This window comes from Pangasianodon hypophthalmus, chromosome 3 (assembly GCF_027358585.1).
Source record: "Pangasianodon hypophthalmus isolate fPanHyp1 chromosome 3, fPanHyp1.pri, whole genome shotgun sequence".
In the NCBI taxonomy this organism is placed as follows: domain Eukaryota; kingdom Metazoa; phylum Chordata; class Actinopteri; order Siluriformes; family Pangasiidae; genus Pangasianodon; species Pangasianodon hypophthalmus.
In genome coordinates, this window is record NC_069712.1 from 9,100,277 (window position 1) to 9,232,197 (window position 131,921).

The 131,921-nt window shown below is 38.6% G+C and overlaps 8 protein-coding genes across 17 annotated transcripts; 1 reads left to right on the plus strand and 7 right to left on the minus strand.

The window, feature by feature from the left end:
* Positions 1–2,287: 2,287 nt before the first annotated feature.
* Positions 2,288–7,318, minus strand: rtn4rl2a (reticulon 4 receptor-like 2 a). Its single transcript, XM_026935162.3, has 3 exons — positions 7,118–7,318; positions 6,397–6,623; positions 2,288–5,998 (listed from the first exon to the last, which is right to left on the minus strand). Exons 1-3 carry the CDS (start codon positions 7,173–7,175, stop codon positions 4,907–4,909), a joined length of 1,377 nt encoding a protein of 458 aa, XP_026790963.1. The 5' UTR covers positions 7,176–7,318; the 3' UTR covers positions 2,288–4,906.
* Positions 7,319–24,921: 17,603 nt separating this feature from the next.
* crybb1l2 (crystallin, beta B1, like 2) lies at positions 24,922–31,328 on the minus strand. The gene is made up of 6 exons (XM_026935216.3): positions 31,272–31,328; positions 29,354–29,451; positions 27,831–27,949; positions 27,531–27,663; positions 26,049–26,191; positions 24,922–25,598 (listed from the first exon to the last, which is right to left on the minus strand). The coding sequence occupies exons 2-6, from the start codon at positions 29,447–29,449 to the stop codon at positions 25,427–25,429; spliced, it is 663 nt and encodes a 220-aa protein (XP_026791017.3). The 5' UTR covers positions 29,450–29,451; positions 31,272–31,328; the 3' UTR covers positions 24,922–25,426.
* A 4,132-nt stretch (positions 31,329–35,460) lies between these two features.
* Positions 35,461–46,967, minus strand: unc93b1 (unc-93 homolog B1, TLR signaling regulator). Of its 2 annotated transcripts, none has more exons than XM_026934956.3 (13): positions 46,710–46,967; positions 45,755–45,874; positions 44,486–44,627; positions 43,223–43,376; positions 42,613–42,774; positions 41,486–41,615; positions 41,288–41,381; positions 40,571–40,695; positions 39,834–40,016; positions 38,564–38,843; positions 38,064–38,182; positions 37,277–37,399; positions 35,461–36,724 (listed from the first exon to the last, which is right to left on the minus strand). In XM_026934956.3, the coding sequence occupies exons 2-13, from the start codon at positions 45,872–45,874 to the stop codon at positions 36,482–36,484; spliced, it is 1,875 nt and encodes a 624-aa protein (XP_026790757.3). In that variant the 5' UTR covers positions 46,710–46,967; the 3' UTR covers positions 35,461–36,481. The 2 variants fall into 2 exon arrangements, with proteins under 2 accessions (XP_026790757.3, XP_053088480.1); XM_053232505.1 differs by lacking the exon at positions 46,710–46,967 and adding an exon at positions 46,580–46,603.
* Positions 46,968–50,142: 3,175 nt separating this feature from the next.
* Positions 50,143–54,886, minus strand: timm10 (translocase of inner mitochondrial membrane 10 homolog (yeast)). Its single transcript, XM_026935305.3, has 2 exons — positions 54,630–54,886; positions 50,143–50,884 (listed from the first exon to the last, which is right to left on the minus strand). The coding sequence occupies exons 1-2, from the start codon at positions 54,698–54,700 to the stop codon at positions 50,689–50,691; spliced, it is 267 nt and encodes an 88-aa protein (XP_026791106.1). The 5' UTR covers positions 54,701–54,886; the 3' UTR covers positions 50,143–50,688.
* A 1,686-nt stretch (positions 54,887–56,572) lies between these two features.
* On the minus strand, positions 56,573–68,469 carry LOC113539142 (uncharacterized). Its single transcript, XM_026934706.3, has 7 exons — positions 67,992–68,469; positions 67,022–67,132; positions 64,691–65,337; positions 64,404–64,559; positions 63,738–64,194; positions 59,507–62,191; positions 56,573–57,504 (listed from the first exon to the last, which is right to left on the minus strand). Exons 2-7 carry the CDS (start codon positions 67,125–67,127, stop codon positions 57,176–57,178), a joined length of 4,380 nt encoding a protein of 1,459 aa, XP_026790507.3. The 5' UTR covers positions 67,128–67,132; positions 67,992–68,469; the 3' UTR covers positions 56,573–57,175.
* Positions 68,470–70,833: 2,364 nt separating this feature from the next.
* ctnnd1 (catenin (cadherin-associated protein), delta 1) lies at positions 70,834–96,056 on the minus strand. Of its 8 annotated transcripts, none has more exons than XM_026934839.3 (21): positions 95,916–96,052; positions 87,516–87,667; positions 83,817–83,888; positions 83,570–83,698; positions 83,032–83,312; positions 82,518–82,787; positions 82,146–82,401; positions 81,470–81,692; positions 81,159–81,351; positions 80,028–80,145; positions 79,748–79,904; positions 79,414–79,431; positions 78,825–78,890; positions 77,575–77,702; positions 77,257–77,407; positions 76,317–76,512; positions 75,937–76,130; positions 75,739–75,792; positions 75,540–75,619; positions 74,740–74,842; positions 70,834–73,143 (listed from the first exon to the last, which is right to left on the minus strand). In XM_026934839.3, the coding sequence occupies exons 2-20, from the start codon at positions 87,660–87,662 to the stop codon at positions 74,783–74,785; spliced, it is 2,793 nt and encodes a 930-aa protein (XP_026790640.1). In that variant the 5' UTR covers positions 87,663–87,667; positions 95,916–96,052; the 3' UTR covers positions 70,834–73,143; positions 74,740–74,782. The 8 variants fall into 8 exon arrangements, with proteins under 8 accessions (XP_026790640.1, XP_026790651.1, XP_026790695.1 ...); XM_026934850.3 differs by lacking the exon at positions 95,916–96,052 and adding an exon at positions 95,622–95,909; XM_026934894.3 differs by lacking the exon at positions 87,516–87,667 and having other exon boundaries at positions 83,813–83,888; positions 95,916–96,056.
* Positions 96,057–100,594: 4,538 nt separating this feature from the next.
* slc43a3a (solute carrier family 43 member 3a) lies at positions 100,595–110,473 on the plus strand. Of its 2 annotated transcripts, none has more exons than XM_026935023.3 (13): positions 100,595–100,739; positions 102,336–102,660; positions 102,956–103,085; positions 105,516–105,562; positions 105,695–105,771; positions 106,957–107,049; positions 107,223–107,362; positions 107,457–107,614; positions 107,781–107,924; positions 109,381–109,488; positions 109,583–109,769; positions 109,844–109,964; positions 110,110–110,473. In XM_026935023.3, exons 2-13 carry the CDS (start codon positions 102,468–102,470, stop codon positions 110,254–110,256), a joined length of 1,545 nt encoding a protein of 514 aa, XP_026790824.1. In that variant the 5' UTR covers positions 100,595–100,739; positions 102,336–102,467; the 3' UTR covers positions 110,257–110,473. The 2 variants fall into 2 exon arrangements, with proteins under 2 accessions (XP_026790824.1, XP_034158888.1); XM_034302997.2 differs by lacking the exon at positions 100,595–100,739 and adding an exon at positions 100,884–101,266.
* A 1,589-nt stretch (positions 110,474–112,062) lies between these two features.
* cabp2a (calcium binding protein 2a) lies at positions 112,063–128,713 on the minus strand. Its single transcript, XM_034302998.2, has 7 exons — positions 127,450–128,713; positions 126,579–126,764; positions 116,135–116,165; positions 115,753–115,887; positions 114,338–114,447; positions 114,081–114,228; positions 112,063–113,409 (listed from the first exon to the last, which is right to left on the minus strand). The coding sequence occupies exons 1-7, from the start codon at positions 127,504–127,506 to the stop codon at positions 113,384–113,386; spliced, it is 693 nt and encodes a 230-aa protein (XP_034158889.1). The 5' UTR covers positions 127,507–128,713; the 3' UTR covers positions 112,063–113,383.
* Positions 128,714–131,921: the final 3,208 nt, after the last annotated feature.

Genomic DNA, 131,921 nt, shown 5'->3' on the forward strand with positions numbered 1-131,921 from the left:
ATCATGAATAATCCCTCGCTCTGAAATGGCTCAGGAGGAGTTATAGATCGGAGCTTTTTGTCTCGTTCAGACTCACTATGCCTGTGTGTGTGTTTCCATACTTATGGGTTTGTGCACAAGCAGCAGAGACACGTGAATCCTCCACTTGAGTTCCATCGCTCCAATGACGAGTGATGACGCACCCCATTTAAAACCGTCTGCCTCTCTGCGGGACAAGTGCAATGTGGAGTGAATGTGTGTGTGTGTGTGTGTTTGGGAGGCTTACGAAGTGAGCATTGTCACTTCATAAGGCTTCCAAAGATTTTTTTTTTTTTTTTTTGCAATTAAGCTATCCAAGAATGTGCTTCAAAATTCTCACTTCTCTCACTCCTCCTCTCCTCCTTCCTTTCATGAATTCTATCCATTTTTCAGCACTCATTGACCCTTTTTACTTTTACATACACCCTTTTTTTGCTACTTTCTTCCCTCAACACAGGAGCAGTGTGGTATATAGTTTGGGTATTTTGGTGAGTATCAGTTTTTAGAGAAGATGAAACAGACCCAGTGAGCTGAGCCCAGTGTGTGCAGTGGAGTGAATCAGTGAAAAAATGTTGGACCTTTTAAAAAAAACACCCACTCAGATCTGGCTTCACTCTCTCACTCTCTTTTTCTTCCAGTTTCCTCCTGGTATTAGACAGACAAATGCAGGAAAAACACACAGATAATGAGAAAGTGTTCAAAAGCAGCAGCTCAAATTCCTTGACACATTGCCTGGGGGGAAAAAACCCTAAGCTTTACTTTTAATGAACTCATATAATTAAACCCAGAAGAAAAAAAAGGCAGACATAGACAGACAGACAGATAAACAGATAAACAGTCAGAGAAATAAAAATAAAGCTCCACTTTCCTCTTTAACACAGAGTTTGAAGGCTGCATTCTCAGATATGATGCAGAGCAGAAGGCAACTAATGATTAGATAGATAGATAGATAGATAGATAGATAGATAGATAGATAGATAGATAGATAGATAGATAGATAGATAGATAGATAGAGAAAAAGTGTGAGCCAACAGAAAGACAGAGGAGATGGTGATACTGACGTAAATCGTCAAAAGGAGGGAGGGTGTGAAAATGTGAGAATGTGTTAGTGGGCCAGAGAGATGGAGGAAAAGTGGGAGAGAGAGAGAGATTTGATCTTCATGCCAGATAAAATATGACAAAGTATGAGATAATTTATGCTAATGTTTAACCCAGCAATATCTAATCAACGCCAGTTTGCTGTGATCAGCCTGCATTTTGAATTATTTGTGTTTGTGTATACCTGTGCATCTATTTGTAAAGACAAGTGCAAAAAACATACAGCTTCATGCACACAATTACACAAAAACACATACAGCTTCATGCACACAATTACACAAAAACACATACAGCTTCATGCACACAATTACACAAAAGCACAGTGATAAGTATCTGCAAAATGGCTCCAAACGTGTGTATGTGAGATCAGTAACTGCAGTGTGACGTGAATGTCTAAAGTTTTGTGTGGAAGCAACATCACAGTTCATGTACGTATGTTTCACATGGGGGCGAACATCCAGCTCACAGCTCACTCTGACAAATCCCAACTTCCGCTCTCTGAAAAAGATCATCTTTTTCACCCTACCCCCCACCCAATCTTTCTCACTTTCTCCTTTCTTCGTTCACTCCATTTACTTACTCAGTGAGTCACCAACAATCGTCACTAATATTCATCAATTTCCAGCATGCTCCTCCTTCTACAGCCAATCCTTTGTGTTTTACAGTTGACTGGCGTGGCTATTGGCCAGTAGGCTCACAGATGGTGAGTGGGCTGGTGAGGGGGCACTGTTTGTTTGGCACATGCTGAGAGACTGAAATTTGGCCTTGTAATTTAGTTGCTCTATCTAGGATAGCTTACGCAGACAGAGAGAGAAATAGAGAGAGAGACAGACAGACAGACTTGTTGACAGCATAAGAATCTCTTTACTGTCTCTGAGTATATATAAATTGTTGAACTCATCTATATATATATATATATATATATATATATATATATATATATATATATATATACATACACATACACACACATACATACATACATACATATGTATGTATGTATGTATGTGAGTGTATACATACATATATATATATATATATATATATATATATATATATATATATATATGTATATGCATATGCATATGAGTGTGTGAACATGTGATTTGTACTCAAGTGCCTTTGGGTGCTGGATGGCATCCAGAGAATGAATAGAGACTCCCACACGAAATTAAGTTGAAAAGCACAGATAGTCATTTATTTCTCTTTTTGCTGAAAAGACAGCACTTATTTGTTGACACACATTCATTGATTCACACACAGACACACACACACACACATACTTTGGGTTAAAAGGTATAACTAAGCTTTGGTCATCTGTGAGAGCCCTGAAAAAAAAACAAGGTCACTCGAGAGCACCTCTTTGCAGTTTGACCTTACCCTTATAGCTGTTGTTTGCATCACATGCATAACATGTTACATATAGAAAATAAATAATGAAAACATAGACTAACTTTGTCATGGCAACCTTCAAACCTCTTGTGAAAAGACAGTTACAGACATGGGAGAATATTGCTCAAAAATATTTTAAAATAAAATACTAGCTATCTAAAATAAAATTCTATCTGAGGCTCAGGATAACAACTGCTCTCTTCCATCATACTTCTCTCAGTTGATCGCTTGGTCAGCCATCCTCAGCATGAGATGCTGTAGGACATGAAGTTTTTTTCCATCTCAGCACATCTCTTTATTTTCCTCTGAGCATTCCTCTATCTCACTCTGCCACCCACATCCACCCATCCACCCCTGCCTTAATACTCCCACACTCTCTCTCTGTTTCTCTCTCTCTCTCTCACACACACACACACACTTTTGCTCTTGTTTTCTTCATGTGTCCTTGCTCTCTTCACCTTAACTGTTCCATTTCTGCACATTAAAGACAGCCAAATCCCTCTATACCTGTTTCTTCCTGTCTTTCTCTCGTTGCTGGATCCTTCACACCTCTTCAGCCAGACAGTGAGAGAGTGAAGAATAAAGACCCTAAGGATTCGACAGCACAGCTGGAGAAGGTTAAAATGTTAATATTTTGAGGAGAAGAGAAGATGATGGAGAAGAGAAATTGTATCCTCACTCCTACATGAGTTTAAAGTCATAGAAGGAAAGTATGACAGTTAGGTGAAAAAACAAAACAAAAGATTAATTGCCTTCTTTACCTTCCTATCTAACACCCCATCCCCTGACGTCACTGATAATATTCTCTAACACAATGGTTTCTGATGTTGGACAATGTGCCAAATGTCAAGACATTAGTCAGTTCATTAGTCAATTCTCTTCCTCCTACTATCAGTCAGATCACACTGTTTGACTATTCGTGTCCATTCTCACTGATTTCAAGATGTATAAAGTCTTAAGTCACTGATTTTTCTTTTGAATTATTTTTTTTTTACCCATTGATTGAAAGTCTTTGGGTTAACTCAGCAGTTTAGGTTGGTTGGTTGTTGTCTTGGTATGAGGTTCTCACATAATGTTGATTTTGTTTTTAGGTATGAAGTCATATGAGCTTTGCACTAAGAGGTTAAAAGGAGAGTCTCACAGTGAGGAAAATTAATAGACAAATTTGTTTATATTTGAAAAAAAGGAAAAAAAAAGTGAAAAAAAAAATATCCATGACAAAGTTTCACATAAAAGACATGAAGCAAATTCATTCACACCAGTTCTTGCTGACAGGTTGATCTTACCAATCGCTGACAACAGAAATGATATCAGTCACATTCTGAACCAATCAGAGATCAGTAAACATGAACCAACAGATCAGTAGACATGAGACTTTCTTTGCTTAATGTACAGCTTTCCTGTTGATGATGATGTCATGATATATTTACAGGATGTTACTGATGATGTAATTGCTGTTAAGAGACAAATGAGAAAACAAAAGACATATTTTCCTGCATATCTCTGTCTTAGTAATGTTGTCTTATTCTCTCTCTCTCTCTCTCTCTCTCTGTCTCTTGCTCTCTCCATATGATACTTGCTGTCTTTTAGACATCTCTTTTATTCATCATTCTCTAATTATTCTTACATAGCCCTTTTTCTCACCACTTAACACCTTTCCTTTTTGTTTTCACACTCTAGCACTCTGCTTTCCCTGAATCTTTTGATATCCTTTGACATATGTTATATAATGACTGACATTGGACAGTCCATCTATTGATTAAATTGTAATGTAATCTGAAGAACTGTTAAAACTTTTAACTGATAAAACCAGTATAGTGTTAGAAATCATGTCTACCTAACATTACTGTAAGCAGTGCCAATAGTAGCACTGAAACTGTAGCACTTTGAGTAACAGTATTAGCTGCAATTATAAAGACAGTTATAGTCATAGGACCATCACAAGCAGCATTTACAATAGCCAAAATAGCACTAATAGCAGCCAAAAAAGGCAGAAGTATACAAATGTTGTACATAAATCTAGGATGGAACCATATATCCCCAGTCCATACAGACTGTGATATATATGAAAAGTCCACAAGGAAGGAGGACAGTGTACCTGTTGACTAACCAAGCCCTCTGGTAGTAACTATCATTCCCTTCCATTGTGATAATGGCCTGCACTGCAGTACCTGCCCTGAATCCCCTGCTTCCCCTACTGTATCCTAAATCAGTGTAGTGCCCTCTAGTTGCCTGGATAGCCTAGAGGCTCAAACTGAACAGAACAGAGATACAGGTAAGGTAGAAGTTAAACAGGAATCAGGTATGTGAGAATTAGGTTGAGTAAACGGGGTCTTCACTCCTCCAGAGAGGGGAAGAAGAAATGGGGGATCAAGATCCCTTACTAAGATACAAAGATTCAGCCAAAGAGGAGATGGATAGATACAGTCAGGATGGACATAACAACTAGCAAGAGAGTAGAAGGTAAGGAAGAAGATGAAGAAGAGAAAGGTGGAAGGGTGTCAAAGTCAGGGCATTCCACTTCGAAGCAGCGCAGCGAGGTGATACCTGCATCCTCATTGCCATAGTTGGCCCAATACTCTTCTTTTTCCAGCTTAGGAAGCAGCGCCTCTTCCTCGCCCAGCTCATACTTCGTGGATGTGGATGTGATTGAGGGTTTGCCAGCGGAGAAGGGATGGGCTTTCACGGTTTCTGAGCTCTTCTCGAAGATACCCTTGGTGGAGCTGACAGGCTTGTGCTTGGAGAACCACCAGCGGGTCTTGGTGCTGAAGGTAGTGGTGGTGGTTCCAGCCAGGGAGCCAGGGTCTGGCAGGGGGCACAGGGCAAAGTCCATCTCACGCAGGAAGCGGAGGTCCAGGCCACGGCGGGGAGCAGGAGAGGCACACAGCAGCTCAGAACTGGAGACCCGGTTGGACCTGAAGAACTCCCAGAGTGGGCGAGCCTCACAGCCACAGGCCCAGGGATTGTTGTTGAGCCGCAGGAACTGGATGGACTCCACATCACGCATTGCCTGGCCGGGCAGCTCAGCCAATGAGTTGTTGAAAAGGAAGAGCATGGTAAGGCGGCCCAGGTCACGGAAGGCGCGGCGGTTGACCTGCCGGATGCGATTGTCGTGCAGCAGCAGGCGGTCCAGGTTGACCAGGCCACGGAACACGTTCTCGGACAGCGTGCGGATGCGGTTGCCATGCAGGAACAGCTGGCTGAGGTTGATAAGATCAGCGAACAGGTCATCCTGGAGGAAGTGGAGCTGGTTCTCTTGAAGATACAGGTACTGCAAGCTGTAGAGCTTGTGGAAGATGTCATGGGGGAGGGCGGCCAAACGGCAGCGGTGCATGTGGAGGCTCTGCAGCTTCTCCAGCCCACGGAAAGCTCCACCCTCCAGGCGGCGCAGGTGAGGGTTATCACCCAGATCCAGCTCCTCCAGATCACGCAGCTCACTGAAAGCACCAGCCTCAATCCAGGTAATGTTGTTGGAGAAGAGCCACAGAACCTGAAGAGTAGGAGAGAGAGAGGGTGCAAGAAAGAAAGGTGGAGAGGATGAAGGAAATAAGGATGGTGGCAAAGGGTGGAGTGACAGGTGTAAAGAAAAGAATAAACAAGGAAGGATGAGCAGAAAGAGAAAGAAAAAGAGGTGAATGAAGGAGAAAGTTGTGAAAGGCCAGATGGTGGTGAAGAAAGCATGGATTTGAGTAGAGAAAATTGAGATAGACAGCACAGTGAGAGGTGGAAAGTAGTGAGGAATGTGAATAGAAGAGGAAGTGATAACAAGTGCAAAAAGGGAGAGGTGAAAATAGAGAATTAGTTAAAGGTAATACATTTACACTTAAAACTTTACAAGAGAAATATTCACTCATACAGTCTCACATTTTCTCTTATAGACACACATACCTGAGTTCCAAAGCCAAAGGAGCCCACTCTCAGCTCTGTGATGCGATTGTTCTGCAGAAAGACGCGCTGTGACTCGTAGGGGACGCCAGTGGGCACGAAGGTGAAGTTCTGCGCCTGGCAGCTCACGGTCATGGGAGTCGGGTAACACACACACAGGTGTGGGCAGCTCTGCACAGGTGCAGGCTTAAGCACAACCAACCAGACCACCAGCCAGAGCGAGAGACCACCTAAGAAAACACACACAACATGTTCCATTAAGAAATGAGCTCAGACACACTGCTCAGACAGTGAGTGCCACTCAAACTGTTGACCATATTAAAGTATCACTCAAACTGTTGACCAGGGCATATTTAAGTATCTAATGCATGTTCTAGGTTCTAATGCATCTCTGTTTTACAATAAATCTAAATCAGGCAAAACCCCATAAAAGTCAACTTACGTTGAACAAGTACTCAACTTCTGAAAAATTCCTAAGTTTAAACTAAATGTTTATGCAATGTAAAAGTAAAACCAGTCATCATGGTTCCACAAAATGTCTTTACACAACTTTGAAAGCTGTATCCTCACTATGCATAACACATATTCATTTACTCAGTTATTCCAACAGGTTTTTATAATGTACTTAAAATACAATGATCAACAAGAGAACAAAATTTTAGTGCAAGAGAAATTTGCAATACAGTACAGCCCAAGACATAAGCAAACTGCAGAAGGTACTTACTCTTAAAGTCGTGCGCCATGGAGCTTCGTCGGCTCCGCGTAAAGGCAGAAGTTTCCATTCCGAACCAAAGTCGAAAGCGAGTTAGCCTTAAGGAGGCGAGCGGTTCCTTGCTATCTCCGCTGATGCTCTGGTTCCTGAGTCGGAGCGACTGATGAGAGCGAGTGCCGAAAGCTCGCACCGGCCGCCCTTTATAGTCGCCCGGCGGCGCGGCGCCTACGTCGGTGGGCACCACGGAATCTCTCCTACGTCATCAACCGGGTCAGGCTCGAGCGAGGGGGTGGAAGAACGGAAGAGGAGGGGCGGTGTTGCCAGATTGTCCGATGTCAATCCAAACCGTAATGAATGACAGCTATGGGGTTGGATACTGTCTGTAGGCTTAACTAATTTTCAGTGAATTCGGTAATGCTTTGCACTCTGTAGATGTTTGTTATAATATGTATTTGGAAATGTGTGCTTATATTGGCTTATACAGAATTTTTAATGTGCTTTAAACTCTTAATGGACGGGAAACAGTCAAGCCAATCTGGCAACCCCGGAGAAAGCGCGCGCGCACAGGGGGAGTGAGGAGTGGAGGACGTAAATGAGTGTATCCATCCTTCGAGAGCGCGCGCAACCGATAAGGCTAGAGGGAAGTCGGGCTGTGCGCAGATTGGTCCACACACTCACGTTACAGACACTTAGTGGCGCGCGCACGAGACAGCGGGAGGGGCGGGGACGGGAGAGAGCGGGCACCAAGCCCGTTAACGATGACTGGACCGAGAAGAGGAGGATAGGACCGGAGAGATGTGTGCACGCGGCTCGTTTCTTGGCATCATCTGGGAGTGGTTTTCCTGCGCCTTTCATAGTGAGAAGCTTTTAGAGGCAGAGTCATACCTTACAGAGGAGAAGTTAGCCACTCTGGAGCTGTGGTTCTCCAAGTGGGGTCTGTACCGTACACTCTTCTAAATAATGGTTCTTTAAGGGTTCACTGGATAAGTAAGGGTCTTTATCTGGAACACTTTCTGATAGGGAAACACTTGGCTGTAGGGTTCTATACAGAACTTTTAAGGGTTTCTCCAGAGAAACAACAGAAGAACCCTTAAAAGGGTTGTTGTTAATCATTATATTTAAAAAAAATTATGGAGCTTAAAGCCATGAAGCACACTTTTAATTAGGCTACTATTTAGCCCAATATCTTAAAAATGAGTATAAATAACATCATGGCTCAAATAAATAGTTATGAAAGTTAATATTTGTGTAATGTACCCATATCTGAATATTTGGATGATATTTATCAAATAAAGCTGTTCTGCCATCATGAAGGAGGTCCATGAAATTATTTTTACACTGAAAATGGTCAGCTATCCATTAAATAAGGTATAACTCTAATAAAGGATTGTTATTTAACAGCCTAGATGAAGGTTTACAGACATTAAAACACCTAAGGTACTTCGGTAAATAATAAATAGTCACTCCTAAGAGTCATCTTCCTCCTTCATAAAGTGCTCTTTGGTTAAGTAAGTAAAGTTAAAAGTTCATGATTTCACCAGTTGTGTATTTACTGTACATTGAACCATACACTATTAACACTTGAGAGTGTATATGTAGGAAAGTGTTTTCACTGTCATACTAAACTGGGATTAAAATGAGTCACTGAGTCAAATAGATTACATTAAGGGCACTGCTCTACCTTTAAAGACACATTTACATTTGTACCTTCGAGAACAAAAATGCTTATGAACAGTACTTTATTTTCTGTCAGTGTGCCACAGCCTAACACAGCAAAAGTTCCTTAATAAAAAATGACATCAGCATTAGGCAGACAGACAAAGTGACAGACAGACAGACAAACAGATAGGCGGAGAAAACATGAAGAGCCTGAGGATGTCCATGTTATTCAACACCGCCTCCACTCGCTTTCAAGTTTTGGATACCGCATCCCTCTCTCCCTTTCCACCTCCACACTAACACTGCATGACTGGACAAACAGGCTTTCCCCGCTCCACCTACAACAAGTAACCAGCTGGGAGTTTTGTGTAAGTGTGTGTATATGTGAATTAGTGTGTTTGCATATATGTGTGTGTGCCTGTGCATGCATGACTCTTTGTATGTATCATCACCAAGCCAGAGGCATAGCATGACTGACACCATTTATACAAAAAGTGTTGGAGTGGAGGAGCGAAAAAGAGCTCGAATGACAGAGAATGAAAAGTTCAAAGCTGACTAAAGATGAAGAAGAATATAAATGTGTGAATAATAATAAAGGAATCAGATAGGTGAAAGACACGATTGGTGGCAGAAGCTGAGCTTTCCAAAAGATTTGGGGAAAAATTCATCCTGAAATTCACAGCCAATATTTTGATTGAAAAGATTTGGTCATATTCGAATTTGAAGTGTATTTGTCTCTCAACATGAGGGTAGAATTATACTACTTCGACTCAAAATGCTGAAGAATCATTAAAAGGCATATTCAAGGAGAATAAAAAAGATTATCTTAAAAAAAAAACTCAACAATAGAGGGGTCTCAGTAGAGCTGATGCCATGAAATGTTTATTAACTAATAGTGTAGCAAAGAGAATGGACAGCCGTAGTGATAACATATGACATATAACACTGAGGGAATTCACTACACAAATCCACAAATATGGAAATTCTTTATTAGCAATTTTGCAATAAGAGGACAAAAAATCTTAAAAACCTTTTGGCTGTCATATAGAAGTATGATGTGTGCTAGGTTGGAGAAAAGTAAGAGAAGAAAGATGCAGAGAGCGAGACTTTAAAAGGCCTTTTTAAATTATAAATTAGAGAAACAGCATTTAAAAGTCAAACATTTTCAAGCTTCTTGAGCAGGATAGCCAATTAAAAACCTTAGACTACACTTTCTTATTAGTGTGATGAGAGCCTCAACTCCCATGCATAATTCACCAAGGCTTTGCAGAAGTTCAGTGCATGTATATGCTGTTCTTCAGATTTTAGCCTGATTGATTAAAAAAAAAAGTTAAAGACATGCCAACTAGAAAATGTAGCCACAAATGAATAGAAAATTGGGAATCAAGAAACTTAACTCATTGAGATGTTGACCCAGGAGATGAATAAGTCAAGTAAAATCAACTGGCACAGTCATAAAATCAATGAACACAAATGAATAAATGATTAAGCAAGTAAAACTCAGTGTAGGATGGGTGATACACAGCCACTAATATAATAATACTCATACTAGTATAATCAAAGAATTAGATTCTGTGCATTTAAAACAGCTGAATTCTAGCTAACACAGCAGCTGGACATTAATATCTTCTTTTGGGACAGAGGTGTAGTCTCTGATGTTGAGGGACAACCAGGGTTGATTTTTTCCCCCATTCATGTATCTCCAGGCCACCACTATGCTTTCAACACCTCCAGGAATAACACTGAAACAGGGCTGACTTCTTCATGCATCACCATAAAAGAAAAAAAAATAATGCAGATAACTAGCAATGACGTTATGAACATGGAGGTTGGACAAGGCAATTTACAGCTGTAGGAGGAATGAGCATGTGTTTTCACACATATTATTACAGGATTTTTTATTTATTATTATTTTTTTTTTAACAATATATGGCATTACTGGGCCAGGATTACTGAAAAGCTGCTACAGAAATAACAGTAATGATTTTTTTAAATGTCTTATTAGAGAATTTTGAATGTCCTTTAAATACTCTTTAGCCTGTGTGAGCATCTGAAATAAGCAGCAATACTTGCATCATCTTCTGAAAGTCAAAACCCTAAACAGAGCATTTGCTCCAAAATCGAAACCTGTTTCTGAGGAAATAGGGTGGGAAACACGTTCCCTCACGCTTACGAGTGGAGGGAACGTGGAGTGGAGTGGCAGTATGCGTTATGTTCCAGAGTGCCCTCATGCCTGTTTTACCTGTTTTAATGGGAAATAATAATAGTGTGCTTAATAAACATTAGCCAGAACTAATCATACTAAAGCAGCACTCATGTGAAATGTGGTACAGTGTGTGTAATGCCACATGAGTACTTTAAAGTCACCCTAAACTTTATATATTTTTTATTTAAGGAATTTAGTTTTATGACTTTCAATGAATTAGTATTACAACTAATTTGAATACGTAGACTGGTTAATTGGAAAATGTCATGACTTCTTTTAAGAAACAGTGGGAACTGAAAATTCATTCATTCATTTTCAGTAAAGGATTGGATTCAGAGCCTATCCTGGGAATGCTGGGTAAAAGGATGAGAGATAAAAATCTCAGTATTGAATACTGCTGCGGCGTGGGTTCGATTCCTGGCCAGGGAACCAACCCCAGCCACTAGAGTTGCGTACAATAGTACGCTCTCAGTGCCGGTCCCAAGCCAGGATAGAATTGGGGAGGGTTGTGTCAGGAAGGGCATCCAGCGTAAAAACTGTGCCAAATCAAATACCCGGACCAATGATCTGCTGTGGCGACCCCCTAACGGGAGCAGCCGAAAGAGGAGCAGCAACAACATCATGTTTCAATATGCAAATCCAGGCAATACAACATCAGGGTTTCACCAAGTTACGTGATCTAGTGCATTTCTAATTTGCATATTCATAAAATAGGTGGCACAGTGGTGCAGCAGATATCATTTATGCCTCACAGCTCCAGGGTCCCTGGTTCGATCTTGAGCTTGTTACTGTCTGTGTCTAGTTTCTACCTTTTCTCCGTGTCTGTGTGAGTTTCCTTCGGGTTCCCTAAAAACATGCCTCTGTGTAAATGAATGTGTGCATGGAGCCCTGTGATGGACTGACATCACATTCAGGTTGTATTGCTGCCTCACATCTAGTGTTCCCAAGATGGGTTCTGGATCCACCATGAGCCTGTTCACAAAAAAGCTGTTACTGAAGATGGATGAATGAATGAATGAAATTTCAGGTATTTCCCCTGGTAGTATACAAAGAAACTCAAAATCCCTTTATTGCTAGCATCTTCCCATTGTGTTACACTGACTTACTGGCTTTCACTTTTCGAGTAAATGACAGCAGATTGGGTGAGCAAATGCTTACGCCAAGTATCATCTCAAGGTTTTGACTTCTGACTTTGGCATGCTGAGTTTGACCACACAGTTTGCTGAAGACATTTGCTGTGTCTGGATTGAGCCACAAAGGAGGATTTCTGTCTTATTCTTGTGCCATTGGTCAGGACTGCAGAAATTTTCACACTATCTGACAAAACAAATTTATGCTCTGGTATAGCCATCAAGATCTAGAGAGGGCACCAAAGTTCAGATGACTAAGAAAGGACCCTGGATGTGCGTGCATATACAGACAAAATCCACCCCAGTGATAATGGACTTCTCGTCCCGCCCCTCTTTTTCCGCTCCCTGTTTTGGTAGTGAGGATGGATATGACGAGGCGTCCCACTGACGCTCTATGCCTCTAATGATGCAAACACATAATTAAATGCAAATCCCTGCTGCGGTCTCTTCATGTTCACTCTCCCAGTTTCATGCACTCTCACTCTAACTGCATCTCTTTTTCCCTCTCTCCCTCCCTCTCTGTCTCTCTACACTCTGTCTTCATTCTCATTTCCCCCACCCTATCTTTCTAGTCTCTTTCATTTCTGTCTCCAGAGGTGTGCCATGTAGCAATAATGATGTATCTGCCTTCCCACCTCTTGTCCTGTCCTCCCTACCTTTTATTGCAATTTTTCAGCACCAGGATGTGTATTATTCCGGATGTTTCAGGATGTGCCATTATTTTGCCATAAGAATATTCATGGAGATTCAACTGTCATTACATGTTTAGTCAGGCATTTTGTTAGATAGCTGTTCTCTCATGTAAAGTTGCAGATCTGAGGGTTCATGGGCAGAGAGAGTTATGGTAAACTGGGATGTTTTGATGCTGTTGTTCCCCCTCTCTTACATGATCACGCAGGCTTATTGATGGTGGAGTGGCAGGATGCTTTGTGCTCCAGTGTGCTCTCATTCCTGTTTTGTCTGCTGGTTCTCTCTTTTAGTTATGTTGTCACAGATAGACCTGCCAGAGTCCCTGCTTCAACTCTCTCTCAGTATACACCATTTTAAACCAGCGGAGGACAAGAGCATACCTGATAATCTGATCTTTCTCTCTGTCAAGCTATACTTGTACTCCTGCTGCCGCTGCCTGATCCTGACACACTTCTACTGCTGTAGCTCCCCTCACCCTTCAAACCAGCTTGATTCATTCAGCTTGTTTTCTTCTGCACTTGTGACTCATCTTCTGCTGCTATGGGCTGTCCCACATTGATACCCTAAAGATTTAAACTTCCCAAAAATCATTTTATGTTTAAGTCTATCCAGGTCTATCTGTCCTAACTCTCCTAACCCAGAAGAGCATGGGTTCCCTTTTGAATCTGCTTCCTCTAAAGGTTTCTTCATCTCAGACAGTTTTCCTTGCCACTGTCACCTCTGTCTTGTTTGAACTCACTAGGAATTTTGTGTGTACAGGCCCTGAGTGTAAAGTAATAACCAGATGTATCAGCCTCATGCTTATTAGAACAGTTTGCTGTCTCTATGGACTCTGTGTTGTTTATTGCTTTGGAGGCAATAAAAAAAATGCCAGCTTACAAGGCTTTCAAGGCTACATCAATTATAACCTCCATTTATTGTAGCTCTCTGTAGGGTGTGCTAAGGGCTAATGGTATATATATATATTTTGGAAGTCTTTCACTGTAAAAGACCAACCTGTGACTATTACATTCACTTTGCTGACCCTATGTTTTAGTGTAACCTACCTGGGTTGATTACACTACCCTACAAAGTTACACTGATACAGACCTACATTATAAAAAAAAAAAGGAGGGGGGGGTAGAGGTCATTCTCCTCTTATGTAAAAGGTGTCATATTCTTTCTTTCTTTCTTTTTAATTCTTTAATGCTATTACACAATGGAAGACCCACCAGATATTTATAAATACACAAGGTAGAGGTTTTCATTTTGCCTTCAAGAAAGATGTTTTGGGTATTGGGTAATTGGGCAACTAGCTGATAACTTCAGACATAAATCCAAAATGCCTCTCTTAAAGCCGAGAATAAGAACATTTATCATGAAAAGTTAATGGTAGCTAGAATGTATTGATAAACACAGCAGCAGACTTTGATAATTCACTCTTACATTTTGAGAAAGCTCAACACTGAAACCTTAACTAGCAGTTTGAGAGAGCAAAGGATGTTGGCCTTCTCTTACAACGAATATTAGGAGTGAATTATTCTTGTCTGCTACATTTTGCTGGCTGAGATTCAGCTCACACTGCCAATTAACTGTTATTATTTATTATATATTAACAGGCAGTGCTGTCTGGCCATTTGTAACCTTTTAAATGGTTTAATTACAGACTGCATACCCCTTGTTGATTAAGTCTGCACTAGAAGCTAGACTCTGACCGTGACTGTATTGGTCTGAGTCATAGCATGTTATGAATTTAGTCTCAGCAGGTTCAGAAGAGCACAGTCTCCATGTGCCAATGTGCACCAAAATGACTTAAAGCAGCTTGATCAACAAATAGTCCATCAAAGGCAGTAGCTCTCAAACTTTTATCTTCCTGCAGTGTATTGGTTCAATTCAAAATGAACACACTTTGGATCAGAAGTGTTAGTATTGTGTTTGAACAAAAAAGGCATGAATGCAGAACACACAGAATGAAAGCATTTCAGAGTAATTGCACATTGACTAAAAATTCAATATGCTGCAGAAGCTTAGAATTAAGCCAAACATTCCTCTAAACACCCAAATTCTAAAAATCACTCCGGCTTATTGTAATAGGTACAGGGATGGAGGAAAGGAGTTTTTTGTATCTTCACGTGAAACTGTAAAAGGGTAAATGGTAAAAGAGATGATGATGATGATGATGATAATACTAATATGCTGCTAAAGTTGAGTGCAACTATTGGTTCAACAGAGCTCCTAAGTTCCTGAAATGAGCATAATAGTAACACTAAAGAGGAAACATGCTGATGTCAGACGTGTGTATTTGGAGTTTAATGCTGCATCATCCCCAATAACGCACAAGCAGCTTTATTAGAAAGAGACATGTGGTTACGCCTCTGACAGCAACTGAGCGACAAGCTTTCAGGCTGCTCTTATATGCCTTGACAGAAGCCATTGAATGCTTTATTATTGTTCTCGCTGTCTTTCTCTCCTGCCTACTCTCTCGCACTCTCTTTCTCACTCTCACACTCATCCGCCCTTCCTAAACACAAGTCATGCTCTCCATCTTTGTCAGCCCCTGCCGTCATTTCCGATTCTCCATACACAGCTTGAAAAGAGACCCTGTGTTTGTTTGAGGTAGCTTCAGCTCAGCCCTATAAATGCAACTAATTAAGGCAAATGTACTGAAGGACCATTTAGTATGGGGAAAAAAACACATTTTTGAGTGCTACTGGAACTGAAACACGTTCAGGGACTCATTCTTCCCAGAAGGCTCTTTCCCATCAATTACGTCAACCTAAACCACCGGACCTCCTTTAACTGGAAACCACATTTACCGTATATATTTATAATGCAGTTGCAGTTATTGCAGGTCTCAGTCCTGTTTCCGCACTGCTTATCTGCATTTTGAGTGTTTATTGCTCACATTAGTTGCACAAAGTAACTGTTAACTGAATGAAGCTTTTCGTCCATTAACTTACAAATAGCAGGCTGAAATGAATTGAGCAGAGATTCGGGGAGACAGAGACACTAAGAGATACACAGAGCGAGCTCAAGGCTTAATACAGGTACTTCACACTAAAATCGTGAGTGTGAAATTTACACATGCTGTTCACAAGCTTCATATGTACAGTATAGGTGTCATTTCAACAGTGAAGATTATTAATTTAAACATATGGGTATACAGTATTTTGGGTCCAAAACCATGTCCATATGGTTAAATGAATTTTACAAATATAATAAAATCATTAATGTTAAAATAATTCCTATACTGTACATGCTTATAATAATTCTATTGGACTAACATTATATTATATGTATATGTATATAATATATATGTATTCATATATAATATATTATATGTATATGTATATGTATATATTTATTCATCATTCTCATTTATGTAAGATGAAACATAATGGGGCATGCTGTAGGAAAATAATCAAAGATGCAGCCTTAATTACAGTGTTTTATTCCCCTGATACCTTAGAAATATGATTACAACATATTATATTTTTTTTAAATCAGTTTATAGTTACATTTAATGTTGTGGAACATCCATGAAACAAGTTCATTTTTCTGTAATCACTTACAATATAGCAGCTATAAACAGTCATAACTATAACTCTCATATAAGCCTCTCTTTTTTCTCTTTCTTGAAATTAATAAGGCAAAAAATCTCAGCTTGTCACGTGAACAAAAAATATTGGAAAATGCAAAAACCCTCTAAACTGAAAATTTTCCCATGGCGGTAAACTTACTGACTGTTACAAAGTTCTGACAATGGAGACTACTTCCATAAATTTTAAAGAAATATCTCCTTAAAGAAAGCTTCACTATATCAACAATTATACATTTTTCTTTACTAAATGAAAAAAACTTTTTTATTTTATTATTATATTATGTGGAGCATCCTCCATACAAGCCCCTGTGTAAGGTGTCACTACAGAAATCATAATAAATTAGAATGAGTGCATTAAAAATGTATAAACCTGTGACTTGTCTTGCAGTCAGAGTTGCTGTTATAGAAAACTAATCAGCACTTTCTTGCAAGTCAGATATAAACTTTCAACAGCTCTGTGTTATAAATACACTGTAAAAAAAAAAAGAGTAATTTACTGGCAACAGTGCTGCTCAAAGCCTTGAGCAGGTGCGACGAGTTCAGCTAGCTTGCACTGATTCAATGCAATCTTTTAGTGCGAGTTAATTCAGTGGTAGAAGTGATTGAGTCAGTGCAAGCTAGTTGAGCTATTTGCAATAGCTCAGTGATTAAGGCTTTGAGTTACAGTACAGTAACTCATGCGTTCAAATCTCAGTACCAAAAAAAAAAAGACTGCTATGGTTGGCTCCTTGAGCAAGACCTTTAACCTTAAGCTCAGATGTATCTAGCATCAAATGTCAGCCAAATGAGCAAATGCACTGGATTATGTATTATTTTTTTTACTATGTAAGATATTACAGTACTTTGCTGTAAATATGTTTACAGTTGTAAATTTTTACTTTAATGGCAACCCTAAAGCTGTTTTGAAATTCAAACTTATGAAGTCTTTTGTGTTAGCGTTTCCCCTTAAGGCGATGCCCCCAAAACAAATGGCAAGGATAGAACACCCGAATGCCAGTTCAGCATGAAGAATATTCTGGATTGCCAGACTTGACTGACAGATAAGTAGACAAGTCCTGCTTATAAAACCTGGGGTGCCACAGAGACAGAAATTTCTCCTCTAGGCAGATATTTTATTGATTGCTGGCAGAATGTGAAGAGAACGTGTTTTGACTTAAAAATCTCTGATTCCACTTTTAAGATAACCATACAGGAGTCATGTCAGGACTGCAAATTTATGTTAGTTTTGAGTTGGAACTCAGGTAGATCAGGAGGAAAGTTGGTGTTCAGTGGTCTTACTGATGATGTTTTTGATTATGTCGGATAAAACGGCTTGAAAGAAATCATTTTGTGAAAGCACTATATGAATTGTTCTAAGGAGATCTTCAGATAATGCCACATAAAGTGCTTTTGTAACACTTAAGTATATAAATCAGGATCATATCCAAAATAGTAGTTTCAAACACTTGTTACTGTATTTACATGCAGGGCATTGTCATATATTCATATATCAATACATACATATTTTTATTAATTAACTATTACAATGTTTTGTTAAATAAAGAACAACACAATGAACTTTCTATCTGTTTATAGTTAGGGTTAATGTTGTGGAACATCCATGAAGCAAATTAGTTCCTGTTATCACTTACATTATAATAGCTATAAACAGTTGTTCCCTCACCAGACTATTTTTTCTTAATTAAAAAAACTCAGCTTGTCATGTTATGAAGAAACCAGAAAGTACAAAGTTCTCTGTCCTGAAGACTTTTCATCATTGGAAAACTTATTGGCTGTTACAAAGTTCTAGCACTGGAGACTTCTTCTATATATGTTAAATAAACATTTCCTTACATAAAACTTCACCATATCAATGATTAGATGTTTTATTTTGTTCATTTTTTCAAAATATATTGACTATTAGTCTTAGATTATGTGGAGCATCCAGCATACAAGTACCTGTGAAGCTGTTCCTATAGAAACGATGCTGTGTTAGAACGAGTGCATTAATATAAACCTGTAATCTATCTTGCAGCCAAAACTATTATAGAAAATTAATCAACACCTCCTGAACAATCAGAATTGAAATTTCTATAGCATTGTTCTATAAAGTAGCCAAGCAGCTCCAGCTTAAAAATAAAAGAAGCAAATGTCAATCTTTAAACATGTCTCAGCTGATTGACTACACTGAGGTAATTGTAAAGTGAATTTTATTTTTCGCCAAACTATTCCTTTAAATCTCTCTACTGCACTATTAACAAAGGCTAATCTAAAGTTTATGATCTAATTTACCTTTTGTATTTGATTCCTGTATTAGATTTATAACAATAGTTTTATTTTCCTTTGTAGTTCTTCTGCAATACTGACCCACATCTACTAAATAAGTAGCCCTGGCCACTTGTTTTTCTCCCTCTGATCCTTTCTTCCTTGAATTCCTTTGTCACCAGGAGATGATACGACACTGGTTGGCAATATTTGACGTCATATATGCTCTTGCACTGCCTCTCCTATCCCAGAGGACTCTGCACAATTATGTCTGTGTCTCATTCTTCATTCCCTGCACCTCTTTCTCTCACACTGTTTTTCTCTCTTCAGCCCATCCCTCGCACTCATGTTCTTGCCTTTTCTCTCTTGTTCTCACATTGAACATTTTTTTAGTTGAACATGCCTTTCTTTCTCTTCTCAGCTTTCCAGTTCTTTTTTTCCCTCCCATCAATGGTGGAACTTCACATATTGTTGCAACTCATGACCTTTCACCTTCTTCTGATGTCCACTCCCAATTTCCTGTGTGTGTGTGTGTGTGTGTGTGTGTGTGTGTGCTGTAGTCATAAAGAAAGCATATCCTCTGTACACTCGGTGTGTGGGCAGGTGGCTAGAGTGCACAGTGTGTGATATTTATATGTGTGTTGCTCTATGTCATGCAGAACTCTGAGCTGAGGATATATTCATACCTAAAGCATGAGAGATCTCCTTTCATCCTGGGAGTTTTTGTTCAGCAAAATCTATAGATTCTCATCCTCAGGATTCTTGTTACTGTCAGAAAACATGTCTGAAAACATACTTGGATGGACATATTCTTGTACATGTACCATTAAAGGTACAATGCTAAAGTTCAGTTTTGTCCCTTAAATGTATTTTAAAGATGCACTACATCCACTAGGTCTAACTAAACTTACAAAAGTCCGTAATGACAAGCTGTTATTAGATTAGTACATTTTATTTCCTGAAAATTTACCAAGAGAAAAGCATCTGGACTGTTTTTTTCTCTCTGTTATGTGCACATTTACTGCCTCCTACCCATGATCTGTCTCATTTTTATGATCTGTGAAGCAATATTCTAAGTCTAAAATGTACTACATGCTTTCTCTCGTGTTGCAAACCCACTAATAGAGATAGTGGTACAGATACTTCACTCTAAATTGTGTTAAATGAACACGCATAGTGTTAGACTGGGCTGAAATTTAGCTATATGCATCCACACACATGATTTCTGCACACACACACACACACATGCACACACACACACACACACAGTTGCTTGCTCTTTATTTTTAACCCAGTCCAGTGACTGAGACACGGGCTCACAGATGACGCAGATACAAACGCAACACTGACACCAACAGACACCAAGAGATAGAAGAAAGAATAGAGGGAGGAGAGTGTGAGCTAGAGTGGGAGAAAGGAGAGAGAGAGTGTTGAAAAAAAACAGAAGTTGTCAGTAAGGGACAAGCTATTACAAAGATATGGATAAAGAAAAGAGGGGGGTGTAAACAGGTGTGAATGAAGTGAGTTCAGTGCTTCTCAGTGTATATATCTGAGTGATGAAACCAGAGGAAAAGCAAACACTTGCACCCCTGTTCCTGAAAACTGACAGCCAGCACACGTATGTGCAAAGACTACTCATTTGCTCTCTCTCTCTCTCTCTCTCTCTCTCTCTCTCTCTTCTTTTCACTCTCTTTCTGACGTTCTCCCTCTCTCTCCTCCCAGTTCACTCCCACTAGTTTGTTTAGGGGAGATAAATAGGTTACATCACACTCCACTGAAAGACGTTTTGTAGGGTTCCAGAAAAAGAAGTGCATCACCCCCGGCTAACTTGCAACGCGACTATGACGCAAAGAGAGGTCTATAAGACACACTCTGTGAGTTTGTGTGCGTGTGTGTGTGTGTGTGTGTCTCAGACAGATAGAGCAAAAGACATATAAAAGACTTACAGTACAGTACTGTCAGAAATAAAGATAATGTACAGTTTGCATCTCATTCTTTACAATACAAATGTAGTTTTGAATGTACAATTATGTGTCTTAATGATGTTTCTTTGCAATTATGTTTCTCTAATGTACAAAAGACAGACCCCTTGAGGGTGCCACCACAACAGCACTGTATCGTTTGTACCCATAAATCCCAATTTACTGCCATTTGTTCCCGAGAGCCTGCTTTCTGTGCTTGCTTACTTTACTGCTGCTTTGAAGTTATGCGCTTCAGGAACTCAATGTGAGGTAATTGAATAATGGATGATGAGGTTTGAGGTGTTATTTGTGCCCATATTTGTGCAAAAACCTCAGCTCTTCACTTCCTCTAGTGGTAGCAGTGCGCCACTGCAAGAACACTCAATTACCTCATATTGATTTCCTGCCGAGCCTACAGATAACTTTCTCTCCTTCATCCATCCCCCAATTCCTCTGAAATCAAATCTATTTCCCCCTTGTTAATACTCAGAGCCCACGAATTGAGTAAATATAAGAAGAAAGAGACAGATCACACACTCAACCTTCTACCCCATGCCTGCCTACTGATATTCCCCTACAAGCACAGCTGGAGTGTGTCTCTGGAACACAGCAGCCTCTAACAAGGTAATGGGAATCTGACTTCAAACTGGAATCTGACGTCAAACCTGACATCAGACCTGAGATATAGACGTGTGTGTGTGTGAGTGTGTATGTGTGCGTGCCTAGAAGCAGTGACCTGGTGTGGGAAGGATGACAGTAAGATGGTATACTGAGATGAGATGTGTTTCTACTGAGTGACTGAGAAAGGCTTGAAGCTGTTGTGTAATGCACACACATACACGTTTGTCTTACAATCCTTGTGAGGACCTTCCTTTTACATGATTATTAATGAAGCTAACTAATGCTAGGCCTACAGCTAAATCCATAATCCTAACCTTGTTAACCAAAAGGACACTATTTGGTATATTTGGTCTCCACCAAGATATAAAAACATGCCAAGACACACACACACACACACACACACAGCAAAGGACATGATGAAAGCATTTGAATCAAATGAGTCATAAATATGAGTGTATTTGTGTGATGTCTCTAAATGCGTGAATTATTATTCATGGATATTTCATTGTTATATATACAGTGTATTCACCAGTCTATATGACCTCTAACTGCTACTATTTGAGAGACTGTGAGTTTTCAAACGTCAGAGAAACTGTAGCTTACTGTAATAATAAATTCACTTATCACAGCAGCTCACAGACAGTTAAAGTGCAGGAAGAAAGAAAAGTAAGGAAGAAAGAAAAGTTAAAACTATAACTATAACTATATATACACCTTAGGAATAATAAAAGAAATAAAATTATATAAAATTTATAAAATATTGCACATTTTGTACATCATGATAGTTAACTAGCTAAACCTGGCAGTAAGATTGCCAGCAGCCACTTGCACAAGTTGAACATAAGTTTGGACATTAACACTAAAATGGTTTTAAATATTTTGTGATGTACCTTAGCAATAATCTCAATATGTCCTATTTTGCAATAGCTAACAAAAGCGTTTGTTGCACTGCCTGATATAAAAACAACCTATGTGTCAGTTGTCTTATGATCCCATACATTTATACATGCCAAAAAAGTATAAGAGTGAGATATCCGGTGATCATAGACCACAAAAATACTTCCCACAAAGATGGTAAACGTACTTTTTACTCTGCACACAGTGCACTTTGAACAACATGGCAGATGTTATGCATACTAATTAATAAATTAAAACCATGCTACTTGGTGCAACTGTTACTTTTAAGTGGTCCATAATCTCAAATATAGTCACCATTTACATTCAAACTATGCTACAATGGAGCTTACGTTCTACTGTTGCAATCAGCTGCAAGTCTTCATAAAAAAAAGCATACTTGCTAGTGCATTCATGTAGATATAATAAATCTAATAATAGCAAAAGTCCAACCACCCACCCACAAATAAAAAAAAATCTACCCCTGGCAGCAGGTCAACAGTAGCCAAGTTTCATGGAGAACCCACACATACTTGGCAACACTGGTTTGCAGTGCTAATGATAACTAGTTAGCTAGCCTGGTCTGTTTTGGGATCTTCCAGAGATAAGTCAGTGTGTATAACCTAATCCATGACAAAAATGATGTTGTATAGTTTGTATTTAGAGAAATAAAGAACTATGGACTGTTGGCCAGTGACACCAGCCGTTCCTGCATCTTGATGAAATGATAAAGGGCTAACAGGAAGGAAACAGGAACCTCATAACATATTTGTAATTAGAGCTTGTATGCTAATGTTCATGGGCAAATCTCTTGGTTGGGAAACTTGTACTGACAATACCCAACAAAAATTGGGAAATTTTTTGGGACATTGGGACCCAACAAAAAGATCGTGGGTGCAGGCATTCATGCAAACGGCTGGCCAGACATGTAGCTAGCTGCACAAAGAAAAGCCACGTTCATTAGCACAGGAGCATATTGGACAGGGCGGGTTGCTACCATGTTCTTTCATCCATCTTAAATAAATGCTTTATTCTGTTTAGTGTCGCTGTGGTTTAAATGACTTCTTTGTGTGTTTATTGAGAAATAGAAAACTTTAAGTGTAAAGAAATTCATGGACCACCTCAGTACAGAATTATTGTGCACACAAACTATTTAAAAAATTAAGCAGGTTATTTAAATGCATACAGTATGGGTTCCTGGAGGACTAGTGGTTAGGCCTTGGCACTCTCCCCACTACGGCCAGGGTTTGATCCCCGGCCAGGGAACCAACCCTAGCCACTGCGGTTGCACACAGCAGTCCACTCCCAGTGCCGGTCCTAAACCTGGATAAAATTAGGGAGGGTTGCGTCAGGAAGGGCATCTGGTGTAAACACCGTGCCAAATCAAACATGCAGACCAATGATCCGCTGTGGGGACCCCTAATGGGCACAGCCGAAATAAGAAGAAGTACAACAACAGCATTTAAATGTGTACAGTAATATTTTTGCTATTTATTGGAGACAGTTTCTGAACTATTCTGAAATATTTTTACTAAAATTAGTACTAGATTTCAGGTGACAGTATTTATAGGCATAAATGCTTTAATAATGGTGGGATGTGATTTCCACCACTGTAACAAAATGAGAAAATCACAGAGCCCCTGGCTTTGCTTCATGGACCCCTGGGTGTTCCCAGACCCCACTTTGAGAACCATGGCTCTAGATGATATGTTTTAATGAGTTTTAAGATGTCTTTCTGTATGAGCTGAGTCCTCCTGAATGTATAAAAGCATGTATATGAGCACCTCATCACTTCATGATCCTCTCTCTTAAGCACTTTTGCCTCATGCGTGGCAGAGTTCATCCATGACCTTCAAATGACTTTGTCACCCTAAGTGTTTGATTTCGTATGGATGCGGATGTTTCTGTAATCATGTTGTATACACTGAGTGGGTGATTAGCCTGCCAGCTTCACCAGAGCCCTGTTGACCAGGTGGATACAAACAGGCCTTCATGGCATCCGTAAAGGCCTGGATAGTTAGGATACCCATCATAGGTCACACTGGATAATATATGGTATAATTGTTTTATTAAAGTCACCATAATCTTAATAAAAAAAAACAGTTCTGCTTTGATTAAAGTTTTGATTAAATTCTCACTGCAGCAAAACATTGCTTCAAGGGCTAAAAATATTGAACACATGATGGGAAACTGTTATTATGTTACAAGCAATGCAACACTAGTTTACCTGTGAGGGGGTGGGGAATGAATGTTTGGGGTGTTTTCATATTCATAGAATCTGGATTTCTTCATCAGAGTAAAAGTTTAGGGACCTTTTTTCAATTAATTCTTTGTCCAATATAGAACTAATGTTATGGTCTTGAAAATAGGTTTTCAGTGAATTTCAACATGCAATATTTAAGAGTTTCTAGACCTAGAACAATCATATAATTTTAAAGGTACTGTGAATTTTGTTATTCACAGTAGTGCCTTGAAATGGTTTTAAGGGCACAGAAATTAGCCCACCCCTGGCCAGAACAGAGATTAGCTTAACTAAAAGGCATATGTATATCATCAGAGGAAGTGATGTAGGTTTGGGTAAAGGGAGGAAGCTTGTCAATGTTTTAATTTTTCATTTCAAATTTGCCTCACAGGCAGCAGAGGACATTAAAATTTATAAACTGCTCCTCTAAGATGAAGGCCTGTGCTAGTTTAGATACACTGGTAATGACTAGAGCCATTCAGCTAATCTAACACCGGTTTGTTTTCATACTCAGTTTTAGTTTATGTCAGAAAGATAGCTCCTAGAAAAGTATTAGAATAGCTGAAGCTATGAATAACACAGAACAGAGTGATGCCACATATTTCCTTTTTATTTCATAAAGATGAGGGGTTTTCATATGGTCTTGAAGCCCAAACCTCACTCTTTGTCACCCTACTCATACCCATCCATGTCAATCATCTCCCCTGATCCCAACACCAGTTGGAGAAAAGAGCGTGAAGTGGTTTGCTTGATTTTCCTCAAGAGAATAGAGTTGAATTGAGGATGAGGAAGAGGAGGATGAGGGTGAGAAAACAGGAAAAGAGAGGAGAAGAAAAGTATGAGATATGAGATAGGAGAGAGAAAAAGAGTGTGCCATCCTACGCTTAACAAACACACTATCACTATCTATGGTCAGTAGCCATGATTTATACTGTTACATAGACTCATAACCCATTACTCTCTTCCTCTTTCCCTTATATGGATGGCATGATCCTTCTCTCCTTCTTGTCCCTTGCTCCTCCCCCTCTCCCCTCAGCTCCACACCCTCTCTTTCTCTCCCCACCTCTCCCTCTCTTTCCCATCCTCTCAAACCCTCACTTGCTGGCCACAGTGTAGGAGCCATCCGGGTGCCACTGCATGTCACGCACACGCCTCACGGACTGCATCTGGGGGAAGCGAGCACCATACTCATTAAAGTGCTTGTAGTCACCCTTCTCCAGCAGGTACTGACTGCCACGGTAGCCCGGGTATTGGTAGCCCACCCAGCTGAGGGAGGAAAGCAGAGGAGAGGAGATTCGATGAAAGGCAGGAAGGAATAGGAGATCTGTGGGCGTGAGGAAGTGTGCCGGTGGGTGCAAAGGTAGAACATGTAGGAGAGATGGTAATGAATAGAGACTGTGCAGTGATTTTTAATCAAGGTTCAGACAAGACTGACCCCTTGTGAGCTGGGCTTTACCATGCTGTGCATTTTCACAAATGGATTTTTAAAGCATATTGGACATGAAAATGGAAAACTCTGCATTTGTGACTCAGTTTAAAGGTAAAGTGTAGTGAGCAGGTTGGATCATTTAATGTGTATATCTTACCACCAACATTTCAAAAAAGTTTTAGAAATCTCTCACAGAACTAAAGACTAAATCATCTGATTTTTCTGAAATCCTAATTTTAAACTTGGCTCTTGCTAACACACACGTAAGCAAGTAGCCCAGTACTTACGTTCCACAGCTGACCATGATGCTGCCAACTCGGTCAGTGAAGCCGTAGGAGTACAGACTGGGCACATCGTCATTGATTATCTCCATCTTTCGCCCCTTAAAGTCACCAATCTCATACAGACAGATCTTGTGCTTCTCTGGGTCCTGTGGCAAACAAAAGTTATTTTCTATTTCTAAGCTTTCCAAGCAGATTTACCCTGACATCACATCTACTCTGAATCTGTCCACACTAACCCATCAAATCTGCCACTTTCCTTATATGGTCACTGCTTCCTGTCCTTGAAACTTGTTCTCATTAAAGAAATACACAGCTTCAAATAAGAGTTGGATCTAATTTAATGTTATACAAATAAAGTTGTATAACATTAAAAAAAAAAAATGTATGAACGTTAACTTCACCCGCAACCCTAAGCTTAATCTTCATATCTTCAAGAATTGTACAAACATGAAACCATTTTGATTCTTGTTAACTCTGTTTGTTGACTTGTTCCTTCTCTGATTATTTACATCTGTTGTTTACTCAGTTGCCTTGCTATACCCTTAAAAAAAGGGATTATTTGGATAATTCCAAAATTCCAGGGAAACACTCTGTTCTATGTGGAAACCTCAGTTTTCCACATGGACACACCAAAAACCCATTAGGAATAAAAACCAATAGGAAACCATCGCTTCTCTGACTTTTGGCAAAGTATAGTGTCTGTTCTTTTTCAGTTTAATATCTGATATGTCAGAACAGGGAGCTTCACCTCCTCCACACATTGACCTGGTATTGCAGTCTGAATAGTTTGTATAGATCTTTTTTATTATTATTTGATGACCCTGTGCTGTTTTTATCACCCTGTGTTTTGACCTCTGCCTGGGGCAGCGACTATGATTAATAGAACAGACCTAGTAAATACACACAAAGGTGTCAGTTTCATCCTGAAATGTCAGTATCACCCTGAGCCCTGCCCTTCAATTCTGCACTTGCTATTTTGATTATAGTGGCATTGTTGACATTAATGAGGCGCCTTCAACATAGAGAATAGCGTCCCATAGTGCATTGGGTCTTAGAACAGGCATGGTTAAAACAATATCTTGATGTAATTAGTCAACAAGATGAAAACGTTAAGAAACTGTGAAAGGAAATTAACATGCTTCCTGTAAGCATGATATAAAGGTAAAAGGACATTGATATTAACATATACATAATAAAGCTCTGAAAGGTTATATTTATCAAATATGGATAGTTATCGCTAATATTACACATATTATATTTACTTGCTTTTATAGAAATCTGCAAGCAGGAAGTACATGGCTTTTGTCATGTGACCATCACCACCCACATGAATGAAGTTCACATTAATGCCAGTATCATGTCAGTTTCACCCAGTGCGGTTGAATGGGTTAACAAATGAGACCATAGCATAATAGTGAATAAACATAAAACTATAGCTTCAGAAATAGAGTTAGTTTTAGGGTTCAGGGAGAGAAGAATTTATACCATGCGGACAGGTCTGAAAGAGAGCAGATAGTCATTCCTCTGGCAGTTGCTCCAGCAGTCCCAGCGAGGATACTCGCCTTTCTCCAGGATATACATCTCACCACAGAAGTTCATCTGCTCAAAGCCAACAAAACTACAGACAGAGCAGAATAGAAAGGAAGAGAGAAAGAGAAAGAAAGAAAGAGAGAGAAGGAGTTGGGGGGGGGAGTAAGTGTCAGGGTGAGTCACTTGACTTGAGGATCTCACTATAACTGTTACTGTCATGTCTGAAATAACAGCATGTAACTGTTTATTACTCACGGGCCACATTCAACACGAAGAGAGCGCACTTTGTCCATGCCCATCTCACACACGTTCATACACTCATTACTGATTTCAATCATACGGCCCTGGAAGTTTTCACGGTCAAACACGTACATCTACAAGAGTGAAGAAGAGAGAAATGAAGAAAAATGAGAAGAGAAAGATGTGTAAAGGTAAGATGAGTAGAGCTAAGAGAAACAAAGACAACATATAATAACTTTTATTATAAATAATAGCATTTTCTCTTAAAAACATAGATGGCAAATTATTAACACCTAGACTGTTTAAAAATAAATCCAAACAAATTATCATCATCAGTATTTCAGGTTTTTTTAAAACTGCTCACAGTTTCTGAAACTTAATAAAGACAAATAAAAAACAACAATAAAGAGACAGATTATTGTTGATCTGCACACATGTAATGAATTAGCAATTAAAAACCATTAAGCACAATTAGGGCAATAACAACAAAGTTTCAAAAAGCTTCAGAAGTCTGAAATGGCATATTGCCCTCTACCCTTTTTTGGACACCACCAACACTTCCCCCAGACAGTGAGGAGGATGGTCAGTGAAAAAACCCTGAAGATCACAGTTTTTCAGTTCAGTCAAATTTTGTAGCTATCAAGTGTTAAAATCAACCTTTAAATGCTGCCCCCATAAGATAGACTGTATTAAAGGGTTCATTTGTTGTCATTAAGCCAGTAATTCTGAACATGACTTTATATGAAGAGAGGATTAAAAATCACCTGCATATATCTATAGCAACTGGAACTTATTAAAAGTGAGACTTGTCATGATTATCACCATGCTTTTGTGCATGACTGCTTTATTTGCTTGTCTTGCCTTTACGGAAAATTACAGTCAGTCAACAGTTTTTAACACCTCTATTGTGTTTTATTACAGTTTAATCGAGTAATACATTATGCAAAACCAGTAAGTACAAAATGGCAAGAAAATAAGAGAAAATATTCTACCAAATACTTAATCTTTGTATTTAAGAGCTTAGTAACTGGTAGATCCTCTAAATGAGTGCATTATTAAAGGCAGGTTCACTTGGAAGATAAACCATTTAAGCTTATTGACAAAGGAGTCATACATAGAGTTTGTATAAATTTTAAGACAAGTACATGTATACTGTATGTGGTACTAATAGAGTGAGATCTTTGCCTTTTTTGATTTTTTTTTTTTTTTTTTTTTTGCCTTGTGATATTTTCAGCAATAAAAGGAAGAAGTTAATGACATTACTCAATTCACTTACACCTATTCCTTATATTTTCTACATTTAGGTATTTAAAGGAGCCTGTGATTTGAAGTTAAATTTTAAAAAAGCAGAGGGTGTTTATAATGTAATGTTTATTAGCTTTTATTTTAAAAAAAAGTAAAAGAGTAAAAAAGATTTCTTTTGGTTGCCGAGGTTAAGGTTAGAGTTGCATTTAGGTGTAGCATAGTATAGCATTAATTAGCTGCATTACTGATTATAGTCACAAGGTTAGTGAGGCAAACGTGTGTGTGCGTGTTACCTTGTACGCGTTCATGCCAGTGTCTGACTTGGTGCTCTGCGCAGCCTTGCCATCAGGCTGAGCGGCAGGCTTGGGCTTCTCTTCAGCAGAAGACATAACTGTGATTAAAAAAGGAGTGATTAGCAATCATATTAGCTATAATCATATAGCAATGATATTTTTTATTTAAGCACATTTAATTATGGTAACGCTTTATTTTAAGAAACACATATTGGGGGTAATTAAGGTTATTACTTGTTTTTTTTTTTTTAAATAAAACCCAATTGAAACACTTGTAAATGGTTTATTCACTATAAATTAAACATTATTTATAAACACTTGTATTGGTTCATAATTGAGGATATGTTGTGAGAAAATGAATAATACATGCATTATTAGTTGAGATAAATTATTAAATGTCCTCATTATGCAAATAACTATGCATTAATTAATCATCTACTTTCATATAGCTAATTTCATATAATTATTTATAAGCTCTTAAACTGATAAACTGCAAGTCACTTGATGCTACCTAGAATCTACAGGTATAATATGTATAATACATTAATAAACGGTGAATTAAATGATTCATTTATGCTCAATAATCTGAACGAAAAGGTCTTAATGAAGCATTAATTCCACATTATCACAACTAGTAATGCATTCATTAGTCATTTTTACACAACAGATCCCCAATTATGAATTACTACAAATGATTATGAATAAAGATTAATTCATAATGAATAAACTGTTTACAAGTACCTAATTAAACAAACAACAAGACCTTCATGAACCCCTAATATGTGTTTTTTAAAATAAAATGTTACCTCAAGTATTCATAGTGAACTGCAGGCTGATGTGCTGTGGTAATAGTGCACTAGTCTAACAGTCACAGGACATCATTTGGATGGTACTCAATGAAGTTGCACAATAAAGTCAAATTCTTCAAGCTTATCAAGCTCCTGAAAATATTTGGGGTTATGAAAAAGCAGTAAAGCATGAAAAATACTGTGGAATTTGGTGTGTTTAATTCCTACCAACCTCTGAAACACAGCAAATCACACTTAAAACTTATAATAAGGGCTTCATAATTTTTTCTTGTAGTTATTGTATAATAAACGTTATGGTTTGGGAATGTAAAGGAACACTGAGGTCTTGGCACAGTTTCCAGTATTCTACAATAGTACAGTAATATATTGCAAATAGCTGTCTTTTTGTGTCTCATTTAAAATGTGTCATGAGAAAAACCTTTTCACCCCAGTTTCCCCCCAAAAGGGGACAGCTTTTTCGCACACAACGAGGCTAAAAGAGTACAGAAAGAAATGAATTCTGTAAGTCAACATTTACGTTACACTGACTCATTTACGCTGTTTACCTGTTACTCTCATTACTATGTTGGGCAACTATATTGTTCTTATTGTCTTCTCTGTAGCCCACGTCGCTCCTTATTCATAATTTTAGTGAGGTGACAGACACGATTTTTATTCTTGATTACTTTTCCAACACTACAACTGTGCGTAAGACATTAGCAACTGTGATATGCACTCACAGCATGTTATTATGTTATTCGCCTCCTACTCCTATAACACTTGCTGCGTCAATGCCAGAGTAAATGCTATGTCATCACTCTTAACTGTCAGGTCCTCACTGCATGCCCCAGTTTTCCTCAGTGTATCACTTCTACTCCTGATTCACACTCAGAGCAAATGATGATGTCATCATGAACATCTTGCTCTTTGTTATTTTTCATGTGCTTTATCATTCTCTATGGGTCCCCTACAGGTGAGTTCATTTTCAGCCAATTATTTTACTATTCATTTTACTGTAGTTACTAAATAATTCTTAGCAGTCGCTGAATAACAAAATATTATTCTTATTCTCATTAATAGTATTATTAGTATTATGTGTCAGGACTGTCTCTCTGTTTCTGGCTTCTTACCTGAGTGTAAGTGAGTAGCCGGCGTCTCTCTCACACAGCCAGTCAGTGTGTGTTGAAAACGAGTGTGTAGCTCTTTTATAGGTCAGCACCCAACGCAATGGGATTAGACCCAAACAAACAAACCCGCTGAGCTCACCACCCCACACACAGAATAGAAATTACCCCATCATCAAACAGACCGAGACACAGAGACAGACAGAGAGTGAGAGAGAGAGAGAGAGAGAGAGAGAGAGAGAGAGAGTAAGAGGTATGGGTAAAGCTAGAAATGGAGGGAGGATTTTACACTTTTTATTATGCCTGAAGTGTGGGAATTAAGGCCAGTGGTACATCAGCAGGTAAAGGGTTTGTGTTAGTGACCAGAGGAAAGTGAGTTCAAACCCCAAAACTGCCGGAGAACCACTGATTGACACATGCTCAGCATTATGCATGGATTTTGCCTTACTTGTAAATCATTTTGCATTAAAAAAATTGCCATATGAATAAATGTAGCAAGTATACAAAAACTGGAAGGTTTTATACAAATACGTTTAAATTGCAAAACAAAAAAAAACATAACAAACAAAGATCTGAAAAGCAATAGGCATTAATGTAGACTACACTCAGCAGGGCATGTTACATGTATAGATTTCAGTGCACTATGTTCACAATGATATAAATCACATGACCATAACTTCTAATAAAAACTTTTGTATGTAGTGTTTATGTCACAGGACAGGATAGTGTCAGGAAAAGCACTTGCTCTACTGCATCTGTGGTCATGAGTCTGCCCAACCCAACCATGCAGACATCCTGTAGGCTGTACTGCAGTGCATTGTGGGATTTGAGGATTGTGCTGCAGTAATCATGAAAAACTTTCCTGTTACAGGTTGGATTCTACAATACAGCTGTAGAAAAGTAATACTTTTTAATCCCAGAAAAGGATTTTCCATCTGCTATCTCCTGCTATCAAATTCTTTCAGGGAGTTTTTCTTGCCACTTGCTCCTCTGGTTTGCTCATTAGGGATCTAAAGGTACATCTAGATTTTAGTAAAGCTGCTTTGTGACAATGTGCTATACTAACAAAACTGACTTGGATTTAAATGAATATTACAAAAATATTCCAAAAAGTCCCTCTCTAGTGCACTAGGTAGTGAAGGGAGTCTGGTTTTGGACATATAGTTTTCACTGCATAAAATAAATTAAATAATAATCACAAAATATTTCTACTTCATTATTTCCCTCATGTTGTGCCCGCATTCATCTTATAGTGGTCCTTTTTTATTTATTTATTTTTTTTTACTAATGGACAGTAATGGAAAGTGTATGCCTATGGGATGTATGATGGGGTGATCTACCTAAAAGGCCCAATGAAAGTGCCTAAAAAACTGCCACCAAATTTACAGAATCACTGATATAATGTAAGTTTGATACTTAATGTAGTGGTTCAATGTATAAAATAAAATTAATCTGACCTATTTTTTTTTCATTTGCTGACCTACATGAACATATGCAACTGTCCCTTATTGTGTACGTATTACATGGGCCGTGACTGAGCATGCCTGCATTCAGTCCGCTCCAGAAAATCCAACTCGCTGACATTGCACAGAAACACACATGCACACGCACACACACACACACACACACACACACACACACACACAGACACACACACATGATTGATTTAATATAGCCTTATTAGATAATCATACTAGTTTGCTATACAGATAAGTTTCAACTAAGAGATTGAAATGAAATGACTGAGTAAAGTGATTGCAAGTGAAAAATGCACTATTTGTTCTTATTTATCAATACTAATTACTCTAGTTTAAGATGAGTTATACTACAGGCGTATTTAATGCTCCCAGAAGAAACCCGGCCTTCTGTTTACCTCAGAAGCTTCTGTTTTACCTCTTCAAAAACATGGCTTTAAATATGATACTAAAGATCTTCATTAAACAATGACCAAGGGTAGAATCAGGAAGTGTAACATTTACTATAATAAAATTACAGTCTTCCACCTGATCAGACAGAAAAAAGAAATAAAAAATATATATATCAAAAGAAACCAATATTTGTTTTTCTATTCAGTCAACCTCACAAAAGATAATACAACACATCTAATCATGAAAATGGGTAAGGAAATTTGTTTTGATTCTCAATTTTCAGTATAGCCTAATAAAGAATTATGTCTACTCTGTGACCAAGGAAACGAGGTGTTAAGAGTCAGACTGGCTCCCTTGCTACCTTTTTTAATCTCACAGAGCACAAACAGGAGATTCATATAGCAGGTATGAGTCAGCCATATTCATATAATAATAATAATAATAATAATAATAATAATAATAATAATAATAATAGCTTATTAAGGTTATATGGTTAAGTCATGTCTGTAGGTTGCAGCATGTTAGGCCTCACACACATTTATACAATTCCTAGCAAAGTTAGGTTATCAAAAATAACCTGTTTCTAAAAAGAAGGATGCTATTTCTGACTAACTTTTCTGAGTTCAAGAAATCAAAAGTGCCAGACAGCTAAGTATGTAAGCACTGTGTAAAAAAAGGCAATGCTATTTATGTTTTAGAGAAAATTATTCTGCATACAAATGATCAAAAATTCCACAATTCCCAATCATCATTACTGTCAAAATGTCCTCCCACTGTTTCCTTTTCAGATACTCTTTCTGTCTTCCTGTCGGGTTTTTTGTGCATCTACAACTCTCATAGAGCACATTACTTCATTCGTTCACTTTCCTTCCCTGTATTTTTATCTCTTGCCTCTTTTTTATAGCCAATTTTAGTCCATCTGAAGTGAAAGTCCTGCACTGAGACTGAAGCTGCCACCAGGGAGAGACAGATGAGGGAGGGGGAGGACAGATAAGAGCGAGCAGGTACACTCACTTAAATTACACCTGTCACAACAGCAGCAGTGTTCATTCAGTGCTAAGAGCAGAATCAATCAGTGATGCAGTGAGACATAACATTCAGGTTTTCACCTCATAGTGATCTGCACAAGAATGTGGGTCTAAAAAGTGGCTTATGTAACCAGGAGGTCTGCAAGTTTATTCTTATTGTTGCTGCTGTTGTTGGTGTTGCTATTATTATTAATGTGTTTTGTAAAGAAATGATGTGATGGCAGTGTAAATCACGATCAACTATTGTTACAGCTATTATGCTTGTAAGTTATTATAACTGGTCATGTAGATTGATTGGGTTTAAAACGTTGCCTATCACACTAATGTGTTTCTTCAAGGAGGTTGTTATTAACTGCAACCTGTTAATCACATTTACATTTATATCATCCATCACACTTTGCAGACATTCATGCACACATATGAAAACAGTGAGATGACATCTTTACAGATTTAACACTGGCAAAATAAGGTGCCATATATACACTGTTTATACATGGCCTTATATGGTAGTAGCTACTTCCTCTTTTCGTTTCACATTTCAAATGTTCTGAATCTAAATTTAACTCAGAGAAATGTGTTTGGCTTCCATGGATGGAAAAGCCAGAATTAAAATGCTCTAGTGGCAGCAATAAATAAACTATGGTACACGTTATCTAATGTGCTTGACCTCGTGCTTGCTCTTTGAATAGTTGGATTATAATCATTAAATTAATTTGTGTTGATTATAAGAGGGTTGGTCTTTTTTTTTTTACACTGAAAGGAGTCCATGTCTGAAAACAGTTTGCAAATCATTGAGAAATGCACCAATAACAGGTGATATAGGACATGACTCCTGGACATAAGACATTATTTTAGAACTTGTAGCATTACTTGGACTCCAGCTGAAATGGTTTTACTGAATTGTATAGACATGTAAATAATTTTTTATTTTTATTTTTTTTTCAAAATTAAATAGCGATACTACAGTTACACTATAAGCTCCTGTTCGTGGTCCTGCCTGACATACAGTGTTTACAGGATAGACACATACTCATGAAAATATGCACAGTTGGGCCAGTTCACAAGCACTGACATGTTGTGACGTATAACTGCCATACGTGACAGATGGATATGTGCAAGAGCCACTGGAAGAGAGGCCTGTCAATGACTAATGAATGTATATTCACCTCACATTTGCTTTCATGGCCAAAGCTAAACACTTTGTCAGGGCGTAGGAGACTGAGTGAGTGAATTTGTGTGGATATGGCTGCAGGCATGTCTGTCATTGGCTAAAAAAAAAAATCCATAGCCATACGAGTGTAGAAATATCTATTTTTATTTAAATATATATTGTATATACAGTACACTACCAATCAAAAATTTGGACACAACTGCTCATGGAAAGGTTTTCTTTATTTTTACTATTTTCTACTATTTTAGAATAATAATGATGCTTTTTTAACATTATGAAATAACACATATGGACAAGAACAAGAAAAGTGATTAAACAAATGAACTATTCTGACCAGGTTCTCTTAAACTGTTTTATATTTTAAATTCTTAAACGTATTCCAGATAAAACTTTACGCACTCTTAGAAGCTTCTCAACCAGCTTCATGAAGGAGCTCTACCCAGGAGGCTTTTCTTAAATTTCCCAAATAGGGCAAGCACATGTTGGCTGCTTCTTCTGAGTTGTCTGACTTTAAATTAAAAAAAATCATAATAAAATTACATTTGTACATGGGATTTAACTTTTCACTATTTACATGTATTAAAAGCAAATTTTAACCATAAGCATTTATCAAAATGTCCATAACACCATGTAAAAGTGTATTCAACCTATTGTGTCCAAACTTTTGGCTGGATGTGTATAGAATCAAACAAAAACTCAGTGCCCAAGAGAAGCTTTGAGAGCAAGGAGGGGAAAAAATCACAATGTCTCTGTAAAATGAAGTAATTACAGACCTGCTTGAAAAGAAGCAGAAAAAAGCAAAAACTTGAAAAGGCATTCAGTGAAAAAAGGAAATGAGTGAAAAGCAGGAGGCAAAAACCTCCAGCATATGACACTGACCGTTACTATATTGAAAGAGCACCTGGTCTTACTGGGTTGCGGCTATTTCCTTTTTTCACTTCACTTTTCACTGAATTACTTGAGAACTTTTCACTTTCTTTTGTAAAAGTACCAGGCAAACCAAGTTTCATGGTCTCTCCTCAAAACTACATTCATCATCTGCAACTGAACAGTCTTTCGACTTCATTTATTCATTCATTCACTCATTCATTCATTCATTCATTCATATGTGATCTGTAGGGATGTGTTCAGACAGAACGCAGCATTATGTCAGATGGCTTGGGCATACTCCTCCCTCTCCCCTGCCTGCTCATAGGCAGCATCATCACGTTTCCGTCGGCGACCACGGATCCTGTTCCTCTCAGGGCCTGGGGAATGAGAGCCCTGCGATCCCACATCCCCATTCTTTTCCTCTTCATTCTGCTTGGCCTCTTCAATTTCCTCCTCTATTTCACTCTTTTCTGAATCAGACTCGTCAGAGTTTTCCTCCTCAAGGTAACGATAACCTTTGACCTACATGGAAGGATGTGTCTAATGTCAGCATGGGGAAGTGAAACCAGCACACATGTGACACTGGTAATAAGTAATGAAGTACATTGACCTCCAAACTATTAAAATTCTTCACCTCAACATCAGAGGAATTACCACTAAGTAAAACCATCAGCACTTCCAGTTAAAAGCTACTGCCTAGGTACAATTCTGTCCCCGAGGGCATTAACAATGTCCTCTAAAAGGTGCAACAGTGGTTTTGAAAGTTCAATTATTTACATTAAGCAATTTTAAAGACCATAACCTTTACTCTAAGGTCAGAAAAGTACATTTTTTAACTTTTCTTCTGAGCATGAATAAATATAAGACAACAATTTCCTTTTTAGTGTACTGAATATCACACAGCATTAAAGTAATTACAACTAATTGTATACTTTACCATAATCCACTTCTCTATACAACCTAACACAAACAGCTCAGTATTAAATAACAGGTGTGTATATGCATTTTTGTTTGTGTGTGTGTGTGTGTGTGTGTGTGTGTGTGTGTGTGTGTGTGTGTGTGTGCGTGACTCACCTTGTGTCGTGGACGAGGAATCCGTGGCAACCTGAAGGGAATTTTCTTTTCTAGGCGACGTTCCATCTGTAAATAACAGAAGCCTGCAACCAGGAGAGTAACCAATAGGATGGCGAGTTTGGCCTAAAGATGGATGACCAGATTGGTAGAGAGAGAGATGAAGATGAAGAGGAGGGGAAAGAAAAGTGAGAAAGCCATTACTGTAATTATAGGTAACATTCAACACTTATTGTTAAAATAATTCTGGTAAAACTCTTTTATATTTTTAAAGGTGCTGGCATTTTCATCTAAATGATAGCATGCTGTTGATAAATCAAGTGTGTTCATTTTAATTCAATAGACCTTCCCATTAGGATTACAGAGGCATGAGTGTATCAGGATAGTGTATCGCGTGGTAGTATAAAATCAATAATATTTTAACTGAGATGACTATTCTTGGCTTTTTTCACTCAATCAAACCTTTATGATTTAATAATCTAATAGATTAGATATCAGTGTTTGTGCCTCTGGTGCATTGAGTCATAAGCTCCACATTCATATGTTGAACTGTTTATGTTGTAGTGGCATACTGATGAACTGATCATCTCACAGGGTTTACATTAAGCACTAAGGAGCAGTCTTATTTTAATTCTCAGATTTCTTAGTTGATTTACAATTAATTTAATGATAAACGATACAAGTGAAATACAATTAATATATTCCTAAATTAGCTGAATAAATGTGATAATTGGTAAACTCCCCCTGCACCCGCCCCTTTCCCCAAACACACACACACACAAATCTTTACCCTCATAGGCAGGGCAGACCAGAGGTACACAATGAAGATGGCGATGGCCTGCCACCAGTGATAAACAGTGTAGACAAAGTCTAAGCGCTCCTTATCCTCATACAGCATACCAAGCAGAGCTACACACACACACACACACACACACACACACACACAGAGGAGGAGAAAGCTATTAGTGGAATTTCACATTAGTCTCATTCAAGTGTCAAAGAGTAGATTATACCTTGCAATAAATAAACAAAGTTTTGATTGTTATTTCTATATTCTATTTACATCTGCAAGATTTGTGTCCTCATGAGCTTAACTTGTCATTATGTGACCATGATTGAACATTCCCAGAAAAAATTTTTTTTTAATAATTTTCAAATATGAAGTATGAAATCTTTCACTAACAAAAATGAAGTCAATCAGCACTGGACACTAAAACTTTTTTGACTAATCAACTATACACGTGGTAACTACTGTGAGTTTGTGTGTATATGCGTGTGTGTGCTACTCACTGCTCAGCCCAGTCTTGTTGAGAGCAGTGCCCAGGCCCCAGAGGGCAGCCAGCACTAGGAGCACGGGCAGCTGTTGAGGATCTTTCGGTGTAGAGGACCAGCACATGAGAGCCACAAGCAGGATCAGGTGAACAGCTGCTCCCCCCAGCAGCATGACGGGCCGAGGCAAACGCGGCTGGAGGAGCATTAACGACAAAGACGAACACACTGAGGATGACAGGCCATAGACCATCACCAGCTGCCACAGCTTCTCAATCCCCACCGTGCACACACCATATGACTGAAGGGCACAGGAGAGACAGAGAGGGAGGAGAGAGAAAGTGTTCAGAATTCAGGACACATTTTTTTAAAAAACATTTTTCCAATACTTATTGTGAGAGAATCACAGCAATATTTATTTTCAAACCATTTCCGATGATTTTGCCAGATACAGAAATATTTAATTTTTAACTTATTGTTATTTTTTGTAGACAAATTGTAAAATAGAGGTAGCTTTCCATTTTTTTCATTCAAACACCATTAGGGAATGCCCTCAACTGTGTAAATGTGTGTCTATAAATTTAAAAAGTGTTTTTTTAAAACTTGATGACATAACATGTGCTGTTTCAGGAAAATAATCAATGTGGCCTGAGGTGAAGCGGAGTTACTGTTGCCACCCCAAAGTTGATTATTTTCCAATAACAGCATGCCCAAAGTGTTCTATTCCTCTTATACCACAATAATTTGCCAACACTTAAAATTTCTGTTTATTAATGAATGACGCATTGTACATTTAGCCATTTAAAGTTAAATTTAACAAAAGTTAGAGCCTGTAATCACTTACGCCAATTCTTCTGTCCTGAAGACTTTCCCGTGGCAGAAAACGTACTCACTGTTACAATGTGCTGACACTGGAGACTCCTTCAATAAATGGTAAATAAACTTCTCCTTACAGAAAACTTCATCATATTAACAATTGTACGCTTTTCTCTGTTGTATTACAGCATGTTTTAATACTTTTATTATTAGGCTTAAACTATGGGGTGCATCAGCCATATTAGTCCCTGTGCATGCTGTTACAATAGTATGATTTGCCTTGCAGAAAGCACTACTGTAAGAGCTACTGTTATACACCTTTTGGCGTATAGATAAAATAACAGCTAAGTGAAATTATCATGAATGAAATGTTGAAACTTTCAGTGATGAAACATATTCTTTGATTTCTTCTGCTCTTACAACATGCCTTATCTGGTGGGCAGACACCCGCCATCATTTGTTCTGTATTGCTCACCAGTATGAGTCCTTTGATGGCGAAGAGCACCTCAAAGCCAGAGTAGACGAAGAAAGGGCAGAGCAGGCGCAGGCGGTAGTCACGCAGGTGTTTGAAGGGCAGCTGGAAGATGTTGCCCCAGCCGATGCTGCGCAGGTCAATCTCCTCTGTGGGACGATATGCAGCACCACACACAGCCAGGAACTAGGAGACAGAAACGTGTTGTTACTGTACAAGTCCTGAGAAAACCATCTGCCCCCTTCCATGCTTTAGCCTCACTGTTACAAAAGTGGAATGTGTTAAAGGATGATCTGTGCTTATAATAGGTCATGGGTTAAAGATGAAATGTGTTTTGTTTATTTTACAGAAAGTTATTCATATTCATTACGTTAGATCATTCCACTTTTTTTCCCATTTTCTTGCCAATTTGGTTACCTGCCAATTCCCACCCACCAGCCAGCTCTCCCCTATTATACTGCCAACCCGTGAGGGTGAAGGTTAACACATGCTTGACACATGCTTGACTCTCATCCAAGACATGTGAAGCCAACCTCCACATTGTATTATAAAATTATTATAAAACTAAAAACAAATAAATAGTGTTTATTAGACAAAATAGAAAAGAGGCAGTTGCAGTCTCATAGCTCTTTTTTAAGCTAAATAATTTATACTACATGACCATGACATGACCATGACAGTGGTGTGAAAGTTAGCTCATGATGTACATGTGAGAGTCTGAGAGTTTCAGATGGTCTTACTATGATCATGGCAATGAAGGCAGCTCCCATTAGAACACTCTCTACTATAATGAGAGCTGAAGAGCGAGGCAAAATGTGCAGCACGGTCTTATTAAAACCATTGATCACCCCGCTGCTAGCAGCACCTGAACAAACAAGAGAAAGAAACAAAGAGATGGTGTAATGACTATATTCTTATTGACCACTATATTAGTCACATCTATGTCGTTAGTTCAGTATGTTGGTCTGCAGTTAGAGAGCTTTTCCATGCATAATTTGTGTTAACTGTCCTCTAGCTCTTCATCAGTGTCACCTTCTGAAATATCTGGATGTTGAGCTGTTTCTCAACTGAGCAGTGAGTCCCAGCAATGCTGCTGCAGCTGATACACAGGGACCAGGACTACACACAACCAGTGTCACTGCTGTGCTGAGAATGTTACCCCACCCAGATACTATCTGCTCAGTTGTAGTTCGGTGGAGTTCCATTGTGATTGTTGGTAAAGAGGGCTGACAAATTGTGCATAGAAACAGATGGACTACAGTCAGTAATTATGTAACTACAAAGCAACTTATATGATAGTGGTAGCTGTAGATTATTATACAATATTAGATTAATGGCAGCTTCAGATCCTGAGCTTGGGTTACTGTCTGTGCAGCATTTCACATTAATTCAGTGAATGAATGAATGAATATTAGATTATATATAGTATTATATTAGAGATCAGGAGTTGAATTTACCACATTGTTTGACGCTGTAGAGAGTGTGGTTGTAGTCACTAAGAAAACTGTTGAGGAAGAAGACCATGGGGAACTCTGCAAACACGAAACTCAGCTGCAGACACACACACACACAAATATAGAAGTTAATGTACCTGCATGCTTGTGTGAATACCCTGACTCATACACACAGGCACAAATCCACATATCTGTACTCACATGGAAGAAGATGTAGAAGATTGACTGGAAGATGATGACATAACGATGGCAAGCTCCCTTTGGCACTCGCTTCTGCTCCTGCACATGCTCCTCCTTATAGTTTACATACTCATAGTACTGCTGGGCCATCCTATAGCACATCACACACACACACACACACAAACAATATAACTATTCTAGACTATCCTAGACAACATAACTATTCTATTACTTGTGCTTTTTCAGCTCTGTTTGTTAAGTTGAATCTGGGTTGTTGAAAAATGATACACTCTAAAACACTAAGTGTGAAAACTGCTGGTAAATTAATATTACTATGTAATATTACTGTATCGCAACAAAGTCTGCAGTAGATCAGGACTTATTAATTCACTTTAAGATTTAAAACATCTTCCACAGCTGTAGTATATATGTGATTACCATCAGCAATAAATTTGCCACATACTGGGAACATACAAACATTTACTTCAACCTCACCTTTAATGAAAGTCTAAGAACAGTGGTTCAATACATTTTTATTCTTTATTAAAAGGTGTTTCTAACTTTGGTTCCAAATCCATATAATTTGTCTTTTTAGAGGTGATACTCCTTTTTCAGACAGAAATCTAATTTATTTGTCAGTGTAGCTTAAAGTAAACATGGATGTGCATAAGTTTCCTCCTCATGCCATGTAAATATAGCAAAACTTTTGACTAAGCATAAGTAACGGCAATTTTTTCTGTATTGCTCCACTCTCTCCGCACAGTTAAAAATCTCTATAATAACAGTGTCAGTCTCATCTAAACACCTCTACTGAATTTGAGTTTTATAGATATATTAAAATGTATTTTAAACTTTTAGTGATGGAATTCAACAACAGTCCCTAAGACTACCATAATAAGTGTGTTTTGAGGTTTCAGTTCTCCTCTCAGATCAGGTAAATGTGTCAAAATTCTTGCCCATGATAATATCTCATATGCTAAAGTTGCAGTAAATAGAGATAGAAAAGCATGCTGTCTCCCAGTCCTTTTACATAAAAATTAATAAATCATCCATTATTTTTTCTGTTACTTGTTTACCCAGCACTTATTTTAATAATTTATTGACCCAGTAATACAATTCTGCCATTGATAAACCTCCAGCTACTCCACCTTGTGATGTAGTTTCCCAGAGATGCCCAGAGTGGGACTATAGCAACACCGATGGCGACAGCTGATGGTACCAGGGTGTAGTACCGCTCCCAGTAATTGGTCGAGACGAAGAGTGCGTAGATTCCTGAGGCAAGGAACATCATCCATTTGGTGCCCAGAAACCTGAGAAAGAGAGAGAGAGAGACGGAGAGAGAGATTGAAAGAGAGTTAGATTTCAAGATTATTCTTAATGCAGAATGCAGAAGGTGTGATATGCAATGAGAAAAAGATGATGGAGAGAAACAAATAAGGCCGACGTTTTATCTGATACACATGGAACAGAAATCACTGTGTGCTCCTAATTGTGCTACACTGGTATGCAAAACTCATATGGTTTCGAGTTGCTAATTACGCAAGGTGCTCTAAGCAGAAACCCAATTTTTTCTTAAGAGTCGGTGAGAAACATCTAAATATTCATGCAATGAATATTCAGCAAGTCAAAGGCGATAATCAATTTATCACAGTCCCAGCAGCACCAGGAAGGTGAGACATGTAGAGCACATTAAAAGACAGAATGCCAGAAGGAGAGACAGCCAGAATGACTGACCAAGTGACAGAAAAAAGAGCTCACCGGATGAGTACAGGTGTGTACAGCAGGCCTACGACAGGAGTGACGTTGATGCCCATCAGCACCCTGCTGTCGATATCCTGCAGGCTCAGACTGCCATATTTCACCTCTCTGTAGGTTTCATCATAGTGCAGAATCAGCTGCATCTGCAGCAGACCTGTGAAACACCATGCACATCAAATCACATTACATTAAATGTATTGTCAGTAATTTTGGCAGAGGTTAGCTGAAGTTTGCAGTTTCTTTGTCCTGACTGTGTAAATGTCTGTGATCCAGTTCATGTTTTAGAGCCTGAGGTGCCACAGAAACCGGAGTTTTTCCTGTGAGCAGATATTTTACTGAAGCTGCTGTAGTGTGAGAAGAACTTCACCAAATATTACAAAAGATGTTATGATTTAAAAATCACTAATCACACCTTTAAATGGAATATTGCTGCATAAGGTTCATGCTAATACTCAAACATACTATATGTGGTACATATAATGTGTTATTATTTTTTGTCACTCTGTATATATCACTTGCAATATTAGTTTTATTTATGATCAATATTATCATATCCATAATATTAAATAATATCAATAATATTCCTATTAAAATTAATTATCAGTATTAATTAATTTTACCCCTGAGCAGAACAGAAAAGTGTTAAGTAACTAATAAAACATAAAAAATAATAATTACTGAAAAGTAATCAGCGACGGGGTGGTGTGATGTAGCCTGACACAAATTAATGGTAGCTAATGGTGCCACCCTGTTAATGGTACAACCCTGAAGTTTATGAATTAATAGTTAATATTTAAAGTAACAGAAATAGGCACATTTAATATTATAGCACATCTGTCAGACGAGTTCCTGTTATCACTTATTTAATAGCATCTTTAAACCCCAAGCATTCCCTCACCAGCCACTCTCTTTTCCTCTATTAAAGTTAATAGGACAAAAACACAGTTCGCAGAGAAATCAGAAAGCATAAACTCCTCTGTATTGAAGACTCTCTCTGGTGGAAAACACACTGAATATTGTAGTTAAAGTGTTCACACTGGAGAAATATCTTCTTGCAGAAATCTTCACCACATCGCCAATTATATATTTTTGTCAATTAAAAACATGTTTTTATAATCTGTTTATTATTAGCCTTAGATTGAACATCCTCTAAAGTCCATGTGAACAGAGCTGCTGTTACAGAAGATTAAATCAACACCTTCTGACCCATCAGAATCGAGTATTCGACAGCGCTGTGATCTGCAGTAGTAAGGAGAAACGAACCCAAGTAAACGCTGTAGACGATCATGCCTCCACAGCTGGCCCCCAGAACATTCTTCACCACAGCCAGCCTCTTCCTCCTGTAATACTTTCTTTCTTCCTCTTCCTCATCATAATCTGGATGGGGTCCCAGAAACTCCTCTACCTGACAGACAAACAGGGAAAAGAGTGGCAATGGGTTCATAAGCCAATGCTGAAAAGAATATTTTAGGTGATCAGCATCAGTGATCTTTGCTTGGCATGACAGCTGTCAAACTTTAATCAGCTTCCATTGCCTTTCCTTGGATATTTGCATATTTGACTTTAAAACACTTGCCACTTGCATATTCAGTACTAACTTTGACTCTCAATGAGGCTTTTTTTGCTCTCTGATTCTTAAGAACATGTGGCAAAACAGCTGCAGTGACAGTTTTCACACACTGATAACCCTGAATGCAATCAAATCACAATCCTAAAAGGATTTAATCATTAAAAAAAGCATTTTTCTCATAGTTCTGTGTGGTGTTAAAGAAACTCAAAACTTAAATAACTACACTACACTAAACTACAATTTTAGCAAAGGGTTGCATTAATAACCACTACACAGGTAACGTAGCATAGTGCTAGAGCTGCACAACATGGACAAAATACCGTACAGCTTTTGTAAATACTGGACACATTTTAAAGACACACTGATGAACTGTTGATGTAAAATGATTGATGTGACTGGCCTACGTTTAGTCAACCAAAATAATTTATATTTGTTCATCAGAACACCCACAGAGTCTCATATGGAGTGAACGAGGTTAGTCAGGATGACCATGGCACACCGTAAAAGAGATTATTTTTATCTTTTATTTTGTCACACAGCAAACATGATTCATAATTGGTCAGAAATTGTACATCTGTGCAGTCAGTATTGCAAACAGTACACTATTCAGTCCTGCATAAACCAATACACTGCTGTATACATGGAGTTTAAGCCTAGCATAAGATTCTTACTGTTAATCTCCAGGCTCCCTGGTTAATGTTCCTCCTCTTACTGTCTGTGCGGAGTATCACATGTGCTCCCCATGTCTGTCTGGGTTTCCTTTGGGTTTTCAGGTTATCACTCACTTACCAAAAACATGCTGGTAGACCTGTGAAGAATATGTGTGTGCATCGTGCCCCATGATGGACCTGGTGTATTCTCGCATCATTCCCAGCATTCCTGGGATTAAGTCCAGATCCACTGCAACCCTGACCAGGATAAAACAGTTACTGAAAATGAAGGATTTTGGATCTTGGCTATACCTGGCCCTGGATGTTGCCCTCTGGTCCTGGAAGCTGTACTTCATCCTGATGGTCAGCAGAGGGCGCCTCCTGTAACTCCGCCTCTCTGTACACGTTGTCTTCTTCTATCACTGCTGCCATCTGGTGGCCAAAATACAGAATACCATAAAACACATGTTACCTCCATTCCTTTTACGTCGCCTACAAAAACTACCAGCAACAGGGTTACTGTCTACAGCCGGACATAAAATAATAATAATAATAATTTAATTAGGATAATGACGATTGAGTTTTCTCCATCATCATACGAACATTACTCTGTAATTATCAGTTATAACGTGCAAAAGGCAACACTGAAAAATTACTATCTGAAAGTAAATATATACATTTCTGAAACATTCCACAAAAACAAATCGTAAAGTTTACCACTTTGTTTAGAAATTAGTCATTACATTTTATTGGGTGTTCCCAAACATTTACAGATTGATTTATGATCACAGCTCGGGTTTATTTTATGATTAGGTAAATATGTATTACCGTATTTACTGGAGCATTAAAACCTTTTACTGAGTTAGTTTAGAAATCAAACCAACTAGACTGTGACTATAGTATTGATTCAATACATTAGATCCTTTTTAACAACAGTTTTCCTAGTGCTTTCCTGTGTTAAAACTGCAGTTGGATTCAAGATGATCTGAGGATTGAACTCAGTTTAATCAGTTGAAAACCAAGGATTATAACACTAATAACTAAATAATAACTATAACAATTTTATTAAGAGCTGATCACAACCATTTTGTCATGGCAAATAATAATAATAATAATAATAATAATAATAATAATAACCACTCATTTGAAGCTCGTTGCTCATGTATTTCCCACTGGTTTCTGTTGGAATATTAACATGTGGATGATTATTTACAGTGGGGGAAAACCACCTGCGCTACTATTAAACAAATATTGCAAAACTACTCACCTAGACTGAGATCCTGTACCTCCTATGAGAGTTGAAGCAAACACACAGACAAAAGAAGAGATCATGCATTAAACGGGTCTATTTTCAAACGTAAACTAATCCTGGTCATGGTAGGTTACATCCCTTTTTTTTTATCTGCAACACTAAACCCAAATTAAATCAGAGAAGGGGAAACGAAAAAGTTACTCCTTCTCACTTCCCTCTCTGGGTTGCGCACTCTTAAAGGTACAGTACCCTTATTTCCTGACAAGACCCGGATGAAGCTGTGCTCAAGTCTGAGCCACTGGAAATGCGGTGCTTTAAAAGAGATTGTGAAGAAACCCTTCACGTGGTTGAACTGTAACTTTTCTACTATATATAGTACTGTGCAAAAGTGAATGAGATTAGTCACGATGACTTCTGCATTATTGAGTCACTACAAAAACATTTTATATTTCCAAACATTATTTTTCCAACTACAAAAAAACTATGAAATGTTACAGAAATGTGTTTGTATGTCAGTAAAGAAAGCAGCATATTATGTAAAAGACACCATCATGTTTTTTTTGTTTTCAGATTGCTGGGTTTTGCATACATACATGCAAAAAAAAAAAAACCTCCAGAAGAACTGTGGCTGATTCTTCAAGATGCTCAGGAAAACTTTCCATCTAATTTCCTCATAAAACCTCACAAAGTGTATGGGAGACTACTGATGGATTTTTAAAAAGCAAAAGGTCATCACACCAAATATTGGCTTTGTTTAGTGTATCACTGTTTACTACTCTTTATAATATTTTTATGTATAAACATTTAATTTATGTTTGCTTTACAGCATTTCTTTGCATGTGACTTTTGCACAGTACTGTATATAGTTCTATGAGTGTTCCTGAACTGAAAAACCGATATGGCTAAAGGTTTGGGGACACGTGACCATCACACCCATATGTGGTTCTTCCCCAAACTGTTGCCACAAATTGGAAGCACACAATTGTACAGGATGTTTATGTATGCTGTAACATTACAATTTCCTTTCACTGGAATTAAGAGGCCCAAACCTGTTCCACCATGACAATGCCCCTGTGCACAAAGTGAGTTCCATGAAGACATGGTTTTCCAAGGTTGGAGTGGAAAAACTTGAGTCTCCTGCACAGAACCCTGACCTCAACACCACTGAACACTTTTGGGATAAACTGGAACGCCGACTGCAGCCCAGGTCATCAGTGCCTGACCTCACTAATGCTCTTGTGGCTGAATGATCACAAATCCCCACAGCCATGCTCCAAAATCTAGTGGAAAGCCTTCCCAGAAGAGTGGAGCTTATTATAACAGCAAAGGGGGGATGACGTCTGGAGTGGGATGTTCAAAAAGCACATATGGGTGTGATGGTCAAGTGTCCACAAACTTTTGGCCATATAGGGTAAGTTTCTTTTTTAAGTATCTCAATCATAAGAAAAGTTTAAAATTAGCATTTTAAATTCCTCCAACAGTGAAAAGGAAATAATGAGGAAATAATCCCTGATTACTATATTAAGTCCTGTTGGCTAAATTTAAATTGTTGTAAAGATTTTACAGCTTTGTCCGCAGTTAGTGTGTAAGCACTCTTCTCAGTTTTGATGACTGTGACGGCACAGAAGCATCACAGACATAGCTTATAGCTGATTAGAAAACTGTATTGATTAGGCTTCTGTTTCACTATGGCACATATCTTGTCCAGTATTTATCCTGATTAAAGCATGAAATTCACTTTGTGAGGAAATCACAAATAGCTATCAAGGCGTTAGGCATCTTTACGCAAACTGATTTTACTGCTGCCTCAGACAGCCAATTAACCTACATAAAAATCTTTCCACATCATTTTGGTAAAATATAATTTCTTATGCTGCATTCAAGGTGAAGTTGCAATTTGTAATTCCCTGCCTGCAAGCAGTAAAAGCCACTGAAAACACCCCTCAACTAGAAATTTCAATCACTTGATACACTGGGAAGTACTGATTTGATCCTGAGTATCAGTATTAGCCTTGATATTGCCCTGAAACCAAAATGGGTATTGAATCAGAGCATATTGTCAAACCCACTGATAGATTTTATGCCAAAGATTTTGCATGTGAACATAATATTATTTTAAGCCATGTTGTTTCATGTAACTTAGCAGCAAAAACTTGCAGAGCGCTTGGGGATGTGTGTATTATTCAGTGCTCAGAGCTCTTCTATCATACTGAAAAGAGGATCGATAAATCAAATATTTGAGAATTACACCTGGAGGAGAAAATAAATTGCATAGATGATCAACTTAGTGCAAATATAGCTCTTCAGCCAAGTTTGGTATCCAGTTTTGCTTCTCAGGTTACTTGGCACCAATCATGATGTAAACATACTGCCAGGATCCTCACACGCCAAAATGAAATCCTTTGGGAAGATTTTGGGTCAGGAGGGATGCAAGCTAATGAAATGTAAATTGGACCACTTAATAATACAATTTGCACATTTTAATGAACAGTATGAGTACATATTTGCAATCAGAAGTAGGTTACATGGTTAAATGGTTACAACTACAGTTCGAGACTTTTTTAGCAGCTTTCTTCATTACTGTTGCTAACAGTATGTCACACAGTGTCAGAAACAGGCTCAGGCAAGTCTGTCAGAGATGATTTCAGCATTTAGTTCTCTCACAGTGCTAATTAGTGCACATAAATTTCAATCACTTTAACAAAATGACTTGTTACATGTATTAACCTTATAGCTCTGAAATTAAAAACTAAAAAGGCAAAAAGGAAACGTAAAGGTATTTTGTTGCCTATTTAGGGGAATTTATGATATTTGAAACACACATGCTTTCAGACATTTTAGACAAAACTGTGCTCCAAGTACCTCAACACCCCTCAGGATGTCTTTAATAACATGAGCTATTAAATAGTCTCAGTATGATCTGTTGATTGCTACAGTACAGATATGGTTTGTGCTTTTGGTCAACAGATGATGAACTTTAACTTGAACTTTTTGAACTTCAGACTTTAATAATTTAAGCAGTGGTTTATTACAGGGCATTAATGCAATCTATAATACCTTTTCTAACACGCACAATTCTTTGTGAAAATCTTTAGTATTTTTACAAGATTATTAACTTTTCCAGACTTTCTGTTTAGTGTTCTTGTACTCTAGTGTTTTTGAAAAGTCATTAATAATCAAAAGAGAAAATATGAAATTTGATACACATTAGGGAAGCTGCATATATGCAAAAAATTTAAAGAGCCTAAATTAAATTTAGAGCCTCAATATCAGATTCTATATTACATTTTCTGAATATCCATATTTTCCAGGTTTGCAAATGTGTACCTTTAAATATTTTCATACTTTCCCAGACTTTCTCGACTTGCAATAGAGCCCTGTGATGTTTTCCCCCCTCCTCCTTTTTACCTTTTTTTAAAATAACTGTAATAACACATATGAAAGGACATGTATTATAAGAGATTTTATTATACTATGCAGCAAATATTAGTCTTCCAACATGAACAATAAAACATACTTGCACATGGTTTGTACAGTGTGAGTATGAAGTGTTTTTAACAAAAATATAAAAAGACGAGAAAAAAAAAAAAACCACTGGTAAAGAACCAGTGGAGAACCCACACAAATGTAATGTCCATCATGCACAACCTGGTCCACATACATTTGGGATTTTAGACAAAACACTAACTGATGAGTAAGTCAATCATGTCACAGTAACTGATTACCAATTCCAACAAGGATTCTGCATTTTGACAAGCAACCTGTGGGCAAATCAAATCTGGGTTACTTTATTACTCCAACCACAACTTCATACTCTGGAGAGAGAGATAGAGAGATTTAACTGAAGACTGGTGAGGTGTCTTCTCACGCACATTACTATACTCCAGCTCCACTTCGTTTGGACGTCTGTAATATGTGCGTAATGTGCGTTTCCTGTCCCCTCTCCAGTCCACCCCAGGCCGCACTTTGTTGCTCTTTGAGAGTCCTTGTAGGTCTATCCAGTGCCAGCGGCTGCTTTCCTCATCATCTCCTCGTCCTGTACGGACAGCTCAGTGAGTTTACGGCCCAGCCTCTCGTGCAAGTCAAGGTACTTGGCCACGCAGCGATCCAGACACACTGCTTCGCCTTTTGACAATTCTGCTTCCTTGTAGTGAGGAGGAACACACTTCCTGTGACATGCGTTGGTCATTCTGCAGGAGGAAGAAAATAGAGACATTTGAGCACACGTTCTCATGATAAAACCTACTAACATTCCACTTCTTGAGTTTATAAATTAACTCTAATGCTAACATTCACATCATTCCCCGGAGACAGAGTTGAGAGAACCCGGCTCCGAGTGTCTGAGACACTAGCAAAACCTGCTTTATGTGCTTTATGTCAAAAAAGTATTTAACTGAGGGCCATATTTTTACTCATTCAAAAACACCAATACAGTGTCAACTCATTACAACCCTGCCATCATATGATATCTCAAATACACATTAGCTGCAGAGCAAAATAAATGTTTACCTAGGACATGAATTATGGCATTATTACTGTGTAAACAGTGGTGTCCCAGCAACCAAAACCTAAGGTCTGTTGGTAACTAATAAAAATGAGTAATATCAGGCAGTGTGTAATGCACACCGTGTGCAGTGTGTCAATGTACATCTCAATATCACAGAAAATATTCATTTCTATATCAGTGATTAAAGGCTCTGAGCTACTGATTAGAAGGTTATGAGTAGCCAAGTAGCCCCTGTAGCCACTGGACCCTTATCCCTCTCCGCTCCAAAGACACCATATCATGGCTGACCCTGTGCTCTGACTCGAGCTTCCTAAAAAGCTAAAAAATGTGAAAGGAATTTCACTGTATTGTACTTGTACCACATGTGACAATAAAGGCTATGTTCTTAAAAATACATTTCTTTTCACTGTCTATCTGCAACATTTATCTTATCTGAAATAACCTAGTAAATTGTTTGAGTGTCGTCAGAACAGCACATAGAAGTCCTGTGAAAAAATGAAGAAATTAAGGAAAAATGACAACTGGTACAAAAATACGAACATATATACACACACACATACATATATCTCCAATCAGCTGTTTGTTTCTGTATGTAACAATGGAGTGTTACAAAAGTACCAATGATGCCTACAATTCTGATAGAAAACTGTGCTGTGAGGTAATTTTTGAGGTATATTGATAAGAACAAGTTAGAGTTGTATTCAGATTCTGCAAATTAAGTCCAAAGGTTACATCAGTGTTTACACTGAGAAAGTTACACATATTCAGAGTTGGTTTATTGGTGAATTATTCAGATTTATTAAAATTAGCCACACGTAGTTCACGTGACAGATTCTTCAAGTAGAGACAGGGTTTTTCAATAACATCTTGACCATTGCCTTTTAAACACAAGCATTTGCCTTTAAACTCAAAAAAAAAAAAAAAATTCAGAGGATATGAAATGCGATAGGATAGGAAGTTGTGGTTTTTTTTCTTTGCTGTCAAATGTAATATAATATTAAAAATATGCTAACATGATGATATATGACTGACAAGATGGCAAGCACTCAAAAGTCTAGTGGCAAAAATTACTATTTCAATACTTGAACGACATCTTCATGATAGTATTTAACTAGATGAAGTAATTGGTATGCAAGAGTCCAAGCAGCAAACTTCAATGTACCAAGTACTGTGTACCTTCAATGTACCAACTCTACACAATATAGGTCCTGATCCTGCAAGACCACATTTGATGAGTTTCATATGACTGCTCCATGTCTACAGGCAGTCCCTGATTTATTTACTGCTATCGAGTGTAATGAATGTTGATTAGCTGCTCTTTGGCTGAGATTCCCACTTGAACTAAATGAGTCTATAATTAGGCTTGCCACACTAATGTGTTGCTCACGGTTGCTCATTTCTTCCTTGTATCCTTACTGTTTTCAAGCACATTATTGTAAGAACAAGCGAAATTAATGCCAACTTCAATAAAAATACTGTTAATGAATGTTTCAGTTCTGCATCCCAAAACAGAGTAACTGCTTCAGGTTCTGTGGTTGGAAGGTTCAGAAATAAAAAGCTCTAAATTCCCCAATAAATAAATAAGCCGGTAAATATTTGAATTGTTGGATTCTGTTCAGAAAACTAACCTGTCATACAACCAAAAAGAAATCAGGGATTTTATTTCTTAAATATTTCAAAGGTGTATTTGGCTGCCAAACGTTTGACAAACTCTGCTCTGTGAAATCCCTTTACATTTAGCTCACAGTGCTAGCCCAGTGTTTCTCTACTATGCTCCTGGCACAACATTACCTGCACATTTTGGTATTTTCCCCTCTTACTTTCACAATTTAAACTACTTCAGGCTTGATAATTAATTGATTAGTTGAATCAGGTGAGTTCGGAGCAGGGCACAGACCAAAATGAATGAGGATTGAGAAACACTCATTTCTGGTAGCGTATTAATATACGGCTATTTTAGTATTTTTAAACATTGCTATACAGTTAGAGCAGGGGTGTCCAATCTTATCCACAAAGCGCCAGTGTGGGTGCAGGTTTTCATTCCAATACAGCAAGAGCCACACCTGATTCCACCTGATCAATCAGCTGATCTTGGCTTTCAACAGACTCAGGTGTGGCTTCTGCTTGTTTGGAATGAAAACTTACACCCACACCGGCCCTTCCCAGGTAAGAACGGACACTCCCAAGTTAGACTGTGATGGACTGATGTCCCAGCCACATGCCCAGTGTTCCCAGGAATAGGGACCAGACCCCCACAACCATGACAAAACTGTAGATAAATGAATTCTTCACCATGTAGTTGAGTTTGCATTTTGTTACTCTATTATTTATTTATTTATTTATTAAAATCAAGTCATGCTTGTCTTTTTTTTTTTTCTTTTTCATATTGTACTAACCTTCCCAACAGGCATTTTAGACTGATGGTATTTTTAATCCCTGATCTGGTGAACTAGTATGAGGACAGGTTTTTGATAAATAATGCAAAGCACTTCTGCAAGTTGCTCGTAATAAGGCTGACTGCTAAATGCTGTGAGTGAGTGAGTGAGCGAGCGAGTGAATCAATAAATGATCGGTCAGAAAGCACACTTACAGAGATGAAATATAAACCTGAATCATGTAGGACCAGGGTGTCAGACTCAGGCCACACAGTTCAGAGATTCGTGTCTTCTTTTCTAACACCAAATTTACACTGTGATTGTCTCAGTCATTAGCTGGTGAATGAAGTCAGGTGTGTTAAAGGAGGCAGAATTTTAAAGTGCATGTGAGCACTGTGGCCTTCCAGCACTGGAGTACACTCCTGATGTAGGTGTACAGTGTACATGGGGGTCTGTCTCCTGAAGTAACCTTGAACACTGCTTTTGCATTCCTGGTGTGACTTTTGTGCTGCAGACTGTAATACTGCCACTAGAAACTAAATCAGAAAGAGATTACATCTGTGTATTTACTGTATATTCTGAAGTCATCTCATACTGTCTTGTGTTTAGACTTTATGTAGTCCTGTGAAACCACATTACATCCCAATCTATACAAGTTATACTGAGGAAATGGCAATAAAACCTACTGAAAGTTGCTTAAAGGTTTGCTTGAGGACACAAAAGCCATTGCCTTCGGAAATTACACACAAACAAAACATTCTGCATATTACTGTCTTTTTAGAGACTACACAGCTTATTACGGTAAAGTGAGAGGCAGCAGCATGGCGCTTGTTTGAATTAGTTATAAATGTCATGGACTCCAGGAGAGGCGTTAGCCAGCTAGCATGTTCAGAATATTTTCAAATATAGCAATAAATCATTTTAGATATGATGGCAATGTTTAACGCATTAAAACAGATAAACCAGATAATTCGTTTTAACGTGAAAACAGTTACAAACTGAAGGACTTTTATACAGAGCTTCCATTAGCATGCTAGCAGATATAAACGTTACCGGTTGTACATGTCTGCCATCATTTCCACCTCGAGCTCAGCCGCCAGTTGCTGCGCTTTCATGGGGTCCATCTTGGATTTTCAGCCCGTTTAAAACCCCACCGAGCTCCGACGAAATGCACTAAACTGACAGCAACGTTTAACCTTCAGTCAAAGGAGAGCGGCACAAGCGCACGTGGGGGTTTGTCGCTACCTGACCAGCGTCCTCTGACCAAGTTGGACTGCGCATGCGTGAGATTCTGCGCCTGCGCAATGCAAACAGGTTGTCATAGGCGAGGCTTTTTATTACACTCCATACATCATGTACAATGACTAGCTTTTACACCACATAGCCTGTGTACTTCACTGTAGTACAATATGGCGATTTCAAAGCTTTTTGCATGTCCCTTGGTAAATAAGGATGACCTGTAAGACAATACACTATATGGCCAAAAGTATGTGGACACTTGACCATCACACCTACAGCACATGAGCCTGTTGGACATCCCATTCCAAATCCATGGGAATTAATATGGAGTTGGCCCTCTCTTTGTGGCTATAACAGCCTCCACTCTTCTGGTGAGGCTTTCTACAAGATTCTGGAGTGTGTCTGTTGGGATATATGCCCATTCAGTCAAAAGAGCATTAGTGAGGTCAAGCACTGATGTTGGACAAGAAGGCCTGGGTCACAATCGATGTATCAGTTCATCACAAAGGTGTTCAGTGAGGTTCAGTTCAGGGGTCTGTGCAGGCCACTGGAGCTTCTTTACACCAAACCTGTCGAACCTTGTCTTTATGGACCTTGCTTTGTGCATAGGGGCATAGTCGTGCTGGAACAGGAAAGGGCCTTCCCCAACCTGGTGCCACAAATTTGGAAGCATACAATTGTCTAAAATGTCTCTGTATGCTGTAGCATTAACATTAACATATCCCTTCACTGGAACTAAGATGCCTAGCCCAAACCCTGAAAAACAGTCCAAGATCATTATCGCTCCTCCACCAAACTTTACTGTTGGCACTATGCCCTCTGGCAGGTAGCATTCTTCTGGCATCTGCCAAAGCCAGATTCGCCCATCAGACTGCCAGATAGTGAAGCGTGATTGATCACGCCAGAGAACACATGTACCACTGCTTCAGAGTCCAGTGGCGGTGTACTTTACATCACCCCAGCTGACGCTTGCTTTGCGCATAGTGATCTAGTCATAGGCATGTGTGCAGCTGCTCGGCCATGGAAACCCATTTCATGAAGCTCCTGATGCACAGTTCTTGTGCTGATGTTGCTTCCAGAGGCAGTTTGGAACTCTGTAGTGAGTAATGCAACAGAGGATAGGCGAGTTTTACGCATATTTACTGCAGCCTGCTCTGAGTTTGCATGGTTCTACTGTGTCATGGCTGAGCTGTTGCTGCTTCTAGATGCTTCCATTTTACAATAATAGCACTTACAGTTGACTGGGGCAGATTTTGCAGGACAGAAATTTCACAAACTGACTTGTGGCAAAGGCGGCATCCCATAACTGAAGTCACTGGGCTCTTCAGTAAGATCCATTAAGAGCCAGACTGCCTGGCTATGTGCTTGATTTTATGCATATGTTGCAATGGATGTGGCTGAAGCCCCTGAACGTAATAATTAGGAGTGGTGTCCACATACAAATATGGTGTCATAACATAATTGTACTTTTTTTAGAGAGTGTTTTAGAGAGTGTTGTTCATTTATCATGGTACTGCCTGTTTGTAATACTTGGCAAAACCTTTGTGCCTTTATCATTGATATTGATGAGCCTTTTAGTTTATGATTTTTTTAGTCTTCTAAAAGCCCATGAAGATATGTACTACATGCACTCTTATATTGCAAAGCTTATAGTAATTATAGTAATAATGACTAACTTTCATATCCATAAATGTACTTTTTATGTTACTTTTTTATTTTAAAGTTAAAACACATTACCTAGTCATAATTCTGCCCAGGGCTGGATGCAGGCAGGTGCCACCCTGTGACTTCCATAGTGTAAGGTCTCCATAATATAATATATTCAATAAATTCATCTTTAGTAACTGCTTTATCCTGGTCAGGATCAAGGTGGATCCTGAGCCTATCCTGGTAACTCTGGGCACAAGGTAGGAGATTTTCCCCAGCAGATGGGACGCCATTCCATCGCAGGACACCAGTCCATCGCAGGGCACCACTCACACACATTGACACACTCATTCACACCTAGGGGTGTAGCTAGACCAATGTATCTTAGCCAAACAACCTACCCAGAACTATGACAGAAATATTTTTCCAGAGACTGTAGGCTTTACTTAATGACCTAACCAAGAGACAAACAAAAATAATGTACAGTTATTGGTGTTTTTGTTAACGCAGGAGAAAAATATACACAAATGAATTGATCCAACTAAAACTGTCAACACCTATCTGCATAAATTAAGTTTTTAAATACACATACATAATCTTAAAATAATAATATACCTGAAAAATAAACAGAAATTTACCAGTGTTAAACTTTTTGTTACACTGATTTCATCATTTGGGAAAAGACTTTGATGCCTGCAAAGTGCAAGAAGAGTTCAATTTGATTCCTCTCCAGTCACATCAACCTCTTCTTCTTCCTCCTCCCCCTCCTCCTCCTCATTCAATTCATCCTCCTCTTCCAGAATAGTGTTGCACTGAGTACCAACTATAGTGCATGGCTCAAGAGGAGAGTCAGAGATGTCATCCACAACAAGCTCCTCTTCAGCACTGCTGCAGTCCTCTGCTGATTCAGTGTTCACATCAGGCAGAAACACTGCTGATGAACCTAAGGTATCGATTGAGGCGCTGCTGAGATCAGGCTCCTCTCCACGTCGAATAGAGGATGCTTCAGGATTCAGAACTTCTGAAGTCATCTCAACTGTAGCTGTTAAAAAAAAACAATAAATAAATAATCAAATAAATAAATAACAACAACAATAATAACATTTTTAATTTGGATAACCAAAAACATGATTTCTAAATAATTAAGTGAAATTTTGCAATCTTGTTCAAAAGTTGTATAGGACTCTGACTTGTAAGCTAAACTATCCTGTAAATCAATAGATTAAGATGGTCAGTGGTAACTGAAAGTCAAAAACAGAACAAATGCTATGCATATAAGTAATGTAGTGAGGAAACCCACACCAGTGTGTCATAATGTATTAATACTACATGTAATGTTATGCAAATAAAATTATGCATTAGTTAATATTCTCTTAATGAAGCATCTCTTCATTTACATTCAGAAACATTTTTCTATTAGAATAGGTTTGTTTACATTAGTCTGTTAATATAATGGTCCATTAATGCTTAGCAAGAGCATTGTTAACAGATCACGTACATGCTGTGGGACGAGAGCCAGCAGTATCGAACAAAGGTTTGGTCAAAACAGGAAGCAATTTATTTTCCTCATCTTAGATAAAATATAAAGCGTTCCTATAAAGATTAAAAATAGCAAACACACACACATCCAACCAGAGTCTCATTCCTCAAACCTGATGTCAAGAGTTAGGCATTGTGCTTGTTTAGCAAAACTTTACTTGAAGTTACTAGGTAGTATTCATAAAATTAAAAGTCAAGAACTCTTGTAACTAACCGAGAGGCAATTCCACTAAAGATATTCCATAAAAGCAGTTATGTTACAAGTGAAGTGACGTGTGTAGCCAAGTATGGTGACCCATACTCGGAATTTGTGCTCTGCATTTAACCCATCCAAGTGCGCACACGCACACCGTGAACACACACCCAGAGCAGTGGGCAGCCTTTTTTTGCTGCGGAGCCCGGGGAGCATTTGGGGGTTCGGTGCCTTGCTCAAGGGTCTCACCTCAGTCGTGGTATTGAGGGTGGGAGAGAGCGCTGGTCATTCATTCCCCCCACCTACAATCCCTGCTGGACCTGAGACTCGAACCCACGACCTTCGGGTTATACTACAACATTATACTACAAGATGCATACAGCATCCTGGGTAAAGCTTAACCTTAAGGAGTATGTCTGTGTCACAGCTGTAATAGTAGAACTATAACTTAGTAAATGCTAGTAAATGCAATCCATATTGTACATGCATGTAATGTTAAGAAATAGTGTGCTGTCACAGGAAAATAGTCCATGACAGGGTGGTGTGATGTAGCCTGACAAGAAGCACAGTTACTGTTACCACCCTGAAGTTGATTATTTACCAAGAACAGCCCATCTTGAAGTATTTTATACTTCTTGAACCAAAGAAATTTGCCAACAATTATAATTTTTTAGAAACCTATCAATTTTATAGTTTGAAAAACTGTACATTTATAGGTACATTTAATGTTTTCAAAGTTAGTTCCTGTTATCTCTCACATTATAGCAGCTATAAACAGTTGTTCCTTTACCAGCCTCTCTTTTTTTTCTTCTCTTGTGGAAAAAAAATGCATCCTGTCATTTTACAGAGAAACCAGAAAGCCCTCCGTTCATATTGGAAAATTTAACGTATTACCTCTGACTGTTATATAGTACTGACTCCTTCCAAAAATGCTGAGTAAATCTCCTCATAGAAAAACAATTACTCACTTTAAAAAAAAAAAAATCTGGGTATGTGGAGTGTCCACCATGTTAATCTCTGTGTACACTGTTACTATAGAAGCGATATCATGTTAAGGCAGTGTGTGTTAATAATCAGAACTAAGCATTAAGCAGTGCTGTGGTGTAAAACACTGACAATGTCCAGGTTGAATAATATGTGGTCAGAAACAGAAATTATCATAGCATAGACTACAAACTGTCTATATACCATGATAGTGTAATACAAACTCTCAGCTCGCCACACCCAGAGAGCTTATTATAGATATGACGAGAAAGACACAATTTGAACTTTCACATAATGTACATTTAAAATATAAGAAACTCAATGTTACCTTCATCTGGTGGCATGACTTCAACTTCAGTCCTTAGAACCTGCTGTCCATTTAATTCTTCCTCATGAGCAAGAGCTTCTCCATCATTATCCATCTCAACAGACATTTGGCTTTCCTCTACATCAATATCAACAACATCAGCCCCTGTAGCAACCACTTCATCTCCACGACCTGTAGCAAGCTGAGTGCTCTCATCCATCACATCCACCTCAACATCACTTATCCCAGCTTCATATTCATTCATTCTGCTGATTTCTACACGTTCTGGTTTCCTTACTGTTTTCTCATTTTCTTTCTCCTTTTTCCAAACTTCTTGTCCTTCCATATTACCAATTTGAGTGCTCCCAGTCCCTTCGAGATGCAACTCTTTGGTCTTGATTAATTTTATCTCTGTTGGCTCATTAGAAACTGGAACTTCACAAAGACTTTCTGTAATTTGTTCATCTGTTTTTGGTTTCTCCATCATGTTTTCAGGTCTAAACGGATGGAGTAATGTTGTAGTTGATTCCTGCTGCGAGTTATTTTCCATCCCAAAATTATTGTTAAAATCCCTTGCTGGTGGGATTGTACACAAATGAAAAGCAGCATTCAGATCAACAGAATCATGAATGGATATACCAGTATTCGCATTAGTATCAGCTTCTCTTAGAAAGTTTCCATTCACCAAACATCCATTTACATTTATGGATGAATTTTCATCTTGTTCACTGTCATCTCTGTTTTCTGAATCCACTTTATTATCTTTAGATTTGTCTAAAACTTCATCAGGTTTATCAGTTCCTCGTACACCTCTCTCTACCTCACATTCTTCAGTTGTATCCTTCTTTTCCTGTTTATTGTTGTCCTTCGTTAACTTGGTACTCATGTGATCAGGCTCTGGAGGTTCTCTGAGCTTCTTACACATGAGACTTGAAGGTAGACTAGTCCTGATTTTTCTATCAGTTGTCTGCAAAATTGATCTTAGTTGATGATTAATAGGTGGAAAATGCTGAGTAACAGTGGTGCCTACACTGAAAATAGACTGATGGAAAATCTTATCACAAAAACTTGCTTTCTTAGAGAGACTAGCAGAACTTTTGAGCTGTTTGTTTTCTTCTCTGTTCAGGTTCACATCCGGAATAACTTTCTCAGGCTCTATGGGTTTTTCCATTTCTGGTTCTGGTATTTTATTCTTTTCACATTCATTGATTAAATCCTTTACTTTAGTAGTGGTTTGTGCAAGGCCTAAAGGATGTTCTACTTTAAGCGGGCTCCCACTCACATGTCTTGGTACACACTCCTTGCTCATTTGTGTTAACTGTATGTCGTGATGGCTGGAAGAAGACAAAGCGTTAAGGACTGCAGGTGTACTGTTAAGTTTACTTATTTCGCTTAAGTCTTCCATCAGTGTTTTATCGCATGATCTTTTTTGAAGGGGCCTCCCACGTCCACGTTTTGCCACCAACGAGGCAGGTTGTTTTGCATCCCGATCATCTTTTTGGCATGCCTCTTGACGTTTACACTTGAAAGACTGACTTATCTGACAGAGTGCCACATTCTCCTGAGATTTCAGATCTACTGACACTGTTTTCCTTGCCTTGGCTGCCTTCAGGCAATTCATTTTCTCAGAGGGTACAGAGTTACTAATGTCTTGTGTGTTGTCAATGTGTCTTATATTCTTTATCTTCTCACTGCAGGGATTTACCACCTTCACTGTTTGTGTATCGACTCCATTTGGGTAACCAGCCATCTTAGCTTTTTTTCTATAAGGCTCATTAACAGTTTCAACACTGTGACTTGCTGTAGATATTCCTCTGACTACTGATTCATTCATCTGTCTGTCCAGTATGTTGTCTTCTGTCCCCTTTAACAGGTCATTCTCAAAATCTGTCATTTTTGTCTTTTTCTCTTCTGATTTACACTCACTGGCCTCGCCATTGTGATCTCTATTTGATCTTAAAGGGCATGAGTTCTTCCCTACCACTGAGCACTGTAACTCATTTACATGTAGAGAAGTACATGATGGATTCTGTTGGTTAGTTTTGCCAGGAAGTGCTTGTGGTTGAATTGGAGAAGATGTGTATCTCAATGCGGGTTGGTGGTTGACATGTGATGCAGAAAGGCATGAAGAAAATTCCAGTGGTCTTAAAGGATCTTGGGCAGACATACCAGTTGTTTCGCCTGCTTCTAATGTAAGAGGTGAAAGACATCTTGGGAGTCTCATCTCGCTGAAATCTGCCCAATTATCAGTCATCAGATGTTGGGCTTGACCAACATCTGATGACTGCCAGGCTGACACCTGATCTGTTACATGAAGCTGCTCTGGACACTGTTTTCCTACTGGTGTGGGATCAGCCTGTGCTGCATTACTTGTAGCTGTTCTTGAGATTTGAGTTTGTATATCACTCTCTTCACTGGCTTCACTCACAGTCTGCTTCCCTGACTGTACATAAGTATCTGCCCCACAAAAAAAATTATTAAATACAGTCTTCAACTCAACTACATTTTGATGCTCATGACCTTCAGTACCAAAAGTAAGTCTGGATGGCACAATGTCTGTTACGGGGCATGACGGTGTAAATGATGAATCAATATTTTTCTTCTGTGTCATGCATGGGGAGGTATAGGAGAGCAATGCTGGGTAACTTGCCACTGATGCAACATTCTTTAGATCCCATTTTCTGCAACTAGATAGGTCCTCAGACCCTGCAATAGGAAGCATAGTCATAGTTGAGCATTAAGACAGGCATATTAAGTGAGTGAAGTGAAGTGAAGTGTGGCCAAGTATGGTGACCCATACTAGGAATTTGTGCTCTGCATTTAACCCATCCAAGTGCACACACACAGTAGTGATCACACACACACCGTGAACACACACTCGGAGCAGTGGGCAGCCTTTTTTGCTGCGGCGCCCGGGGAGCAGTTGGGGGTTCGGTGCCTTGCTCAAGGGTCAGTTGTGGTATTGAGGGTGGAAGAGAGCGCTGGTCATTCACTCCCCCCACCTACAATCCCTGCCGGACCCGAGACTCGAACCCACAACCTTCAGGTTCACCTTCGGGTTGCAAGTCCGACTCTCTATCCATTAGGCCACGACTGCCCCCCATTAAGCTCCCTAGACAAAAAATAGTCAAACCCACCAATAGCAGAGTGTTACTGGTGAGTGTGAATAGATTGTGCACCTGGATAAATGTACTCTACATGGCCAAAATTATGCGGACACCTGAGCATCACACCAATATGCAGGTCATCCCCAAACTGTTGCCACAAAGTTGGTAGCACACAATTGTCTTGAATGTTGTAGTATTTGAGATTTCCCCTTTCTGGAACTTGGCCCAAACCTGTTAGAGCATGACAATGCCAAGGTCCATACAGACATAGATTACCAAGGTTGGAGTGGAAGAACTCGAGTGTCCTGCACAGAACCCTGACCTCAACCCCGCTGAACACCTTTGGGATGAACTGGAACACTGGCAGCCCAGGCCTCCTCACCTGACATCAGGGCCTGATCTCACCAATGCTTTAATGGCTGAATTAGAAAACAAAACCCCACAACCCTGCTCCAAAATCTAGTGGAAAGCCTTCCCAGGAGAGTGAAGGTTATTATAACAGCAAAGGGGGAATCAATCTGGAATGGGAATTTCAACAAGCACATATGGGTGTGATGGTCAGGTGTCTAGCAACTTTTAGCCATACAGTGTAAGTCTATTAGGTACAGGAATGTTGCTGAGGATTTTTAACATTGTGTTCACTTACTGGCCAGTTTATTAGACACTCGTACCATGTTGGGACCCTTTATAGGTCTACCAATAAAGGCTAGATACTTTCAGGGACTGTTGGCTGTATACATTTGGAGACTGTTTCTCAACTCAGCAGTGACATTGTGCTGTTTAAAACCCCCAGCAATGTCGATGTGCCTGATACGCTCATTGCAGCATCACTATCATATGTCTCACAGTGAGTAGATACAAAGCAGGTGTTCCTAATAAATTGGTAATATCTATGCTGAGCATTACAGTCCCACTGAGGAGTATGTTTGAAATATGTGCCGGTTACACATGATTGATCTTAAATTTATATTTATCACTACACCTTTCTTGTGTCATGTGTTTTTTTTTCTTAACAAATTTCAAAGTTCAATTAAACAGGTGAACCAGTGATAATTTCATGACATTAAAACATGCAGATAGTGTACCATAATGTCAGGAGTGATTTTAGTTGAAATTTTTCAATGTTGTGCCACTAAGTTTTGTACCTGCTTCTCTTTCTTCAGAAGTGCCTGATGTTGTCCCAGATCCCATAGCTCCTAGATTATGGCCAAGCAAACAAAGATATGAAGCTGGTGAATTAGCTACAGCTGCACACTTCTCCAATTTATGATCCAGGTGTGCATGCATGCTGTTGTCCCCCTCCACTGTGACCGAGGGCAAGCTGTTTAAACCCACTGTGACCATCTCTAACAGCTTTGCAATATGTTCATCAGACTCTTCGGGCTGTGACAATCCCGGTAATAGAGGTGGCATTTGTAAAGGCGTGGAGAGAGGAACAGGATCAGGGATATGGAGATGAAAGTACTCTGAAGGGGGCCTGGTTGGTGTGGCAGGAAGAGGCGTGGTCAGCTCTGAGGGAGGTGTGAGCGTGACAGTTTCAAGATTCTGACAAGTCAATGAGTGAGACGGGCTCAGCTGGACTTCTACAGAGCGCTTATGGGTCTGTTTGAGAGCAGCGTCACCACAGATTCCAGGAGAAACAGGATAGAAGCAAATGTGAAGAAAAAGTAGAAAACATATGACTGGGTAGAACCCTCTGAACATAAAATTGAAAATGATAATGTTGCTTCAGAATCCACATGAAGTTATTTGACAGTAAACTACAGACAATTTATTTACTGAATCTGACCCACAATGTAAAGAGCTGTTACCTCAGCAAGACTGTGCGTCATTGGTGGGTCATCAGAGGATCCACAAGGTTTTGATCCATCAACTGTACTCTCCTCTTCGACGCTAACAATCTCCCACAATGCCCCACTCCTCTGCCTCTTCAGTTTAATCTTCAGTGAGATCTGTGTGCCTCCCTGCTGTACAACTGCAGAGTTAAAAAAGAATCTTTCCTCCTACTTCCTTTTGCTTTCTCCAAAAATTCTGACTGCGTCTTTTTAACATCACAAAATGTAACTAGTTCTGATCATCTTTTTTTCAATTTACTTACCTTCTTTGAAATTTTTGCTCTTTTCTTTTCCTTTTGAGTTTGCTTAGGTTTGGCCTGCACTCTAACCAACGCTTCAGCGCTGTTTGACGGAGAGTGAGCAACAATCTCATCTATCCAGGCAAGACCAGCATCTGGAGAAATGCTGTTATATTCGCTAGGAACATCAGTTAATTCCTCAGGCAGGTCTATAGACACCTCTGGCTCTGACGCAATACACGTGTCTGCAAAGTCAGCTTCAGTGCTCTCTGTCTGAGTGCCTGAATGAGAAAAACTCTGTTTCTCTGACAGGATCTGTATGCTTGCATCTTTCTTTCTCCCTCCTGTCTCTTCTGTCTGCAGTCCAATCTCTCTCCAACTTGCAGTTTTATTCTGGTGCCTGTTCACCTGCTTTTGCTTCCCTACCATAAAGTTCCTGAAGCCCAGCTTGTAGGCAATGTTAATCACTTCCTGCTGTTCATCCAAGCTCTCTCCCTCTATCTCACCTGAGTACATGAACCCAACCAGCTTCAGGAGAGCATGAGCGCCTACTGCCTCCAGCTGTACTAGTCTACTCTGGCCCACTGGAAGTGAAGGAGCATTGGCAAAGGCTCTACAAAAAACTGGGCTGAGGGCAGACAACACACAGCTATGTGCAGGAATAGAGACACCTAGGAAAGTAGAACAAATACCCATTAATAGAAATGGCTACAATAGATATGAAGTTTACTGTCTCTGTAAATAGACAAAGACAAATGCAGCAAAATAAAGCAATAAGCCACAAAAGGGCATGTGTTACAGTTATTTTATTAAAGGCAAAGGCCACAACATGAAGTGGATTACTTAAAACCAGCTTTTTTACACAGCAACAAAACAATATGATCAAATCCAGTGTTCAATAAATAGTTTAATTTATTATAAATAATATTCTCTAGAAATATTTTTTCCACCACACAATGAAGTCTAAGCAACATATCAGGCAAAGATTAGAGTATTCCATTTCCAGAACAATGACTTAAATGTAATGGTTTTATTGGTTTAAAACCTGGCACATTAATACAAAAGGATCATTCCATGTCAATTCAGATACAGTTGCTGCTGCATGCCTGGCAATGTGCTACCAACACTGTAGCATGCTTCCGTGTACAGCCACTGAGCATGCAGTACTTCATGTCAGAACTTTCCATTAAATTAAATCATTTTATAACTTGCTTGCCAGTCAAACAGTTTACCTTATATGTGTATAGTTGAATAAGCAAAAAAAAAAAAAAAAAAAAGCTCATATTTGGATAAATTTAAACATGAGGACAACAAGGAAGGACCTTGTAATTTGGATCATAACACGACCATATCCTAAACATATTTCACATAATTTTTCATGATTCTACCAATGAGTCAACATCACCATCTGGCATGCTGCAATTTTGTCAATATCTTAAATTCTATTCTATCAGACCTCGGAATTTTGAAACAAAGCCAAGGAAAATGTAGTGGTTTAAGCGCAAACTGAGACTTTTAGCATCTGTGTCTATTAAATTGTGGTCTATAAGCCCCTAATATCACTGGGAAATTTTGCACTTTGTCCTATTTTGAGGAACCCATAAGAAAAAACAGGCCCTCTGTAGTGACTTCTGAGCATTTAGACAGATAGAAAACAAGTTTGTCTGCCAAATTTCATGTGGCCTGGAATAATATCTCTGGAGATATTAAATCCTAACCATGACTTCCCAGATAAGACATTTTTTAATTAGAAAATATTATGTTTTTCAGGGCAGTGAAAAAATGTGATGTTACAATTCAGCCAAAATACTTTACAGACTTTGGTTTTAGGTCACAAGCAATAAGTTAAAAAAAAAGAGAATGAACTAAATCTGAGACATGCAGCAACAATCCTATCAGAATTGACAAGGAATGACCCAAAATTCAATTATGTGAGCAGTCACAGGTGTGCATATATCGAAGACTTTACAACAGCTTCAAAAAGGTTTTAGTTCAGGTTTTTGAAACTATCCTAAAGTGCACTTAAGTGATCATGTTTATGGTCTACCATTTGTAAAATATTCTTGTGCAGGTCCTACATGATCATGAACTGCAAATGTATCACTCTAGGGCTGTTAAATGCCTTGCAAACAGCGTTAGATATTATTACCTTAAATTTTGTAGTATTGAAATGAATTGAATAATTCAGTTATTTTATACAGCCACAGACAGATTGAACATCAGTAGTAGCAATACACCTTGATTTTTGCAAGGTTCTGCGAAAAACTGACTGCTTGAGACTTTGGGTTTTATAAATAAGCTTAAGCTGGTATTTAATTCCTTCCCTTCTTCTGTCACAGTTCCCTTCCATCTCACCCTCTGTCTGCAGAAGTGTATCACAGTGAACGCTGCATTGCTGCTGTTTCTGCAGTTCACAAAGGAGATGCAGGGCAAAGCCAGGCTGCTTGTACATCCACATCATAAGAACTACACAAAAAAAGACAAATGAATGTCAAAACTTGCATGATCAGGCATGTCATATTTAATTCCCCAAGCTTTTAATGCAATGCATCATCCGAAGCAGAGGCTTCACATGTTCTACAGCCAAAATATGCACTATCAAATATTACTGCAATAGGAGTTGCTAGTACATGCCAAGGTTATATAAACATCATGTCAAAAATGTATCTATGAACCTGAAGTCATGAAGGCTGTTACTAATATCACAATGAAGTTAAAGTGAAGACTTTTTGCTTCAGAGCAACGTAATAAATCTTTCTATTCAAAGAGATCACAGAAAACTGACCTAAACTTGAATACTGCTTAGATATCTTGTGTGCTCTTCACAAAGCTAAATCAGTCATTATACCACATGTACTCTAACCTCAAAGCAGTAGCAGAAAACCCGCTTAATAACTAGATAAAAACTAAACAGGTAGTGAAACAACTTCTAACTAAACCTGTGATTAACTTCTGATTAAAATACTGACCTGGCATTAATGCTGATTGTACACCATTATGGATTTGTCCATTTAAAAACGTAAACAGGAACAAGGTTAGTCTTGATATTAATCCTACTGATACTTTTTTTCTTCTTGTCTGTGTGAAAACTATTATAAAAAACTTGTAAAATGAATTAATGTCAACTTAATAAATCTCTAACTGAAATTCAAATGTGACCTATGGTAATAATTAAAGTAAATCTAGGTTCAGTATAAACACAAAATAGAAAAGTTGGATACAAGTGGATTAAAAGATAAAAGCCTTAATTATTAATTGAATAAATACATATTTAGCAGTCTGAGTTACTACATAAAATTATGACTGTATGATTGATTTGATTTACCTTGATAACAGATGAAATGTTTTTGTTTCCTGCCTTCATTCAGAAAGATGTAACAGGTTCATTTTACAGGCGGTCGGTAATAGTCATTATTCACTAACTAGGCATCTAAATCCTACAGTATTTTTGGCCTACTAGTTAGTTAATAACCCAGCAAGTGATTTAGTTACGTTACCCTTATTTCTTTCCTTTCTTGTGTAGTTTTAAGTAGTAAATTTCGCATGGTATGGACCTGAGCTACAAACACGCGCTGACGTCATCAGCGCCATTGATGGCTACGTGCGAAATTGTATACTAGCGTACTACAGAGTGCACATCACACTCCGCCACCTATAGTAACTATACAGCATACTAGCTTACTACGGAGTGCGCGACACACTCCGCCACCTATAGTAACTATACAGCATACTAGCTTACTACGGAGTGCGCGACACACTCCGCCACCTATAGTAACTATACAGCATACTAGCTTACTACGGAGTGCGCGACACACTCCGCCACCTATAGTAACTATACAGCATACTAGCTTACTACGGAGTGCGCGACACACTCCGCCATCTATAGTAACTATACAGCATACTAGCTTACTACGGAGTGCGCGACACACTCAGACATCTATAGTAACTATACAGCATACTAGCTTACTACGGAGTGCGCGACACACTCCGCCACCTATAGTAACTATACAGCATACTAGCTTACTACGGAGTGCGCGACACACTCCGCCACCTATAGTAACTATACAGCATACTAGCGTACTACGGAGTGCACATCACACTCAGACATCTATAGTAACTATACAGCATACTAGCGTACTACGGAGTGCGCGACACACTCCAAAACCTATAGTAACTATACAGCATACTAGCGTACTACGGAGTGCACATCACACTCAGACATCTATAGTAACTATACAGCATACTAGCGTACTACGGAGTGCGCGACACACTCCGCCATCTATAGTAACTATACAGCATACTAGCGTACTACGGAGTGCGCGACACACTCCGCCATCTATAGTAACTATACAGCATACTAGCGTACTACGGAGTGCGCGACACACTCAGACATCTATAGTAACTATACAGCATACTAGCGTACTACGGAGTGCGCGACACACTCCGCCATCTATAGTAACTATACAGCATACTAGCTTACTACGGAGTGCGCGACACACTCCGCCATCTATAGTAACTATACAGCATACTAGCGTACTACGGAGTGCGCGACACACTCCGCCATCTATAGTAACTATACAGCATACTAGCTTACTACGGAGTGCGCGACACACTCAGACATCTATAGTAACTATACAGCATACTAGCGTACTACGGAGTGCGCGACACACTCCGCCACCTATAGTAACTACACAGCATACTAGCGTACTACGGAGTGCGCGACACACTCCGCCACCTATAGTAACTATACAGCATACTAGCGTACTACGGAGTGCGCGACACACTCCGCCACCTATAGTAACTACACAGCATACTAGCGTACTACGGAGTGCGCGACACACTCCAAAACCTATAGTAACTATACAGCATACTAGCTTACTACGGAGTGCGCGACACACTCCAAAACCTATAGTAACTATACAGCATACTAGCGTACTACGGAGTGCGCGACACACTCCGCCATCTATAGTAACTATACAGCATACTAGCGTACTACGGAGTGCGCGACACACTCCGCCATCTATAGTAACTATACAGCATACTAGCGTACTACGGAGTGCGCGACACACTCCGCCATCTATAGTAACTATACAGCATACTAGCGTACTACGGAGTGCGCGACACACTCCGCCACCTATAGTAACTATACAGCATACTAGCTTACTACGGAGTGCGCGACACACTCCAAAACCTATAGTAACTATACAGCATACTAGCTTACTACGGAGTGCGCGCCACACTCCGCCACCTATAGTAACTATACAGCATACTAGCTTACTACGGAGTGCGCGACACACTCCGCCATCTATAGTAACTATACAGCATACTAGCGTACTACGGAGTGCGCGACACTTTTATAAATATACCTGCTTTGTTTTATCACATCTTTGTCACATGAACCACTAGAACACAGTGGGTGCTAATTTGAAAAAATAAAATTGAAAAATCAAGACTGTCATTTCCTTTCCAAGGACACAATAAAATGGCTGCAGATTTAACAGAATTATTAATGGTTACATAAGTGGACCCTTGATCAGGACCCTTAACCCTCTCTGCTCCAGGGGCCATGTCACAGCTGACCCTGTGCTCTGACCCCAACTTCATAACAAGCTGAAATATAAGGAAGATTAATTTAGCCCAACACACATTTGTTACACCAAATGTCTAAACCTTAGTATTCAAAGCTCCAGGAATAGGTCACACTCAACATTTCTCAAAATTTTAAAAACCTCAGGCAGTTATCATGTTCCCTGTGATGAACTGCTGTCCATTCCAGCATGTACTTCTGCCTCACACCCAGTGTTCTGAGGATTAGGCTCTGGATCCACAATGACCCTGACAAGGATAAGTGGTGACTGAATGTTCATTAAAGCAAAAGATTTTAATTTTTGGAAAGTAGTGTTAGGTTAAGACTGTCTTTTGTTATTTGCTGCCTTGTCCACATCAACCAATTTGTAAAAGTAACACTTGTAGTAATAGATCTACATTTTATTAATCATTTAAAAAAAACCTGAGTTTTAGCATCAGGATTTAGTATGACAAACTAATTATTCAATAGCTCTGTATTCTTTACCTGTAATTATTCTACAGCTCCAAGAATATCAATCAAGTCCTACCCAGCTAAAGCACAATTTACTCATTAACATCACTGCACACAAAGTCCAAGCTTTGAAAAAAAAAATCATTCTTTTATTAAAAACGGTATTGCTACGTTACACGTTTAATCCATGAAACAAAGGTGCGATATTTAAGAGCCAAGGCAGATAGATGAAATTAAGAGAATGATTCCATTTTGTTGCATATAAAGTGTAGCACAACAATACATGACACGAACAATTTTTTCCTTTTGTTTTTAATTAAGGTATAAACTGTAAATGCACTGAATTAAAAATAAAATTGATTGCATATGCATTCACCCACAATAACTCCCAAAAAACAAACTATCCCAATCATAAAATATAAAAAAAAAAAGAAACAACGACAAAACTGAGAGGAAACAAATAATTAAAATTAACAAATATTCTCTGGTATATATAGTTAAATGTGCTTTAATTTTTTTCTTTATCTAAATATCAAGCTAGAATCAAAATCTGAGCTCTCCCTCAATTTTTCTTGTAATAGATGAAATTGTGTCAAGATTTTACAAAGTCTTTCACTTCCCTCAAAATCAAAAACGCCCACTGGGTGGCCTGCTGGCCTGCTGCTGGATACCTGCTTAAAAGCTATGCTTTTGTTTAATTAGTCACATAATTATACTCAACTGTAGTGTCTCACATAGGTGGAAAAGATGGGTTTAAAAAATCAGTTTGGGGAAAATCCCCTTGAAGGGAAGGGGTTAAAAAAAAGTTCAAAACAAAAAAACAAAACAAAAAACACTTAACTCCTAGTGCTAGAGTATCCATTTAGCAAATATCTACATCAGACACTGTGCATATCGAATACGCAGTCTATAGAAGGAGCACTTTGCTCATCATGTAAAGCCAACGCACCCTCAATGTTCCATCATTCACTCCCAATGCAACACAAACAGGCACTGGAGGCCAAATTCTTTAAACCTCACACACTCTTCTTATAGCCACACTCAGACACACATTCTCACAGTCACTCACTCTCTCACACACACAAAAGCCCCAGGGGCTGATCAAAGAGTGAGGCACTCTGATTAAGAATGGTGGATTTGTTATATGCCATCATATTTACACATCTGTCTATATTCAAAGAGGAAACAGAAAGCAAGAACTGGCCCAAAGAGTGGATCAGCTGTTCTTATTCATGCTGTTTTTTCCAGAAGGGCTCAACATTAATCCACAGTGCTCCAGCTCTGAATATAGGACCAGCTCTGCTGTTAACTCTGCCTAAGGGGAGAATTAGGAACCAAGTGGTCATGTCCCAAATAACCCACTTTGACATTATCTGAGCTACTCTAAAATAAAATTAAAAAAATGCCTTTCCATTCTCTTAATGGATGCTCAATATAGACAACCAAAAACTGGAACACAGGTTTCTCTTCCCACAAGCATTATCCCTCAACCTTTTGCCTCTCAGTAATATCTACTTCACACCTCTACATCCTCAGTGTCAATGTGTTATTATGACCCCCCCCCAAAAAAAAGGGGGGGGGGGGGGGTTTGCAAAAGATAGCAGAGTGGTAACTTAATTGTAAGAGGAAATGTTTTCATTACAAAATGACCCCTATTCTCTTCCCAAAATCTTCTATAAGGTGATTTAATATCATGTATATACTAAGTTTTTGTTTTTAAATGTAACTCACAAGACAGTGGTGTAATTTGGCATAAATTTTCATCAGCACAGAAAAAATGGAAACATAAATGCAGATCAATCTTACAGCTACATAACCTCCAAAGAAAAAAAAATGGAAGATTTATAATAAGGTCATTAGTGTTTCAAGACATTAAGGGGCAACACAATAACATCATAAACTTAGTGGTAGCAAGAACACTTACTGTATAGCGTCATGTTGAATAAAGTTGTCAGCAAATAAGAAAAATTGTCAATGTAGCAGGAGGACTTAAACCAGATCATAATGTAGAAATAACATGAACGATCTCACCCATTTCAGGGCACAATGCACAGTATGTAGTGTTAAAGAATAAAATAATGTGAGAAAAATTAAAAGATTAAAAAAAAAAAAACAAAAAAAAAAAAAACACTCCAGTTCTGTAGTGTTTTTCAGTCTCTTGTGTTTCTCAGTTTAAAAAAATGAGTGGCATGGATTTAAAGTACCAGAAGAAAAAAAATGACTACATAGTCTTTGCCTAGTAGTGGCAGTCAGTCTTTTGGATCTTAGGGGACAGATCAAGAAGCAGAAGGTAAGAGAAAGAAAGAAGGGATAATGATGGAGGAAGAGATTCTTTGCGTCATTGATTAGTGGCTGTGGTCCCTTCATGACGAGGTTCAGCAGGGACAGTAGGCAGGAACAGGGTGCTCGCCGTGAGTAATGCACACTATCAGTTTTTCTGTGGACAGAAACAATTGGCAAACACTTTAATTCAAGTAGGTTGTTTGTAATCATTAAAGAAAAAAGGTTATTTTAACTTTATCAAAGAGAACTCTGACATTGCTATACAAAATGTCTCACTCTTAAGTCCAAGGTTTGCAGAAATGAGAGAAAGAATGGTCTTTGACTAACTCTGAAGCCCAAATATACAGTTATTTTTGCAAAATAAGCATTTTAAATAGCCGACAGTCATATTTTTGAATGAAATAGATACGGAGTAGTGAAGTGTTATAGGTGGTATGTGCCAATAATCAGGTACATCACATACCACAATATTCTACACACACATTGTAGGACACAGCTCTCTAGGTAGGGCAGCTGGGGGGGGGGGGGGGACCTAATTTGAGAGCAACTTCACATATATGCTTCTTGGCAATGGGAATCTGATATTAATTTCAGTTTCCTGAAGTAGAGCTCCAAGAAAGTTTGAGAAATATAATGGACAGAACTGTCAGTCTGATCACTCCAACTGAGAAATACATTTACAAATAGTTATTTGAGTGCCCTGTTGCTTGCTTTTATCTCTTCTATTTTTATTCACAACAATATTTATACCCATAGTTAGATTTAGCTAGCAAAATAATGATAATGATATTAATGATAGAAATTAAGTTCCAAAGTGTAAAGTATCATTGAGAACAAATGATCAAATTTCAATTTCAACATTAAATGCTTTTTAAATTACAAACTACAACTACGAATTAATTTATGTGTAACGTATAAGATTATTATTTTACCGTTTCTTTCAGAAAACTTTACTATTGACATACTATATCTTGCTAAGAAGTGTTAATTTATTATATGGCATATACGCCATCCAATATTCTAAATAGTGATTAGAGTAACTTAGCACATATACTGTTGCAACATTTATCTTGGACCCTTTATTCAGTTGCCTTTTTTCTATAGTTGGCAGAGCTCTGCACGTTTTTAATTTACATTAAAAATATAAAATGAGTACAAATTTAATATTAAGGAACCAGTTCCAGTCTATATATTAACAGACAAGGTACTCTTAATTTTATTCCTTCTTGAGATGAGAAATCTCCAAGAGTGACATGAAATGAAAAATGACTTGTCAATCCCTTTAAGGCACAAATCATATAGAAAAGGCTCCTTAATGATATTAGTCACAATACTTATGAAGGGCATTTTGTGCATGTGCTGTCATATGCACAAACCCATTCAACACGGACAGGTCCACAAACACTGGGGGAAGGTGATTTAACTACACACAAGTCATGTGACCAAAGTGGATACATGAACACCACAGGTATACAAACTACATTAAAATAGGAAACAACTTTACTGCAGGAACAGCAAAAATCATATCAACACCAAATAGGTTAGAGCAGTGGTTCTCAAACCAGGCCTGAGGGCCTCTCCAGACAGTCCAAATTTTTTGCTCCATTCCATCTCACACAACACAGAGCAAAAACGTGGACTGTCGGAGGGCCCTCAGGACTGGGTTTGAGAGAGGCTGAAGGTTAAGACCTCACACACATACACCGTGAGAGCCCATGCAGTGAAGGAATTAGGCAGTGGACACACATACCATGCTCGCTCATGCACTGAGTGGGGTGAGGGGAGGGAGTGGCCTAACCGTCGTAAGAGTCCAACAAGGGCATGGAGCCCCGCCTCTCCCCATACATCCCTCCCTGGGTGAGCACGCCAGAGAGGAGGACACATGTTCACAGAGGTGTAAAAGGGTCATCAGAGACAAGAAATATGTGAGAAAGAAAAAGGAGAAAGGGCAAAAGGGTTAGAGTGAGACTGTGCACAGTTCACCTGTCATTAGTGATTAGAAGAGTTAAAGGAAAGTAACAAGCATAATTAGTGTGACATGTGAGTCTGTCTGATGTCTTGCAGTGTTTGCCATTTAAGGAAGTGCTGGAGGTGTTAAATGTGAATGTGAAAACCTGCATTTTAATTAAGCAGCAGTCAGACTAAACGCAAATAAAACTTGTCTGAAAAATGCCAATTCACTAGAAAGGAAAGGATGCAAGACTGTAAAAGGAACTGGTTTCCTGTGGAGGTCATTTCCTTTTGCACCAAGTTCATATAGTTCAGGTTTAAGAAAAAAACAATAGTGGAGGGCCTGCTAATTATTAAGAGGCAGTTTTATTAAGTGGCCTGATTTTCTGCTTCTCCATTAGCTTAATGATGATTGCCATCATTAATGATGGCCATTTACAGTACCAAGAAACAAACTAGTTAACACTGCCACTTACCATTCATCCAAATTCACATAGTGTCAGGAATGACTAGAATAACCTGTTTTTTTTTTTTGTATTTATTGTATTTAAATAAATAAAGCAAAAATCTGTTGTGTCAACTGCTTTAATGCATTTTTACCTGAATATCATTCTCTGCAGGTTCTAGAGTGTCATCCAAAGTGTTCCTCCGTCCTCTCTGGTCCAGTGTAGCATAGGAGTCTAGCACAAAAATGCCAGTATGAATAACCTCTATTATAATTACACATAAAACATTTGAAACCCATATATTTATTTACGGCTTTGTGTTAAAACAAGGTGCATCAATGTGAGGAAATCACCTGATCCCAAGTCATTCAGTGGAATCAGGTTTCTGTCTCTATCCTGCTTTCCTCCTGGTGTTTATTAAAAAAGAAAAAAAAATTTTTTTTTACTCACTGAGTATTCACACACAAATATATACAGTATTACTGCAACTGCCATAAAGGAAATCCAAGTTTAAAAATCAAACAAAGTGGATAGAAAGAAGTGTTTCACACCTCTGTCGATGAGTGGCAGGGTGCTGCTGTCCTCGTAGCCGCCGTTGGTGCGGGTGTTGCTGGGAGGGTTCACGTTGACCACAAAGTCTGATTTTTTCCAGCCGTCTTTCTCCAGCGTGCGCCGCAGCTCCTTAAATCCCCACACAATCTGCAGCACCAGGCCAGCACCACGTACCTCCCTATCGGAACGGTTACTGTGGGACAGGCACAGCGTCACAAAGACATACTCTATTCAAGCTCTGAAAACACCTTTACTAACTGAAGTTACAACTCTTCCACATATACATGTAGTGAACACATGGTAAGAGGCACTAAACACAAACCACCTGAACATAACAGAAGCCCATGGTAGAGGACAAGCCTGACAGAAACAAACTTACCCATCCTTGTTGATCAGCACCAATCTCTCAATGCCCTGTGAGCTGCGCAGGATCTTGGCTGCATCCACACTGGAGCCAACCACCTCTGCCAGAGTGCTGAGCACCGAAACCACTGTCTCTTCCGAGAGGTTACGCACAGGCTGGCTCTGCCCACCACCCGGCAGGTTCGCCACCAGGTTAGGTATAGCGTGCTTTCCTGCACAAGCACATTGGAGAAAAAGGGTTAATTTCATACATAACATTATCTAACTAACAATGCACCACTCAATAAAAATAAAATATAGCACGGTATAGAGTACCAATGAATATCCTGGTTGCTGAATTGTAGTGATTTAATTAATCACTACAATTCAGTATTAAAGCCTCAGGCAACCTCTGTGGTTGCTTACGTATGAGATAAATGTCGCTCTTGTGTGAACGGCTGACTTTTTAATGTCTATACACAGACTTCACCAGAATTTCTCCCTTTTCCATGTAAACTGGCTAGCCCCAAAATTGATCCCTTTCAATGGAAAACTGAGTGGTCCTATTCTTATGTAAAGCTTCTGCAAGCTCTCCCCTCCAACATCACTTTTCTCAAAGATATTCATTCACAATGGTCCGAGTGTGAGTAACCTAATGAGCTAAAGTGAACAAAAGCTGACCTGGCACCATAACGTGCTCATACATGCTGGGCTGGACAATTCCACTCCCTGCATGCATGTGTGTGAGACTGACCCTGCAGTCTGGCAGTCTTGGACAGGGAAAGGTCAAGTAAGTGTGCTAATTAAAATACTTGGCCTAGAAACTTCTCAGCTGTCCTGGTATCGTTTTTTGTATTCCCAGAGAATACATGGGGGATCTTCAGTCTCTCTCACAAAATATTCTACAAGATTTTGCATTGAACACTTTCCCCACAAACACAGAGGAACACGGACACATTTTCTGTGCACACACTAACCAAGAAGGTCCCGGTTGCGAGCATCAATAGCCAGGTTTCTCAGGGCCCCAGACATGGCTCTGACCACACGGTCGTTCCCATGACTCAACAGCTCAGTCATCATAGGCAATCCTTTCTCCTGTCTCGTAACTGCCCTGATATAACGTCCATACTGTAAGAGCGAGGGGAGAGAGGGGGGTGGGGAGGGAGAGAGAGAGAGAGAGCGTGAGTGTGTGTGTGTAAATCTGACAAATATAGCAAAACTAAACAGTAGTGACCATAATTATAGTGTCTCATGGCAGTTGTGCAGTTATGCAGCGGTTAGCAGCGTATACTCACGGTCCAGCGGCCTGCACACAGGTTTTGGATGGCTCCTGCAGAAGCCTCTAGAACAGAAGGATTCTTGCTCTCCTTCAGGAGTGATGTGTACACGCGAACCACCTCTGGCTGGAAAAGCAGTTCATAACCTACAATACAGAATAGAGAATTCTTGAATTATTTATGGGTGGGAAATACATAAAAATAATGATAATTAATCGGTACTGTTTATCAAAGATAACACTGAGTTCAGTAGTTTGTAAATTAAAGAAAATAAAATAAGCAATTGTGGAAATGATGCCATCCTTTAATTTACAGGTGGAAACATGGATGATGTTAGCTTGGTTTGTAAGAAAGGCAGTACGTCAGCTGTTTGGCAGCAACCTGGTTTTAAACCATATGAGAGGAGAACCAGATGCTATTTGTAGGCTTTGCAAAAAAAAAGTAAAAGCCAAAGACTCTCGAATCTCGGCTCCCTTAGCCAAGTACGCCATCCTAGAGAACCTGCGGCTTTTGGACCCTCAATTAGTGCAGCATTTGCCAGTGCTAAAAAAAAAAAATATGAAAGACACAGCCCACGGAGATCGCAATGCACACTCGCAGAGAAATATTATATTCTAATTTTACGACCCAGCTGAATACCCAATTATGCTCAGATAGTATGTCTCACTTCTGCAGCCTAATGGCTCCTCTGGTCACATTCCACTCTTTTATACTTCCTTGGTTAATAAACATTAGTATGTTCAATTAAGCTAATTCTAAATCTATATGAAGGGGCCATGGCAATCAGCAACTTTTAAAATGCAAGATTCAAGATTATAGCCAAGATGACAGCAGGCGCATCATGAGGTTTCACACATCAGCACAAAATATGCTCTGGACACCACTTGTCCACGCAAAAAGGCTACTATCTCTATTAGTTCTTTTCCCCCATGGAACATTTTCAATTATCGCCTGTCAATTGACGCCTGTCAGTGGCTCAGGTGTCTGTCATCGCCAATATCCAATTATATTGGCCCATCACCCAGGCCAGTATTTATGAAAGCCATTTTCATGTATATCACTACATGTAAAATTTCAAACTTAAAACTCAGAACATTTCCAGATACTCTGCTGGGTCCAGCATATTCATACATGACAAAATCCTGCAGAGATTTCTTTTGTTTAGTTGAGGATTAGGATTTTATTCTCCCACCCTATAACTATTAAATTCATTGCTCTCAGAAAACTGAGAAAATGTCTGGCAGCATAGGTGCTTATGTGAATGATACCTTTGGCTGGTGTGGTCCTCTTTGGAATGTCGATTGTGTCTGTGGTTCCATCATCATCTTTCTTCCCTGAAAATACCAAAACACGTTAGCGCTTAATGAAAAATCATTAAACAGCGGCAACCCCAAACAGACTCTAAAACAAGGCCTAAACAAATGACCCACAATATAAACCAATTTGTTTCTTTTGAAAAGTTTTAAAAAAACAGGAGGTGCTAAACAAATACCATGTGCTGGCTCAGTAAACAATCAAAGTAGAGCTTAGCTGTGAGGTATGCAGATATCAAGTGTTAGACACCCCAGTGCCTCCTTGGGGTCAGACTGAATATTACAGGCAATGTTTGAACAATAACAGCCAGTAATCATTGCAATGACTTCATATGAATGCTAGCCAAGCTTCAGAAATGAATTATAAATGGATCTCAAGACAGCAAAGTCATGAAGATTGATCAAAATCTTTATTTTACACTTGATAATTAAGAAAGAGCATGACTGAATCAATAGCAAAAGAGATTATGGTGAGTAAAAATAGCTCTGTGTATACCAGTGATCTCTGAAAAGCAAAGCAAGGCTCACAAAAGAGGGGGCTTACCTTTGGAAAACCACTCGTCTGTTATGGCAGTAGACAGAATAAGCAGTCGAGAAGGGAGAAAACAAAAACACAGCACAAGAGAAGAAAGACAGTGAGAGAGAATCTAAGTAAGAAAAAGCAGAGCAACAGTGCCCCAGCCACCAAAAGCAATCTTAAAGCAACAGGCTTGCACAAGAATACACACAAAAAAAAAATGCAAAAAGATTCACAGTTCTCATGCAATGAAGTTTAAAATGTTGCATCACAAGCACCACTTTAAAATTTAGTCTCTGTTTAATTAATTTTATTTTTTGTGTCAAAGCTCAGAAATAAAACATCTTGTCTTCTGTCACACCTTTGCCCTTGCGGGAGCTGAAGCAGCCACCCTTGTGATTGGCAGGGGCAGGGCCTTGATTGACAGGTGCGGTCTCCTGGTAGCGCTCACAACCTGGCACTTCCCGATGCACCTGATAGGATAGATTCCTCAAAAGACAAACACTGTTCTCCACCAACTATAGAGAAAGAGACAGAGCAAAAGAGGAAGGTTTTTAAAGACTTGATTAAGAATGAAGGCCACGAAGACAAAAAAAAAAAAAAAAAAGAATAATACATTATAGCATTTCTACTGATATTACCTTGTTGTCCACATCTTTACAGTTAATCTGGGATTGGACGATGTACATGAGCGAGTCAACCAAGCCAGAGCATTCTCTTAATTTCCTCCTGGCCTCACTCCTCTCTGAGCTCACATTCCTGTGGAGACAAGATATAGCACATGAAAAAGAAAGAGGTGGTAGGGACACATCCCAAAAAACTCGAGCTGTGAACCTGATTACTGAATTTTGGTGGAAGCTGAGAAATATCAATGACACCAGCCAGGTTAACACAACAAGAACAGCTAAGATAAATAATAAAACTTACTTTTTGAAATGTTAAAACCCTACTCCCTGCACAATTGACAATCCCATTTAAACACAACCTGAAAGATAAACTAACCATTTTCTAAATGTTGTTAGTTCATGTCCCTGGACAAATTGTGCTTGGTTAAACAGCATCAAATTGCTTAAAAACATTTTAGTTTTATCAGTAATCTTCCATCAAATCTATTTTGTTCACTAATCATGATCCCATGTGTGTATATGCCTTTTACTTATACATTCATGCATTTGGGAGGAAGTTCAAACAAGGCATCAAGAAAAAGAATTAATCGTTACGCCCTTGACAGTTAGCTAATTATCCGAAAGGTAATGCTTTAAAATGCTGCCTTAAAAAACTGAGCCAAACCAGAGAGACAAAGGAGTGACTTTAGAAGACAGACAGAGAGGGAAGGAGCAAGACACTTCCAGCTCGTGTGAGATCCAATCAGGGAAAAACATTTCTCACAGGACTTTCTAAAGGCAAACAAGAGAAAAGTAGCATCTGAAAGAGAACCACTCAAGAGAAATAAGTGGATTTAAAGATCACGTTTCTCTCTTTTGTCCCAACACTCCCTCTCACTCCTAGAGAGTGCTTCTGAAACAGACAAATGCCATTAAGGAGCTTACACAATACAAAAAGCATTTCCCTTTCAACTTCCCCTCTTTCTTGCATACAGGAACGCAACTTCCTGTCATGCATGTGAGCAAGCAAACACTCAGGCCTCTTTTAATCTTGGACCAACGTATCTCTATTCCATAAAAAACACCACCCACACCAGCTCTGTTTCAAATACCTCTGCACTAACAGCCTCTCCCCCTTCCCTGCCCAATATCTCTGGATCTCAGTACCTCAGGCAGCCAGCAGTGTTGGTGAGAGCCGTCTCCCATTCCAGATGGCGGGGCTTGCAGCTCTCCTCTCCTCCATCATTCCCTCTCTCCCAGCCTGAGTGTGGCACCATCACTTCATCAGACAGCGCATGGAGCGCATGGTCCACAATCTCCATCTTCACTGAGTCGTGAGATGACAGGTTCCACAGAGTCCCTAAGAGCGGAAGAGTGACCAGTCACTACAACTGCAAGTTTTCTTTCTTTCTTTCTTTTTTTTTTTTTTTTTTAAACTAATGATTCCACCATCACAACAGGGTCCACCAAGCGTGTACCTGTAATGGTATCCGTCAGATCCTGATCTCTGGTCTTCCTCAGCAGGCGCACCAGAGCAGGGATTCCATCACAGTTCTTGATGGCAATTTTGTTGTCAGGGTCTCGTCCATATGAGATGTTCTTTAGAGCTCCACAGGCGGAGTGATGCACCTCCTTCTTTGGGTTGTCCAACATGGACACCAGAGCAGGAATGCCCTTCAGGCGCCTTACCTCTGATTTGACCTACACAAGGGATAAGAGATACGGTAAGTAAGTCAATGAGGAACAACAAATGTCCTCCAAACATGGGTGTTAGTAATCCAGATGATTCTGAATATCTAATAGAGTTGGTAAAAATAACATCAGAATACATGGACATTTTCATGATTTATCAGAGAATTTAACAGGACTGGCAAAACAGCAACGCCATTTTACATGTAGTCAGCCACTCACTACTGTGAGTAACAGTGAAGCTGGTTTAATGTTATAAGAGGATTGATAATGCATGCGAAAGGTACCCAATTTTATTGTCTAGTAGTGGAGAGTTGATGTCAGCTGACTAATGCTTACCAGTCATCAGAAACTCTGATGACGCCTCAGATAGTGTGAGTAATGAACAACGTCCATGACGCCCTGATTTACTAACACACAACAAACTGGCCTGGTTATTGCACGTCTGTGGGTGTGGACATGTACCTTATCATTTTTAAACGTGAGATGTTGAAGATAAGCAGCCGCATTGCTCTTGACTGGGTCCAGACGATAGTTGAGCATAGCAATGACCTCAGGCAGCTCGGGCTGCCTCCATGTGGTTGGGGCAGGGCCTTTACGCAGTGTGCTGTCCAGGGAAGCCATGCTTCCCCTTTCTCCCTGAGCCAGAGGAGCACCGCCTCCCCAATAATACATATCACCTGCTCCACTCATATCCCCATCCAGAGTACCCTCATAGGATCTATACACACACACAAATTAGTTATACCAAAACCAATTCAAGTGAACACATGGTAAAGTATTGATGCTAGCACTGTCCAAGTGTGCGCGCACACACACACATCTGCTTGCACTAACCCAGTCCTGCGTGGAGGCGGAGCATGATGTCCTAGCCGGGGCATGGTGCTGTAGTGTATAGGGGGCCCCATACCATAATCAGGCTCATCGTATCCCAGACTCCTCTGGTCGTCCTCCAGGCCGTAGGGCTCTGGAACAAATCGCTGCAGGCCAGAGATCTCCAATGCGCTGCCCATGCGCCCTACCTGTGGCTGGGCAGCATATGGGTCCAGTTGGGGCCTGCTGTGGACACGGTAGCCCGAGTCCAATGTTCGGTAGCCATCCACAGGTCTGGAAAAAGATTGAAAGAGATTACTTTAAAAACAAATAAATAAAGGAGAGAATAAAAGAAATGGTTTAAAAACATCAAAAATTACCAAAGACAACTGCTTTCAGTTTCTACAAATGCTGCATCGTTGAGTTTTAGAAGCCCTTAATTTTACATCTAAACATGGTGTGAACACCAAACCCTAATATGGTTTACCTCTTCCTGAATGCATGGTTGTAACATTGCAATATAATGACACACACACACCTGTAGCGATCGTCCATGCGGGCCCCTCGGTTGAGGCTGGCATAGGCTTCAGAGGGCGGGCCACTACGGTAGTCATCGTAACCCCCTGGTGGCCCATAGTGGTAATTTCGAGGGACTGTAGCTGTTGGGTAGTCCATGTGTCCTGGAGGCCTGTACACGCGGTCTATAGGGGCATTATAACCACTCATACCGGTGACAGAACCAGTGCCATCGAGAGAGAGTGTGTCAGAGACTGAGGGGATAACCGTGCGAGTGGTTGTGGTCTTAGTGACTTTCTTGACCTGAAAAAAATTACAATCCTTGTCAAAATTACAAGAATGACAGTTACTTATTACTTTTTATCGTCATTTTTTTTTTTAAAAGGTTTTTTTTTTTAATAAAAAAAAAGGTGTCCTGTTTTAACATAATAGTGCCTTTAACAAAATTCAAATATCACCAATATTATCTAAGAAAACACACTTATCTTTCTAAGCGTGTTTTACTGTTTAATTAAACAAAACTGATATGTAAGGTGAGACTGCATTTAAAAAAAGCATACTGTGGTTTCAGTGCGGCGTGTGGTGCCATCTTCACTAGTTTCAACAGAAATGACTGGTGTGGTCTCCTGGGGTTCCTCCTCCACTGTGACTGTCTCCTCAACAAGGTGACCTGGGTCCAACATCCTGTACTGTAAGGGGCACACAAACAATAGTGAGCTACACTCAAATGCTGAAAAGTGTTTCCTCTCTTATAAACACCACCTGGCCCCAAAACAGCAAGATACAGACACACATTTACACACCTACCTGTGTCCCGTTGATGTATCCCTCGTTTATTTTGAGCCGCTCTAACTCTGCATCACCAGGGATACGCCCGTTCTAGAGAAACAGAGACAGAGAGAGACTGCTGACTATTTAGTTCAAGGGATAAGAATTTAAGTATGTGAGGTATAGCTTTATGGGAAGCCATGAGCAATTAGGGTTAAGAGATGTTAGCCTTAAAACACACATACAGACACACAAAAACACACAAAAACACACACACACACACACACACACACACACACACACACACACAGTATAATGGTAGGGGCTTTACAGTGGTCAATGTTCAGGCCACTGAACTATTTAACATTCTCTGCAGCAGCAAGAAGTCATTATATCAGCTTTAAATTCACAAACACATGCTCGCACACTCAAACTTAGAGAGAGGATCAGCATACATCTGTAGAAATGCATGTTTAAAAAAAATCATGAACACCTTTAAAAGAATGTATGAATGACAAAAATTAGGAGAGAAAGTACAGTGGCTTCTGGAAAATCTCATTCATGCAACAATGCAATGATGTCATGCAACACCACAAAAATGCCCACAGCAAAAGAGCAGAGTACTCATTCCATCCCATAGAGGGAGCCATTGAGCTGGAAACAGGTCTAGGCGGGGCCCAGGCTTGTGAGAACCTGTCAGCAGGTAGGCCCCAAGCCTGCACTGCATTTTACTACCCACACAGCTATGTCAAAGGAGAAAGATAAGACTGATTGAGACATTCCAAAACCACTGCCCTACACATTCTCCCGCTTTGAAGTGTGTGGTGTTGTTGCTCCAGCTCTGTGGGCTTTAAACCCAGAAAGAAGAAGTGTAAAGCCTGCGTGAAAAATGGCGAAAAGGCCACATAGCACAGAGAACTGCTGATCTCTCACATATGAAGCAGATAAAGGCCATAAAAAGGACTATTGTCAAAGTTTGTCATTTTAGACTGACAGAAAACAGACCAGAAGATTATAACTGTTAAATGCCTGTTAGATGTTGAGTAACTTCCGGTATAGGTCAAAGCTCTCTGTCTCACTGACTGAACCAGTTCCTTATCTGGTTTTTAACCACAACACTATTAGAGCTTTTAGGGGATCTTCCCACACTGGCCTCAAACAACATTCAAGGATTTTGCCTGAACATGCTACATCACTTAAAAACTAGAATAAGCCTAACTAGAGAAAGACATGACATGCTTCATTTGCATCCTATACATTAATGGCTAGTTTATTCTAACAGTAGAGAGAAATATTACAAATATGTTAAATACTGGGTCTAGCAACACTAAAGAGAATTCCTCTACTGCCCTTCAACTCAGAGTATTTAGACTAAGCTATAATGAACACAGAGCTATTAAAAATTAAAAAAAAATAATAATAATAATAAAAAAATAATAATCTGTTTGGCTTAAACATTTTGTTCTTTATTCACATTTTATTGTTTCAGATGTGTTACAAACCTAAGCATGATTTTGTCTGTGCACCTGTGTGGATCCCCAATGATTTAAATGTTCTGTACATTATATGAGCTGATTAATTTGTGGTATGAAAGCAAATATCCAGTTTTTAAGTGGACATGCGGTTAATGATTTAAACAATTATCCCAATTTCCAAACTCTTCCCGCGCCAAAATATTAGAGCTTCTCAGCTTCCCACTTCTTTAAATCCAGAAACAATATTTCAAATATTGTCAAGGTTTAGATCTAGCACTATTACAGCTACAGCTCCAGTTGTTAATCGTGTTTGTTCTCTTACAAATAAACAGTGCACAGCCATGTTTATTGGTTTACTAAATTCTTTTGATAATGCGTTTCACTCCCTGCTGTCGCAGATACTTTCATCCTTGGGTTTTTGATCAGACGGCATATAAATGGTTTTATAGTGACAAAAGGATCACAGTAAGTGCTCCGTATGTAGTTGTGGATAGAGTACAATCAGGTTTTGTTGTGATTACCAAGTGCTGTCCCACAGGGGTACATTTTGGGTTCAAACTTCTCAAATTTGTATGGAGAAGTTGTGGATGAAGTTTAAGTTCACATGTGGGCCTTTACGACTGAAACATTTTTCTTTGAATAAAAAAAAGCATCGCATCCAAGAAGAAATAGGTCTATATTTACTGAAAGGTCCTACCATCAATACCAATATTTATAGAATCAACTTAGAGTGCTGTGTTTTGACTGGATGGACAGAATGGACACTCAACACTGACACTATGACACAGTATGCTGCACTATCTTACTTTTTTTTTTACAAGACTGAAAAGGAAAATACATATGCCTATTTTCTTCTGCTATTCTTCTTGACCTTCTTGTAATTTATCATACACATATACATTTTTATTCTATTATCATGTTATAGTTAGCTGTAGATCTTTCTGTTTTGAGATGGTATCTTTTAATTCATACATGCAAAGACAGGTAGATTTTTGTACGTTTAGCTACAGTTATCAGTATGCAGTGCTCTTCTGAAAATCAGACACTGGTCTAAGTGGGGCTTCTCTGCATAATTATTGAAAATAATAGTGAATAAAATCTTCCACATGCAAATTTATATTTCTGATTGACAGACTTTACATGGATCTGAAGAAAAAAAAACTGTTTTTTTACATCAATCTAAAAATAAGCTGCCAAATGTTGTGAATCACTACATAGCTATTAGAAAGTGTTAAATGCGAAACACTAAAAAAATATATTTTGCTGCAGTAGTATCACTATGAAAGGAAAGAGTAAACGGAAGTCAGGTGTTCACTCTCTAATCACACACCAGCTGTACAGTCTCCAAGGGAAAACAATTATATGAAATCAGATGCAAATCAGCACATCCACTGTAGCTCCTGAAGGCCAGCTGCATTATAAACCCCTTAGCCTTTATGTGGTCTTCATCTGCTTTATAAGAAAGCTATCTATAATACTCAACACCCTTTGTCAACAAATGTGTACAACTGAAAGCTCTGTTGCCTCTAATCAGTGACAGTGTTTACTTTAAGAAAAGATTTTGGTCACATCACAATGTACCACTGCTCCAGGATATAGCAAAAACCTGTTTAATTTTAAAATAGCATATACACAGTTACAAATGTTACCATGTATAAACTTTCCCCAATTAAATTCAAAGAACCAGTATTGGTCCAGGAAAATGTTTTCTGAAGTGAGTCACTTGCAATTGAAGTACAGTTAGAAAGACATTACATTTTTCATTCATGTAAGACACACAAGCATGCATTTTACAGAGGACAGGGATGCATGAATCGGAGATGGGGTAGCAGCATGCGTGATGGACATATATATATAAAAAAGCTGAATCCAGGTTTATGGTCTGACATTTTCTCCAAGAAAAAGTAATGATGCAGACAAGAAATGATGAGGACGCCTCGAAGGAGGATGAAGGGAATAGCCGTATCCTTGATGGCAAATGGGATCAGGATGCAAATAATGCAAATAGAAGGGATGATGTTATAAAACAAATTAGAAAAGTAATGGATGAGGTGAGTCACCATGCACTGAAAGGCAGATGATGCAACTGATATGACAACACGAGATGATGGTCGCCGGATGCTCACACAAGGCAAACACACACATGAGGTGGGGCACAGGCTTATGAGGAGGATGGAGGGGGAGAAAAAAAAAAAAAAAGGTGTGGGACGGCACAATGACTTGTGACCTCTGCAGTTACATGATTGGTGGGAGGAGGTGTTACCTGCAGCGTGGGGAGGGGGCGGGGCAGGGTGCCGGATGGCCCCACGCTCCTCCTCTCCTCCTCGAGAGCTCGAGTCAGACGCTCAAACTGCATCTCCTGCTCGCGCACGGACGCCAGGAGAGACGCGGCATTCTCACACTGCTCCATACACACTGAGAGAGAAGACAAAGCGTTACACACACAGCTGCATACACTCGGAGAACGAGTGTATGGCACAGACTCAATCGTTCATATTTCTTCTCAGCATTTCAGGACACCATCAAACACACGCCTGAATCAAAGGAACAAATGAACACACTCCCATAGGATACTACACTCTAACCTCACACGCACACAGTTACCCAACAGTTATAGGGTTACAGCTTAGTGCCACAAAAACATTACGGTTGTGTAGTAAAGTGTAGTGTAGTACAGCTTCAGCAGCATTTAGGTGTGGCCATGCAGGTGTGGCAACTATAAGTCAGATCACAATCAGGTCACAACAAGACTTTTAGATATGCGGTGTACATCCATTTTTAGGTTTGCTACAAGTTACAGATAGGCTTGCCCATATTGATTTTTCTGCTTGCAATTTCCCATTTTAAGTAATCAAGATAAATGACTTGATCATCCAACAAACAACAACAAAAAATCAAAACAACAGAATCAATCACTTTGCATCACTTTATCACCAGCACCTGTAACGTTATTTGAATGCGTCAGACCAGACACGTCACTGTAAACCAATTTAATTTTTTTAGGTCAACGTTTTCACTCTTTTTTATTTTTCGGATGAAAAACCAAAAGTTCAATTTTTATCATCTTGGCAGCATCACTAATAACATAGTTAACTATATATTTGTTTACTATTAGCCAAGGCAAACTTACATTAATAAATTTTATTTTATATTGATGATCCCAAAAGTTTCTCCATTTATCTTTGCAGAAAGCGAGGGCACAAGTTGAGTCAAGAGGTCGCAAGATATGGAGAAGGGGGAGGTGCTTCCAGACAAGTCTCCCGTTTCATTAGGGACAAAAAGACAGCTCTTTTGGTGTGTTTGAGTGATAACTCGTACTATTGTAACTAGTGTTAAATTGGGGAGCTCCTACACAAAATGCGTTAAGGTTGGCAAGTCTAGTAATATAATGTAATCAGAGTACACATTACTGGTGCTCAGTGTAATATAGAGACAATTAATTCATTATAATCGCACAAGCCTAGATCCAGCTAAACATTAGTGTTAAATAATACATTTGTATACTGTAGTTAAATTATTTAACACAAAAAAATGGAGGGAAAATTACACAATCAGTGCAAAAACTTTAAAGGAGTGAACTATGGTGTCGGTCAGTGATGTTAAAACTACCATTACCCATGATACCTTAAAAATGTATATATAGAACATCATCTGGCATCCCAGCCTTAGCACCGTATTTATCAAGTGTACTGATATAAACTAAGCTGTATTCCAACCTGGACGGCTGATGAGATTTTTTTTTTAAAAAAAAAAGACCTCAAATGTAAATTTAATTAGCTGTCCAAACCAAAAAAAAGAACTAGGAATCCAAAACTGAGGAGAAACCAAGACAGGCAGTGACAAAACCTTCAAGATAAAGGTATGATACCGTCAGTGAACAAAGCCTTACACTATGCAAGTGACAGGAAACCAAACTGGTTTTTGAAAGGATGATTAAGATTTGTGCAAGAGAAAGAGTCAAAAGAGAGCTATCATGTACAGGCAGGCATAAGCAGCTCAGACACAACATTAAACCAACCAAGGTCCTCTAACACCACCTTCTGAAAACCTGCATCTGCACTATAAAGCAGAGCTCACTATTAAACTGGGTTCAGAGTCACTGAACCATGGCAATGGTTAACAACTACAAACTGAAATTAACGTGTACTGTCTGCCAAGCGCAGCTACATGGATTATTAGAGGATGTCAGTTTGAACGTTGCTGAGTGCTTACATACAGCATTTTATCCATTAACTCTGCAGCACTGCTCTCAGAGGGGTCGAGTAAACAGACACAGCACACTTTCGCTTCAGCTAGATGACGCACTCATCTCCTTGCTCCCTCACATGCTTTCGATTTTGATATCTGAGTAACCATCAAGGAGGCGTATTTGTTCTTTGCTATGTCATACAAGTATGGTCAACATTTATTGAAAAAGATTTGCTGTAAAGCATTTTTAATTATTCTATATACTTCTCTTCACAGAAGCCACTAACTTCCCCTTCCCTTCCACCAACTTCATCAATAATGACTGCAACTGACTAGTAGCTAGCAAAGTTTAGAAATGTATATATTTAGAATAAGTTTTGGTCTGTATGTGGCTTTGAGTTGTCTTAATTAGAATGAATATATTTTGGGTCTATGTGTAGTCAGTATTTTTAATTCTCTGTTACAGTGGCTAGAAACCTTAGTGACTGGAAAGCTAAATAAGCTAAAGTGAAGTCTGCGGTTTCCTTCTAACATAATATATTCACTTTTACAAGGGGGAAAAAAACAGATTGCAGGAACAGGCATGACCACTAAGCATGCCAGTATATGGCAAGATACCAATATAAAGCAATGTACTACTTACAGATACATTTTCCATATCAAACTCTCCAATTTGCACCTGGTTTGCACTCATTTGGCAAGACTAAATGATGTAAGAATAAATAATAAGTGTGCAATTTATTCTTATTATTATTGATTATTAATGTTATTAATTAATTGGTTATTAATGCGTAAAAACAGAACTGGTAGCTGTATAGCATGACACAGGGTCTCCAAACTAACATTTCAGGCATAAACCCGTAACGTACAGCTATTCAGTAGCGTGCTGACATTTCACTCTCTGAATGCAAAAATAAATGACTATGCTGATCCGCACTTGCTCATTAGCACCAGTTAGCTGAGAGGAGTATGGAGCTGGGTGCGAATGGCAGGTGAGAAGAATCCATCCTGTGGAGCTCTATTCTGGGCTCAGAGCAGCAAAGAGATTTACATCAGGAGAACAAAAATGACAAGCTCTGGCTCTATGCTTTTGAAAAATGATCTATCTAGTTACCAAACACAACTGGGTATCATCACAGCTGATTGATCCATGCCTTAATTGTTTTACCACTTTAAATATGCAAACATCTGTTATCAGGGGACAGAACGTCAAAAGTATGCTGTGTGTGTAATATGACCCTGGCTTGTATAATTTTGGGGAAATTGAAGATTTCAACTTTACTGGTATCATGTTTCAGGTCTGTGTTAAGAAAAATAAGACCAGGGAAAGGATGGTTTCTTTACCTGTACTCTGAATAACATTAGAACCTCCAAACAAACAAAATATGGGAGTGCAGAGTGCTGAATATAGAAACAACCCCTTCTACACATGAGAACATTAAACTATCTTTTCAATTAGCTAACAATATATATCACAGTCAAAGGAAAACATCTCGGCTCTATTTTTAGTCTTGCCAACAAATATTTCCTGACTCGACGCAAGCCAAAAGACGATCTTGGACCAGAAAATTGCAGTTGCTCAGATGAAACTGAGTGAAAGAATCCCGAAACCTGAAAACAAACAGTAGCTTCTAAAATGAGAGCAAGCTTGAAACAGAAGCCTGCCAAGGTCAAAGCTATGCTGCTAAAACAGCACAGCTGCTATGCCCCCCTGCCACACCTGTGAGTGAGTACTGTTACCCTCCTACAGCTCAGACCTCTGCTTCACTTCAGCTATGACAAAATCATGGTTTTGGGGGGGGTTCTATTTGCAGCTGTCCATCTGGTGATTCAGGGAACAATAGTAAATGTGTGTCCAAGAGTGTGCACGCAGGGTGGGTAGGAGGGGCCGTCCTTGAAAACACAGTCACAGCAGTCAGCTTCATCGACTCATGAAACTGTTTTCCACCCTTGTCCCAAAACATCCCTTGAACAGAGCAAACACCCTTATAGAAAATAAGGCGGGTATGCGCACGCGCACCCACATTCCGCCTGGTCTTGCGGCATGTCCGATCCTGTCTCGGCCTCTCTAGCTTGTTAGAAATTCCTAAAAAAAAAAAAAAAAAAAAAAAAAAAAAAAAGTCCTCTTCCTTTCCCAACGCCCCCTTTCATTCTCTCCATATCCAGTTCCCATGTCTCTTCCCACCCCCCCCAGCACCACTCGCTGTCTGATTCAGAGTGTGAAGTTAATGACTCAGAGGCTCAGTCTGATGGTGAGTTTCAGTGACACACACCTTTTCCTGTAACAGCACACTCTCATACACCTGTGAACTGAATTACTAATGAACACACACCTGTGCAATCTGAACTGTGCTTACAGAAGCAGAGATTCACGTCATCTGATTTTTAATCTCGGCTACAAGCTAGGTGTGAAATTTAAAAAAAAATAAAAAAACAGTGTTCCTCACATCAATTCGATTCATTTTAATGGTTTTGAACTATGGACTGGACTACAAATGGAAAGCAGTAATGCTCCCCAGCACGAATTTCATTTTCCCAGCAATCAAGGTCCGGATTTAAAATGTACCCTATGAAACACACACATGCACCACAAATACACCCTCTGCCTAATACACCAGTCTTATCTTCAAAGGGTATTCCTTCAAAGCACACCTTGAATACAGATAGTCAGTAGTTATAATCTAGGCCATGCTGAGCACGTCGCTTTTATTTTTGGCAACAGTACCTAAAAAGTTCTAAGTCTACTCCAGAGGAATATGAAAATGCCATCCTCAGAACAGGACTGACCCAAAACAAGGGAAAACTTTATGTAGGTTTTGCTGGACAAGCAACCAAGCCGCTCAAGACAACCACATAAAACAATACAGAATAATCAGAATGATGTCTTTTGGGATTCACCTACTGCAGCTAACAAATGAGCCAAATAAGGCCGCATTCCTCACACAGTACTGCTAGTTTTGCCATCATGGAGACAAAAATTCCTGTCAAATGCCAACCTGGAGATCAGCAACTAAGTGACAAAGAACTACTGAATTTGCTTTGAGGAAAAAAATAAAAACAAAACAAAAAATAAAAAAACAAAACATAAACAAACAGGAATCATCACTGTGACATCAACATACTGAATCTTGGTTATAACTGAAAGATGGCAGCAACAGCCCTAAGTAACATTACAACGAAATAATTTAACTCACCTAATTGTTTAATATGTCTGCTAATGGGACAGTTGATATATTATACTGCTAATCCACTTAACAGCCAAACTTTGTAAGCCTATACCAGACAAGCGCACGCCTAGATGAATCCCAGGATCAGCCAAAGACATAATAGCTGATGATAATGCAGCTTGAACCCATAGCTGCGTGCAAACTTGAATGATGAAGTGTGTGCAAGTGGAGCTCATTGCATACCACTGAGCAGATGTACAAGCCAGTGAACAGGGATGCTCTGCAAGAACATTTCAGCTGACAGTTGTGAACTTCTAGACTGCAGTAGCAAAAGAAATTAGGTGAGTGAACAGTGGTGTCTTTATGCACAAGGCATTTTGGTTCACCGTGGCAATTGGAGAAAAAAAAAACTGCCTACTGACCACATTTTTTCAGGAACCACAGAAATACCACAGACATATAACATTATCAAGATTGAATCTGGAACATTTTTCAAAAAGTATAAATTAGAAACATTGGTAGCCACCTCAGATCTGACCAAATTCCAAAGAAAAAATGTGAAAGGCCAAACAGACAAGCAAAGGCTTGAGTGAACACTGGAAGTATGCAGTGACCCACAGGCAGCGAAAGAGGTCTTTGAACGAATCAGTTTAAGGTGTAGCTTGGACAGTGACAGTTTCTGTTGGCAGAAAACAGAAAAACAATACATGCAGTTTTGCTGGTACTACTGATGAAGAAATAAACCACTTCACGCCCAAAGTTATACTATAGTTACTGCTCTGTTGCAGAAGTAAACACTGCCGTGTAGAGGGACTGGGACGACTTCTCCCAATCTTTTACACACAAACACTCTTCAGAAAATGGCCACCATGGCAGTACTGTCGAGCTTGATAATTCCAGACTTTCTGACTCAGGTGAAAGTGAAAAGCCAATCCTTCAGTTTTGGCCCGAGTCCAAACTAACGTCTCTGAACTTTGGACTGAACACATATCCAACTCCCACTTGTGGTTGAACTACACACTCAGTCATTTTACCATACTAACTCTTCAAATGGACAGATGAAGCTTAAGTATAGTGTGATCAGTCAGGAGGCGGACTTGATCTCAAGTGTCTTTTTGCTGGGCATCTGATGATCTTCAGAAAGTGTGAGACATTATTTCAAACACACAGATAAGACATGAGCAGTTTAGGACTGAGCTTATTCATCTCAGGAGGGAAACATGGTGAACCGTTGCTCACTTAAGCAAGAACATATAAAAAAAACAAACAAACAAAAACAAACAAATAAATAAAGTGAAGGCTGTCGTTCCTGGACGTTTTACAGCAGGATATTTCTGAGCATTTTGGAGCAGAAACTTAGTGAGCAGTGACCACAGAAGGAGGCAAGGAGGTTGCCGTGTGTTTTAAGACTGCTCCACAAGCCCTTCCGTGTTGGCCGGACACACCCTTGTAACCGTAAACCCGGTTATTACACCGTTAAGAAAGCGACACGTCTCAAAAAAAGCGCACTGGGGCTGCTTTTACAGCCTCACCAACTCACACAAACTCGGTAAAAGTAGAACTTTTTCTTTTGGATTGAGCTTAAAAAACAATTACACAGGAATGAACACACTTCTTTCCCCTTTGCGCCACTACAGGTCAAGGTAGACACACCCGCAGGGGGAAACGGGAAATATCCCAAACATTTCTCCTTTTAAAGCACAAACTCGGCTTGGGTCACACAGATGACTCAGGGTGAATTTATCAGGGAAGTCAGACGAGCCGTAAAATTACTAACCGTGCAGCTGAACTGTTGACTTTTTGACGCCGAAGCCTGCATTGTGTGCAAATGCAAAGCAAAACACAAAAAGCGGGCTACAAAGAAAACACCGAACCACGCCTGTCCCTTCCCCCACATACACAAGACCTACTCAACAGGTTCTCACATACTCACGCTCTTGAGTTAATCACAAACCACGCTGCTTCAACTTTATATATAAACAAAATATACATAATACTGACTTAAACCTGTCAGGACACGTGCGCGCGCCTTGTTTAAAGGCACCTGATCTGAACAAAAATCCACCAATTAACCTGTTGGACTGCATTGTAACTCACACACATCATTATAATTAACCGCCATACTACCTGGACCACTTAAACCACACTCACTGTTTACAACTCAAGCCATAACTCCAGCCAACTACCTCGAAACTCATCTCCAACTCTAACTAACCACCAAACAGACTTTTCAAGTCAAGTGCAGGTGCTCGTTACTTTCACCTCTCAGACGGACTGTTGATGAGCTTGCTTTAGCGTTAGGTGTACATGGGGCAGTTTCACTCCTTAACATCAACCTTGTGGAAGAAAATACCACAAAATAAGCACAAAAGAGTCAGTTTTATAACCAATAAAGTTAAGAAACTGACTTTTGTTAAAAGTCTGAAGCGAGAAGTGCTTATTATAACTTAACTCCAAGATGCATCTCTGATCATTTCAGTTTTTAATAATTCCAAACATACTATACAAACATATTAACTATAACATATTACAGTTTTATTATTTGACACACAAGCAACTCGTATAAACGGATTATTTCTAACTTCTCAATAATAAACAACGCTAGCAAACTATAACCGAGTCCCGAAAGTAACGTTAGCTCTGATACGACCAACACGGTTGCAGTCCTCACAAAAAACGGGCTAAAATGTTAAAGTTTTTGTTAAATATTCAGTTCAACTAGAGCAAAAAATAAAACAAAACTTCTGTCTAGCGCAAACGGGAGTCATTCACGCTGCTAGCGTTAGCTAGAAAACAAACTAGCCAGCCAGCGCTTCTAGCTAACTTTACTAGCTAGCATGCTAGCTAACTGGGAGCTAGTCAAGCTAGCCAGGCTAACTTTCAAGTTTCCGAACTAAGAAGCCAAGCAGCTGCGTTAGCTTGTGGAAATCCAAACGTTTTTAAAAGGTGCGTGAAGAAAAAAATCAATCGCATGCGACACAAAAACAAAGAAAACCAAAGTTTCGACAGTCTACCTTTGTGCTCTTTGTGCAAGTCCGCTGCGTGGCCTATAGAAACAGGCTCCGTCCTATTGACGCCAGATAACCGATTTTCCAGGCAGGAGTAGGAAGTAGTTGTAATTCCAACTGGTCTAAATTTGGGCGTCCGAGCCGCACTGCCACGAAACTTACTGGCTTACTCACTTGGAGATTTTACACTCTAATTGTAATTGGACATCTCCCATTCAAACGCATACAGAGTTACAAATACAGAACCAAAAGCGTATATGAGTGTTGTGGTCTTTTAAAAAAAAAAAAAAAGAAACCCACCTAAGCTAGGCTATCTTCCGCGTCGCCTTGTTCACTCCTCTTTTCCTCGTTGCCAGTTTTTTCTCGGGAGCGGAGCAGAAGTGATGAACCAACCCCTCCCTCTCTGCGCGCTCCCGACGACGAGGGGCGGGGCTTCGGGTGACCGCATACAAATGAGCCTAGGGCGGGGCGCGGGCCGCACAGCGCTCATCAGGCTACTGCAGCCGAGATAGACCAGATAAAACGATAGAAAAAACAAACAGAAGGAAAACACACCGTGTGCTTTACACCTACACAAGAGTTTAAAAAAACACACTATTAATTTTAATGTAATTTGTTGTGTCGTGTCCTAGTTAAGTTTGGTAGGAGGGGCAGAAACGCTGTCACACTTCCTGTTCAGTTTCGTCACACGGAACTCAGAGCGCTTTAGTGATAAGACGCCATCTTGTGACTGAAAACAGGCAGCGCGAATAAAGCAGCAGTTTCTCAAGTGTGTATACGTGTGTGTGTGTGTGTGTGTGTGTGTGTGTGTGTGTGTGTGTGTGTGTGTGTGTGTGTGCGCGCTCAACAATAGGTACAAGAAACAGACACACCTAGCACACAGGTCACATTAACAATCAGGGATCCGTGATTTTATATTTTAATGACGGTGCAGATGGAAACCACTAACAGCTACTGTTTTTTTTAATATAGTGATTATATTTACTATTTCCTTGTAGCTCTAATTGTATGATCACTGGAAGCTCGATATACTAAAACCACGTATAAATAATGTAAAACTGAAATTGCAATAATTAATGAATAAAAAGATTAATGGCTGCAATAAATATGTTCTTCTTTTTCCTCATCCTCTTGTTGTTGTTCTTCTTCCTCTTGTTGTTGCTGTTGTTGTTCTTCTTCTTTTTATTATTATTGTTGTTGTTGTTGTTGTTGTTATGGTGGCGCAGAGTATCAGCAGGTAGTGTCGCCGCCTCACAGCTCCAGGGTTCAACCCTGAACTTACTGGGCTATGTGGAGTTTCTGTGCGTGTTCTCCCCATGTCTGTGTGGGTTTTCTCCGGGTTCTGCAGTTTCCTCACATCTCCCAAAATACATGCCATGGATCAGTTACACTAAATTGCCCGTAGCTGTGAATGAGTGTGTGCATGTTGCCCTGCGATTGACTGGCATCCCATCTAGGTCCAGAGTTACCAGGTAGATCCTGAATCCATTGCAACTCTGACCAGGATAAAGCATTACTGAAGATGAACGAATGCATCATGTTATTTTTGTTGTTGTTGTTGTTCTTCTTCTTCTTCTTCTTCTTATTATTAGTAGTAGTAGTAGTAGTATTTACGTATAATAAAAAAAGAAAAGGAAAACTTTTTTTGAACAAAATAATAATTTTTAAAAATGGTAAAAAGCAGGTCAGTGATGTCTCAGTGATGGGCAGTGGTAGCTCAGCAGTTAAGATTCTGAATTACTGATTGAAAAGGTGAAAGTTCAAATCCCAGCACTGGCAAAGTACCACCTTCCCTCAACTGCTCCACGATTGTTGTCCCATAATGCTGACCTAGTGATCTGACCACAACTTCCTTCCAAGGTTGGATACGTGAAGAGCAAAACTTTGTGTATATTTTTCTTTTATTTCATGAGAGTTAAATAGAAACATAACAACAACCAAAATAGAATTATAAACAAACTGAATGCATAAGTGTTGAATACAGTTTCAGATTATTTTAAGTGTCTGTGAATTACAGGGTATTCAGGTAAAGAATCCCAGTGTAGATTGTTGTTTGATTATATTGAAGGCCTTTCAGGGAAGTATCTAACAATCATTTCTTGGAAGACAAGGCAGAAATAATAAATAAATAAATAAAATTAGATTAATATCAATTCTAAAAGATACACATTATCAGTGGAGGGATTTATGAACAAGCGATGTTCATTTTCCTGATGTGCATCTCTATTCTGGGAGCAGCATTTTAAACTCTTTGTAACTTTGTGTTACAGCTCTTATATGCTGTAACACAGACTATTGTATAGTGTGTGGTAATGCCACACAGATTAGAGGCTGTTACAGTAATCTGGTTTCTAATCTATTCACAAAGGCATGTATTTTTCTCTCTGTCCTTAGAGATATTATAGTGGTGATAATATAGTGTTTTGCAGACATAAAAGTTGTTTTGTTTTGTTTTTTGTCAAAGTTGAGGTCACTGTGAATAATTCTTTCTAGGTTATTGACGTAGTTTTTGGCCTTCAGAGGCAGGGAGTCAAGATAGGTCAGTATATCTTTCCTCCCAGTAATAAGAGGTTTCCTTATCCTTATCTAGCTACATAAAATTATTGCACATCCACAAGTCTAAGCAGGGAGCTGGCAGACCACTCGACATCTGGCATTAAGTACATTTATACTGTTATCTGTATGTAGACATAAACAAATATTTAATTTGTTAATTATACCAGCTAGTGGAAGCATATATTGATTGAAAAATCAAGGAGCAAGAACAGAACCTTTTGGTGGTGCTTGAAAACAAGAGTACCCAGCACAACATAGTATTCCTGACCATTTAAATAGGATATAAACTAATCTAAAACTTTTTCTGGGTAGAATAAGAAAGGACAAGTGGAGTTATAAGAAGCTATGAGATTGGATGACTCTTCCCAATGAGGTGGTATACAGTGAGATGAGGATAGGACCAAGCACAAATTTTTTGAAGTATTCCAGTCACCTGTAATTTCCTGGACTCCTCACTCCTTCATGGCACCCTACAAAACCAGCAGTAATGACAGGCAATGACAAACTGATAGTTCATACTTTGCTAACCTAAGTTTATGTCTTCTTAATGATGATTCTGGTCTCTCTATAAGCTTAATACAAAAGAGAATGTTGTTTGCTGGTTTTATGGCTGCGAAGAAGACAATAATACAGAACTGGTTTACACCACACACATGTGGAAAAACATATTGGATCCATAGCCTCCTGAAAATAGTGACTCGTGAATGTACAACAGCACGAATTAATAAGGCCAAACCTAGTACTATTGATGCTTGGCAATGTTTTTCCATTAACATACTCGATTATATAAAGGAATGATTTGATTTGGTTTTTTTTCTTTTTTCCCTCCCTTTCTCTCTCCTTTTTGACTGGACTCTTTAAATTATTGATTATATGTCTGTTGTTTTTTTGTTTTGTTCTGTTTTGCTTTGAATGGATGTTATGATGTTATGTTATATGTAAAAGACAATAAAAAGTTGATCACAAAAAAAAAAAAAAAAAAGAAACTGATAGTTCACACTATTAAAAACTTCAGTTAGTTTTAGCCCAAATATTCCGGATACTTGCATTAAGTGTAAAAAGGACAAAGCTACATTATTCCATAGTGTGTGGTAATGCCCAGTGATCCTGGGTTTCTGGAAATGGGTGATTCATTTAGTCTCACTGATTATTGAGAAGAATATCCCTCCTAGTCAGAAATGATGCATTCTCCATACTTGGATTCTCTATATCTTATCAGATGGTGACAAATCTATTAAAAAAGAATCCTTCCTGATTTTCCTGTCTTTGAAGCCAAGAGGGAAATAGCTCACTCCTGGAAAAAGGAGGAACATCCTAGTGTATCACAGTGGTTAAAGGAAATGACATCATTCCTTGCATTAGAAAATAACATATTTTGTTAAGGTCATTAAATGGATTTAGAGAAATATAGGCTACCTTCCTAATCCTTTTAGGAAAAAAAAATGGAGAATGTTGACTTGGATGATTGATTAATGATCTCATCCTGCTATTGTGCACATATTTAGCCTGCTGTGCTGAGAAGCCTTATGTGGAACAAAAAAATAAATGGATCTGACTACGATGTAACAGAACTGCATAAGATGGACATCATGTACCCCTTCCCCCCTTTTTTAAAGTTATTTTTTTGTCTTTCACTCACTCTTCCCTCTATGGATATGGGAGATTATGGGAAAATATAGGAAAGTACATCTTCTTTTTGTTAAAGGACAATCTGTCTTTATAGTCATTGTTTTGAATCCTGTCATTATAATCTATGAATAGCCCATAAAGGAAAAAAAAAAAAAAGCTTTAGATAGAGGAAAACTCTTTCTGGTCACAGGATATCTATTGCAGTCACTGTGGTGTGATTGCCCTTGAGTACAGATTGTTTGGTGTCTGGCAGCTTACAAATGAACTTGATTTAAAACAGAGGATATTTTTTCCAATATATAATTAGTACAAGAGAAACCGGTCTGTAATTCTGCTTGTGATTGGGCGAGTGTTGATTTCTTGAGCATTACAGTTACCAAAGTTTGACTGCATTTGCCTGTTGGAAGTCATATGCTGAGTGATGTGTGTGAATGCAGAGATGACAGGGTTTCCAGATAATAAAGCTATTTTTAGCCAGTGACCTGGAAACACTGTATTTCTTATTCACCTTATTGGGACTGTGATTTAACAAGCCCAGAATGGTCATGTCTGTGCTTGTTCAGACATATAAACCAGCTGTAAAGCACGTTTATCAGGCAACAAGCAATGCAGACTGTGAACGCCATAGTGACACATGAATCATTTTACTGATTCGATTCTTTTGACCAGCAGACACGCGTTTGTTTTCGATTATTGTCTTGTTTGATTTCTTCCTACTTAAACAGAGTAGCAAGCAGAAATATGACAGTATGGAATCTAGACATACAATCTTATCAAGAATCGTGTGTGTGGTGAAATCTGAACTCTACTGCTAGTGAATCGATTCCCATGAATCACACGAATGAGTCCGTCACATTGAACGACTCAGTTGGCAGCTGTACCATGACCAGAGCACAGGCTTGCAGGAAACTGTTAGTGCGGTTTTACCGGATAACGACGGTAAGCTTTTCTGTTCCATTTGATATATACAGTAGTATGTGTGGTAAATATATCATGTAAGTAAAAAATGCAAGTACATTTTAAATGCGTTGATATCAAACAGCACCAAACGCTGCAGCAGTGTAACAGCTCCCACTTTGCCACATGCTGTTAGTCCATTATGAAGGAAGTGATAGTTAATGTAGTCACGCCGTGTGATTAACTGGACACTATTATAGATATTAGGTGCATTATATTATTAATCACCTTTCTTGAAGAAAACCGGTTGATCAGGAAGATTCCAGTTGATTAGATCTAGATTGGACATGTGTGCAGCAGGTGTGGAGACAGACAGCAGACTCCCCAAAGCCTGCATGAACTGCTGTTTATCAAAGAAAAAAATCTACACTCAGTGAACTGCAATTATGCAACTGCGCCTTTGATGCCAAAATTTTTGGAGAATTACTTTTCCTTTTCATACATTTCTAGTAACTACTTTTTCCTGGTCAGGGCCGTGGTGGATCCAGGGCCTGTCCGGGGAACACTGGGTAGGAATACATCTTGGATGGGAAGCCAGGTCATTTTTACATACGACACACAGATAATTTAGAGTCACCAAGTCTAACATGTTTTTTGGGAGGTGGGAGGAAACTGGATAGCCCTGAAGAAACGCATGAGGACATGGGAGAACATGCATGTAATCTCCACACAGACAGTAACCTAGCTCAGGATCAAACCAGGGACCCTGGAGGAGCAACGTCACACACTGCGCCTTTTATATAGTACTTGTAGTAGTGTAATATATAATGATCTTTTTATTTACAGACCACTTGACATTGTGATGTTTAAGCCCACTTGGTGGAATGCAAGGAAAATAGTCCATGTAGACTATCGTATCATTTTTGTCTCTATCATTTGTGTATACTATCATATCGTTGTCTGGGTCCCTGGAGGGCTAGTGGTTAGGCCTCGGCGCTCTCACTGTTGTAGTGAGGGTTTGATTTCCGGCCAGGGAACCAAACCCAGCCACTGGGATTGCACAAGACAGTGCACTCCCAATGCTCGTCCCAAGACCTGATCAAATTTGGGAGGGTTGCATGAGGAAGGGCTTCCGGCGTAAAATAAGATGTGCCAAATCAAATACGCGGACCAATGATAAACTGTTGCGACCCCTAACTGGCGCAGCCGAAAGAAGAAGAATCAAAACTTCATATCATTGTTGTCTCTTTCTATAACTAACAGGGGTGAGAAAGCAAAAACAGCCTAAATTGATGTGATGAAGTGTGACATTTTGGGGAACTAAGTAACAGCTGGAAAGAGGAACATGACTTTAGTCAAAAGTTGCAGCTGAAGTTGTAGGAAAAAGGCCGCTTGACAGACCTAAAATTGTATCAAAGATCAGGCCAGTTGCTCATAAGTGTTGTCACGCTCTTGCGTTACCACTGGTAATGTTCAATTTGCTTTTATTTCCTTACCTTCTCTTGTGCAGCTTTTCAGAAGTGCCTCTGTTAGTAGCCATGAAGAGGCCGAACCAAACTCACTGTACAGACTACTGGTTCAAAAGTATGATCTGTTTTATCTTGTTTCTCCTTGCTGTGTCTCTCCCTGATCACTCAGCTCTCTCTGTACTATCACCCTGGAGCATCCGGTGAAACACCAGCAACTGTGACTGTGGTATGAAAACGGCTGTGTGAAGCTCATAGCAGGCTGTAAACAGTTTTTGAAGACTCAGTGTTGCAGCAGAGCACGATGCTGGGATGTGATGGGGAATCAGGAACAAGGGTTCGATACAAACTGACCCTTTTTACAGGACTGCTGGAGTGCCTGTGCTTTGCTGGGGTTGTGTTTGGTTGGGCTTCTCTTGTATTTGTTCTGAAGACAGATGGATACTTTAATGATCTGTGTGTCAATGTGACTCAAGCAAATGGCACAACAGATAAAGGTGAGAATGGAAAATATGTTTCTGGTATTTTCAAGCTTAGCTTATAATGCTGGGTATCAGGTCTTGGTCTTGTTGTCACATCTGTTAAAATTTAGTTTTGTTAGGAATGTAGACTGTCTAAAGCTAAAAACTCACCTTAAGACTACAAACATATTTATAGAGAAATGTAGTGATGTGACTGTCACATAATGTTTTGCTATATAATAACTATATATACATTTGGCAATGCATTTTTATTATTTATTTGTTTCTCTCTCTCTCACTCACACTCACACACACACTGTTACTCCCCTAGACTGCAGTGCTCAGGATGAGCAGTTCTCTCTTATCTTCACTGTTGCTTCCTTCATGAACAACTTTCTCACTTTCCCCAACGGCTTCTTTTTTGACCTGTATGGAACGATGGCTACAAGACTTCTGGCAATGTGAGTTCAGTAAAATTACACAAAGGGAAATGACACCCACCAGTGACAGGAAAACATATTGAGAAATAGTGGTATAGATAATTCAGTATGCAAAATAACACATTAAATGTGGAGTGTTCATACGGTCAAATCATAACGATGCCATAATCATCCATGGCCAGGAGTCCAAGAAAGCATAACCCATACTTTGCTGTCTGGGTGTGAAGATTGTCTTGTTTGCATTTTCGATTAGTCCAGTGCTTGCCAGTCACAGGATATACAGAACAGGCCAGTTAGTGCAGTCCTCTATGCACATTCAGTCATGATGTTGGGTGATAAATACAGAAGTGGCGACTGCCTTAAGAGGAGGAAGCAGCTTAGCCTTGGGTCTACTGAAAGTTGTAGATGTTGTCTGATGGTGAGAGATGTTGATAATGTTGACAACTAAATTGGGGGAAAATTAAAACAAAAACAGCATTGTACTCAAAGGTCTTGGTGTTTTCTACTTGAGCTTCCACAAATAAATGCATAAAATGTTAATTGGGCTGCAACGTTAATTGGGTGCATCGCTTAAACCTACCAGCATCACATGTGCCACACACTGTGCTACAGACATTAAAAGCAAACCAACAAATGAGACCCAGTATAATGTGAAACCACAATTTAATTAAAGCTGCTGTCAGTTGTTTTAAATAACACTTCAGCAAAATTGGATTCATATTTTATTCATTCATCTTAAGTAACTGCTTCAGCCTGGTCTGGATCTGGAGCCTATCCCAGTAACACTCACAAGGTGGAAATACACCCTGGGTTGCATGCCAGTCCATCATAGAACATGATGCACACAATCATTCACACCTGTAGGCAATTTACTGTAGCTAGTCCACCTACCAGCATGTATTTGGGAAGCAGAAGTACAGGGGAGAACTCGGAGGAAACTCATTCGGACATGGGGAGAACACGTGAAACACCACATAAAGTACTGTGCAAATGTCTTAGGCACGTGCAAAGAAATGCTGTAGCGCAATGATGCCTTCAAAAATGATGAAATTAAATGTTTCTACATTTAAAAAAAATACTATAAAGAGCAGTAAAGAGTAATAAATGAAACAAAGTCAATATTTGGTGTGACGATCCTTCACTTTAAAAAAATAAGTAGTAGTCTCAGGTACAATTTGTGCAGTTTTATAAGGAAATTAGCTGTTTTTATTGAGTTTTATTGTTATTATTTAAGTTTTATTGAGCATCTTGCAGAAGCAGCCACAGTTCTTCTGGAGACTTTGACTGTCACACTTGCTTCTTATTTTTGCAGCAAAACCCAGCAGCCTTCATTATGTTTTTTTTTTGTCTAAAATGTTTTTGTACCGAATCAATAAAGTAGAAGTCATAAAATAAAAATCTATAACAAAGTTTGTACTAAAAAATGGGGTGCCTAAGACTTTTGCACAGTACTGTAGACAGTAACTCCAACACGGAATCGAACCCTGGTTCTACCTGCACTACCTGCTGCACCACCCTGCTGTCCACTTTACATTTTGATGATGTGAAGTAAATGTCTCTGGGATTGTCCTGTGATCTTTAATCAACAACCAACAGTTCAGTTAGCTGTATTAACCAATCAACAAACTACTTTGCAATTTAAATGGTCCTCCCCGCCTATCAATAAAAAGGATAGGATAGGGTAAATAAACTGAAAGGAAAAAGGTCTGGTTGCCAAATATGCCTTATTCATTCATTCATTCATCTTCAGTAAGCGCTTATCCTGGCCAGGGTCGCAGTGGATTTGGAGCCTATCCTGGGAACACTGGGGGCGAGGCGGGAATACACCTTGATGAGACTCCAGTTTATCACAGCATATATCCCTTATAATAAGTAAATAAAAAGTGCTGCAAATATCTGCGGAGGTTTGAAATGGCTTTGAAAACTGAGGCCAGTTGCATTCTCCTCTGATAATAATTGAGAGATTATTTCGGTCGGTAGATTTTGGTTTAATTTGTTATACACTCAAAGTGTAACACATCATAGTCAACTAGGTAAAACTCAACACTTGGATGTCTGCCGGCGTTTAACTGTGAATGATACTTGCGTGACTGTAGCTGGCAAAAGTGCTGCTGTGGATGCAGACTAAGCAGTTACATAATTAGTTACTCCTACAAATGTAATTGAAGCGTTACTGTTTCTAGATCTGCGATTAAGTGTGTAACTGCTTGCACGGAATAAAAACATGCAGTCACACTGGCTCTTTCTGGATCATGATACATGGTGCAGTGTGTGTGCATGTGTTTAGCGAGTTCGAGGGCATGGGGCTACACAAATGGGATGACCCCCTTCGGTCTGGGTAGAGGTTATGAAAATTGCGATATTACCCAAAATATCAGCCCAAATACAGTATATTACAAACTTTAATAGTAGGGAAAAACTACATTTATTCTCATTTTTTTCCCCTCACAGATTCCTCTATACCACAGGAACATTGGTTGTGGCGTTTTCAAGTAAAGGTAAAAAAAAAATAAAAAATGGAACACTAAACTTATTATACTCAAATAACCAGCTAGGCTGATAAAATAGTTTCACTTTTATTTCACTTTTATAATTTCACTTTTTTAATCTCTTTTTTTTTCTCTCTCCAGCTCTCTCCCTCTTGCTCTTCCCTGCTCTTTCTTTCATTGCTGTGGGAGGCATTTTGTTACTTCTCACAAACATGCAGGTATTAAATGTGATAGATACTGTACATGTCAGCACATTTGTATTGAGTGATACCAAACTGAGGAAGAAAAAGTCATTCTGACTTCAAGATGGCCACTGCTACTGTCTTTAGCTATGTGATGTTCTTAGGTTCCTTTTTTATGGATATGTAATACAGTATAAGAAACCACATACAGTACATCTGTTTGAGATTAGTTTAAGGCAAATGTGCAATATGGTTTAGGCATGGAGGTTGCACTGTGCTAAACTATTAGTTAAAAGCTTATCTTACTTATTAGCAGCTTTAGCTTAAAGGCTTGAGAGCAAAACTAAATAATCAGAATTTGGATATCAAACCTGATTGGTTGATGGACTACATTTTAGGGTGGGGGACATTGTGCACAAATTTTAGCTATACCCATTCTTTAAATTTCACTAATACAAATAGAACATTAATAAAACAAACAGTAACAATAAAACATGGGGAATCCTGTCGTAGCAAAATAATCAACATAGCGGAGAGCCATTATAACCCTGAAGCTGATTATTTTCCAATAACGGCACACCCTAAAGTATTTTATTCCTCTTATACTGCAGCAATTTGCCAGTGATTACATTTATTAATTATTTAAAGAGCAGCAGATCATAATTTTTTATTAAAAAGCTGTGGGTTTTTTTGTTAGTTATGTTTAATTTTGTGGAACAACCACAAAACAAGTTAGTTCCTGTTAGGCCTTACGTTATAGCAGCTATAAACAGTTACTCCCTCACCAACCTTTGTTTATTTTCTCTCTTGAAGTTAATAAAAAAATAGAAACTCAGAGAAACTGGAAAGTGCAGAAAGTCTTCTTTTCTGACGACTTTCCTGTGGTAGAAAACTTAAACCTCTCCTTAAGGAACGCTTCGCGATATCAGTGATGAGATGTTTCTTTTTGTTAAACAGCAGCATATTTTAAAACCTGTGTATTATTAGGTTTAGATTATGCGCAGTGTCTGCCATACAAGTCCCTGTAAATTAGACGTTACTAGTAAATATAACATATCAGAACAAGTGCATTAATTTAACCCTGTGATTTGTACTGAAGTTGTCACTACTGTCAGATTAACAACTGAGCAATTAGCCTCATATTCAACCTCATACTTTACACTGTGTGGCCTTATTTATAAAAAAATAAAGTGCTCTGTTACTTTGAATTTAATTCACCAGGTAGGAAATCTTTGTGGCACTCATCGCTCGACTATCATTACTCTCTATAATGGTGCTTTTGACTCCTCATCTGCAATTTTCCTCATCATCAAAGTAAGTAACAGACCTAATTGCAAAACACTTCACAGATCAACTTCAAAAAAACACAATTATCAGCTTCTCATTGCTTGTCATTTGTCTGTTTGCATTGCTTTTTTACTTTACCATTTAATGATGTGTTAAATCCAAGTGAATTTCATAAACATCCACAATTTCATTTCACTAAGGTCCTGTATGAGAAAGGGATTTCTCTTCAGACCTCTTTCCTCTTCCTGTCTGCCTGTGATATTGTTCATCTACTGCGAACTCTCTTCCTTTTACCCAAATCACACATCCCTTATCCAATCCCAGAGAGCTACACTTACGGGTAAAAATCTATAACTCAGTTTTCAGATCACCTCTGAGCAACTTTTTGTTCCTTTATGCCTACCACCTGCTTTTTATTTCTGCTCATGGTACAGGGTAAGTTGTCGTAAATCAAAGAGCTACAATGTTGAAGAGTATGAGAGCAAGCAGGAGTTGAAGTACATACCAGACAGAGCAGGTCAAGACAGAAGCAGAGACAGTGAACCACTAAAGACTGATGACTCGCCTCAAATGGAGGACAGCTCAAGCAAAGGTACTGCTCACTATTTCACTCACATTCTTTTTTTTGCTTTAAAAATGGAATTCGCTTATCACAAGACATCTTTTCTGACTCTACCTACTTACCTGCTGTTTTCTTGTGCTCTTTCTCTTACTCCTTATCATCATAAATCTCACTCTTGCACTCCCTCTTTCTCCAGACAGCAGCTTTAAAAGCTGTGTTCTGTCCTGGTTCTTTCTGTGGCATCTGATATGGCTTTCAGTGATGCAGCTGCGCCATTATCTCTTCATTGGAACGCTGAACCCAATGCTGAACCGACTGGCAAACCAAGACCCAGACACTGGTAAATAAACCCAAAAAAACACTTTACTTTCCTGCCTAGTCTTATCGTTTACTCCATGATCTTACCTTACAATGTAATGTGAATATTTTTTATAGATCTTGCTCATTCTTACTTCGTACCAGACATGACCCACATGCAATATGCCTGCATTGCATAAATGACATTTATGTCATTGCATTTATGCCTGCATTGCATAAATGAATTGTCTAATCCACACCAATTACGTTCCATAAGCGCTAGCATTGCAACCCAGTGTTTTCCTTTCTTCAGTAAAACTAATGTTCGTACGGACGACAGTGTCAGTGGTACATGAGGGACAGTCAGTGATGAGCCAACAGTATACTTAAAAACGTGACATTATTCTGTTTATTCTAATTTCCCTTGTTGCTGTAATAAGTACTCTACAATCATGCTGCATAATTAGAACATTATAGTAGATCATGAATATAAATTTAGTTCAAAGCATATAGAGAATGAGAGTGTGTGATTTAAATGGATTTCTGTTGAGTTATGCTCCTCTCACATGGGCAACTGGGGGAAAAAAATCACTATAAAAGAGCTCAATGCCAAACTAATGCTAAAATTGTATACCTGCTGCATTTTTAATGCTCCACTTCTGGTCATCTGCCATAGCTAGCTGTTTATTTTGCAACAAATTGCTTTCAGAGTTAATACATTTTGAGCAAATCATTTAAACAGATTTACAGTGGCCTGATGAGATCCAGTGGTAGCCAGGCTATTTTCTTTTTGCTACACCTACACTGAAAAAAAAACCTCAATAAATTTACTTAATTCAAATGTGTACATCAATTCCATTTTTTTGTTGGTTTGTTTTCGTACATCCAACATGATTTGATCATGTATTTTCAAATACCCTGAATAAAATCGAAATCCACACTCTCACCTGACCTGAGGATCGAACCCAGGTCGCTGATGTTCTGCAACAGCCACATTAGCATTGAACTGTGCTACTACACTTGGTTTAATTGTGTTAATTTAATACTAGAGTTATTTAGTCCCGTCAGTGCTAGCATCCTTGCGAGACTTTATAATGTAATTGGTTTATGCTAATACTACATGAATTAATCATGCTCACTCTACACAATTCAATCTAGTAAGTAGAAACTTGTTTAAATTAGGTTTAGTATAAGCAATGAAATCATGTTTTGATGAGAAACTTAATATTTTTATGTAAACTATATGTAATATTTTTTCTTAAATATGACCGACCACATATTCCATTTTTTTAGTGTACTATAACACTAAGTAGGGGGTACCATTATCTGGTATAATATTTTGGCATACTATTTTATATAATATTTTGGGACATTTCAAGGTTTTTTTTGTAATACTGGGTTTATTTTTAATTGAATACAGGTGACTGCTACTGATTAGTATTCTCAATATGGAATTAAACATACATTTTCCCTTAAATGTCTATTTTTCTCCCCCACAGTTAGCCGGTACACCAATGCGTTTGCCGTCACTCAGCTGACTGGGATTCTCTGTGCTCCTTGGAATGGCTTGTTAATGGACAGACACAAGGGGAAGGCATTGAAGCCAGGTCAGAAGCAGAATTTGTTCAAATGCGTAATTATACTCAGATACAGGAGAATCCCTAAAATATCTCTCTTCCTCTTTTCACCCATGCTTTGAAGGAGAGACAGAGAAAGAAGCTGACCTGCGCTCGTCCGTCCTGTCTCTCTTCCTCACCTCTTTGCAGTGCCTTCTCTTCTCTGTGTGTACAACCATTCCTGTTCTTCCTCTGCAGTATGCCACATTCGTCCTGCAGGTCCTCAATCGTTCCTTCCTGTATGGCGGGAACGCTGCCTTCATCAGCATTGCGTGAGTGAACCGGTATGAAACGAAGAAAATCTAGGTGAAATTTTGAATAGTGAATTAGTTTTGAATTGTAACAGGTTTCCTGCCCAACACTTTGGAAAGCTGTACGGTCTCGTGATGTCCCTCTCAGCTGTGGTGTCATTGCTGCAGTATCCTTGCCTTGCCTTGGTCAAAACTTTCGGAGGGGATCCCTTCTATGTAAGTCTTATTGGCTCATATTGTGCCTACACCAGCCACCAAAATGTGATAAACATGCCAGAACATAGTTATAGATATAGCCATAGTCATGATCATTTACATGAACATCCACATTCAGTGTGTACGTCTATACTTGTTGTTCTAGGTGAACCTTATTTTGACCATTCTTACACTATTGGCTTTCATCCATCCTCTGAACGTCTTCCGGCACTGTAGAAGCCTGGCCACGCAGAGAGAAAACACACAGTGCATGCTGCATGCTGATACTTCAAGAAGGGAATCTATACTATAAAACCAGATAATTATCATGATCAAAAATTACATTTCATATGGCTATTTGTACAAAATAATGGATTGAAAGATTTTTTTTCTATAATGCAGTCAATGTCAAATTATGCAGTTTACATCAAGCCGATCCATGGGTTAAGGGTTATTTTTAAAAATCAATATAATGCCATTTTTTATTCTTTTCATGGATACTATCTATATTAAAATGCCGCAATACAGTAGCCTTTTGTGAATGTTTTATTTTAGTTGTTGATATAGAACAAACAAGACGTGGCATTGACATGACATGTCAAATGACAAATAAACAGACACACAAAAAAGGAAATAGTTATATAAACATGCTGTAGTTCTCTTCTGTATTATTAAGCATCCCCACTGGTGATGCTCATGTAAATATAAGACCAGAAATTTATGGAATTCTGTGCCACACCCACTCGGAGGTTTTCAGTCATATGCAAATAGATAATAATGATATTTTCAGCTGATCGTGTATATCTACAGTTCCAAAACTGACAACTTATATTATGCAATCAAAAAAAACAAAACAAAACAACAACAAATAGAATAGAACAGACTTTGAGATGACACCGTTCTGATACCAGTATTGGTATTGGGCAAAAAAAAAAAAACTGTGGATCAGATATCAGAGAAAACGTATCAGATATATGATCCTGCAACAAATGGCAAAGACTGGAACCGGATTTGAAAAAATGAAATTATATTTTGGAACTGGAAATGTTTACATATAAAGAGTCATGACTTTTTTCTTTTGTAAGGATTGATTTTATTTTATACATTATTATTATATTTACAATGTTAGTGATTTTTATGTGAAAGAGTTCAACTCTGAAATACTTCAATTTGAAAAAACTTTTTAAAGTTTAGTAGTTTTTAAGAAAGCAATATCGGATGGGAATTGGTATTGGCTGATACTCAACGTTTCAGAATCGGTATCAGAAAATAAGTATTATCTCTAATACTTATCTTGTGCCATCTCTAAACAGAGCACAATAGAGCAGAACAGAATGAGTACAGTAGAAGAGAATATGAATATTGGGAACAGAACAGTTATTGGTGTTATTATATATTTCACTGATAGAGGAGACACACAGCTCTTGCTGCAAGCAACTCTTAACTAGAACACTGTGAATTATGACATGGATGTAAGCACACCAGTTATTATATAACGAAGATAAAACTTTAAGGTTTGGTAACAAATTATTTATAAGCAAGCAGTAGGTAGTTCACTAATTAATGATTTTGTAAATAAATATTACATGAAGTTTAAGATACATTTTCTATAAAGTATTTAGGTATCAGTTTAAAACACCTTAAATTAAAAAAATTCCTCATTTAATGCTTAAAAAAAATATATTATTATTATTTTTTTTTATGTCACATTCCGATCCACTTCTCTTCGTCCTGATCTGAATGCAACCGGGATATTACAGCACTCTCACTCACTTGATTTCTAACACAACTGTTTTCTTGTTTGCTTAATCAGCTCAGTCATGCATGCTCATTACGAGGTTTTGCATCTTTTCAGTGTGCAACTCTGACTGTCATTTCCCATTGCTTCTCTCATTTAGACATTTTGCTTTCCCTGTGTTTTGATCTGCTTTTGCCCTGAATTGTACTTTTTGTCTCATCATTTGACCATTGCCTGTTTTTGACCATGGTTCTGCCTGCTGACTGTGACTTTTAATAAAATTAAGCTAGTGAGTACATCCAACTGCCTCCATTTCATGACATTTATAATTTATTATTAAATGACTTCTTAGATGAGCATACTTCAAGCCTGATCTGATGGACCTGCTGCTCTACGCAGTTTCAGGCTTCCTCTGTTTCCAACATTCAACATCTTGTTAATGAACTAATGAGCGCTTCATGAGCTGGATCAGATCAGGTGTCACGGGTTTCAGCCACACCCTATGCTAATAGGTGCATAAAATCAAGTACATAGCCATGCAATCGCCATGGCTATGTACACTGAAACAAACATACTGAACACCTCATTGACTTTAAACGTGGCACTGTCATAGGATGCCACTTTTGCCACAAGTAATTTCATGACATTTCTGCCATGCTAGATCTGCCTCGGTCAACTGTAAGCGCTATTATTGTGAAATGGCAGCATCCAGGAGCAACAACAGCTTAGCCATGACACAGTAGGCCACACAGACTAACAGAGCAGGGCCGGTTTGCTAACATCAGCATTGTCACGTTTTATATTAATCAATACCCGTATTTATGTTTTCTAAATAAAATATGCATTTGAACTCCATTAGAAGTTCTATGTAAACAGCACTTCTCTTGAATCTATTCTCATTCATATTTAATCTGAACATAATCTGTCATGGATGAGGCTAAGGGCACAGAAATAGTTTATTTTACAGTCATCATCAGATAGGATGGTGTTAACCTGGAGTTCTACAGAAAAAGGGACCTGAGAAAATAAATAAGCAGAAAGAGTCATTTGAATCATATTACCTGGTCTGTACCAGAACAAGAAAGATCACAAAAAGAGAAGGTAAATTCTGATAAAGAGCATACAGGATTATCCAAATGAAGTTGTTACACAGTTTTTAGATTGTGCTGGAAAAAGCTATATCACATCTGTCCTCTTACTGTACTATGTAACTCTCATTATGGCCATATGACCTTTGTGTGACATCAGTCACTTCATTTGAAAGTTAAAAGATCCACATATGCAGTATATTTTGCGGCATTTAAAGCCCAAATATATAATTTATATAAATATGTAGTGCTAATAAAATGGAAAAAAACTATTACAAAATATTTACAATCACTGATATGAATACAATAACACCATAATAAATATATTAAAGATGAAATGTGTGATGTGCCAGCCAGTTTTCTACATTCTTTGACACTGCTAGAGAATTATGTGTTTATAACCACATAATCTTATAAATTGCCACTACTGACTCTTAAATTAGATATTAGATCTTTCAGGTTCATTACATTAAACGTTAAAAAAAAAAAACATAGAAAATGAGGGCATTATGAGATATACTACATTAGGTTATTTTCTTTTAGATGGGTAGTATTTCTCTCTCTTCATAGCAGGATTTAATAGATTCATTGGTCTTTCTTCTTTACTTGTGGGTTTAGCGAGACATCATCCGCACAAACTCTGCAGAGAAAAATAACAGTAAAGTATTCACCACATGAAAAGCTTTAAAGAAAATCTTTAAGAAATTAAAATCTTAAAACTGTAAAGTTCTATCTGAGTTTGACAATTCATTTGCCTTTGTTATTTACACACTACTGAATATGTGGGGTATGTTTTACAGTAAATTATTCATTAAAAAAGCAGATAAAAGTACCTGCTCTGACTTTATTGAGGGTCAGAACTATGGCTGGACATCTTGAAATGACAGAATTTTCAGAGATGACCTTATAATTCAAGGTCTCAAGATGTTTACTGTATTGAGTAACAAGTATCACCTGCAGTAATGATTAAATGCTTAATTTTAACTGATTATAAATGACCTCTAAGGTTGAATTCAACACTGGGGATTTTCCTGTGCAGATTTACCATCTATCATTCTACTCCGGCCTCTCTTATAATTTTCCTAACCATGCAATTCTACACAACATGGAATCGTAAATTAATTCTGTTAAATGAATCGTTTAATGATTAAAAGACACAAATGCACACTACACATTTTGGCAAGATCATGAATCAGAACCAGGAAATAAATGCTCCCTAATGTCTCATTAACAGGAGAATAATACAGCGAGTAAGAAGGTTGTATATTTGTGATACGTCCTTTTCACAAGCTATTTGATTTTTGCTCTCACCCTCAAAATCGACTAAGCCATCTCCATTCAGGTCCACGTCTCTCAGGATCTCATCAATCTCTCTTTGGTTCAGCTGCTGACCCATCAGTTTCTTCATGGCCTCCCTCAACTCCGCCAGACTGATCTGACCATCACCATTAGAGTCAAACTGAGGCAGAGAGAGAATTAACAAATTAAAGGCACCAATATACCAATTTGAGTGTGTTTTCTATGCATCAGCCTTGTTTTATTGACATGTAGCACACCAATTCACCAACCTCTCTAAAAGCATCTCTCAGTTCCTTGACTCCAATCATATCTGCTGTCTCAGCCAACATTTTAGGCCCCATTAGTTCCACAAAGTCATCAAAGTCCACCCGGCCTCCACCTAAACAACGTCAGCACAGCAGCACAGGATTTTCTACCTTCGAATATTCATGAAACAGTGTTCATGTGCATGTACATTCGGAGTATGTAGACTGTCTGTGTGGTTTAGTGCATAAAAGCATGACAGGAGATTCCTGTTTATCTCAGGCTACAAGGAAGGCATGCATCAAGACTCTTCCCTGTTCTGGCACCTGGGTGGTAGAACAAACTTCCTCTAGATGTCCAGACAGCTGAGTCACTAGCAGTCTTCAGACAACGTCTAAAGAACTAGCTGTTCCGGAAGTACTCACATTAGCACTTTAATAAAAAAATTGTGTTGTCTGTGTGCTTTTCTTAATATATTACCTCCCCAACAGAGTTTTTCGACTGATGGTATTCTTAGTCCATGACCTAGTGAACCAGTATCAGGATATGTTTATTGATAGAGACTCCAAAGCACTTCTGTAAGTGGCTCTGGATAAGGGCGTCTGCCAAATGCCATAACTGTAAATGTAAATGTTTACCGACATTTATTATGCATAACACTATTCATGTCACTTTCCAGTTTTTTATCAGGAAAGGCCAGTAGTTCATTAAACAGTATTATCCTACAGCGCTGTTGTATTCTTGAATCTATAACAGCAGCTTTGACAGTACTTCTGTCTGTGATTTAAGTCACTGGTTTATATTAATGTGTTGGTTTTTATACTTTTTTTTTTGTAGTAACAACTCATTCACAGGGACTTGTATAGCAGATGATCTAAATAAGCTAAGGCTGATAATAAACAGACAAAAAACTTTTCTTTTTTAAGGAAGAAATGTATAATTGTTTATATGGTGAATCTTTCTGTAACAAGATGATTATGTAATAATTATGGAAGGAGTCTCCAGTACGATAGCACTCTGTAGAAATCATTAATCTGCCACCAGAGGAAGGTCTTCAGGACAGAGAACACTGCGCTGCTTTTATTTATTTATTTATTTATTTATTTATTAACTACAACTGAAAGAGTAAAGAGGGACTAGTGAGGGAATGATTGCATATAGATGCTATAATGAAGGTGATAACATGAATTAACTTGTTTCGTGGACATTCCACAACATTAAATGTAACTCATGTCATTCATTAATCAAATAAAAAAATGCAATTGATGGCAAATTGCTGTGGTATAAGAGAGAGAAAACACATGTGCTGTTTTAAGAAAATAATCCACCCTTGAGTGCCATCACACCACCTCAGTGTTGAGTATTTTAAAACTATGTTTTATTCCTTATGTAAACCTGAAGATCTGTCTCTGTGCTACATCATACATGAACTTGTACTTACAGATCTGCTGACTGAGCTCAATCAGCTCCATCTCTGTAGGCATGTAGCCCATTGTCCTCATGCACTCGCCAAGATCTTTACAGCTGATGAAGCCGTCCTTATCCCTGTCAAACTCCTTGAAGGCTTCCTTCAGTTCTGGGAGAAAAAGAGCTTTGTTTAATCAGTTTGAGAATGTTTAAAGGAATTGGTCAAGCAGTGTGCAGCTGGAGGATACTGAAGATTACAGTTTAGGCTAAAACTGGTTTAGAGAGGGCGTGAAAGTGGAGAGAGGATGGAGGTCTTCGGTCAGGTTGGTTAATGGACATATGATGCTGGTTGTTAAGCCTTTATCTGTTATGATCTGGGTTACAGGAGAAAGGTGAAATATAACAAATTATTGTACCTTCAATTTCTTCTGGCCTGAGATCTCTGTCCTGTAGTGATAACCAATTACAAGCAAACACACAGAGACATACAGTAATTTAGGACAGACAGAACCAAAACTTACAGTAGTATCGCCATTCATGCTCAATCTGTGAAAAATTAAACTTAAAACTACTTATTCTGGGAAACATAGTGGATCATTATGCATTAATTTTCTATGACTGAGATGGAGGGGTGCTAGGTTTGGGAATAAAATTGCTGTTTTATCCCTTCTTACGTATGTTGCAACAAGATCATAAAAAAATTATTTACTTTAATATGTTTGTAAGTATTAATGTAGTGATATGTGTGTGCTGTATATACACAGACAGTGTAAAATCTGTTCATTTGTTTACTTGAATTACTTGCTTTGGCAATAATGTGACATTAACAAATAATAAGTAACATTCAAATAAAGTGCTGGTGAATTGAAGTGAAGTTAATAGTTTACTCTCTGGTTTCGCTTACAATCCGTTTGTTATCGCTTTAGATTTAGTGTAGGAGCCTCTAAAATAATGACCTCTTGAGAAAGATCAGCAGTGACTTCAGATGTATAGTGCCTATACTATTTTGGGAATGAAATGAAAAAAGGTCCATAGTATAATAAACATATTAACCAGTGTCAAAGTTTAAAAGTATGGTGTTAGCTCCCACTGGATAAAAAAAAATCTATATCCCCATTCATTCATTTGTTTAATCATTGTTTAATGTTTTTGTCTGTTTTCAACATTAGTGTCTAATCAACTCTGTTAATCAACTGTGGAAACACAGCAAGTCGTAACTAGTGCTAAATTAAAAAAAGAAAAAAAAAAAAAATATATATATATATATATATATATATATATATATATATATATATATATATATATATATATATATATGTGTGTATGTATGTATATACACGGTACTAATCAAAATGAGCGAAATTACTGGCTAGTTCAGGTATTTCATAAGATCACAAACTGAGCTCATATGTAGCATTTCCCAAACAGTAACTACCAACCATAAAAAAATTTAAAATGGAAAGATTTAACCATGGGTGCCAGGTGTTTACCAGGAGAAAATCTTGTTTCTGATATAACCAATTATCTAATGTATATTGTACTATATAATGTTCTGTGTTTTGTTTGTTAAATAAGACTCTGTCTTATCTTTAATACTTAAATTGTTTCTTTATTCATCTTTTGTTAATATTCTACTCATCTTTTTTTAATTGTTCCAAATCTAATTCATTGTCTTACTTGTCCAAGAAATGCAACTGTAATACTACTAATATTTATTATTATGTCTGTTATTATTTATTATCAGATCAAATTTTCTTTCAGAAATCAAATAATCCAAAAAGAGCTCAGACTTTTTTTTCTCTCACAGCTGTAGGTAAGCTGTAATATGATGGACTGAGACCCTGTTTTGGCAGTGACTGAGTATAACCTCCTGGCTGAACCTCTGCGTATTTAGGATTATTGCTATTGTGAATTGGCAAGGTTGCAGCTGGCAGATTACAACCAGGCAACTAATGGAGCTCTAGTGAAGCCTAACATGTTCAAATACAAGCCAGCATGCTTACATAATGCACAGAAACATGAGTATTTGAAAGAACACACACTTCTTAATGCAATTTTAATGAAATTTAACACTAAAAAAGACAAAGAGGTACTCGGTAAGAGAGAGAGAGAGAGAGAGAGAGAGAGAGAGACAGAGAGAGAGAGAGAGCAGTATAATATCTGCTGTAATTTTAGGAGAATGAGTGGGTGTAGTGCACCAGCCACACTAAAAAGGACAGCAGGATTCTCATTCAGTTGTGTATATTGATCTAATATTAAATATTAAAGCTCAGATCTTTGGTTTCTGCTAAATGTTTAATTTAGTAAGTGCACAGATAGTCTGGGAACAGCTGGCATTACATAAGTCACTGTCATTAGTAATCACATTCCAATGTTCAATAACACATAATCAACTTAAAAGACTATCAGATAGCACAGGCTGTTATTTATTTTATCATATATGTGGTGGCATGGGGAAAAGGCAGAATTCTATCAAGTTGCCAAAACCAAATTCTGGCCAAAATTATGCTCTCTGTTTATAACATACTTATCACACACTTTGACACATAGGGAGAATGATATGATAGTATGCAATTCAATTGTGAAGCAAGCAAAGATTGAAATAAACACCTAATAGTAGTGTAATATACTGCAAATATATCCAAAGTATAATTGTCATGATCAGGAGGTGGAAAGGATCCTAATAATAATCCTGGTAATCAAGTTAACCACATGATTACTGCAAATTTTTCAAATTTAACAATATGTGCTCCAGCCACAGTGATTGGCTACCAGTCTATAAAATAGCACTTGATACAGCACAACAATGTTTTTGTATGATGAACTAAAACCAGCATAATATTTTGTACAAAAATGTGAGGTTGGACCTAATACTGCTCCTTGCTCAAGCCAATATTTAGCAAAAAAAAAAAAAGGGCTTAAGTTCAAGGTCAAGGCAAATTCAGTCTTAACTTTTCACATTGCTCACATACATTAACTCTGAATTCTCTGCATTGCCAGCTTTGGATGTGGAGATTAGAAGAATGATAAGAAACTCACATTAATCAGTTGTGTGCAGATTGTGTCCATATTGTTTTAACACCCTTATCTGGCAATTGATATTTATGAAGGAAACATGGAGAACGACTCTTTTTAAAAAATGAAACCATTTTTATAGCAAAACTTCAACATAATAAAGCTGAGCTGTCTGAAGCAAAACTCAAACATTTTAAATGCATTTTCATTTTAGCACTTGATTATGTGTATAAAGCCAATGGAAACTAGACATATTTTATGCAGTGTGAGGATAATGCTGAACCTGGGACAAGAAGGAAAACTTGCACTCTGAATTACGTGATCGTAATTGCAGAATTAAAACAATGGTCTTTATAGGCCTTCAGAGCTGGGGAAAATTAAGACATATATAAAAACAAACTCACATAAAAAGGTGCTTGTCAGTAGACAAGTCTCCAATCTCAGGGTTCATCAGGAGGGAGGACATGATGTTGGGCTGAAGGGGAGGAAAACTCTGGAATGTGGTGGTTATGAAGGGATGACTAGAGATTGAGAAGGAGAAACAAATCGCTGAACAGGTATATGGTCAGGGATGTCAACATATATTAGCATTTAGGGGATAAATAACTGTGTGAATGTGTGGGTCAGGAGTATGATATGCAAATACATCATCCCAGTCATGCCAGATACTTCATAGCAGTGGCTTTCAGCCACAATCTGAATTGTACTGCAATAAGATTTTAATCATATGTAATTATACTTGTAGCCAAATGAGTCATTGGTTAGCCAAACTGAAATCCTGAATCAAACTTTAACATGCAAAACACTTGGCTAAGAACTTCCTGTGTCCTTTTCAATTTTGGCAATCATGATGTTGGAAGGTTGTGGAAATGTGTGAAAGTCTGTGAGCATGTGTGTGTGTGTGTGTGTGTGTGTGTGTGTGTGTGTGTGTATTTGTGTGTGTGTACATACAAGCTGGGCCTGAGCAAAGCCCTGTCGGAGAAAGATGCAGGCAGGACCTACGATGTTGTGCAGCATGTTACAGTTCTGGACCAGAGCACACAGGGGCTCGTCAAACTCTCGCTCACTCCCTGAGTCCTCATCCTCATCGTTTTTGCCCCTTGTACCCTGCAGGACTCCTAGCATTGCCGCTGTGCCAGCGTCCAGGGGCACAACACCCTTTAGCAGGAACCACACAGTCAGCACTAAGCCAGGTGCCATTTATCCAGCAATCAAACCTCCAAGCTCAAAGCTTTATTATCCCCACAATAGTAATAAAGAGTTTAATGAGATTAGCCAGCCGTGCAGCTTAAAGGTGTAGTGCACAGCTTTCGAATTCAAACAACTGACTACACAATGCATTCTAAAAGGCATTCACATAAGTTGCATGATTAGCCTTACAATTCTACCACTAGAACACATGAAATATTAAAGCTTTTTTCTCTTCTTCAATATGGTCAGATATTTTTTTAAAAAATGGACATGTCTTACCTTTATCATACCTTTATCTCTTTTGGATGGTTTGGCTCCCATTCCCTGTTGTTTGCTCTACTTCCCCCTGCCTTCGCTTGTTTTCTCACTCTCTTGACCCTTCCTTTGCTCCCCCCTTTGTTCCCCTTCACTCACTCTAACTTCCTGTGATCGGATATTAGGCAAACTTTAGGTCTTTGCAGTTATATACATCAGATGATGAGTACAGCTATCCAGTTATCTAACCTGTTCTAATCTCTTTACCTTTGTCTTGGATTTGTTGTCCATTTTCTTTCTATCACTTCTCATCCTTTCACCATATAGCTTTCTGCCTTACTTTGTCCCTTTAGGCTATTTTTCTTTCCAAAAATCATACCTTCTACTCTATAGGACTACAAGCTACTGATTCAACATCAGCATGAAGGCGATGAAGGGAGAGAGAAAGAGAGAGATACAGAGGGAAATGGGAGGGAGGGATGGAGGAAGGTGGGGGATGAGGAAATTAGGGGGCACTGGAGGTTTTTTAATCTGGAACATTTGAGATTACACAGCGAGTGAAATCACATTGGTGCTGATGAAAGGAGCTGAGTGCTGATGAAGTAAACAGAGAGAGAGAGAGAGAGAGAGAGAGAGAGAGAGAGAGAGAGAGAGAGAAGCTGGGCATGCACCACCAGGACTGCAGAGGACCAAACAACAGAGATAGAGACAAATTCCACTGACAGAAAATGAAGATAAGGGACACAAATGAGAGAAAGAGCAACAGATGAAGTACAAGATAAGGCAAGCTAGGTTCTGGTTTTGGAAAACATCAAGGAAGAGGTTAGGAAATTCCGTGGAAGGTTTGTGGCTGAAGGAAATGAAAGGCAAAAAGAATGAGAACCGCAGGAAGATTTGAATAGACAGCCAAGAATTAGTACAACCACTCACTACTACATTGTCTAGTACATTTAATGCTTTGTGTTTGATCCAGAAGTGTTCTAGCACCATCTTACGCCACAAGACATAAACAGTGCTCCAAAATCTAACACTTGTCATTATGTTTAGCCTGACCACTGCTTAAAAAGGGCTGAAAGGAATATATCTAAAAGATGGCAGCATTTGCCCTACTTCCACCCATATGAATCAGGAAGATGAGTTCCCTTGTCCAGATAAAATATTAGCACATTACAGAGCCACAGCCTGCAATAATACAATTTGAACCCCTCAGATTTTGCAAAGAGATTTGAGCATTGTTGCATTTTATCCTTACAGGAACTACATAGACGGATTACTGCAAAAATGATTTATTTTTAAAATTGCTGGACACTTTTTTTTTTTTAACTAGACTATACATTTCAAAATTATAAACCTCTGTTCATCCACATTTCTGTACTATAGAAAATCACATACTATTACAAAATATGTTGTACTTAAACTGTACTTAATCATACTTATATTGTTGCTGTTAAAAAGGCTCCACTCTGCAATATTTTTTCTCCAAAGTTTTATGACTGCTAAATATAGGCTACACATTAGATAAAAAACAATATGTAAAATCAATTCAAAATAAACTACTCAGTGTGTGTGTATGTGTGTGTGGGTGTGTGGGTGTTTAGTTTGAAGCAGTGACAAAGATGTATTGAGACTCTATTACACTGTATATCTCTAAGCCATTAGAAGAATGTAAGTGGACAGGAGTGTTCCAAATATTTCAAGGCTGTGTGTAAATGCACTCTCTTCTGTAATCTCTCGTTTAGTCCAGGCCCCATGAAGGTTGCATCTAACTAAGGACCCTAGGTAGTCAGTTCTACTCTTTCCTTCTATTCTGTGACACATCTGCAAGCTTTTATTAAAAACAGGCCACCAGAAAATCTTAAACGTAAGGTAATTTTTAGATCATACATACACACAATTTTAGATGCTAACTGATGACAAATGCTCACACACTATCTTAATCCCATATTTAGATGGGGAGTAAAATTTCCCACTGAACAAACACTTATGGAACACAACTGATTTGTTTTAGTGGAGTGCACATTTTACTTTGGCATGAATATACTATGAACGGCTAGAGGGCTCCTGTCATTGTGTATGCTGTAATAAGTGATACATATTCACTGTAGTGCACTTATTTCACCACCAGCTGGCAGATTAAGACCAGACCACAAACAGCCCAGTCACATTTGCACCACATAAGGTAGTGTTAAAAACTAAAGCTCAGCAGTAGATGTAACACTCTCATTCTCACTGCAAACTCCTAACACACTTCTTACATCAGACATCAGTGCCATATTTCTGGAACACTACAACATATATACATGTTTTTTGTGTATGCAGTTTTTATGCAGAAAAACCACACAATCATTTATTTCATGAAATATTTCTTGACAACACCTGCCAGACAAAGCTAAAGAGCTTCCAAGTGGGAATACTGAACATTACAAACAGGACTACTGAACATTCTGGACATTCCAAACAGGACTACTGAACACTCCAAACAGGACTACTGAACATTCCAAACAGGACTACTGAGCATTCCAAACAGGGCTCCTGAACATTCCAAACAGGACTCCTGAGCATGCCAAACAGGACTACTGAGCATTCCAAACAGGACTACTGAGCATGCCAAACAGGACCACTGAGCATTCCAACAGGACTACTGAGCATGCCAAACAGGACTACTGAGCATTCCAAACAGGACTACTGAGCATGCCAAACAGGACTACTGAGCATTCCAAACAGGACTACTGAGCATGCCAAACAGGACTACTGAGCATTCCAAACAGGACCACTGAGCATTCCAACAGGACTACTGAGCATGCCAAACAGGACTACTGAGCATTCCAAACAGGACTACTGAGCATGCCAAACAGGACTACTGAGCATTCCAAACAGGGCTCCTGAGCATTCCAAACAGGACTACTTGACATTCCAGAGTGCACTAATAAACATTCCAAACAGGACTACTGAACATTCCAGACAGGACTACTGAACATTCCAAACAGGACTACTGGACATTCCAAAGTGCACTAATAAACATTCCAAACAGGACTACTGAACATTCCAAAGTGCACTAATAAACATTCCAAACAGGACTACTGAACATTCCAGACAGGACTACTGAACATTCCAGACAGGGCCACTAGACATTTCAAATGGGACTATTGAACATTCCAAACAAGATTACTGGTCAAGATGGGATACTGGATAGTCCAAATGGGACAACTGGACATTCCAAACAGGATACTGGACAATATAATTAATAGACAATTTGTTAATCATCTACAATACACACACACACACAATGTATCAGATTGTATGTAAATTAGTAATCTTCTTTTCTAATAATCAATTTCTATTCAACATTTCTATACATTTTTCTGTAGTTGACGTATGAAGCACTCGCTGTCACACAGTGACAGATTTGTTCTCAGTTGATCATTGCAGTGTGAAAAAGAATGTGATATACCTTTATTTGAGGATTGTGCTCATGTTTTTGAAGGTAGTGTCTGTTTAATATCATGTAGTCTTATTTTGTTCACAATATTGGACGTTTTGCAAAATGTTTTCATAGTTTTTAGAAATGTTAGTACATTTGAGAGCTGAAATGTGTGTAAGCAAATGAGAGAAACTGTAAATGGTGTAAATAATGATTTATTCTGCCAAACTGATTAGGGTTACAAGCAAAAATCTGCTCAGTGAATGAGGGATATGCCAGACAATTCTGGCTCCCATCCTACAAACAACAAGATTTAGTTCATCTCATTTTGTTGCTAATGCCTTGTGTAAATCTCTCTCTCTCTCTCTCTCTCTCTCTCTCTCTGTGTGTGTGTGTGTGTGTGTGTGTGTATGATTATTATCTGGGATTTGGGTCATAGTCCATACACTGGTGGTTTGCCAGTGGATTACAGAGAAGACCAAATGGCTGAAGGGTGTGAAGGGAGTGAAAAAGAGTGAAAAAGAGAGGAGCAATACTCAGTGGGAGAAATCGATGAGTTGATTGGGTGTCAGTTAGAAACTGACCAGTGCTGTAAAGTCACGACCTCTTTTGAGTCTTAGTAAAACGGTTACACTGTTGGCTTGTCACTGCTGATTGGAACGCACTGCACTTTTTTTACATTGCATATGTTACATCATGCCATTATGTAATAATAGATATTATGGAGAGATACAACCAGGGAGTGAAATTGCAGATACAACAGCTTTCTATTCTTTCTTATCAGTTGGTTACATGTGTAAAATCCAGCAAGTGTGGTGAGTTATGCTGTAATCCTGACCCATCATTAGTGTTTACTTGCCTTTAAGGGCAACAAAATCCATCCATGAATCCATCCATTTTCTGTACAACTTATCCTACACAGGGCTATCCCAGGGGACTCGAGGCACAAGCCGGGGGACACCTTGGATGGGGTGCCAACCCATCGCAGGGCACAATCGCACAAACACTCACACACCCATTCACACACTACGGACAATTTAGAGGTGCCAATCGGGCAACAAATCATCTGTGCATTTAAATCTGTCACAGACAAACCAAAATGAACACGCGTCTTATTTCCAGTGTAGGTGGAGAGGATTGATTAAGGCACAAAACAGTTGTTGGCTCTGTGCACACACATAAGATTGCTTGCCAGAAATGTAATCTTAGAGGTAAGCAGCCTGTAAATTATTTTAGATTGTAGTAAATATATTGATGTCAGTTCCTCAGATCAAAGCTTCGCCTTCACCTTCATGTATGATGCAATTCAGCAATTCAGGGCTGAAGTCTATTCCAGAAACACTGGGCACAGAGCTGGAGTACACCATGGAAGGTATGCTGTCTATTGCAGGGCATCACACACACACACACACACACACACACACAGAGCGCTATGGGCAATTTAGAATAGCCAGTCTACATACAAGTCCTTTAGTCATTTATTCATTCATCAGGGTTACAGTGGGTCTGAAGCCTATCCCAGTGGGAGGAAACCGGAGAAATCCACGCAGACAAGAGGAGAACGTGGGGATCTCCGCAGTGACAGTAACCGAGCTCAGGATTGGCAGCAATGATAAGTGTCTTTTATGATAAAATGAATCGAGTGAATTACACATATTGTTTTATTTCTTGTGCAGCTATTTCAGTGGGAGTCATTACTCTCTACAGGTACTGGGAAGCCATTCACAGCTGAAAGGTGATGATTACAGCGAGTATTCCAGACTGGCAGCACATACAGAGCAAGCATAAGAAAGCTGCACACTGGGTATGAAGCCAGATACAACAAATGCTCTTGAGGCATTGAGGCATTAGAACAAATACATAATGAATAGTATTTTTCAGTGTTATTTTTGTCTTGGCATCATTACATTTCATCAAGAATAAAACACAACAGGCCATGCTGTTATAGGAATATAATAAACATGGTGGTGTGATGTCATTTCCACTCCAAAATTAATTCTTTTTCAATAACAGCATGCCCCACTATGTTTTAATCCTTTTTATACCACAACAATTTGTCAACAATTACATCCTTTGATTTATTAGCTAACTTCACATGCCTTTTCATTTATATTTAATCATTTATATTTACATTTAATGTTGTGGGATGTCTGTGAGACAAGTTAGTTCACACATCACTTACATAATAGCAACTACAAACAGTCATTCCCTCACCAGCCTCTCTTTTTTCTCTTTCTTGAAGTTAATAAGACAAAAAAAACCCACAGTCTATCATGTAACTGAGAAGGCTGAAAAGTAAAGTCCTCTCATGGAGTATAAAGTCCTCTCATACTGGAGACTCCTTCCCTAAATATTAAATAAACGTCTTCATAAAAAAAGAAAGCTTCATAATATCAACAATTATGTTTTTCTTTGTTTAACAGCAAAACATTAGCTGTGCTGTTGTAGAAAATTAGTCAGCACGTTCCGATCAAACAAATTCGAGAATTCAGCAGAGCTGTGGTATAATATTAATAATATTATTGCACAGTTATGTCATTTTGAGCCATACAGGCTACACACCACTCAGTTAAAAACAGAAGCTGTATCCAGTGCAGACATCCCTGCAGGAAACAAGCCTGCTAAACCTGGGACATCTGAGACTTTTAAATGGTATACTACATATCATTTTCTGATTTGCTTAAGCCAGTTCTCTATTCATGCTGCTACAGGTCACCATGAGGCACAGAAAAGCACAGATGACAACCAAGGCAAAAGTTACAGAAAAGATATAGCCATTTAATGCTGAATTTTTGCAGCCTTTACACTGCAAGAAGAAAAATCTGGGATTAAACTGGGTGAAAATGACCAAAAACACCCAACGTCACCAAGAATCACAAGGACAAAATGCAATTAAAATGTCAGAGGAAGGCTACTGAAGTATCTCCTGCACAAAAATGGTCTTAGAGAATGCCATGACCCTGCTGTTTCTTTCATACCTGACCAAAAACAGACGCCACCATAGGTCTGAGTTTCCTGCGCTCATTCTCGTCATTACATAAGTCTTCTTCTGCCTCGGTGGGTGACCTCAAGCTGAGGGTCTTCATTTTGGATGAGTGTTTGAAGCTCCCACCTGGGGAGGTGCTCCATCTCCTCAGCTTCTCGATCTTGTTTTTAATGGATCCCTGCATGGATACAAACCAGGGAAGCAAAATCATCCGGAAATAATGGTCCTAATATTCAAAATTATTAAGTAAAGTAAGAAATTAATGGATCCAGAATGAAAAACGTTTAATCTCACTCCACAATAGTCAGCTAATACATACACTGTGATATGACAAGTACAAATTGAACTGGTGAAGCCTTGTAAAATTATATGATTTAAAAATAAAAATGAAAAAGGAATTAGTAGGAATGCAACTGTCAACAACATGGATTTCCCAGTTTGTAATAAAGTTAAATAAAGTGTAAAAATGCCCAGGAACATGCAAAAGTGTTTGATGTTTTTATTTAAGAGCACTGACTAAAGAACGAACCACCTGTATTATGCATTACTGACATTTTAAGCAATTTAAGGCCACAAACATAATCTCAGTTTTAGCATTTCAGATGCCTCAAAACCTTAAAAAAATCTTTCTTAAAAAGCTTCAGATAATAAATGTTCATTATCGTTATTCATTTGAGACTATATTTAATCGAATAGTTTGAGGGCAACAAACCTATTCGATTTTTAACCTTTCCTTTTCCTTAAACCTTTGTTGTGCATAAAGTGGAGAAGTAACTTTACTATTTCATAATCACAGAGTGAAAATTTAACAGTATGCTGTAAAGAAAAGCTACAAGTACAAGCAATATAAACAAAATGCTCACCTTTTTTACAATCTTATCCTGTGGGACATCGATTGTATTCATGCTTCCTGCTTCCATTGAGATTATTACTTACATTAGCATTAATATCCAACCCTCAATCCAGCTGTCTTTCCGACCCTGTTTCTCGTTGTCCCTTTTTTTCCACATTCTGCTTTAGAAAGCAGCTTTGGAAAGCATCTCTGTCTCTTAATCACTTACCCCTCCTCTTTCTCTCTTCATCTCTTTTCACATTTCCAGCATACACAGTTTGCACTTGGTGGTGGAATCACCAAATAATCAAATGATTTCCCTGGAGTAATAATGTAACATTTCCACAATTATCAAAATACCAAAACAGAAACATGGCACCTTCATTCTCATCAAGCACCAATTTTGTTGTACTACCTCTCCAACTTATAGTGGCCAGGCCATTCCCATGACATGTAATATCCACAGCATCCACAATGATCAAATGAGTGTGTAGAGTTAATCTCTGAGCATTTCCTGTCCTATATAACCTACAAATGATTTAATTCATCTTGTCTATCGTCCTCCTCACCTCTACCTATATTAAATCTTAAAGTTCATTAGTATGGCATCACTACATTTTCACTAAATAGTGTTATACTTGCTTTTGTCCTTTCTATGAAGTTTTCAGGTATCAAAACAAGCATTCGACATTCACAACATGCAACACAAAAACAACATTCACAGCATCTCAAACCCTGAGACCTAACTGTTAGATTGTAGACTTTTCTCCCTTTTATATATTTGGAAAAGAAATGAAGGTAGGCACAAAACTTAGGAGAATGTAGATGGATGTTACTGAAGTTTCATGCATACAGATAACCAACTGTATGTAACCTCCCATTGTAAAAACTCTCCTGTCAACTCCCCATGCCTGGATGCCTAAGGTCACATATAGTGTACAGGAGATAACATACCTAGTAACCTATGGCAACAGAATTTCTCTGTTCAGGCAGCACTGATCAAAACACATTCACTTACAGAGACCCTTCATGGTATAAACTCAATTTTTTAAAAAAAAAACCCTTATATCCAATATCCTATGCCTGATTTACTTTAACTTGCACTACATGTAATGTGCACTAACCTTCCAGTGAAGGCTCGAAGTTAAGTAGTGTAGCTAAAGTGTTGGCACAAGTAGGTTTAATGGCAGTCCAGAACATTTCTGTTAAGTTCCAGCTTGTAATAATGTCTCATAAGATAAAGCTGACTGTGATTTGAATCCAAGGAACACCTCTAATTATATGTAGGGAAGGTGAACCTGTGTAAGGCTATATGTCAGAAGGACAAGTGAGTAACTGTCCCTGACATGTCATGGTGGCTTAATGGTTAACATGTCTGACTCACACCTCCAGGGTCGGGGGTTCAAATTCCCACCTCTGCTCTGTGTGTGTGTGTGTGTGTGTGTGTGTGGAGCTTGCATGATTTGCTTTGGGGGTTTACTATGGTTTCTCATGACCCTGTGTAAGATAAGCAGCATAGAAAATGGATGGATGGAAATCTGAGAAGTAACTTTGCCACTGGATAGTTAATCACTTTAACTTTATTCAAAATCCCAGTAAATTAAGTAAATTATCACATCCCTCCTTTTTAATAGCTTCATAGTTAAAAAAAAAAATCTGAATGTTTGAGTGTGTTTTGTTTCAATTGACCCAGTTGAGTGTGCTCTGATTTGAGTGCACCTGGTTTGAGTGCTTTCTGTGGTAGTAGGTGCTTTAAGGTTGTCTGGTTGTCCTATTTAAACAGTTCCTGTATGAGTTAATCTATTTTTTTTTCTGCTGTTCTGTTTGAGAGCAGTCCAAAAGCAGAAATGTACTGGAACTCTCAAAATTCACAAAACATACAACTTTCCTTATCTGATTCAGTCTAATTCCATGCTAATTATCACTACTGCTCAACCACTGCAGCATAAAATATAACAAACACCTTTTTGTTGAAAAAAGGATGAATTCTCTTTTAAATAAGGAGCACAGAAATATCCATTTGAGGATTGTGAGTAAAGCTAAGGCTTAATTTTTTCTTCTCTGGATGTCGGTATGTTGTTCCAGTGACACGTATGCAGCTTTAATACCACTAAGAGCATCTGTCATATATGAAGAGTGGAGTGCTGACCCTTCTCATCACTCACTTTTATATCACCATGTTTTTTTAAAATTTTTTTATACAAAGCATTGAAGAGCGGCACTGTGCTGAATTAGGATCTGACTTTAAAACCAATATCAGAATGTGTAGATATCTATTGCATGATCTCTACAATGTAATTCACATATTAGCATGATAATATTACAACCTCATTCACAAATATATTTAAATGCCTTAAAAATAGCATGATATAAACTGGGTTCTTAAGTGTATTTGTGAGCATTAGCCTCTCCACTTTACTCAGAATGCTACTGCTAATACTACTGCAACCATGTGCTACACACTACAAACCAACAGATTTTTCTGGTTACAAAATAAAGCTTCATAGAACACACTTGTGAAGGGAATTATCAGAGATTTTCTAGTGCTTAATAGCCATGCCTGTTCCAGTTATTTATCAAAATATTATAATGTTGGTGTTGGGGAAAATCAAAAAGCATATTCCTTCCAACATCCTGCTAATGAACACTAGGGTTTCCAATTAATTTAGGTGTGCAGATGTTTAAGTATATTCTTATTCTAATCTTACTTTTAGTTTTAGCTCATATAATTCCTAGTTGTTTTTTTTTTTTTTTTTTTTTTTATAAGAGTTCATATGACTGACTGCTGCATCTGATTAGAAAGAAGGAAATTGCCAAAAGGGTCATATTATATAATAACACAATGCTTATACTGTAACTTCTTTGACATAGGTTATGTTTAATGAAAAGACAAGGCTATTATTCTTCTAGAGAAATATATTGAAAGCTCCTGATCTAGACACTGGAGTTTCTCATCACTCTACAGTTTAACTTGACTCTCTTAAAGAATCTCTTAAAGCTGAAGAGGCTGATAGCTCTTTCAGATTTGGTAGCTGTGAGGCTGAGTGTACTGTTTGGGGGTTGAGAGAAATGAAGAACTCTTCCTTCTTCCATTGCTCAAGACTAGAGGTGTGAGTCTCTCCACCAGCCCTTTAAAAAAGCACGCTAAGACTTCCTAATCCTCAGACAGATGTGCTGGCAGATGTGCAGGCAGAAGAAGGCATAAATACTGTTAAGAACGGCAAAGACAATTGACTCAGGCAATCCCACCATTACCACTGCTGTTTTCTCTGAGGAATAATGAGCCACCACCTTAAACAGACAGAAAATGTGGCTTGGTGAGCAACAGAGTGCAAAAGTTGTAGTGACTAAAACAACAACTTTAACAAGGCCGTATGACAGTTTGTCTGTACTCAGGACAGCTGATAATGAAGCAGTGAAAAGAATATGGCATGTCCTAGGCACACCTGCTTTAGTAATCCATTATGATTGCTTAACGCTCTTCCACATCTTCCATGAAGAAGTAAGCAGAGGAAGTGGGATTAACTTATGCGAATGATGACTATGAATGCCATCACATTCTGTGCCACAACCTACAACCCCACTGCGGTGTGCATGTGCATGAGTCACAGGCGGGATGTAAGTGCATTAACTTGGCATGTTGTTTAATAGGACAAATCCAATAATCATCGTCAATATTCCAGGTGAGGGTCAGAGATTAGGCAAACAGTATCAAACAGGGGGTAATCCATGGTCAAAATCAACACACGAGAAATAGTCAAAAACTAGAATGAACATAACAGATAAATTGATAAAATCAACCAAGGGCTGAGCTCAAAACAGGTGTACACATTAAGTAACAGACCAATGACAATGCAATGTAAACAAAAGCACATGATGTGAACTCACAACAAAACATGAGAGCAGGGCTCGTCACACTCGGAACATATGATTGGTTTAAAATAGATGAGATACTGTTTCACAGTTGTAGGAAGACAATGTAGCATAATGTGCCTATGTTATTGCAAAATCTGTAGACATTCTGTTTGTATCTCACAGTCATTTGTCCTTTGGACAGTTTCTACAGGATAACGATTTCATGGTTTTACATCGCTGAATATCCCATGCTCTGCCTCTCTCTGGCATCTGGCAGTTTTGGGGAAACTATTTTATAACTGTAACTTGTCAAGCTACAAGCTACTCACAGTTTGAATTAGCTAAGCTCCAGCACTGCCAAACTGCCCATCTTGGGCCGTTGAGCAAAGCCCTGCTTCAGGGACGCTGTATCATATACATTACACATTGTTATATATATTACATTGTTCTGTAATTTATACGTGACAAATAAAGGCTTCTTGTTTTGATAAAGTAGCTATAAAGTAGATATACTACAAGCTACTAAGAAAACATAGCTAACAACATTGAATCTACTCTGTTTTTTTAAACTTAGGAAAAGTAACTGGGGGATTTTTATTTTATTGTGCAGATATTTTATTGCACAAAATAAAATTTGAATTCCTTAAA

Excerpts from the sequence above, each read along its gene's own strand:
- ctnnd1 (XM_026934839.3), bottom strand. The coding sequence starts at position 87,662 with ATGGAGCAGTGTGAGAATGCCGCGTCTCTCCTGGCGTCCGTGCGCGAG. Across the intron at positions 80,146-81,158 it reads AACACTGCTGGCTGCCTGAG|GAATGTGAGCTCAGAGAGGA; the intron begins GTACTGAGATCC and ends TTGTCTCCACAG. Across the intron at positions 77,408-77,574 it reads TGTGTGCAGGCCGCTGGACC|TATGGACGTTATATCAGGGC; the intron begins GTGAGTATACGC and ends TCGCTCTTACAG.
- slc43a3a (XM_026935023.3), top strand. The coding sequence starts at position 102,468 with ATGCTGGGATGTGATGGGGAATCAGGAACAAGGGTTCGATACAAACTG. Across the intron at positions 107,363-107,456 it reads CCAGAGAGCTACACTTACGG|GGTAAGTTGTCGTAAATCAA; the intron begins GTAAAAATCTAT and ends CTCATGGTACAG. Across the intron at positions 109,489-109,582 it reads GGGGAAGGCATTGAAGCCAG|GAGAGACAGAGAAAGAAGCT; the intron begins GTCAGAAGCAGA and ends CATGCTTTGAAG.
- cabp2a (XM_034302998.2), bottom strand. The coding sequence starts at position 127,506 with ATGGAAGCAGGAAGCATGAATACAATCGATGTCCCACAGGATAAGATT. Across the intron at positions 116,166-126,578 it reads TGGCGTCTGTTTTTGGTCAG|GACAGAGATCTCAGGCCAGA; the intron begins GTATGAAAGAAA and ends TTATCACTACAG. Across the intron at positions 114,229-114,337 it reads TGAGAGATGCTTTTAGAGAG|TTTGACTCTAATGGTGATGG; the intron begins GTTGGTGAATTG and ends TCTCTGCCTCAG.
- timm10 (XM_026935305.3), bottom strand. The coding sequence starts at position 54,700 with ATGGACCCCATGAAAGCGCAGCAACTGGCGGCTGAGCTCGAGGTGGAA. Across the intron at positions 50,885-54,629 it reads ATGGCAGACATGTACAACCG|AATGACCAACGCATGTCACA; the intron begins GTAACGTTTATA and ends TTCCTCCTGCAG.
- rtn4rl2a (XM_026935162.3), bottom strand. The coding sequence starts at position 7,175 with ATGGAAACTTCTGCCTTTACGCGGAGCCGACGAAGCTCCATGGCGCAC. Across the intron at positions 6,624-7,117 it reads CATGGCGCACGACTTTAAGA|GTGGTCTCTCGCTCTGGCTG; the intron begins GTAAGTACCTTC and ends GTGTTTTCTTAG. Across the intron at positions 5,999-6,396 it reads CCTTTGGCTTTGGAACTCAG|GTTCTGTGGCTCTTCTCCAA; the intron begins GTATGTGTGTCT and ends CCTACTCTTCAG.
- LOC113539142 (XM_026934706.3), bottom strand. The coding sequence starts at position 67,127 with ATGATGTGGATGTACAAGCAGCCTGGCTTTGCCCTGCATCTCCTTTGT. Across the intron at positions 64,560-64,690 it reads GAGCAAAAATTTCAAAGAAG|CAGGGAGGCACACAGATCTC; the intron begins GTAAGTAAATTG and ends GCAGTTGTACAG. Across the intron at positions 57,505-59,506 it reads AGTCATGCCACCAGATGAAG|CTACAGTTGAGATGACTTCA; the intron begins GTAACATTGAGT and ends TTTTTTTAACAG.
- unc93b1 (XM_026934956.3), bottom strand. The coding sequence starts at position 45,874 with ATGGCAGCAGTGATAGAAGAAGACAACGTGTACAGAGAGGCGGAGTTA. Across the intron at positions 43,377-44,485 it reads CGTCTACAGCGTTTACTTGG|GTCTGCTGCAGATGCAGCTG; the intron begins GTTCGTTTCTCC and ends GGTGTTTCACAG. Across the intron at positions 38,844-39,833 it reads CCATCAAAGGACTCATACTG|TCATATGGTGTGTGCACGGT; the intron begins GTGAGCAATACA and ends TGTGCCCTTCAG.
- crybb1l2 (XM_026935216.3), bottom strand. The coding sequence starts at position 29,449 with ATGTCTTCTGCTGAAGAGAAGCCCAAGCCTGCCGCTCAGCCTGATGGC. Across the intron at positions 27,664-27,830 it reads CTTCGTGTTGAATGTGGCCC|TTTTGTTGGCTTTGAGCAGA; the intron begins GTGAGTAATAAA and ends CTCTGTCTGTAG. Across the intron at positions 26,192-27,530 it reads CTTTCAGACCTGTCCGCATG|GACCCAGAGAAGCACAAGAT; the intron begins GTATAAATTCTT and ends TGTTTGCCACAG.